Below are 144,179 nucleotides of genomic sequence, written 5' to 3'. Positions count from 1 at the left end.
CCCAACCAGACCCGACACCCACTCCTCACCCCCCCCGCCTCCGGACCAGACACCAGACCCGACACCCGCTCCCCCCTGCCTCCAGACCAGACCCGACACCCGCTCCTCCCCCCGCCGCCTCCAGACCAGACCCGACACCCGCTCTCCCCCCCCCCCCCACCCCCCTGCCTCCGGACCAGACCCGACACCTGCTTCCCCACCCCCCTCCCGCCTCCGGACCTGACCCGACACCCGCGCCCCCCCGACTGACCCGCGCTCCTGTTCCCACTCCCCGCCCCCCCGACTGGACCCGACCCTACCCGCGCTCCTGTTCCCGCTCCCCGCCTGGACCCGCCCCCCGACTGGATCCGACCTGACCTCCCCCCCCTCCCTCCCTCCCCCACCTCCCACCCTCTCCTCCCCCCCCACCTCCCTCCCTCTCTCCCCCCCCCACCTCCCTCCCTCTCTCCCCCCCCCCACCTCCCTCCCTCTCCCCCCCCCCACCTCCCTCCCTCTCCCCCCCCCACCTCCCTCCCTCTCCCCCCCCACCTCCCTCCCTCTCTTCCCTCCCTCCCTCTCTCCCCTCCCCCCCCAACCCGAACCTCCCCTCCCCTCCCCGACCCAACCCAACGCCACCTACCTGTAAATCTGGTGCTGGGGACGAGCCCTGCCCGAAGTCTCGGTCCGGCCCGTTCAGCCTTCGGTCCCGAAAGGCCTGCCTGAAGCACTTTCACAGGTAGGAAGATGGTTTATTTAATCTTTTCTTTGCTTATAAATGTCTATTCAGGTTGGATTTATTTGTATAATATTTGTATAAGTATAAATAAGGATTTATTATAGAATTTAATGACTTCTCCCCCCCTCCCCCCCCCACCTCGTTCTGGACGCCTAATTTGTAACCTGCGCCTGATTTTTTTTAATGTGTAGAACAGGTTTTTTCAGTTCTACAAAAATCTTCACTTGCTCCATTCTACTTTAGTTTGGAGTACGTTTTCACTGTGGAAACTTTCAAATCAGGCGTCAGTGGCCGGACACGCCCCCTTTTGAAGAAAAAATTCTGTTCCAAAGTAGAACTGTTCTACCTGACTAGAACTGCCGAAAGAAAAATGTGGAGAATTGCGATTTCTAAGATAGTCCATTCTCCACCAGTTGCTCCTAAAAATCAGGCGCAAATCATGTGGAAACTTGGGCCCATAAAGTGGGAAAATGTGAGGTTATCCACTTTTGCAGGAAGAATAAAAAAAGCAAACTACTACTTAAATGGAGAGACTACAAAATGCTGCGGTAGAGGGATCTGGGGGGGGGGGGGGGGGTTCTTGTACACGTAACACATAAAGTTAACATACGGGTACAGCAAGTAATTAGGAAGGCAAATGGAATGTTGGCCTTTATTGCAAAGGAGATGGAGTATAAAAGTAGGTAAGGCTTGCTACAGCTGTAAAGGGTATTGGTGAGACCACACTTGAAGTACCGTGTACAGTTTTGGTCTCCTTATTTAAGGAGTGATATACTTCCATTGGAGGCAGTTCAGAGAAGGCTCACTTGGTTGATTCCAGAAATGAAGAGTGTGGGTTGAGCAGGTTGGGCCTATACTCATTGGAGAGGTGATCTTATTGAAACATACAGGGTACAGGCAGAGAGGATGTTTCCCCTCGTGGAGGAATCTAGAACTAGGGAGACAGTTTCAGAATAAGGGGTCACTCACTTCAAACAGAGAAGAGGAATTTCTTCACTCAGAGGGTCGTGCATCTTTGGAATTCTCTACCCCAGAGCGCTGTAGAGGCTGGGTCATTAAATATATTTACAGTGGATAGACAGATTTTTGAATGACATGGGTGTTAAGGGTTATGGGGAGCATACAGGAAAGTGGAGTGGAGGCCAAGACCAGATCAGCCATGATCTTACTGAATGGCACAGTAGGTTCAAGGGGCCAAATGGCCTACCCCTGCTCCTATTTATGTTCGTATGTTATGTACTCAATACACTGTACTGCAGATGCAGGTTTTACATTCTTGGCTGTGATGTAAAAGATCCATCTAATAGTAACTCCTGAAATCAAAATTACGACATCAGGTACTCTGAATCATGGTTTAACATGTTAAGACAAAATGAATGGATTTCTCCCCCTCCCCCCCCCCAGTAAGAGTATCACCGTTACCAACATGATCAATAAATACATCACAAGAGTCCACTTATGGTTTGGAACTTAGTTTTCCACTGAATTTTCCGGAACCAAGATCTCTGTTGGAAGTCATTTTATGTAATTAAGCATATAAAGTTAATCATCTCCACACCAAAATTTACATTTACAAATGTACACCAGTTTATTGGACAAGACAGTTAAGTGACGGACCACCACAATTTACAATTTAAAAGTACAGAAAATAGAAACACTTCAAGAAACACAAAAAGGTGCAATGTTTTCCTACAATGCACTAGCTTAATAAAAGAACTGCTCTAAACACAAGCAGTAAACAGTGAACAACTGTTATTTTCTCTAATTCACATAATTAAAAGTATTTTCAAAAAAGCCTATTTCTAATACAGCAATGATTGTTTATAATGCTAACTGAACTTTACAGCAAGTGTACAACACTGACTAATATAGCAGCAATTTTTCCAAGACAAGTTCATCCATGGTTTCATGCCATGGACCCCCAATGCCTACAAAGTGCTCCCAGTACAATGTATAACATGGTTCAAGTACATCCTTCAGATGTACACAATGCAACTTTTAAACCTGAAACCAGGCAGATTTATAGAATTCATGGTGCATGTGCCACTCAATAAAAATGGCCCAATATCTTCTTTAATCAATCTTTAACCTCTTTATTCAAAAGGCATACTAAAATTGAAAAATAGTGAAGACTATATTATATAGGCAGCAGGAATGCTATAGCCTAATCAAATTTTGCACACAAGAATATTCTCAGTGGGTCCTACAGTTGTGATAACTAAACTGGCAACAACTTCAAAAAAATCCCCAGTTTAAAAAAAGCAAATCAGCTCAGTCACCAAGAATTCAATATATCGTAAGGCTGACCGAACGGTTGATTTTTTTCCCAATGATCCTTGTACTTCTGTTACTTTGCACTGTAGATCTAGTTGTCATTCGGTCTGTGAACAACACTCTCTCTTCTGCTGCTGCTTTTGCCATTTGGGCCTTCTTCAGTTCTCTGAAATAATAAAAATAACATTATTTAATGCAATATCTCAATTCTAGAAGTATTATTCACAATTTCTAAAACTTCCTTTTAGGCAACAAATTGATGGAAGGACAATGTGTTCTGACGGTTGAATTAGTAAGGGAGCACAAGAGAATTTTATAATCTGACAATGATGTAGACAATTATTCCATCCTTCATTACTATGCAAATTAACTTCAATTTGTTACTATCATCTCTCAGTTGCATTCCTATATTTCATTTTCTAATATAAAGTATCAGATTAGTTTGACCAATGAATAGCCTAGGATGGTGTGAAGACAACCTGGAGGGGTAAGAGTAGGTGAGAGAAAGGAAGGTTGGGGGGGGGGGAGGGGGAAAGAGAGAGAGAGAGAGAGAGAGAGAGAGAGAGAGAGAGAGAGAGAGAGAGAGAGAAAAGGAAAAACAAAATCAAAGTGGAAGACAAAAGTTAGTAATTTGCTACTAGTTCATATTTACTTCAGCAAAACATGGATTCAATAGTGGGGGGAGGGGGTGTGGTGCTGTAAAGGTATGAGAATGATTGAGGAAAAGGAAGCCAGGCAATAGCAGAATATCAGAACAGCAGACGAAACATGCAAATAAAAACAAACAACCAAGGTTTGACAATGTCTGCAGTCCAATCTGGAAATGCATTTGTCTGCATTCCAATCTGGACATGCATTTTCAACAGGGATAGCAAATCAGGGGCAGAAACCCTGGGGCATTTGGATTGACTATAGAACTTGTACCCACCACACCAGTTGAGATAAGCCAATTCAGCACACATATAGGTTAAACTTCATATTTCTGATCTGCATGGCTCACTCACTGCCTAAACTTTCTGAATCATTGGAGAGCTGAAACTACATTTAAATTCTCATTTCGGTGATCAACATATTGATCAGTATTTCCAAAAGATTGAAATAAGGTAAACAGAAAAACAGAACACATTCCACCTTTATGATACAAAAGTATAGCTCGAATATTAATCATAAAATCTACAAATATAGATTAGTTTGATAGATCAACAGTAGGTATTGTTTAAGTTGTCACAATGTGGGGGATCATTTGGAGGATAGATAAAGTTCTCTGCAGCCAAGAGCACGAGTCCCGAAGGCTGTGTTGCCTGCTCGGTGCCAGGGTTAAGGACATCTCCTCTGGGCTGGAGAGGAACTTGGGAGTGGGAGGGAGAAGATCTAGTTGTTGTGGTCCACATGGGTACCAACGATATAGGTAGGACAAACAAAGAGGTTCTGCTGAGGGATTATGAGCAGCTAGGGGCCAAATTAAAAAGCAGAACCACAAAAGGTAATAATTTCTGGTTTACTACCCGAGCCACGAGCAAATTTGCGTAGGGTAAATAAGATCAGAGTTAAACACGTGGCTCTAGGACTGGTTTGGGAGAAATGGGTTGTGGTTCGTGGTACACTGGCACCAATACTGGGGTAAGAGGGAGCTGTTCCTTTGGGACGGGCTCCACTTAGACCATGCTGGGACCAGGGTCCTGGTGAATCGAATAACTAGGACTGTAGAGAGGGCTTTAAACTAATTAGTGGGGGGGGTGGAAGGTTCAGGTGAGCAGAAATTTTTAAAAAGTCAAAGAATAAGGAGAAGGCAATAGAGCAGGGTTGCACAGAGGGAAATGAAAACCAGAGCGTGCCAGGAAGGGACAGAATGTATAAACATAAAAGTTTTGGAAAGTGGGGCCAAAGCAGGGGAAAAAAATGGTAAAAGAATGTTTTTAAGTTCATTATCTGAATGCACGCAGCATTCGTAACAAAATAGATGAGTTGACGGCACAAATAGATACAAATGGGTATGATCTGATCGCCATTACAGAGACGTGGTTGCAAGGTGATCGAGGCTGGGAACTAAATATTATGGGGTATTTGACAATTTGGAAGGACTGACAGAAAAGGAAGTGTGGTAACTCTGCTAATAAAGGATGAGATCAGTGTGTTAGTGAGAAACGATATCAGCTCAGAAGATCAAAATGTTCAATCAGTTTGGGTAGAGATAAGGAAGGAGAAAAAGTCACTGGTGGGCATACTCTATCGAGCCCCCAACAGTAGCTACACTGTTGGACGGAGTATAAATCAAGAAATATTGGAGGCTTGTAAAAAAAATAGAAATGGCAATAATTATGGCCGATTTTAACCTTCATATTGATTGGACAAAGCAAATTGGCCAGGGTAGCCTTGAGGAAGAGTTCATAGTTTCCTTGAACAGTACGTTGCGGACCCAACTAGGGAGCAAGCTATCTTAGATCTGGTGCTGTGTAATGACACAGGATTAATAAACGATCACCTAGTCAAGGATCCTCTCGGAATGAGTGACTATAGCATGGTTGAATTTCAAATTCAGTTGGAGGGTTAGAAAGTTGGATCTCAAACCAGTGTCCTAAGCTTAAATTAAAGGTGACTACAAAGATATGAAAGCAGAGTTGGCTAAAGTGGACTGGGAAAAGAGTGGGATGGTTGATGAGCAGTGGCAAACAGGAGATATTTTATAACTCTCAACTAAAATATATTCCAATGAGGGGGAAAGACTGTAAGAGAAGGGATAACCAGCCGTGGCTAACTAAGGAAATAAACAATGGCATCAAATTGAAAACAAGGGTATACCAAGTGGCCAAGACTCGTGGGATGACTGAGGATTGGGAAACTTTTAAAAGCCAGTAAAGAACTAAAAAAAAAAAAGAGGGGGGAAGACAGATTATGAAAGTAAACTAGCACGAAATATAAAAAGAGATAGTAAGAGTTTCTACAGCTACATAAAAAGGAAAAGAGTGGCTAAAGTAAATGTTGGTCCTCTAGATGATGAGACTGGGGAATTAATAATGGGGAACAGGGAAATGGCAGAGACTTTGAACAAATATTTTGTATTTCACAGTAGAAGACACGAAAAACATCCCAATAGTGGACAATCAAGGGGCTATAGGGAGGGAGGAACTAAAAACCTCTAAAGTAGTAGTACTTGGTACAATAATGGGACTAAAGGCAGACAAATCCCCTGGACCTAATGGTTTACATCCTAGGGTCTTAAAAGAAGTGGCTGCAGAGATAGTGGATGCATTGGTCCCTGGATTCTGGGGAGGTCCCAGCGGATTAGAAAATCGCAAATGTAATGCCCCTATTTTTAAAAAAAAGGAGACAGACAGAAAGCAGGAAACTATAGACCAGTTAGCCCAGCATCTGTTGTTGGTAAAATGCTGGAGTCCATTATTAAGGAAGCAGTAGCAGGACTTTTAGAAAAGCATAATTCAGTCAAGCAGAGTCAGCATGGTTTTATGAAAGGGAAATCATGTTTGACAAATTTGCTAAAGTTCATTGAGGATTTAACGAGCAGGATGGATAAGGGGGGACCAGTGGATGCAGTGTATTGGATTTCCAGAAGGCATTCGATAAGGTGCCACATAAAAGGTTACTGCACAAAGGTTCACGAGATTGGGGGCAATATATTAGCATGGATAGAGGATTGGCTAACTAACAGAAAATATTCGGGATAAATGGGTCTTTTTCCGGTTGGCAAACAGTAACTAGTAGGGTGCTTCGGGGATTGGTGGTGGAGCCTCAACTATTGACAATCTATATTAATGACTTGCCTGAAGGGACCGTGTGTAATGTTGCAAAGTTTGCTGATGATACAAAGATGGGTAGTAAATCAAATTGTGAGGACACAAAAAATCTGCAAAGGGAAAGAGACAGGCTAAGTGAGTGGCAGATTTGGCAGCTGGGGTATAATGTGGGAAAATGTGAGGTTATCCACTTTGGCAGAAAAAAAAAATAGAAAAGCAAATTACTATTTAAAATGGAGAAAAATTGCAACGTGCTGCAGTACAAAAAGGGACCTAGGGGTACTTGTGCATGAAACACAAAAAGTTGGAATGCAGGTACAGCACGTAATCAGGAAGGCAAATGGAATGTTGGCCTTTATTGCAAGAGGGATGGAGTATAAAAGCAGGGAAGTCCTGCTACAACTATACAGGGTATTTGTGAAGCCACATCTGGAGTACTGCATTCAGTTTTGGTCTCCGTATTTAAGGATCATCATCATCATATGCAGTCCCTCAGAATCGAGGTCTTGCTTCCACTCTTAACATGAGTTCTTAGGTGGCTGAACAGTCCAATGAGAATCACAGACAGGTGGGGCAGATAGTCGTTGAGGGAAGTGGTGGGTGGGACTGGTTTGCCGCACGCTCTTTCCGCTGCCTGCGCTTGTTTTCTGCATGCTCTCGGCGAAGAGACTCGAGGCACTCAGTGCCCTCCCGGATGCACTTCCTCCACTTAGGGCGGTCTCTGGCCAGGGCCTCCCAGGTGTCAGTGGGGATGTTGCACTTTATCAGGGAGGGTTTGAGAGTGTCCTTGCAACATTTCCTCTGCCCACCTTTGAACTCCTTCGTGGCAAACAAGCCAGGGTACAGCACTTGCTTTGGGAGTCTTATGTCAGGCATGCGAACAATGTGACCTGCCCAGCGGAGCGGATTAAGTGTGGTCAGCGCTTCAATGCTGGGGATGTTGCCGCATCTGTCCTCCCAGGGGATTTGTAGACTTGCATATACTTGCATTGGAGGCTGTTCAGAGAAGATTCACAAGGTTGATTCCGGAGATGAGGGGGTTGACTTATGAAGATAGGTTGAGCCTATACTCATTGGAGTTCAGAAGGATGAGAGGTGATCTTATCGAAATATACAAGAAATGAGGGGTCTCGACAAGGTGGATGCAGGAGGGTTTGAGGGTGTCCTTGTAACGTTTCCAGGATGTATCCACTCATAGGCAAAACTAGAACAGGAGGCATAGTCTCAGAATAAGGGGCCGCCCAATTAAAACTATGAGGAGGAATTTCTTCTCTGAGGGTTGTAAATCTGTGGAATTCTCTGCCCCAGAGAGCTGTGGAGGCTGGTTCATTGAATATATTTAAGATGGAGATAGACAGATTTTTGAGCGATAAGGGGATAAAGGGAAGGGAAGTGGAGCCGAGTCCATGATCAGATCAGCCATGATCTTATTAAATGGTGGAGCAGGCTCGAGGGGCCAAATGGCCTACTGACTGCACCTATTTCTTATGTTCTTAATGCCTATGCAGTTAACTTATTAGTTTCTGCATGTATAATGCAAGTTTGAGTATAGGAGCAGGGAGGTCTTACTGCAGCTGTACAGGGCTTTGGTGAGGCCTCACCTGGAATATTGTGTTCAGTTTTGCTCTCCTAATGAGGAAGGACGTTCTTGTTATTGAGGGAGTGCAGCGAAGGTTCACCAGACTGATTCCCAGGATTGCGAGACTGACATATACGAGGAGAGACTGGATCAACTGGGCCTTTATACACTGGAGTTTAGAAGGATGAGAGGGGATCTCATAGAAACATATAAGATTCTGACAGGACTGGACAGGTTAGATGCAGGAAGAATGTTCCCGATGTTGGGGAAGTCCAGAACCAGGGGACACAGTCTTAGGATAAGGGGTAGGCCATTTAGGACTGAGATGAGGAGAAACTTCTTCACTGAGTTGTTAACTTGTGGAATTCCGTACCACAGCAAGTTGTTGATGCTAGTTCATTGGATATATTCAAGAGGGAGTTAGATTTGGCCCTTACGGCTAAAGGGATCAAGGGGTATGAAGAGAAAGCAAGAAAGGGGTACTGAGGGAATGATCAGCCATGATCTTATTGAATGGTGGTGCAGGCTCGAAGGGCCGAATGGCCTACTTCTGCACCTAGTTTCTAGGTCATGTACAAGTGAGCTTAAGTACAGTTGGCTACCTACTGTAGAAAAAAAGCTTACTTTTGCAGAAGTGCATTTTTGAACTTCTCTGCGTTTAGTTCTAGCCGAAGTTGATCTGCACTCTTCTTTGCAGTCGGAAGCAGCACCGAATGTCTGATTAAAGCACCTGCAGAGGGTCGTTTCTCCGGATCTGGATGGAGCATTAACTTAAAAAAAAGAAAATTAATATTTGAAGTATGCACCCATTTTTCACAAGAATGCAACAACTTAAATGAACCTCACATACTTGAAAATCTCCCTTCCCTACAGAAAGCAATTGAGGCACAAATTAAACTCAAACAATTTTGCTAGTCAAATATCTTACTTTCAATAAATCCAAAAATTCCTGCGAGTGTGTTTGTGGAATTGTAGGAAGTTTTCCTCGGCGAATCTCGTGCCATTTTTCTCCATTGGTTGGCAATGGTTCTGCACCAGCAGCAGATATGACAGTGAGTGCAAGAGCAAAAATATCTGCTTTTAGCAAATGTCTATAATCCTGAAATACAAATACAAATTATTTAATAAAAGTACCATCGGAGAGAACAAGACTCAATTGGGGATGGGAGAAGGGTAAAAAGGAAAGATCTGTGCAGTTAGGAAAAACACACAGTAAAGTGAGATTCAAAGAAAACTAAGTCAATCATGCAACTGGCTAAAACCCACATCCACGGTTCACTAATTTTCTGGGTCGAAGATAAAACAGCATGCGAAACATACCAAATTGATTTAAGACGGTGGGGTGGTGGGGAAACCAACCTCTCTACACGGAGCATTGCTATGGCAACCAGGGCAAGTATGAGTAGCCAATTTTGTATGAAGTATCTTCACATTGCCCTCCCTTCAAAAAAGGAAACAATTCTGCATTGCTGTTTTTCTTGGAGACCAAAATTTTCAGCAGCAAAGTAGAACTGTTAAGTTAACTTGTGCAACATATTTACAAGATGGGTTCATACTAAAACACTAGCTTAGTTACAAATATTGATATCTACATGATACGGGATAACAAATAATGAGCAGCAATAGGGTTTATCAAGCAAATTAAAATAAAAAGCTATTGTGTTATCCTTTAACTAACTTGGTCTATATTTCCCACAGTTCACCTGCACAACTAAAGTGACAAACCAATGAAACAGTTTTGGCTGTTTATTCAACATTTAATGCAAGTTCATGTGAGGGGTGGAAGGGGTAGCTTTCTCATAAATAGGCTTGACCAAATAGAGTGCAAGTTACCAGTAGTTCAGAGATTTCAAACACCAACCACATGGTACATGTACTGAATTATTATTTTTCTTCATTGAACTCTCTCTTTTCATAGATCAAAGTATACACTACAATCAATTTGCAGCAAAAGTGTTGGTACAAATGGTGGAAAATCACATTTTTAGCAAAATTACAGGATTTTTAAAAAAGTATCCTTTTTGATTGGGGAGACCCAAGTTATAATTTCAGTCCCTTTGCTTAGGTTCAGTCAAATATACACATTCTACACATCTACTTCAACAAATAAACATTACCTCTTGCAGTACTTCGTTGGCCAAGAACCGACTGTCTCCCTCCTCTACATGAGGATTGGATACACGAGTAACATGTCCAAGGTCACCTGATTATGAAAGTAAATTTGAAGAAGTTATACACAAAATTTAAGTTTATAGAATCAGAATCTTGTAGCACAGAAAGCATATTCTGGCTCTATGAAAGAGCTATCCAATTAGTCTCACTTTCCCGCTGTTTCTCCAGAGTCCTGTAAATTTTTCCTTTTCCTTTTCAAGTATATATACACACAATTCCCTTTTGAAAGTTACTATTGAATCTGGTGCCACCACCCTTTCATGCAGTGCATTCCACATGATAACCTGCCGCGTAAAAAAAATTACTCATCTCCTCTCTGCTTCTTGTGTCAATCATCGTAAATCTGTGTCCCATGGTTACTGCCCAACCGCCAGTAGAAATAGTTTCTCCTTATTTACTCAAAACGCCTCAATTTTCCAAAACAACAGATCCCTACCTATTTTGTATACAATATTTGTTGACAATATGCAGTCATCATCGTCCATCTCATCTGCCACTGAATTAGTGACTAATTTTTTTGATATAAATATGTTACCTGAAAATAAAAAGAAAAGCAGCATTAAAAAAGGACTAAAATGCAGACCATTAAGAACAGACTTCCAATCACAACATTATGGGCCCAAGTTTCCACATGATTTGCGCCTGATTTTTTAGGAGCAACTGGTGGAGAACGGATTATCTTAGAAATCGCAATTCTCCACATTTTTTTTTCTGCAGTTCTAGTCAATTAGAACAGTTTCACTTTGGAACAGAATTTTTTCTTCAAAAGGGGGCATGTTCGGCCACTGACGCCTGATTTCAAAGTTTCCACAATGAATGTCATGGTACATCAGTCATTGAAGGTTGGCATGCAGGTGCAGCAGGCGGTTAAGAAAGCAAATGGCATGTTGGCCTTCATAGCAAGGGGATTTGAGTACAGGGGCAGGGAGGTGTTGCTACAGTTGTACAGGGCATTGGTGAGGCCACACCTGGAGTATTGTGTACAGTTTTGGTCTCCTAACCTGAGGAAGGACATTCTTGCTATTGAGGGAGTGCAGCGAAGGTTCACCAGATTGATTCCCGGGATGGCGGGACTGACCTATCAAGAAAGACTGGATGAACTGGGCTTGTATTCACTGGAGTTCAGAAGAATGAGAGGGGACCTCATAGAAACATTTAAAATTCTGACGGGGTTAGACAGGTTAGATGCAGGAAGAATGTTCCCAATGTTGGGGAAGTCCAGAACCAGAGGTCACAGTCTAAGGATAAGGGGTAAGCCATTTAGGACTGAGATGCGGAGGAACTTCTTCACCCAGAGAGTGGTGAACCTGTGGAATTCTCTACCACAGAAAGTTGTTGAGGCCAATTCACTAAATATATTCAAAAAGGAGTTAGATGAGGTCCTTACTACTAGGGGGATCAAGGGGTATGGCGAGAAAGCAGGAATGGGGTACTGAAGTTGAATGTTCAGCCATGAACTCATTGAATGGCGGTGCAGGCTAGAAGGGCCGAATGGCCTACTCCTGCACCTATTTTCTATGTTTCTAAAACGTACTCCAAACTAACTTAGAATGGAGCAAGTGAAGATTTTTGTAGAACTGTAAAAACCTTGTCTACACATTAAAAAAATCAGGCGCAGGTTACAAATTAGGTGTCCAGAATGAGGTGGGGGGGGGGGGGGGGGGGGGGGAGGAGGGAAGTCATTAAATTCTACAATAAATCCTTATTCATACTTATACATATTATACAAATAAATCCAAACTGAATAAAAATTTATAAGCAAAGAAAAGATTAAATAAACTATCTTCCTACCTGTGTGAAAGTGCTTCAGCCAGGGAGAATGCTGCAGGAAGCCTCACTAGTTGAGGCAGCCGTTCGTTCCCGACGGCAGGGGGGGGGGGGGGGGGGAGGAAGGAAGTGCGGCCGGCCCGACCGCAGCGGGGGGGGGGGGGGGGGAGCCGTTCCAGACGGCGGGCGGGGGGGAGGGAGTGCGGGCCCGACCGACCGAACGCAGGTGGTGGTGGGGGGGCGCAGCCGTTCCCGACGGCGGGGGAAGGAGACAGTGAGAAGGCTGCAGGAAGCCTCACAAGTTGAGCAGCCATTCCCTACGGCCGGGGGGGGGGGGGGGTGGGGGCCGTCGGGAAACAGCTGCCTCAACTTTGAGGCTTCCTGCAGCCTTCTCACTGCTGCAAGAAGCCTCAGTGCTGATCATGGAAGGGCAATGTGCTTTTATTAAAAATGTTAAAAAATTAAACAGCTACAAAGAACTACAAAAATGGCCGAGTGCCAATGTTTCCTTCACACTGCGCGTGTGCGAACGCTCCAACGCGCACACGCAGGGTTGCCGGCAGGAAAAAAAACTAATTTAAATGGTACCCGCCCCCTCCCACTTACAAAATCGGTGGGAGTGGTAGGCTCCGCCCCCTGGGCGCCACGCCAAGCTGCCATGGAGCTGCAGGGCGCTCCAGAATCGTGCGTTTTTTTTCCGGCGCCGTTTTCGGCGCGAAAAACAGGCGCCCAGCTCAGAGGGGCGCCCGTTTTGTAGCGTATGGAAACTTGGGGCCAATATTTCAGAAGTTGAACAAAATTTTACGTGGTATTTAGAACTGTATTCCCAATTCGGTTTCCCAAAATTCTATGTCTTTAGAAACCCCTTTGTAAAAAAAGCGTAGAGCAGAAGCCCCCAAATTCGATCCCTGGTCTATGGTTAGTTATCAGAGCTCAGCTGGGGTGCTACAACTGGCATTGGCACCCTAGGGTGGGTTGGGGATAATTAGGATAATCACCCTTTTCCATCAAGTGACCTCTGCAAATACACATGAACATCATTTGATAACACAATAGCAAAATACTGTGGATGCTGGAATCCGAACCAAAAACAGAAAATGCTGGAAACACTCAGTAGGCCAGGCAGCATCTGTGGTGAAACAGTTAACATTTCAGGTCCGAGACCCTTCGTCAGAACTGCAAAAGTTAGAGATGTAACAGATTTTAGCAGGTGCAGAGGTAGGAAAAGGGGGCTAGGAGAGGAAAAAACAAAAAAGGGACAGTCTGAGAGTGGAAGGCAGGAGTATTAAATGTTGCAAATGGGGATGGCAGAATCATAAACAGCTGCCGCCTGAAAAAATAGGCGCAGACGTTATGGTCTGAAATTGTTGGAACTCGATATTGAGTCCAGAAGGCTATAAAGTTGTCAGGCTCAGTTGGGATACCCTTTCACGATTAAAATAGCCAGCCAGCCAACATTCATTGCTTGGCCTCACATGAAGAATGACCATTTGAGTCATGCATCCAGTGCCTAGGAACTATACTCAAGCAGGGGTTGAGACTTTGTGATGGGAAGAACCATTGGCACCAAAACATATAAAAAAAAACATTTTTAAAAGTCTGGAATCAACCTCCAGAGCAATTTAGGGCTCAAAAGTATGCTGCATAAATCTATTGCTTAGAGCAAAATGTAGTGTCAGAATCAAATAATGTAATTACCAATTAACACAGCCCCACAATTTCATCCCCCCTTCTTCAGAGGGCAGAAGGTGTGTTGTTTCAAAGATATGTGGCATTTCTTCATCTGTGGGCTGAGACAGTGTTGATATACTATTCAATTATAGGGGTATCATAACCCAACCGTATTCTGTCCCCACAAGAGGTCCATACACGTAGCTTACAGCAGGGGTACAACAATGAGTAGGAACCCCCCCACTCCCGAGGCCAACTGTAATTTCCCCTCTGCTCCCATTGCCCAAGCTAACTCTATATAGATTAGCACCAACCGGACACCATCTGATCTGCAGTACAACACCACACAGTGCAATGCACAACCACATAGTTGGTCTTGGCATCGACAGGTAGAGCAAATAATCATCTTGATTTACTGCATCATAAAATCTGAAATCTACTTAAATGCTATTCTCTTGTAAAATATTGAAATCGGATATCAGTCGAGAGCAACAGTCTTCACCACAGTGCTTGCTGATCATTCAAAACATGGTACAGCTGATCAATCGCTTAGCCTCAATTGTTCACCAACTTCGGTGAAACCAATGTTGTAATAGAATTATTTTTCCAGAGTAAAATATTTCAGGTCAATTTATCACATAGACTTAAAAAGGTAAACAGTTATGCCAAAACAGAGGGTAGTGAAAATATTCCAAGATAGTTGGAATCAGCACAGCTATCAGGATACTGGGTAGCTGTGCTTTTTAGCTAATTACACTGCAACAATACCCTTATCACACTTAAAGACTTGCATTTATATAGCGCCTTTCATGACCATCGGACGTCTTAAAGTGCTTTAGCCAATGAAGTACTTGTTTGCAGTGCAGTCATTGTTGTAATGTAGGAAATGCGGCAGCCAACTTTCGCACAGCAAGCTCCCACAAACAGCAATGTGATAATGACCAGATTATGGTTTTTTTTGTTGATTAAGGGATACATATTAGCCAGGACACCCAGGATAACTCTCTACGAAATAGTGCGATGGGATCTTTTACATCCGTCTGAGTGCAGACAGGGTCTCGGTCTAACGTCTCATCTGAAAACGGCAATTCCGACAGTGCAGCACTCTCTCACTTGAGAGAACATGAGCCTTTACTCTATCAATCTGTGCCTAAGCTCTCTGGACTTAAGTGGAACATATCACTATGACGAGAGCGTGGAGCCCACAACAGGCAAAGAGAAATTCTACAGGTGTAGATTTCTAAGTGGCTTGGTTTCAAGCGCAATGATAGGTTTCCACACTAACAACTTGCATTTATAATCGCACCTTTAATGTAGTAAAAGGTCCCAAATTGCTTCACAGCCACATACGGAGATATTAGGACAGGTGACCCAAAAGCTTGGTCAAAGAAGCATGAGTCAAAGAGGCAAGTTTTAAGAAGCATGTTAATGGACAGGTGTAGAGGTTTAGGGATGGAATTCAAGAACTTAAGGCCCAAGCAGCTGAAAGCACAGCAGCCAAAGGTGGAGTGATGAAAATCGAGGATGTGCAAGAGGACAGAATTGAAAGAGTGCAGAGATTTTGGATGGTTTTAGTGCTGGAGGAGGTTACAGAGATAGGGAGGCAAAGGCCATGGAGAGATCTGATAACAAGGATGAGAATTTTATACTAGAGTTGTTGTCGGACCAGGAGCCAATGTAGGTCAGCAAGCACATGTGATGTGTGAATGGGACTTGGACCGAGTTAGAATACAGGCAAGAGTTTTGGATGAGCTCAAGTTTATGGATACCTAGCTCACAAAAAAAGGGCACCTGAAAAATTCTGTAAAATTGTACTTTGCCATTTTCCCCTTTAATTTATGAAATGTGGATAAATTGTAATAAAGCATGCATTTATTAAAAATATTAAAGGATCTAGATACTTACTTGGCTTTATATCCATATGTACGAGAGACATAGTGTGAATATATTTTAGACCCCGAGCAACCTGCAATAGCAGATCCCTTAGCTCTGGCTCATTAAAATACCGCCTGTTCCTGTAATTTTCTGCTACTGCGTCCGATAGGCTTCCACCTTTCAAAACAGAAACAGTACATAAAACATTACTGTTTGGGATGTCCCAATTTAATAGACTAATTATAGGTTAAGTTTATGAAAGTTTGCTTTCACTTAAACAGGCACATTTTCTTCAGAACACCACAGTACTAACAGTATAACTTAATCTAAATTAATTTTATAACAGCTATTCTATGGCATTGCAATTTAAAAACTTACCATTACAGTACTCATTTTGTATGAGCATATGGTCATCTTCCGCCCAGGCTGAATAATATCGAACTACATGCGTGTGCTGTCCTAGCACTGCATGTGCATAGACTTCCCTTAGAGCATTCTGTCTATAGAAAAAAAATTAATGAAACCAGAACAGAATTCCTGGAAATACAGAGTACTGCAGTAGCATCAGTAAGGAAAACAAAAATAGATAGATTATGATGCTTCAGGTGTTTACACTTTATCAACCTGAAGACCAAGATAAACCATTTTAGTAAGGTTGGGAAAAGGAGACACATTTATGGGGCTTTAGTTTTGTTAATTGCAGCAAGAATTCATCAAAAATCACCAAAGAAAACCAATACCAGAAGACTTTAAATTAAATAATCTACCAAGATTAGATGTACCATCTACGAGATGCACTGCAGCAACTCGCCAAAGCTTCTTTGGCAGCACCTCCCAAACCCACGACCTTTACCACCTAGAAGGACGTGGGCAGCAGGCGCATGAGAACACCACCACCTCCATGTCCCCGTCCAAGTCACACACCATCGTGACTTGGAAGTATATTGCAGTTCCTTCATCGTCACTGATCAAAATCCTAGAACTCCTTCCCCAAAGCACTATAGGAGTACCTTCACCACACGGACTGCAGCGGTTCAAGAAGGTAGCTCACCACCATCTTCTCAAGGGCAATTAGGGATGGGCAATAAATGCTGGCCTTACCAGCGACACCCACATCCCAGGAACAAATTTTTTAAAACTCTTCATCAAAATACTGATGAAAACAGTTCAGTAGCACCTCAAAGGGGGAAATACCTAGAGGCTAGATTATTTTTCATGTTTGAGAAGCTAGGTGTCAGAACAAATCTGGGTAAATTTAATTTTTCAGAGATATGGGCACAGAGCCGCCACAAATTTCAAACTACGTAAACATTTAGAAGCTACTTACTCATCAACTGAACCCGCTAATGGTTTCTTTGAGCGTTTTATTGCATAAATACAACCATCGAGTCTCTTCACACATTTAAAAACTGAACCAAACTCTCCAGATCCAATCTTCTCCAATTCATGGAATTCTGTTGTGTATCGTGACTTCATATTACTTTCAGTGATTGGAATTCTCTATTTTAGTACGGAATAAAACAAAAGATCAAGTAATTTAAAAAATAATGTATTATTCTAGGCAGCAAATACGAGCAACAGTTAGGCTAAACTCTCAACTGAATTTGTTGTTTACTGTGTAAATGAAGTCAGGTAAAAATTGCCAAAGTGCCTTTCTTTCTTTGTAGAGTTGATTCATTTCAAATCTTGACCTAAGTTTAGAGGCAGCACGTTAAAAAAATTCTAATTTATACACGGCATTCTTTTCTGATACCAACTTAGAAACTTAAATTGGTTCATAATTGTGATTAAGACGCATTTCCAAGGAACAATTTCAGCATTAAGATTTAGAGTTTTAATTTGTCAAATATAAATTCTTATTATTTATTCAACTCAAATGCAAGAAGTATGTATATTTTGAGCGTCACTTGAAATTCTATAATCGAAGTTTATCACAATATAAAGTGTTAGGCATAGCATTGGAACTTGGCTCAAACAGGCATGACAAAATGACACTGAAATCTTCCAACACTAAATCTAATTTTTCCTCCTAAAACTGAAACGCCATCCTTAAAGGCACGTAGACCCACTTCACTTATTTACACTTCTTAAAAGGAACAGTCATAAACAAACCTTTTTCATTACAAATTGCATCACACATGGCAAGTAAAATATAGCTCTTCACTTCGCCCAAAAAAGGTCAGACATGCTTTTATGAAATTAGTGTCCTTTTAAAAATCAACCCAAGACTGTCTATTGGTTGTGTTGCTCTGTTCACAGTATATACTTTCCATGAAGATCTTGTGTGCAGTTCTTGCAAACATTTGCACTGAAGGTATCAATACAATTTGTCTTACTCCGAGAATAAAAGGAGCTGATCAGATTTGCAATTTGTTTCCAGTCTCCTTTTTTGAAGTATTTTATGTCACTTGTTCAATTCAGATAACAGGTAAGTGATATCCATGTAAAAATTGGGTCTAATCATAAGATCTAGCCACAGGCTGGCGCATGGACTGCACTCTTCCCTGATCTAAACTAAATAATGCAACAGTGCTTCTTCTGTTCTATTTTTCTAACTGCCCAGCATCAACACACCACTACTACATTCTGGCTCAAGTAAAGTGATTGAACTAATACACCAATTTTCTTCTAGTGTTGCATCATTTACACAAAGATATATTTAACAAACATTTTGCTGTTACCTTTGCTGGCCGAATGCTTTCATCATCAAGCTCCCCATCACTTCCGTCCATCATCTCTCTGCAAGGAAACCTAAAACAATTAGATTACAACACCAAGAAGCATACAGAAATGTATATTATATAAACATGATTACCATAGGCAATGAATTATAGGCAAGGGGGCATTGCATAAATTTAGAAAAAGGAAATAATTTTGTTAAAAAAAGTTAAAATAAAATGGCTGAGAATGGAATTTTTCTTTTTACCAATGCTGTAGAGTTTGCATGGTGTGCATGAAATCAGTTGTCATGGTTGAAGCCATTTTCTTGGCCCTGTGCAAAAATGAAATTGGATTTCCCCTCCCTCTATCAATAATTTACAGGCATGCAACTCTGGCCAGGTTATACTCACATTCTATCCACATCAAGACAGCTTACTTCCACTTGGACATCATCACCCACCTCTATCCCTACCTTATCTCATCCATGCTTTTGTCACCTCTGGTCTCAATTTCTCCAATGTCCCCCTCCACCCAAAAACTCAGACTTAAAACTCCATAACCTGTCCTGCAGAACCATTCCCCCCCCCCACCCCCCCACCCCTGTTCTCACTGGCTCCCAGGCCCCAAAGTATTCATTTCAAATCCTCATTTTCAGATACTTCATCTTTGCAACCTCTGCCAGTCTTGTGTCCCCTCCCACACTCTTCAGTTCTCTTGACTCCCTGCCTTCATTTTACCACTAGTGCCACCATCCTTAACCAGTTTAGTCCCAGTGTCTGGGGCCCTCTTCCTAACCACCTTTAAAGCAAGCTGAAAGCCCATTTTTCCCTCCCAATCTTCAAGCTGTGGTCAACTCTCCCACCATGGTTTGGCATCCATTAGTTTTTATTCTAAAGTACTGTGTGATGTTTTTCTATGCTAAAGACCCTATATAAATGTTGTTGCTTCATTGGAATAAATGTTGTATTCCATGTACAAAAGGCAATGTTTTTTTGGTGTTATTTATCACTCAAATTTATAATACCATCTTTGTGGCCTAAAACATTCCCCATTCAAATTTTCTTCATTATTTTTGCACCGATAGTGATTAATCATGCAGGGGTATGGTGAACAAGGGAAAAGCATTTATCACCTCACCCAAGTAACCATTCTTCATGTAAGGCCAGTGAATGTGATTTGGGGGCGGGGGGGGGGGGGGGTGGCAGAAGGGGAGAAAACAGAGCAATGCTGTATTCACCAGCAAAACACACTTCCAAACAGAACTGATGCCACTCATTCAACGGCACACCACAAGCCATTACCTTCTAAGAGGAGAAAAAAAAAATCAGAAAATCTCCAAAAGGATTTGAATTAATACAACCAAAACTGGCAGATATTTTCACAAAGGCAATGAATAGAATGGTTAATGCTGTCAAAAGCAGTGACACAATAAGCTACAGTTTCATAGCACATTGTGATTTTACAAGTGCAGTCTTGTGCTGCAGGTGGATAGGAAATTGGACTGGGGGTTTCAAACAAATAGTAGTGGAAGCATGGCTGCAAGACACCAGTGTGTGTTCCAGGACCTGAGGAAATAGGGCTGGACAGTACAAAGAAAATAGACATGTTTATACTACTGAACGGACTCCTGACCTAGCCTCCCTGGTCCACCATCTTCATAATAAGGGACACAGATTTAGGCCTCTCGCCACATCACAGCTACTCAATCTCCCACTATCTGTCTGACCTCCCCATTTTCCCCAGATGCAGCACCAGTCCTCTGCTCCGTGCTCCAAGAGCCTGACACCAAACACTGATTGCAAGTTCGAAGAACACAATGCTGGCAATTAATCTAATTTGTTACTATGTAAAATAAACTTCCCAACTTGACTGTAGAGAAAACATGCATCAGTGAGACTGGGTAAAGTAACATATGCGTGTATGACACTGAAAATACTTTTATCACAGGTGGTAGGACAAATTGATAAAGCTGTTAAAAAAGCATACGGGATCTTAGGTTTTATAATTAGAAGCACAGGGTACAAAAGCAAGGAAGTGGTGGTAAACCTTTATAAATCACTGTTATACTGCAACAGTCCTCGCCGATAAGACTGGGCATTGAAAGAACACAAGAACATAAGAATTAGGAACAGGAGTAGGCCATCTAGCCCCTCGAGCCTGCTCCGCCATTCAATAAGATCATGGCTGATCTGGTCGTGGACTCAGCTCCACTTACCCGCCCTCTCCCCGTAACCCTTAATTCCCTTATTGGTTAAAAATCTATCTATCTTTGACTTGAAAACATTCAATGAGCTAGCCTCAACTGCTTCCTTGGGCAGAGAATTCCACAGATTCACAACCCTCTGGGAGAAGAAATTCTTTCTCAACTCGGTTTTAAATTGGCTCCTCCGTATTTTGAGGCTGTGCCCCCTAGTTCTAGTCTCCCCTACCAATGGAAACAACCTCTCTGCCTCTATCTTATCTATCCCTTTCATGATTTTAAATGTTTCTATAAGATCACCCCTCATCCTTCTGAACTCCAAGGAGTAAAGACCCAGTCTACTCAATCTATCATCATAAGGTAACCCCCTCGTTTCTGGAATCAGCCAAGTGAAACGTCTCTGTACCCCTTCCAAAGCTAGTATATCCTTCCTTAAGCAAGGTGACCAAAACTGCACGCAGTACTCCAGGTGCGGCCTTACCAATACCTTATACAGTTGCAGCAAGACCTCCCTGCTTTTGTACTCCATCCCTCTCGCAATGAAGGCCAACATTCCATTTGCCTTCCTGATCACCTGCTAACTAACCTTTTGGGATTGCAACCGAGGACCAGCAGCAGAGTGGCGCAGCGGAAGCGTGCTGGGCCCATAACCCAGAGGTCGATGGATCGAAACCATCCTCTGCTAAAGACAACTTTTTCTAAAAGAGTTTCATGTACAAGGACCCCCAGGTCCCTCTGCACCACAGCATGTTGTAATTTCTCCCCATTCAAATAATATTCCCTTTTACTGTTTCTCTCCCCCCCCCCCCCCCCCAAGGTGGATGACCTCACACTTTCCATCTGCCAAACCTTAGCCCATTCGCTTAACCTATCCAAATCTCCTTGCAGCCTCTCCGAGTCCTCTACACAACCCGCTTTCCCACTAATCTTAGTGTCATCTGCAAATTTTGTTGCACTACACTCTGTCCCCTCTTCTAGGTCATCTATGTATATTGTAAACAGTTGTGGTCCCAGCACTGATCCCTGTGGCACACCATTAACCACTGATTTCCAATCCGAAAAGGACCCGTTTATCCCACTCTCTGCTTTCTGTTCGCCAGCCAATTCTCTATCCATGCTAATACATTTCCTCTGACTCCGCGTACCTTTATCTTCTGCAGTAACCTTTTGTGTGGCACCTTATCGAATGCCTTTTGGAAATCTAAATACACATCCATCGGTACACCTCTATCCACCATGCTCGTTATATCCTCAAAGAATTCCAGTAAGTTAGTTAAACATGATTTCCCTTTCATGAATCCATGCTGCGTCTGCTTGATTGCACTATTCCTATCTAGATGTCACGCTATTTCTTCCTTAATGATAGTTTCAAGCATTTTCCCCACTACAGATGTTAAACTAACCGGCCTATAGTTACCTGCCTTTTTCCTGCCCCCTTTTTTAAACAGAGGCGTTACATTAGCTGCTTTCCAATCCGCTGGTACCTCCCCAGAGTCCAGAGAATTTTGGTAGATTATAACGAATGCATCTGCTATAACTTCCGCCATCTCTTTTAATACCTTGGGATGCATTTCATCAGGACCAGGGGACTTGTCTACCTTCAGTCCCATTAGCCTGTCCAGCACTACCCCTCTAGTGATAGTGATTGTCTCAAGGTCCTCCCTTCCCACACTCCTGTGGCCTGCAAATTTTGGCATGGTTTTTGTGTCTTCCACTGTGAAGACGGAAGCAAAATAATTGTTTAAGGTCTCAGCCATTTCCACATTTCCCATTATTAAATCCCCCTTTTCATCTTCTAAAGACCAACATTTACTTTAGTCACTCTTTTCCGTTTTATATATCTGTAAAAGCTTTTACTATCTGTTTTTATGTTTTGCGCAAGTTTACCTTCGTAATCTATCTTCCCTTTCTTTATTGCTTTTTTAGTCATTCTTTGCTGTTGCTTAAAATTTTTCCCAATCCTCTAGTTTCCCACTAATCTTGGCCACCTTATACACATTGGTCTTTGATTTGATACTTTCCTTAATTACTTGGTTATCCACGGCTGGTTATCCCTTCTCTTGCCGCCCTTCTTTTTCACTGGAATATATTTTTGTTGCGCACTATGAAAGAGCTCCTTAAAAGTCCTCCACTGTTCCTCAATTGTGTCACCGTTTAGTCCTTGTTTCCAGTCTACTTTAGCATGAAAGGCATGAAATGCGAGATCTTGGGGTACTTGCCCAATAGGTCCCCCATAAAAAATTAGGCTGGTACATTCAGGAGTAAGTGAATTTTTAACAACATGATAAATGATAATTACTGCCAAACAATCTTTCTTGCCCCAAAATTGTAATTTTACAAGTGTAGAGTGTCATTTCTTCAGCTGTTAGTTAGAGTTGGAGATTTTTTTTAAAAATTAAAACATTTGTTTGGTCTGTCTGTCTCTTATCAATCTCTAACCCATTTTTCTTTCACAATCTTTATTCTGCTTTCTGTACATGATTGAAATCTAATTTATAATTCCTGCTTTCTACATTTGATTTAGACTATTCTTGTTGCAGTGAAGATTCTTCAATCCGATTGGTTGAAAAACCCAGTTTCTTTACTTGCCCTCACACAGCACAGTTGCCCTGTAGAGGGCGCCGTGTTGGCTCAGACACCAGATTAGAGCAGGTTTCCACTCTAAATCCCAAGAAAACTTTGTGGGCAGCTGTCAGCGAGATGAATGGCGAGTGTCGCTCCTTCGACACGAACCGCAAAAACCGCACCATTAGAGGAGTTCAAAATTGAAGGGTTTAGATAGAACAGATATGGAGAAACTGTTTCCATTAGGAGGAGGTTTGGTAACCAGAGGACACAGATTGAAGATAATTGGCAAAAATAGCCAGGGGGAAAGAGGAGAATTTTTTTTTAAACTCAATGAGTTAAGATCTGGAATGCATTGCCTGAAAGGGTAATGGGAGTAGATTCAGAATAACTTTCAAAATGGAAATGGATACATATTCAAAAAGAAAAAAAAATGTAAGGCTACGGGGAAAGGGAGAAAAGTATTAGATATCGCTTTCAAAGAACTGGCACAAGCACGATGGGCCTCCTTCTATGCTGTATCATTTTATGACTTGACCAACACCACAGAAACTCAATACATTTAGTTAAAAGGGAAAGCCTAACTATTTTCTTTCTAAAAGGAGATGCATAAAGCATGAAAAAAATCAACAAGAGAAATGAAGTTAACTATGAGAAAGTGAGAATCCAAAGGGAAAAATCAGAGCAAGAAAGAGAAAATGGAAGAAAATTGAAGTAGGGTACAAGCAGAATTAGATGCAGAGCAAGACTTTAAAATCTATGTACATGAGCAACATCACGAGATATAACTATTTTGAGTGCACTAAATACAAAATGCCACTTAAGATGTCCAAGAGCTGTCAAAACACAAAGCACAACAGACATTGTTGAACTGGCCATGTCATCTTGTCTTATATTTTTACATCCGAAACATCTAAAACAACTGTTAACCGTTCATTAAGGGATAACATTAGGCAGTATTGTTTGAATTCATTCCCAACAGAAGGTCATGGCAGGCAAAATGATTGTTTCCAAATCTTGAGAATTTCAATTGCGCAAAATTTGGAAATGTAAATTTGCCAGAATTGTATTGAATCAGTAACTGGAAAATGGTTCAATATGTACCCATCCCAATATGTCCTTTTCCTCCTTCGACACTGCATAGATGAAGAAGAGTGGATGTACATGGAGTCTGGGGTGAAAGGGTTAATGTTGACATGTGGGGGTTTATTCCTGTTGTAGTCGCACGGCATTCTCTCTGTCTGCTCAACATTCCTGAAGAGAGCCCCTCCGCGGCGTCTTACTGAACTGGAGCTCAGGCAACTCGTAACTCTTGCCTTGGACAGCAAACTCTGAAAACACAAACATGGAAAGTAGCATCCTCATTTTAATTGGTCAGCAATTGGTTATATAAACCATGTTCAAAATGTTAAAACTATTAAAATGTTAACTTGTTAGCTTGGCTCAGTTGATTGTCTTGAAGTGAGACTGAGAGCTATGGGTTCAAGCCCCGCTAAAGACGTGAAATAATGTTAAATAGACGCTCAGGTAAATGTAAACAATCCCACGGGCCTATTCGAAAAACGGAGTTCTGGTATTCTGGCTAATATTTTCCCCTAAACCAATACAGATTATCTGGTCGTTTAATTACTGTATATGGGAACTTGCTACCACTTGTGCTTACTGGAGTGATAGCAGTTCAAACGAATTCCACTGGCTTTGGGACATCCTGAGGCGATATAAACGCAGATTTGTAATAGCACCGTCATTTCTTTCAATTAAAAAAATTATTTCCATTCCAGTATTAATAGAATTTGTACACACTATGTAATGAAATGCAACGTACAGTAAAATGCTAAATCCCACATTCTAAAAGAGTCATTAGCACCATCTGATGCGGCAACAGTGCGCGCAAACATTAGCACGTGATGTGCAAAAGTTCAACAAGCATCTACAAAATTGGTCAATTAGTCAAGCAAACGTAACTTGACACTGTCTAGCCGTTTTCCATAATGCTATTCTGTCCCGCCCTTACCACAAACAATCCCAAGTAAAACGGTCAAAATATAAGAGGAACCGATTACCGACGTATGACGTAGTGTTGCGAGACGTCAAAAAGGCAGCATCGAGTAAAATCACTAAAGAGTCTAACAAATTGTATAAAATACTTTCAAAGATTTTCTGTACCGTAATCTCAAGCGTATTGACAGGTTGGTTAGAATTGTGTAAGCGCAGGACGGGATACAGTACTGCTAATTACATTGGCGAAGCAGCAAATCAACATCTCGGTCCACGTGGAACAGAGCGATGTTTGCAGCCGAAAAAATTACCAGGGACAAGTCTACACATGTGCATCGTCTGATCCACGATAGCGTGTGCAATGTGGCGGCTTGGGAGAAATGAGCAAAGTTGGTTTCAGTGGTGGAATATGTAAAACCACTACTTGCAGCTACTTTCAACAATTAAAACTTTCCATGTCTTTTGCGGTTTCTATTACAGTTCAGGGTGAGAAAAGTAGTTTTCTCTTTCAGCGATTTCACAGGAATCCCAATTGGAACGGCTATGCGATGTAGATTTAGCAACTACCCAGCCCGAAATACAGTGAATTGCAGAATAGAACGAGCCTGTTAAAATTCCATGTTTTCAGTCACTTCAAAGATGGAATGTCACAACAGATCAGAGCTAAACTGATTTCAGAATTGACAGAAGCATAGGGAATAGGGTTAAGAATATTAGATAATACGTTTGTCTATTTAAAATCAAGTCAAACACTTTTCCAGTATCTCTTGGGGTCTGGGAAACTTTCCTCTTCAATATGGCCCGTCTACAACATTCTGATTTATAAGCCATTGATCTCTGCCAAAGCATACAGAAAACTCCTTCAAAATCAAATATCCTTTGGGATATTGAGGGATTGCTGGCAGGTATATAATAACAAGATATTAAAGACCTATTATGGACTGGCTATGTTTGATTTTTAATATACACAACCATAACAGGTCAATTCCAATGTTCCAGTGCGGCCATAGTAAGTCAATTATTAACACTAAAATTGACAATAATCATAATGAATGAAAACATAGCATAGCTTAAATCTGGATGCATAACGTCAATAATGTACAACTTCCACACACCAAAAAGCAATTTCTCCAAAACCAAACAGTGCATTTTACAATGCAATAAAGCTCTTGCAATATTTCCCCCATATTAAAATATGCCCAACATATAAACTATTTAAAACACAAAACCAGAAGGCAGACCTTAATATAAAGTGACTAGCGTCTAGAACTATGCTCTGGAATTCTCTCCGTAAACCTCGCTCCTCCTTTAAGATGCTTCTTAAAAATCTACCTCTTTCACCAAGCTTGTGTTTATCTATCCTAATAACTCCCTCATCCATGCCTTTGTTACCTCTAGACTTGACTCCTCCAACGTACTCCTGGCTGGCCTCCCACATTCCACCCTAATTAAACTTGAGATCATCCAAAACTCTGTGGCCCATTTCCTAACTCGCACCAAGTCCCGCTCACCCATCACCCCTATGCTCACTGACCTACACTGGCTCCCAGTTAAGCAAGTGCCTCGATTTCAAAATTCTCATCCTTGTTTACAAATCCCTCCATGGCCCCTCCCCTCCCTCTCTCTCTAATCTCCTTCAGCCTCACAACCCCCCACCCCCAAAATGTCTACACTCCTGAGCATCCCTGATTATAACTGCTCAACTACTGGTGGCCGTGCCTTCAGCTGCCTGGGCCCTATTCTCTGGAATTCCTCTCTAAACCTCTCCGCCTCCCTTTCCTCCTTTCATCATCAAAGGCAGTCCCTCTTCCACTCTTAAAATGAGTCCTTAAGTGGCTGAACAGTCCAATATGAGAGCCACAGTCCCCGTCACAGGTGGGACAGATAGTCGTTGAGGGAAAGGGTGGGTGGGACTGGTTTGCCGCACGCTCTTTCCGCTGCCTGCGCTTGATTTCTAACTGCTCTGTGATGAGACTCGAGGTGCACAGCGCCCTCCTGGATGCACTTCCTCCACTTGGAGCGGTCTTTGGCCAGGGACTCCCAGGTGTCAGTGGGGATGTTGCACTTTTTCAGGGAGGCTTTCAGGGTGTCCTTGTAACTCCCTAAAACCTCTTTGACCAAGCTTTTGGTATTAACGATTTAGATGAAGGAATTGAGTGTAATATCTCCAAGTTTGCAGATGAAACTAAACTCGATGGCGGTGTGGACACCAAGAGGCTGCAGGGTGACTTGGTCAGGTTAGGTGAGTGGGCAAATGCATGGCAGATGCAGTATAATGCGGATAAATGTGAGGTTATCCACTTTGGGGGCAAAAACACGAAGGCAGAATATTATCTGAATGGCAGCAGATTAGGAAAAGGGGAGGTGCAACGAGATCTGGGTGTCATGGTTCATCAGTCATTGAAAGTTGGCATGCAGGTACAGCAGACAATGAAGAAGGCAAATGGTATGTTGGCGTTCATAGCTAGGGGATTTGAGTATAGGAGCAGGGAGATCTTACTGCAGTTGTACAGGGCCTTAGTGAGGCCTCACCTGGAATATTGTGTTCAGTTTTGGTCTCCTAATCTGAGGAAGGACGTTCTTGCTATTGAGGGAGTGCAACGAAGGTTCACCAGACTGATTCCAGGGATGTCTGGACTGTCATATGAGGAGAGACTGGATCAACTGGGCCTTTATTCACTGGAGTTTAGAAGGATGAGAGGGGATCTCATAGAAATGTATAAGATTCTGACACGACTGGACAAGTTAGATGAGGGAAGAATGTTCCCGATGTTGAGCAGGTCCAGAACCAGGGAACATAGTCTTAAGATAAAGGGTAGGCCATTTAGGACTGAGATGAGGAGAAGCTTCTTCACTCAGAGTTGTTAACCTGTGGAATTCCCTGCCCACAGAGAGTTGTTGATGCCAGTTCATTGGATATATTCAAGAAGGAGTTAGATATGGCCCTTACAGCTAAGGGCATCAAGGGGTATGGAGAGAAAGCAGGAAAGGGGTACTGAGGCAATGATCAGCCATGATCTTATTGAATGGCGGTGCAGGCTCGAAGAGCCGAATGGCCTACTCCTGCACCTATTTTCGAAATCATCTGCCGTAATTTCTTATGATGTGGCTCGGTGTCAAATTTATTTGTATTGTCTTATTACACTCCTGTGAAAGCCTTGGGACGTCTTACTACGTGAAAGACGCTTATATAAATACAACTTATTATGTGGCTCGGTGTCAAATTTTGTTTGATAACACTCCTGTGAAGCGTCTTGGGATGTTTTACTATGTTAAAGGAGCGATATAAATGCAAGTTGTAGTTTTAGAAGTAGAACAAGCTTTTTTCATTTGTATTCACCACCACATCCTATCATTTTCTCATCTAACCCCATCTCGTAAGTGATTACGGAGCCATATAGTGATGCTAGTTCAAGTTATGGTATGACTTCTTCACATGCAATTTTAGATAGTGACTACTGGCACATTATTTGACGACAAAGAAACTCGCAATCAAACCCAATCCAATCCACACCTGGAATCTAAATACACAACTCCACTTGGATATTCATCAGGAGCATAAACCCTTGGTTATTTTTCTCCTGTCTACCCCCAGAATGCTGATGCTATCTATTGTAGCAATCAATTATTGCTACGATTAAGATTAGCTAACTCAGTACTGAATTGACATTAAACTTGGGACATTCCTGGGCTACATTCCTCAACACTTGATTAAATCATCAACTGAAAATTTATGATACACCATAATTTTATAGAAATTTAAATAATTCAATTATTCCAATTTTGAGATGGGAGCAAATCAGTAGCTTTAGCGTCCTAATTTACTCTTCTGTAAAAATGTGTTTTACCTTATGATCTGACAACAAATGTGTAAAGAAAGCTTTCAGAAATGGTGCACAAATACCAAACAATGGGAAGTCACCCAACAGGTGGAAAACATACATTAAAAAAGTCTTTCTACTGCCTTCTGCGTTACTGAATGTTCAACAGTAGTACAGTACAGCAGAACCCTCCAAAAACACTCCTAAAGTATCATATCTTCCTCATAATCAATAATTTGCTGTTTAAAGCATTTCAGCAACCCAATCCTAACTAACACAAAACCACCAGCATATAACAATCACTCCAGAAACATAAATGCATTTTCAACATTAAAGAATCTTATAGACATTGATTTTCCATCTTCTTTAGAACATAAATATTCGCATCTAAACCAGTAGACAACAGCTGAAGCGACTATACTTATATCGCGCATTTAACGTAACAAAACATTTCAAGACGCTTAACAAGAGTGCTATCAATAAAATATTTGACACTGAACCACACGAGGAGATATCAGGACAAATGACCAAAGCCTCGGTCATTGGTCAAAGAGGTAGGTTTTAAGACCCTGCTTTCATAGTAGCTGGCACATGAAGGTGGCCTTCAGTGACCTTATGGGGACAAGTATTTGCTTAACACCAAGTCCTCATCAACTAAAGGAACTTTTTATGTTGCTGTTAGGACACAATTACTAATGCTGCCCGTTGATGGTGCAACATAAATAGATGCCATATCTCATATTGGCTTTGGCTCTTTAAGCCTAAACAACTTGGTCCCATTTACACTTATGTTTTACTATCTGGTTTGCCTGGAGATATATGCAAGTTAATGGCAAAATGGATTAAAACTTTACAAATAGATCCTGATGCACCATGAAAACAAAAGTTTGGAAATTTAGGACCAAGATAAGGAGAAATGTTTTCACTTAGAGGGTGGTGAACCTGTGTAATTCTCTACCACAGAAGGCTGTGGAGGCCAAGTCATTGAATATATTTAAGAGGGAGATAGATAGATTTCTAGAAACAAAAGACATCAAGGGGTATGGGGAAAAAAGCAGGAATACGGTGTTGAGATAGAGGATCAGCCATGATCATATTGAATGGCGGTGCAGACTCGAAGGGCCGAATGGCCTATTACTGCTCCTATTTTCTATGTTTCTATGACTGTAGTGAGTAATCAATCCACTGTTGTAACCTTAGGTTGCAGCTGACAACAAACTGGCAGTCAGAAAAGCTAGAAAGAGACCCCAGACTCTTCCCCATTCCAACACTGTCACAGCACATTGGGAGTAGTGCCAGCTCTGCACTTAGATCAAGCAATTTCTGTTAAAACAAAAATAAAATCTATGCACAAATATCAAACTTTCTTCAAGAAAGGCGTAGTAGATCTGTTTAAGGATGGGCTGGAGGGCATTTTAAAACTGTGATCTTGGACTAGAGGAATAGACCGCACCCCCTTCTTGGCTGCTTGAAACACAAACTTTATGGCATTTTGCATCAAGGTGATGGAGCATTGATAAAAGAGAGCTATTCAATCCCTGGCAACACGGTAAGGTGTTTACCCACACAGCAGAAACCCTGGCGGCTGGCTCTCACCTTGGGGGTGTGTGGCGTGTCGAAGAGCCGCAGCTTCCTGAGCGTCTTGTGCGGCGGGGTGTCGGGACAGTCCGGGATGGGGGAGCTGCACACCTCCTGCTCGCCGCCCTCTCGGATCGGGGAGCTGCACTCTTCGCGCTCGCCGCCCTCCCGGATCGGGGAGCTGGACGATTCCTCCAGGTCCGGGCGCTCCCGGTAATCCCGGCGGGGTTTGAGCGGCGACGGGCTGCTCACGAAGCCGTCCTCCCAGCTCAGGTTGCCCAGCTCCAACTCCTCGTCGTCGGCAACGCCGCGCCCGCCCGCGCCCTCGCCCTCGCCGTACTTGCGCTCGGGGTCTGGCGACTCCTGGAAGGCCGAGTCCTCCGTGATGTTGCCGCCGTCCTCTTCCTCCTCCTCTTCTTCCTCGTCGTCGCTGCCTGCGAAGGTCAGCTTCTGCATCGGGGAGGCCGAGGCCCGGGTGGGACCGGGGCTGGTGCCGGGCTTCAGGCACACTCGGCGGAAACTCATGACAAGAAAATAAGAGCGACTCAAAAGCCGTCGACTCGAGCGATCGGGAGTTGAAACGAGTGAGTGAAAAGCCAAGGCACCGACCCAAACCGGCCGAGAACCCCGGACCAGGCCCGGGTTAACAAGTTGGAGAGATATAGAGAAGCAGTTTCCAATACAATTCCGCTGTAGGCGGCTGCCCGAAGTTCGCTCGGTCCGTTGTGTGTTTGTTATCCCGCTACCCCTCCCCTGGCTTTCGGTTATTCCCCTCACGCCAATCAATCGCTCGCTCCGCGCGCGCGCCCGCACTCGCCGACACAGCTATTTTCCCGCGACCGTTAGTCACGCGACCATTTTCGACCAATCGCCACCGCGGTCCCACTTTTCAAAAACACCCGTCACATGATCGGCGGCCGCCCGGCTGCGCGCGCCCCCTCGCCGCTCGCGTCATTTTCGCGCCAAACTCTCCTGACCTCATTCAACCTTTCCCCGATTCCACCCGCGGCCCTACCTTGGCTTAAACCGCTTGTTCTCGGCTTGGACTTCTCCCACAGTGAATTCTGAAACGTTTTTCCCTCAAAAAACATTAGCAATCCATATAGTTTTTTGTTTTAATCGCAGCAAATTGGTTTATGTACTATTCGGTTTCATTTTAAAACAGCTCCACGGAATAGAACATTTAATTAGATTAAAGATGTTAAACCTAATCAACAGCTTTTTGACAAGGCTTACATGCTGCATATTGTTTCAAAGTTAATCAAATATCGGTTCGTCAGTGATTTCATTTCCCCATTTCTAACCTGTCCGAATACCCATCAACACACTGTCATTACTACACTGCAGTTTTGCAAAGACACTGTCTTTATTTGCAAACAATGTCTCAGTGATGGTGAATTCTGTGTGTGATTGGGTAATCTCTCGCCAAACATGAAATCTAAACAAATGTGTAACTGGACCCCAGGGGCATAAAATAAACGTTTGACGATTTCTCAACGTAAAAAAAACCTACCTGAAAGATACCTTATTTACATAGAATCTACAGTATAGAAGCAGGCCATTGGTCTATTCCAGTGTTTATATATACTTTTTTTTATTTTTCAAAAAATATATATACTCCACATCAGCCTCCTCCCACTTAATTTTTTTTTAAATTTATTTGTTGCCAATCTTTCCAATTCTTTGTCAAATCACAAACGCCAGAGGTCACCTTGCACACATCAAGGATCACTCTGCGCCAATGCTCTTAGCCAAAAGGCCTAGAGCCACTGCACCGTTCCTGGAAGTACTGCAATACCAGGTTCGTGCCATGGAGGTGGATGGGTCAGGCCCCCCACACACCTCCGTGGAGGTGGATGGGTCAAGCCACCCCACCCACCTCCTATTTCCCCTTAATTGCCTCTTCACATCCTGCCCCTATCCCTGGATTCCCTTCTCTCCAATCAAGCCTGCCCTTAAATTAGGGTTGCCAACCCTTCAGGGTTGTCCTGGAGCCTCTAGGATTTGAATATTAATCTCCAGGACACTGCTGCAAGCAGCCAAGGAGATGAACCATAGGGGCATCAAATAAAATTGTGTTTGTTTTCCTTTTCTTTTAACACTTTCATTTATTAGTTATAAAAATACTGGCGATGAGGAAAAAGGGCTGTTTCACTAAATCAATATTGATATCAAAGGCAGTCCCTCAAAATCGAGGAAGACTTGCTTCCACTTTAAAAGTGAGTTCTCAGGTGACTGCACAGTCCAATGCGGGAATTACAGTCTCTGTCGCAGGTGGGACAGACAGTGGTTGAAGGAAAGGGTGGGTGGGGAATCTGGTTTGCCGCACGCTCCTTCCGCTGTGTTTGGTTTCTGCATGCTCTCGGCAACGAGACTCGAGGTGCTCAGCGCCCTCCTGGATGCCCTTCCTCCACTTAGGGCGGTCTTGGACCAAGGACCGGCTCACATGCTATGTAGGAGTTCAGAGTAGAGCACTTGCTTTGGGAGTCTCGTGTCGGGCATACGGATGATGTGGCCCGCCCAACGGAGCTGGTCGAGTGTGGTCAGTGCTTCAATGCTGGGGATGTTGGCTTGATCGAGAACACTGATGTTGGTGCATCTATCCTCCCAATGGATTTGCAGGATATTGCGGAGGCAGCGTGGTGGTACCTCTCCAGCGCTTTGAGGTGTCTACGGTAAACGGTCCATGTCTCTGAGCCATATAGGGTGGGTATCATGATATAATTGGGAAACAATGGCCGGAATTGTAATCTGGAGGCGGGGCTAGAAAGCAGTCAGGAAACCAGAACGGAATTCCCACAGGCTTTGCCGAATTTAACGGCAGGGCCTGAATAATGTTTCAAAGCTCTGTTTTCCACCCGCAGCCAGCCAGCCTCTGCTGCACCCTACCTACAATTTCTGAGTCCAAATCATTTTTATCTATATGGTGAACAACAGTGATCCCAGTACAAATCCCTGCAGAATATCAATTCCCACTTTCTGCCAATCCGCAAAACATCTTAGTATCTTTCATACTGCTGACGTTAAGCTAAGTGGGCTATAGTTCCCTGAATTAGTTCCATCCCACTCTGTCCATCAGTCTTCTGCCACTATTCATTTTTGTATTGAATTTTTATATATAGGTAACAGTGCCTCTGCTATCGCCTCCCTAGTTTCTGTGAGTATCTGTGGGTGCAATCCATCTGGAGTTGGGCTCTTATCTTCCTTAAGTTTGGTTCGTTTGGCTAGAATCTCCTTTTTGTCGCTCTTAACTGTTATAATATCCCTCCTGATTTCTTCTACTGTTGTCATTTCCCCTTTGTTAGCCACTTCAGTGAAAACTGAGGCAACGTTTCTATTCAGTATGGCTGGCATTTGAGTATTACCTTCTGTGAGTTTATCTTGCTTATCCTTTAACGGCCCTATCCTAATAATTCTCCTTTTGTTACGTATGTATCTATAGAATACTATTTTTTAATGTTGTGATATTTTCATTCCATTTCATATTCCTAATTGTCATTTTGATCTCTTTCCCAAGATCATCATATTCCCTTTACTCATCATCCTTTTTATTCTTTATGCACTTTCCCATGTATTTCTCTTTAGATTCAATTTTATCCTATTTATCCATGGCATTTTATTATTAGCTAATTTGCTCATTTTTTAGTGGAATATATTGCTCCGGAGCTCTATTGATCTTTCCTTTAAATATTGCCCATTGTACTTCGACCTCTGTCAGTATTTTTTTCCAGTTTACCTTTCTATTCTCATTCCCTTATAGTTGGCTTTTTTCCAATCTATTACTTTGATCTTTCTACTATTTATATATCTCACAATCATATCTTAAACCTTGATCACTACTCCCTAGATGTTATCCAACACTTACCTCTTTTATCTGCTCCAATTTCTTGGTCTAGCATTTTGCACAGTGCCACAAACTTTAAGGTAAGCTGAAAACATTATACAAATTATCACAAAATAATTTCATAATTATAAATATAATTTCATTCAAGTTACTGACTTGGGTGTTTGCCTTTCAATATAATAACAGCATGAAATAAATCCGAGCAAATATTGTTTCGCCAATTGGTCATTACCACAACTTGTTAATTTTAGAAACCGCCTATAAAAATCGATTAAGTATTTTATAGCTGCCAGATTTGAAAAAAAAAATCATTCATGGGATGTAGGAGTTGTTCACAAGGCCAGCATTTATTGCCCGTCCCTCATTGGTGGTGGCCCTTGAGAAGGTGGTGGTGAGCTGCCCTCTTGAACCGCTGCAGTCTGTATGGTGAAGGTACTCCCACAGTACTGTTGAGTAGGGAGTTCCAGGATTTTGACCCAGCAATGAAGGAACGGCAATATATTTTTAAGTCAGGATGGTGTGTGACTTGAAGAGGAACTTTCAGATGGTGGTGTTCCCATGCACCTGCTGCCCTTGTCCTTCTAGGCGGTAGAGGAGGTGCCATCGAAGAAGCCTTGGCAAGTTGCTGCAGTGTTTCTTGTAGATGGTACACACTGCAACCACATTGTGCCGGTGGTGGAGGGAGTGAATGTTAAAGGTCCTGGATGATGTTGAGCTTCTTGAGTGTCGTTGGAGCTACACTCATCCAGGCAAGTGAAGAGTATTCCATCACACTCCTGACTTATGCCTTGTCAATGGTGGAAAGGCTTTGGGGAGTCATGAAGGGAGACACTTGATGCAGAATATCCAGCCTTTGATCTGCTCTTGTAGCCACAGTATCTATGTGGCTGGTGCAGTTAAGTTTCTGGTCAATGGTGACCCCCAGAATGTTGATGGTGGGGGATTCGATGATGGTAATGCCATTAAATGCCAAGGGAAGGTGGTTAGACTCTCGCTTGTTGGAGATGATCATTGCTTAGCACTTGTGTAACCCGAATGTTACTTGCCATTTATCAGCCCAAGTCTGAATATCGTCCAGGTCTTGCTGCATGCGGGCACGGACTGCTTCATTATCTGGAGAGTTGTGAATGGAACTGAACACTGCAATCATCAGTGAACATCTCCATTTCTGATCTTATGATGGAGGGAAGGTCATTAAGGAAGCAGCTGAAGATGGTTGGGCCTCAGAGGCTGCCCTGAGGAATTCCTGCAGCCATGTCCTAGGGCTGAGATAATTGACCTCCAACCACCACAACCATTTTCCTTTGTGCTAGGTATGACTCCAGCCAGTGGAGTGTTTTCCCCCCCGATTCCCATCGACTTCAATTTTACTAGAGCTTCTTGATATCACACTCGGTCAAATGCTGCCTTGACGTCAAGGGCAGTCCCTCTCACCTCACCTTTGGAATTCAGTTCTTTTGGCCATGTTTGGACCAAGGTTGTAATAAGACCTGGAACCAAGTGGTCCTGGTGGAACCCAAACTGAGCATCGGTGAGGAAGTTGTTGGCAAGTACTGCTTGATGCACTGTTGAGGACTCCTTCCATCACTTTGCTGATGATTGAGAGTGGACAGATGGAGCTGGATTGGATTTGTCCTGCTTTTTGTGAATAGGACATACCTGGGCAATTTTCCACTTTGTCGGGTAGATGCCAGTTTTGTAGCTGTACTGGAACAGCTTGGCTAACGGTGCAGCTAGTTTTGGAGCACATCTTTAGCACTACAGCTGGGATATTGTAGCTGGGATATTGTCGGGGTTGGTAGCCTTTGCTTATGCTCAGCCGTTTCTTGATAATATGGAGTGAATCGAAATGGCTGAAGACTGGCTTCTGTGATGGTAAGGACCTCAGAAAGAGGCTAAAATGGATCATCCACTTGGCACTTCTGACTGAAGATGGTTGCAAACGCTTCAGCCCGGTCTTTTGCACTCACATGCTGGGCTCTGCCATCATTGAGGATTTGGATGTCCATTGAGCCTCCTCCTCTCATTAGTTGTTTAATTTTCCACCACCATTCACGACTGGACGTGGCAGGACTGCAAAACTTTGATTTGATCTGATGGCTATGGACCTCTCAGCTCTATCTGTAGCATGCCGCTTCTGCTGTTTAGCATGCATGTAGGCCTGTGTTGTAACTTCAATAGGTTGGCACCTCATTCTAAGGTATGCCTGGTGTTGCTCCTGGCATGCTCTTCTTCTTCTTAGGCAGTCCCTCGGAGTAGAGGATGACTTGCTACCACACTAAAAATGTGTTCTCAGGTGACTGATGAGTCCGATGTAGGACCTACAGTCTGTTACAGGTGGGGTAGACGATAGTTGAAGGGACGTTGGTTGAATGGCTGGTTGGTTAACGTGCTTGGTTGTCATGCGCTCCTTCCGCTGTTTGCGCTTGGTCTCCGCTTTCTCCTTGCTAAGAGACTTGGTGTTCGGCGCCGCCTTCTCTTCTACTTTGAGCGGTTTTGGGCCAGGGATTCCCGGTGTCGATAGGGATGTTGCACATTTTCAAGGAGGCCTTAAGGGTGTCCTTGAAACGTTTCCTCTGCCCACCTGCAGCTCATTTGCCATGTCACAGCTCTGAGTAGAGCACCTCTTTTGGGAGTCTCGTATCGGGCATGTGGATGTTGTGGCTCGTCCATTGGAGCTGATCGAGCGTTGGCAATGCTTCGATGCTGGGGATGTTGGCCTGAGCGAGAGCACAGATGTTGGTGTGTCTATCCTACCATGGATTTGCACGATCTTGCGGAGGTACTTCTCCATGCACAGCCACTAGCAAATTTAAAGGTGCCACGCACAAAAAAAAATTTGGAGGGAATATTGCCTAAGGCTAAAAATTATCAGGTAGTATGCTCATATTGTCCACAGTAATTTCTAGCCTTACGTTCTATTTATTAAAATAAACTAATATTGCACACAGTAACATCAAGGCTCTAAAATGGATACGTAAACATCTAATGAATTAAGGTATGTGTACTTGTATAGGTCAGCATTTGAAAGTTTGGTGGCAACTGTGAATTGACAACACTCCCAAGGAAAACTGTTGCTTGTGTTTTAACAACATACTGACCAGAACGTCTGGAGCAAGATCTTATCACTTCACAATATCTGGCAGTGTTCACCAAAGAACACAATGAAGTTTCATTAATCTTCTGACATCAGCAGATTACGCATAAAAATCATTCCCTTTGAAGAAAATGCTTTGTCAATTACCACATAACATTTTCGTCATGATTATAGTATGTAGAAATTAGGTGATGTTTTAATCGAATTTGCAAACAAATGAGAAAAGATTTGTCCAAAACCTTTTTCTGATGAGGGCAATATCCATTTAAATTGTTTCAAATTATATGATCTACAGAATACAATCGCATTTATAGAAGACTGCAGCATTAGGATGGATACTTAACTGACCATTTCTTCTATGTGCCAAAGATTGACAACAGATATGCAAGTTTTTTTGCTGTGGAAATAAATCTTAACTGGCCTGAATGTATTTCATTTTTGCATATAATCATTGATTAATCATGGGTGCTATTTGATAGTTATAAACCAATAAGAATTGGCAAATTTGGCAAAACAGGTTCAAGGGGCTAAATGGCCTACTCCTTTTCCTATGTTCCAAATATAACACAAGATGACACTCAATCAAAAGCATAAATTCATCACAATTTTACTTTAGAAAATAAATAAAATCACTTGAGATTTATAGAATACCTCATCAAATCTATCAAAACCATCTGAGAGTAATTCACAATTATTCAGAATTGCAGTAGCTGCTATGCAGGCAAAATGCACCAGACACTTTGAACACAGAGTACGCAGAAGAATGAGCCGTTAATAACATTTTGGTGGCGTTGGTTGAAGAAAGAATTTTGGCCAGTAGAGCAGGTCTACTCCCTTCTATTCATTGAAGACGGCCACGGAATCCCTAATTTCCAGCTGAACCAATGAAACAATCGGAGGTAGCCTCAGTTTATAATACCTCATTCATAGAATGGCATCTCCAACAATGCAGCACTCCCTCAATACTGTGCTGGAGTGTCAACCTAAATTATGTGCTCAAGTTCTGCAGTGGAGCTTGAACTCGCAATCTGCTGACTCTCGAGCGTTTCCAAGTAAGCCAGGCTGCCAAGTTCAGCAAATAAAAGTAATGAAAAAGGTGATAGAGGTTTTTAAACATTAAAAACTCAAATAAAAACCCTCACGAGAATTAATTTCAAAATATTTTCTTTTAATATACTCAAAAAATATTCCCTGGCAATACCTGCTAACAAATTAAGCTACTACCTGTACTTCAAAATAAAAAAGTAAACATTTAAATTTTTCCCCAATTTAAAAAAAAATATAGCATAATAGCAAGAACTTGTTTGAAGTCTCCTTAACAAAAGTGGCTTCTATGTTTTAATAAATCAGCTATTGCCTTTCTACTGATGGGAGTTATTGCTCAAGTCTAAGCATATTTGATTAAAAACCCTATGCACAGGATGCACCTATCATCATAAATTCAGCAAGACATTCAAGCAATGTATCGAGTTTTTTTTTCTTTTTGCTTCAGGAAATTAAAATGCCTTCAGAATAACATCCAACACAAAAAAGAATAAAGTGTATTATTTTTGAATAAATCAACATAATTTTAGATTGTATGTCTTTAATATTGCACAACCAAAGCTCCTCTTTTTAAACTTTTACATGATCATACGTAAAAAGTAAAATGTAGGTTACATCTGTGGCATTAGTATGTATTTACAGGTAATTGGTCATGAGCAAAAGATCAAACACCTTTTAATAGTATGAAATAAATTTTCATAAAAGTGTAAAACTGTAGTCCCAAATATGTTCAACTCCTTAAATGCTTGTACTAGAATATAATATTCTATCATTTAAATTTCCCAGTTGTTGAAATACATGCAGATATAAGTTTTTAAATGCATGCTCAGGCACTCCACATTTTCAGGCCTACAGTTTAAAGTACCTTAATATCAAGAACCTGATTTGTCTAGTCCAAAGTGTACACAGTCTACAGGCAGTGATAATTCACACTCTAAAGCTGCAACATATCATAGAAAGTTAAAAAACAATCATGTTTATACAAGCTTTCGCAAAAATCATTCAAGAGGAAACTGTACATATGTGTCTAATAAAGTTAATAAACTTTGGAATAAAGAGTCCACATCTTTAAACTGGAAATCAGCACTACAGTAAATATTCTTCCCACTCACACATCCATCTCTAACACTGTGGTTTGCAGAGATATGTTTATTTATTTTTTAATTGTGGTGTATCTAACGCACCTGAGAAGTGACAAAAATAAATTAGAATAGTATACAACATGTCATCAGGGAAGAATGGTGATAAATTAATACCCAAATTCTCAGAATCAGTTTGTAGTGTCACACATTTTGTTTCATTAACTTATCTTCAACTAGTACTCTGAATGAAGGCTGAAGACATTCATGATGTTCAATACAATATATTGCAGCTTTAAAAATGTAGTTTAAAAGCTACACATGGCCTGTGAGTGATGCAGTCTGTATACTATACACAGTACAACTATTGTTAGAAATAGGCAGAACAGCAGCCCTTGTATTGTTTTCAATTACTCTTTTATTGATGTTCATCAATTCCTGGGGTTTCACCATGTTGTATTCTAGATGCTATTCTGATTGCTTCTTCCAATGATTGCTGCTCACCAAGCTAGGAAAAAACATTAGGAATATAATGATTTGTAAAATGTAATATGTCTTATGAACAAAACTGCACATCTCAGTGCTCAACATTGTGTCAATAATTATTAGATGTTCGGTCAGTCAAACTATACTCACAATATTGGATGGTTAGTAAAGTTTGTTAAATCACATTGATAGCAACAGCCTACATTTATGCAGTGCCTTTAGCATAGAAAAATGTCCCAAAGCATTTCACAGAGGCATCAGCAAACAAAAATGGACATTGAGCCAAAGAAGTAGATGTTAGATAAGGGAGGTGGAGAGGCAGAAAGGTTTAGGTAGGGAATGGAAATAATTCAACCATTGACCAGAAACCCAACTAGACCAGCCACATAAATACTGTGGTTACAAGAATAGGTCAGAGGCTGGGTATTCTGTGGCGAGTGACTCGCCTCCTGACCAATGTTCACTTTACATTTTTTTGGCCCATTCAAAATACTGCGCATGTGGTTTTTCCCATTTTCCCGGTGAGCCGGTTGCGCAGGAGCACCAGATCGCTGTGCTCCCGACTCCCCAAAGCCTTTCCACAATCTACAAGTCAGAAGTGTGATAGAATTCTCTCCACTTGCCTGGATGAGTATAGCTGCAACTACACTCAAGAAGCTCAACACCATCCAGGACAAAGCAGCCTATTTGATTGGCACCCCATCCACCACCGTAAACATTCAATGCCTCCACCACCAGTGCAATGTGGCTTCGATGTGTACCAGCTACAAGATGCAGTGCAGCAATTCGCCAAGGTTTTGTTCGACAGCGCCTCCCAAACCTGTGACCCCTACTATCTAGAAGGACAAGGGCAACAGGCGCATGGGAACATCACCAGTTCCAAGTCACACAACATCCTGACTTGGAAATATATCGCCATTCCTTCATTGTTGCTGAGTCAAAATCCTGTAATTTCCTATCTAACAGCACTGTGGGAGTACCTTCATCACATGGACTGCAGCGCTTCAAGAAGGCAGCTCACTACCACCTTATCAAGGGCAACTGGTGTTGGGCAATAAATGCTGGCCTTGCCAGCAACACCCACATCCCGTGAATGAATTTTTAGAAAATGTTGGTGATCAGCTGTTGCCATCTTTCAAAAATTCAGTAACTATCAAAGCAATTGAAAGCTTTATTTCAGGGACAATGGAGATTGCTAATCTAAAACATGCAATGGAATGATCGGATCATCACCTGGCTACAGCTACCTTGTTACAGATTACAGTTCAGGAACTGCAAAATTAAAATGTTGTTGTATGATCCATCCTCAGAAACCCTTCTCACCTTTGCTCTATTGTCACCTACCCGCCTTCAGCCAGAAAGCAAGGACAAGGGGAAAGAAAAGAGGGCTGCCTTTGTCAAAGGAATCACCATGGCTTTATGCCTACATGGAGCAGCTGGCCGTTTCAAATCACTAACCATACCCACCAATATTTGGAGGCTACTGGGAAGAAGTCAAACATTAGAATATAACTCCAAGGGACAGTAGGACATAAAATTCCATGACATTGATATTGCATAACACAGAACAGTTATAACAACCACCATTTTCCGTCTTCTATCCTAGATTCTAAACTATGTTGTTTTATCAACAGCAAAGAGAAATGCTACGGTTTTAGAAATCATAGATGGAATGAATATTCTGTACTATTTGGAGATGAGGCTTAGCGATTAATAGGCATTTTTACATTGATACTCGAGTAAGTACTGTGGCCTCACGGCACCACTTTTTAAAAACTTAGCAGAATGCTGCTGAAAATTTGTAGCTCATAGGACGGATAATAGGAAGAATGTAATTTTCTGCTGCCACAAAGGCCTCTCCCAGAACCAAGTAAAAACTGGGTACATAAGTGATCAGGGGTTGAGTATGCCTCCTTGTTGGATGCAATCAGCTATCAATGGTGCATTGCCAGTATAAAAGTACCAAAAGGTGAGCTCTAATTTTACCCTTGTTCTACATGTTATTTTACTGTCAGTAGTAAAAATAATAGCTGTAAGAATGAATTTATATCCCTTTACTCCAGAAACAGGGTTAACGCTACAAGTTTCCATCCCATTCCATGTTGATTGTTTGCAATAAGAGATTAATTGTACAAAGGCAACAGAAGCACAATTTTGAACAGCAATTTGCTATGAGTTTTTTTTTAAAAGAACACTGGACAAAATGGAGATCAGAAGCAACTTTCTTTTTGCAATTCCTTTTGGGATTTACAAGATTTACACCTTCTGACGGGCAACTAGGGATGGGCAATAAATACTAGTCATGCCAGTGATGCCCACATCCTGAGAATGAATGAATAAAGGTATGCAGAAAATACAGTGTGATTAAACCATAAATATTTGAAAAATACAGAGGAAGTTGGAAATTTTGAAATTTATTTATTATGGAATGAGGAACCAATGAAAGTTGGGAAGGATATCGGTAATAGGGAAGTAGGACATATGAGATTGGATGCAGGCAACAGAGTTTCAGAGGAGTTGCAATGTGCTGGAACTCGGGAGGGTGGTGAAGAGAGCTTTGGAGCAATCAAGTCTGGAGGTGACAAATGCATGGATAAAGATTTCAGCATCAGTTGGGCCAAGAAAGGGCAGAAGTGAGTAATGATATGGAGATAGGAATAAACCATCTTGAAGGTAGGATTGAAGCTCAGGGTCAAACTGGACATTTGAAAAACTTTTATAAGTTCTGATGAAAAGGTATTGACCTGAAACGTTAACTTTGCTTCTCTCTCCACAGGTGCTGTCTGAGCTGCTGAATATTTGCAGCATTTTCTGTTATATTTCTAATACGTGGTGTTTTAAATAGCTATATAAATGACTAAGACCGGGAATTTCCCTGGAGCTGCTTCCACTCTGGCAGCGTAACTTTGGTGGAAGCCCCATTTGGGGATGTGAACAGAGTGAAATGGGAGAACATAAGAACCTAAGAAATAGGAGCAGGAGTGGGCCGTACGGCCCCTTGAGCCTGCTCCGCCATTCAATAAGGTTATGGCTGATCTTTGACCTCAACTCCACTTTCCCGTCTGATCCCCATATCCCTTGATTCCCTTAATATCCAAAGATCTATCAATCTCTGTCTTGAATATACTCACGACTAAGCCTCCACAACTCTGTGAGGTAGAGAATTCCAAAGATTCACCACTCTCTGCATGAAGAAATTTAACCTCATCTCAGTTCTAAATGGCTGACCCCTTATTCTGAGACTGTGACCCCCTAGTTCTATACTCCCGAGCCAGAGGAAACATCCTCCCTGCATCTAGCCTGTCAAGACCTGTAAGAATTTTGTATGTTTCAATGAGATTACCTTATTCTTCTAAACTCTAGAGAATATAGGCTTAGTCTACTCAATCTCTCCTCATAGGACAATCCCCCCCATCCCAGGAATCAGTCTGGTAAACCTTCGTGCACTCTCTCTATGGCAAGCATATGCTTCCTTAGGTAAGGAGACCAAAACTGTACACAATACTCCAGGTGTGGTCTCACCAGGGCCCTATATAAAATTGCAGTAAGACATCTTTACTCGTATACTCAAATCCTCTTGTAATAAAGGCCAACATACCATTTGCCTTCTTAATTGCTTGCTGTACCTGCATGTTCGTTTACAAGGATACCCAGATCCCTCTGAACACCAACATTTCCCAATCTCTCACTGTTTAAAAATTACTCTGCTTTTCTTTTCTTTCCTACCAAAGTGAATAACTTCACTTTCTCCACATTATATTCCATCTGCCATGTTCTTGCCCACTCACTTAGCCTGTCTATATCCCCTTGCAGCCTCTTTGCATTCTCCTCACAACTTATATTCCCACCTAGCTTTGTATCATCAGCAAACCTAGTCCCCTTATCCAAATCATTGATATAGAAACATAGAAACATAGAAAATAGGTGCAGGAGCAGGCCATTCAGCCCTTCTAGCCTGCACCGCCATTCAATGAGTTCATGGCTGAACATGAAACTTCAGTACCCCCTTCCTGCTTTCTCGCCATAACCCTTGATCCCCCGAGTAGTAAGGACTTCATCTAACTCCCTTTTGAATATATTTTTTGAATATCTGAGGCCCAAGCATTGATCCTTGCGATACCCCACTAGTTACAGTCTGCCAGCCAGAAAATTACCCATTTATTCCTACTCTCTGTTTTCTGTCCGTTAACCAATCCACGCTAGTATATTACCCCCAATCCCATGAGCCCTAATTTGTTTAATAACCTCTTGTCTGGCATCCTATTGGATGCCTTCTGAAAATCCAAATACACCATATCCACTGGTTCCCCTTATCTATTTTGCTCATTACAACCTCAAAAAAACCTAACAAATTTGTCAAACATAGCTTCCCTTTCATAAATCTGTGTTGACTCTGCCCAATCCTATTATTATTTTCTAAGTGCCCTGTTACCACATCCTTAATAATATATTCTAGCATTTTCCCTTCTACTGATGTCAGGCTAACTGGTCTGTAATTCCCTGTGCTCTCAAAAAAGCCCCGAGGAAATTCACCAACCGTCACCCCAACAATTTAGTTTCAACACTTTCCTTTGCTAAGCACAACTTGGTTTCAGTTTCATTAAAGAACTGTACATCACAAAAGCAGATAATTTCATTTGCTGATTTTGCATTTAAAAAGCATCAAATTAAAACTGCGTCACTGAGTTTTGCATATTTTTTCCTACTACTATTCATAACTACAAGTCACTAAACACTAGCAATTCGAGTGGAAATAAACTGCTGTGCAGTATCAGTCAGATTACAATAGTCCTTTGATTTGGAAGAAACGCAAGCAATAAACATACAGCTTATCAAACTTTATTGGTGCATAACATACAATATAGGTAGTCACTTTTCTCCTCCCCATGGTCAAAATACTGGCAAGTGTTCAATACCAACATAGCAACAAGGTTTTAAAGATAAAAGAACAAAGTTAAAGGGTGATGAGAAGAGACAAAACTCTCAATATACACAAGAGTGTTGGACTTCATCATCAGTCATTAAGGCTCAGTGCACTAGGATCTTCAGTACAACACAAAAGAATCAGTTCTTCTATTTTTTGGATAATTTTATTTAATCTTACTTTGAACAAAACCTAGGTTAAATCATTACAAATGTTGGTTGCGTACATCACATACATTTGTTTTTTTACGGAAAGATAGAACCCACCTGCACAGCAATTTGAGTGCCGTTTGCTGTAGCCAGTAACGTAACTGGCCGGGCTCCTCCGGTCACTAAATGATGCTCATGGTGCTGATGGGCAACCAGTTTTTCCACTTCAACAGATGCGGCCTGTAGTGCAGCTATGGTTGTCTCACCTCTCATCACACAATCTGGTGTCACTATAGCCACCTTTAGGAAAACAGATGCTTTTAATTAAATACCAGAATTTACAAACCATGTTCATTCCATTTAGTATATGGACATTTAATTATGATTTTTCGTAGATTATTTTGAACAGTGCTCTCAATGACTCAATTGTAACTGATGATATTTCAACAGAAATGTTACTAGAGTATAATTGTCCTGCCAAAGACAGCTGCTAGTCAATGGTGACTTATTCCACGAGTGCAACATCCCCACTGACACCTGGGAGTCCTTGGCCATAGACCGCCCTAAGTGGAGGAAGTGCATTCGGGAGGGCGCTGAGCTCCTCGAGTATCGTCGCGGAGAATGCAGAAATCAAGCGCAGGCAGCGGAAGGAGCGTGCGGCAAACCAGGCTCCCTGCCCACCCTTTCCCTCAACGACTATCTGTCCCACCTGTGACAGAAACTGTGGTTCTCGTATTGGACTGTACAGCCACCTAAGAACTCATGCTTAGAGTGGAAGCAAGTCTTCCTCGATCCCAAGGGACTGCCTATGATGATTCCACATGCATGTGGTCTAGTGGGTTAGAACCTATTCTGCAGATGATTGCCAATATTGCTAGGAGAAAACAAAGCAGTTATATATATTATTGGCTTAAATATTGCTGGTTAAGCCATTGACATGTAGTAAAGAAATCTCTTTCACAAGGTAGAGAACAAGCAAAATGTGTCTTCACAGGTTTGTCCTACTCTCACTTAGAACTTCAAATCTCAGTTAAGCCCTCAAGACTAGGAAATGAACAGAGGCCTGACAGTTTGCAAAAGGAAGAGGAAGAGTGATCCTGGTATGTTCCCACAGACTTGGTTGGGGGCTGGTTTGAAAAAGAAAAAATATGAAAAAAATTCTATAGTTTATATAGCTTAAGTCCAGTGGCGGCGCTATGCATGACTGACGGAGAGTCAAACTTGAGATTTGGCCAACTTCGCAGGAAGGGGACCGAACTGTGAACTGTGAAATGCTGACATACCTAGTCCAAATGCTGAGCCAGGAACCACATTGACTTGCAGACTGAACCTGGAGGCCGAAAACAAGTGACGGAGGTTCATGGGACCAAAATGGAGGTGCTCTTATGTTGGCCAACCTCAGAATGCTTGGGGCTTGTCATAATTTCCTCTGAACCCATCACTGCTTAAGTCTATATTCTATATTTAGATGTGTGGTGAAGATTTAGATGCGATCTCCAATTGTATTTATTTTCAAAGTTTATTTTGGTCACAACAGTCCAATACAGCAGGTAGAAGGGAAATCTGACTAAGAGGATCTTTTTCCATACTGCTCAAGCATGCAGTGTGAAAAGTCTCGAATACAGGCACACAAATAGATATATGTGGGTACAGAAGGTTTATTTTGTTTTGGGAAAAAGACAAGAAAAAAACCTACAGAGAGATTTTAGAAAAAAATTGAAAACTTGCACAATTTCATAACAATTAAAAAAACTTCCAATTGGTCTGTGCACAAAGTCTGGCCCTTGGATTCCCAACAGTTAGAATAAAATGTTATCCTGAATGTCACTGATGGTAAAAATAATAAATATACGAAACAAAACTCCTTTACCTGTTGACCATCTGAACCATCTGTTGTCACCATTGTAACCGAATGAGTATCTTGTGTGGAAATAACTGCATCATGCGTAGGGACCGTGATGGTAGTGCCATCCTGTGTTACCATAGTTATAGTAGCGCCGAGCCCTTGTAGATCTGTCTGAGATATGCTGACCTGAAAGAAACAAACAAAGCTGGTTGCAACTTTTAACATGCAGTGCCGAGAAAATTTCTTTACACGTTCATCTCTGAGGACATTGCATATGGGGAGTGAAGACCAAGTGTAGTCTTCAGGTGAAGTATGGGTAGAGGGCAGAGAATAATTTAACCAGGGTGCCCACATGCAATTTAGTCACAATTACAATCTCATATATGCTGTCCTTATTTACATGTAATACTTTTTTCTGTCCTTATTTTTACATAATACTTTGATTGTACGTGATCACTTATAATTAAATACCAAAACTTAGAGCAACTTGGAGAGCAGAGAAGTAAAAAATGGTCGGAGCAGAGGAGTCTGAAAAGCTGGGTTACCAATGTGGGCATGAATCAGCTCGAATATGCTTAAGAATTTTTATTAAACATAATAATTCAAGTGCTTAATAAAAAGTGGGAACTCACAAGAGGACAAAAAATAATCAATAGACAAAAATTGAATGGGCTTCAGGTGAGGTGATAGAAATAGTATGATAGGGAAAGAAACAGTGTTACTTCCTGCAAGTACGGGAATTGCACACTCTACTTAAGACTTAGTATATTATCTAGCTCTGGTGCAAGTGAAGATTGGTAAAAGTAAAATTCAATTCTACAGAAAGAAGTTTCAACTCTGTCACTTTTAAGAAGAAACCTGAAGTAATTCCATTCTTCTTTTCCAAGAACTCATCCAGAGAACCATATACACTGAACTAATTATTCCCTCTGCTACGCTACAAAATTGTGTGAAGAATCTCTTTATCCTCCCCCAACCCCACAACATAGACTACAGAAGCAAGGGGGAAGAGAGAGCTATGATTGTCTATTTAAAACATTGTTTTCTGAACAAAGTTTAAAATTATTAGAGTAAAGCTACCTCCGTGGAAATGCCTGCAATACAAACTATTTTGAAGATTATGCACTGTACATACTGTACTCTCAGGATGAATCAGCTACCCAAATGAAGAAGAGAAGGGGATTTATCCCTGGTGTTATGGCCAATATTTATCCCTCAATCAACATAACAAAAAACAAATATCTGGTCATTATCGCATTGCTGTTTGTGGGAGTTTGCTGTGCGCAAATTGGCTGCCGCGTTTACCACATTACAACAGTCCAAAAGTATTTCATTGGCTGTAAAGCGCTTTGAGACGTTTGGTGGTCGTGATCAGAGCTATATAAATGCAAGTCTTTTCTTTCTTTCAAATGTTAATCCTTTCTGCCTCAGCAGAGATAAATTTCAAGTACAAAGGTTAACATAATTCCCAACTAATACATTTTGGACCAACTACAAAGAGAATTGTAAACCAAATTTATCTAGTGAAGTTTTAATTACTAGTAAATAAACATTGGTTTTTACATGTTTCAATTACACTGCATTTCTGGAACCAGAAAAGCTCTGAAATTCAGGCCCAGTGTAAAAGCTTCCTAAGTGAACAGTATGGGTATTTTATAAAGTTATGCGCTCAGTTCTGAACATCATACTTATAATCGTACAACAACTCAGTTACAATCGAGGTCAGTATTTTGACACATCGAGGTCGGTATTTTGACACATCGAGGTCGGTATTTTGAATATGCAAGGGCAGATTGAGTGGAGCTGCCGAGTCACACTCATCATCATCATAGGCAGTCCCTCGGAGTCGAGGATGACTTGCTTACACTCTAAAAGTGAGTTCTCAGGTGACTGAAGAGTCCAATGTGGGTTCTACAGTTTCTGTCACAGGTGGGGCACACAGTGGTTGAAGGAAAGGGTGGGTGGGGAGCCTGGGTTGACACATACTCCTTCCGCTGTCTATGGTTGGTTTCTGCTTGCTCCCGACGATGAGACTCGAGGTGCTCTTCCTCCACTTTGGGCGGTCTTGGGCCAGGGATTCCCAGGTGTCGTGGGAATGTTGCACTTTATCAAGGAGGCTCTGAGGGTGTCCTTGAAACGTTTCCTCTGCCCACCTGGGGCTCGCTTGCTGTGTTGAAGCTCTGAGTAGAGCGCTTGCTTTGGGAGTCTCGTGTTGGGCATGCAGACGATGTGGCCCACCCAATGGACTGATCGAGCATGGTTAATGCTTTGATGCTGGGGATGTTGGCCTGAGCGAGAACACTGACGTTAGTGCATCTATCCTGCCAATGAATTTGCAGGATCTTGCGGAGGCATCGCTGATGGTACTTCTTCAGCTTTTTGAGGTGCCTGCTGTAAATAGTCCACATCTCTGAGCCATATAAGGCGGGTATCACTACTGCCGTGTAGACCATGTGCTTGGTGCCAGATTTGAGGTCCTGGTCTTCAAACATCCCCTTCATCAGGTGACCGAAGGCTGTGCTGACACACTGAAGGCAGTGTTGGACCTCGTCATGGATTTTAATAACCAGGGGGGCAGTGCTGTGTGGCGGGGTCAGGTTGGTAGAGGACCTTTGTCTTACGGATGTTTAGTGTAAGGCCCATGCTCTCGTACGCCTCGGTGAAGGTGTTGACGATGGCTTGGAGTTTGGCCTCGGAGTGTGCGCCAACGCAAGCGTCGTCTGCGTACTGTAGTTCGATGACAGAGGATGGGACAACCTTGGATCTGGCCTGGAGGCGGCGGATGTTGAACAGATTCCCATTTGTTGTATAATTTAGCTCCACTCCAGCAGGGAGCTTGCTGAGGGTGAGATGAAGCATTGCAGCAAGGAAGATTGAGAAGTGCAATGACGCAGCCTTGCTTGACCGCGTTCTGGATGTGGATTGGGTCTGTGGTGGATCCATTGATCAGGATCACGGCTTGCATGTCATCGTGGAGCAGATGGAGCTTGATGACAAACTTTTGAGGGCAGCCGAAACGGAGAAGGGCGCTCCATAATCCCTCGCGGTTGACAGTGTCAAAGGCCTTTGTGAGGTTAAAGAAGGCATTTCTTTTGTAGTTGTTGCGCGGTGAAGATCATATCCGTTGTACCCCTTAGAGGACGGAATCCACATTGCAACTCTGGGAGGAGCTCTTCAGCCAGAGGGAGAAGACAATTGAGGAGGATTCTTGAAATGACTTTCCCTGTGGCCGACAGCAGGGAGATTCCTCTGTAGTTACCGCAGTCGGACTTGTCCCCTTTCTTGAAGATGGTCACGATCACGACATCTCTGATATCTCCTGGCATGCTCTCCTTCTTCCAGATAAGAGAAATGAGGTAACGTATTCATACCAATAATGCTTCCCCACCATGCTTTAGTACTTCAGCGGGAATTCCATCTGCTCATGTTGTCTTGTTATTCTTCAGCTGACGGATGGCCTTTTCTACCTCGTGCCGAGCTGGGGTTGTGCTGAGATGGTGGCCGGTAGCATGCTGCGGGATGGAGTCGAGGATACTCGCGTCGAAGTCAGAGTCTCGGTTAAGGAGATTTTAAAAATGCTCCTTCCAGCATGCACTGACAGCCTCTCTGTCATTGATGACCTCACCGTTCTTGGCCAGCAATGGGGTAGGGCCTTGGGTGCTTGGTCGTAGGTGGTCTTGACTGCGCTGAAGAATTCACGCCCGCCGTTGTTGTCAGCTAACTGCTGGATCTCCTATGCTTTCTCCACCCATCGTCTGTTCTTTACAAAAATATTTTATGTATTAAAACGTGTGCAGTTTTCAACATCTGCCAGACTGCTGGGCTTTCCTCATTGGAAGGATAAAAGTATCAGTGGGAAAATCACTCTGTCACACTGCAACCGGGATGGCTCCATTCTCAGCACTAAACCTCCACACACAAAAAATGTTGGCACAATTAAAATAACATACTTGTAGCAAATGGAACAAGCTTGGTTGTTGCTCTAAAGATATCTTTCCTCCATTCTTTTAGGTCCCCCTGAAGCATGCACTACACTTTGGTCAAGTGAGAAAATTGTCAAAATGCAGCTAAGGCTTTGCCAATGCTGCTTTATTGCATGTAAACTTGACAGTACGACACAGTGATTTTCCCGCTGATATTTATATCCTTCCAATGAGAAAATATGTTGAAAATTGCACACATTTTAATACATAAAATATTTTTGTAATTTTACTTGTATAGTCTCGTTGCAAGAATACATACTGCAGTTGAAATTTAAAAAAATAGATAAGGAAACACACAGAAAGAACACAGGCTGGAAAAGAACAGGCAAAAGAAAAACTAAAGTTAGACTTGACAAGGACTCCCGAGATGGAAACTGGAATTGTCTTTTTCTTACCTGTTGTTGCGTACCATCTTGCGCAATAAGAGCCATGTGTTGACCTACATTTGCTTGTGTGACTGCAGTAACTTGTCCAGACAGCACACTGTCTTCTTCAACTCCTGTTACATAGGTAATTGGCTGCCCCTTAATAATTTCATCCCCAGAAGTAACTTTTGAAACAAAATAGAACATAAACAAAATTTTACCACATGTTTCTACTTTTGGAATGTTTCACTGAACTTAAAAAACACTCACTGGTTAATTTAAAACTAATGACATATCTACAGAGTCATTGATGACATTTAATCCTTGCATAAATAGCAAACATAACATTGCAGTTGACTTTAATAATTTTATTCTATGGATTTAAAAAAAATTTTCATAGGCACAAATAAAATTGCATTGTCCATATGTGAAAACAAGATTTGCCACAGTGCTTCAGTAACTTCACAGGAATATGTGAATAATTGCTGAAATGGTTTAGTGGCTAAATGCATTGCATTTTGTGGTACTAAGCCATATAGACCGAAAGTTCCCAGATTCAATCAGTTTGCTGATGTCAGTGGGAGAAGCAGCTGAGGTATCACTCTTAAATACCAATTATGATGACCGCGAGAGAAAAAGGAGGAAATAAATAATGCTGTCTTAAAAATAAATGCTTATTTTTGTTCTTACAAAAATTAATATAAATTTGAGGTGCACAGATTAGAATTTTTATTGGTAGTGATAAGTTTTACCAGGTTTATATTCTAATTTACTCATGTCTTCAATTGTACTTGAGAGTTATGGGGCTAGAATTTCCACTCCATTCCCACAGGTTTTCTCGGCGGTACTGCTCGTTTTCGGCGGAAGACCACACGGCGAAAGTTTTCACTCCATTTCACAAAGAGTTCCGCCGGCGGTCTTGAAATATCGCTAGGGAGCGACCACTGGCATGTACTGCCAGAAAAACTGCTACCCGTCCAAGTTTAGGTTCAGCGATGACCCATAGGTAAAACTGAAAAAAATGCCCACGAAAAGCAGCCGGAGCTGGGCGGTAGGTAAGTAGCCCTGCAAAGAAAGGTAAGTTAAAGTGTTTTTTTATAATTCTTTCAAAATTCTTTTCAGCGATTAAGTTATAAAGAGTCTTGAGAATGTTTTTTTATTTTTTATTTTTGGAAAAAATAGTGTGTGTGCTTTCCCCCTCCCTAGGCCCAACCGCAGCCTCGGTCTAAATTTGAGTAAGTACCACCCATTTTGATTAAGAAATGCCCAATTTGCCCAGGATCATGTTTAACCCCTGAGAATCTGCGTGTAAGATCCATTTTCTCGTCGGGTGGTATTTTTTCCTTTTTTTGTGCAATTTTTTGCTGGCGTTAGTTAATTTAAGAACCTTAGCGATCTTTTGGGCGGCAATCCGGCAGTGGCAGGTTTTATGGAAATTTTAGCCCATGGTCTTTTGTAATCATAAACTCAGTTATATTGCTATTAGTACAGCCTTTTCATTTTTTTTCACTCTTACTAATATCCACTCCTGAAAGCTTTAAGTCTTTGTTGGTGCCTGATTCCACAGACACTGGTCATCCTTTGTTATGTCAACTAAGTGCCCATTACTTATGTGCGAGATTTGGCAGTAAGAGTCAAAATGCTATCTAAACTTTTTTTTTGGGGGGGGTGGGTGGGGTGGAGTGGAAGTGGAGGTTACCACAGCCAAGCCCAATCCTGTCCTCACCAGACATCCACACACAAACAGTTCTTCCAAGAGACTCTGGCCAGCAATGCTAAACAGAACTCTAGCTGATTTTCCCCTCCCTAACCCATGGACGGCAATTACAGTGGCCCTATTACCTATCAACCGAGATTAGTTAACTAAGCGCAGATTGGGGATTCAACCTGGAATCTTCCTGGTCTGTATGTCTTAGCTATGCACCAATCTTTCTGTCACATAGTACAACGTGTACAATTCTGGGCACCACACTTTAAAAAGGGCATGAAATCTTTGGAGAGGGTACAGAAGAGATTTACTAGACCAGTTCCAGGGATGAGGAATTACAGTAACGTGGATAGACTGGAGGAGCTGGGGTTGTTCTCCTTAGAGCAGAGAAGGCTAAGAGGAGATTTGTTAGAGTTGTTTGAAATCATAAAGGGTTTAGATAAATAAAGAGATACTGTTTCCAATGGCTGAAGAGTCGATACCCAGAGGCACAGATTTAAGGTGATTGGCAAAAGAACCAGAGGCGACAGGAGGAAAAATACTTTTTACGCAATGAGTGGTTAGGATTTGGAATGCACTGCCTGATAGGTTGTGGATACAAATTCAATAGTAGGCTTCAAAAGTGAATTGGATAAATAACTGAAGGAGAAAATATTGCAGGGATATGAATTGTTCTTTGAAAGAGCCAGCGCAGACTTGATGGGCCGAATGGCCTCCTTCTGTGCTGTACTATATGATTCTATAATAAATGCAGAGTAATGTTATATGGGCCTCCTGTACAATAACGTTATACATTTTTGTATGTTATTTAACTGAGAGTTCACAAAATAATTTATTTAACCATTTGACATGCAAGTTGTTATTTTTGTAAGAGAAAGCAAATAACACCAGAATTATGCAAATCAATAGTTTATAGGGTCTCCAAAAATTTCCCCATCTCATTTTGGTTGGTGAAATCACCCCACAATTATAAGAACCAGGTGGTTTCAGCAATGTTAGTGCCTTCGCTGCAGGAACTAACATAAATTAAGTATTAATAAGTAAAAGCTGAGGTTTGCGACTATTATGTTTGATCCCTCATGTGCAAAGAGAAGAAAAAAAATACAAAGTCACATTCTCTCACGCTGAGTGGATATGCTGACCAGTTTAACGGTATAACTGCCAAAGCACAAAGTTCTAAAATAAAACTGAAACTTATTCATATAGGACGATTCACTAGCCTCATACACAAACAATTCCTTGATTGTGCAAACAGTATGGGAATTCTTGCAAGTAAGCATTCAAAAGGTCAGCATCATGGTGTAGTTAAACAGCTTGGAGTAGCAAGGAGATTTGGTACCAGTTTACATTGTGTTGATACTAGTATGAAATTCTTGACCACATCAGCAGCCCAGAGACAGGGAGGCAGAAATCATCACCTGATGTGAATGATTCGAGAAGTGGAGGGAAATTATTGCCAATTTGATCACATTTGTTTAGTCAGTACAACTTCTCAGCTTATGATGACTTTTATTGAGCACTTTTTCAGAGTTCTGCGTAAAATACGTGTTTTTTGGATTACACGAGTAGTATAAAATATAAAATTGACCTGTGACACTACTCATGGAGAAAAATCTTAAAAAATAATAAATTTGTACTCACCATCCTGCGGTTCAAAGAAAGTCTCTTCTTCTTCAGTTGGCTCAGTGTCTCCATGTGCAGTTCGCTTATGCATTGCCAGTGTAGAGGTCTGTTTATATGTTTTGCCACAGTGGTTACAGTTGTATGGTTTGGAATGTGTATGAACTACATGGTGTTTATATAAACTGGAGTATTCAGTGAAACGCTTGTCACAGCCAGGTACAGTACATACATAAGGCTTCTCTCCTGCACATTATAAATAAATGAAAAGTCACAATTACATAACAAAGATAGACAGCAATAAAAAGGAAAACCTAATGTCCAATGCCATATGTAATTTGCTATATTAAACCACATACTTATAAAATCCTGTTTGTCATTTGTAATGTCTGTAAGCTTGTAATGTTTGTAGCTCCACACTGTGGATGTGGACGTATTGCGTACTGCAAGTGCAGGGTGAATAATAAACAGCCCAGGCAGATTTCCGGAGACTTCCGAGAAAGCTGCCTGCCATGTTAGGAAGCTGTGCGTGCTGTGTTCTGTGAATATATCACATTTGGCTACGGAAGATGGGATTTTTCGGATGATTTAAATCTTAAATTTTGTTGGTGAAGGATTCAGCCAGCCGACAGAAGACTTTGGAAGTTTCTGTCTTGGAAAAAAGCTACAAAAGTCCGAGGTAAAATACAGCACACGGTGTGAACAACTAGAGATTAAAATGGCAGGTGTATTGGGATATTTGAGTGAATATAGACACGACCGGGAACGTTTTAAATCATATGTGGATCGGCTAGAAATGTATTTCACTGCAAATAACATAATCGAAGTTCCAGACAATGCAGTCCAGAACTGGGCTGTGATGGAATGTAAGAAAGCGATCTTCTTATCGGAGGCGGGTCCGGCATTATACGAAACCCTTGTAAATCTGCTTGTGCCTGACGAGCCAAAGGACACAATGCTTAAAGAGATTTTAACGAAGCTGAAGCAGCGCTACAACCCCAAACCGTTAGAAATTGCTGAAAACTATCGTTTCGGGATTCAGAATCAAAAGGCTGATGAAAGTAACATCGTTGCATTAAAGAAGCTATCGATGCACTGTAATTTTGGAAACTTTCAAAACCGAGCATTACGGGATCGTTTTGTTTGTGGGGTGAAAAATAATGTGATCAGAAGGAAGTTATTGACGACGGATGACTTGACTTTTGAGATTGCTTGTCAGACAGCGAGGTGGATGAGCATGGCCGAACAATATTCCCTAGAATTAAATAATGATTACGGTCGTCAGTCAACCGAGGTAAATCACCTGCAGGTTCAAAGTAAAAGACGGGCATGGCCGAAAGTCTCAGAAACTGGAAATTTTACCAGAGCGTCGAAGTCGTGCTATAGGTGCCTGGGACAACACATTGCTCAAAGTTGTCCATACGTGAAGGCAGAGTGTTTCTTCTGCAGGAAGACTGGGCATCTTGCGAAGGCATGCCGACTGAAGGGTAAACCAACTTCCAAAGCTATGAGTCCAGCGTTCAAAGCTATGAGTAGAAATCCCAAGAGACTAGATAGCATGGAAGAACCATCATCATAAATAATTAAAGTAGTTACCAGGAAGAGTGGTGACGATATGTGGTCCTTGCACATATTTGGTGAAGATGTTTGATAATGGACAGGTTAGGTTTGTTCATATTGATTATATTTTACCTACAGACATGGAAGGAGTTGAAGGTAGGAATGATTCAATTATTTCTGACTCATCAGATAGTTTCGATATACCAGTAGCAAATCCTAAATCCAATGTACTGGAAACAAATCCAGAAGAGAATCAGAATGAAAGTCTGAGTCCGAGTCAGGAAAACATAGAACCTGAAGTTAGACTGAGTTCAAATGAAAATCAAGGAAATTCCGTGGCGGAAAATATTCCTCAGGATGAGCCTCGAATGAGTTTAGATTCGACACCATGTTTGGAAGGTTCTGTCCGAGAGCGAAGGTATCCTCTTCGAAACAGAAAACAAGTGGTAAAGTTAAATTTGTAAATATGGAAAAAAAAATAAGTTTATATCCTGTGTTATGTATAAACATGAAAGTTATGTATGATGTTTGTTATAATAACTTCTTCATTAAGGAGGGAGAAGTGTAATGTCTGTAAGCTTGTAATGTTTGTAGCTCCACACTGTGGATGTGGACGTATTGTGTACTGCAAGTGCAGGGTTAATAATAAACAGTCCAGGCAGATTTCCGGAGACTTCCGAGAGAGCTGCCTGCCATGTTAGGAAGCTGTGTGTGCTGGATATATCACATTTGGCGACGACATCATTTAACAGCTTGAAAGGATTGAAGAGCCATAAGTGCAGCAAAATTCGTATTTTGTTATAGCAGGTCCCCTTTTTCTCTTCCACTTTATTACAAAATTAAAAGCAGTTTACTGAACGTGAGAAACATAAGAAATAGGAGCAGGAGTAGGCCATTCGGCCCCTCAAGCCTGCTCCGCCATTCAATAAGATCATGGCTGATCTGAAGCAATGTGCCAATTGCACAACAAAGTTGGCAGATTCTATGCCTTACATCAGAGGTGTCCAACATGCGGCCCCGAGGCCAAATCAAGGCTGCAAACTCTTGTTATGCGGCCCCTGAAGCCCTTGCCGAGAGCTTCTAATCTTTGCTCGATTACAGAGGGACATCTCCCCCACTATAAACACAAGTAAACTGCACCGGGTAATTACACGTGTAAATAGGACATCCTTTCCAATCTTGTTATGGTAATTTCTCCCTTTCCAGTACTGTTTTCAAAAACACAAACCTAACCTGACCTTCTGCCTGTGTGCAGGATAGCTCTATAATTGAGTTATGAGACTCAGCTCCCCTCCCGTTAAATTCCAAATTTCAAATTCTGGCAAATTCTTGAGTGAGCACTACAGACTATATACTATGGTTACAGATTACAAATTAAAAGTGCACCCTTGCATTGTGCATTCCAATTGATTATAATTTCTATTAAAAAAATCTCTTCTAGACTTTAAAAAAAAGTTAAACTGAATGGGAGGGGGGAGCTCAAATAAAAGCTCATTTTTCCTTGGGCTGCTATTGTGTGCCTCTTAGTAAATGACTCATTGGCTTAAATTGGTTGAGGCTTGAAAATAGGCTATGCACCTTCTCACCCATAGATGATGACATGTGACCTGGGGAGACTGTAGAGAAACAAATTATGCACTCAATACTCTTACAAAAATGATGGAGCCACCTCATCCCTAAGAAGCATTCAAGAAAAATTACTTTTTTCACATAAATAACAAAATAGTTTAAACGGATAGTTGAATAGATCATTTGCTGTTAGACAATACATTAAATCAATAATCATGCTTTAGGAAATGACTAGCAGTTTACTCTGATTGATACCTGTGTGTATCCTCATGTGGTTCTTGTAATTGGTTGCACTAGCAAAGGCTCGTCCACAGCCTGCCTCTGGGCAGAAATATGGCCTTTCACCTGTGTGAGTCCGAATATGCACTTTGCGAATATTTGATGTGGTGAACGATCTGCCACAGCCTTCAAAAGGACATTTAAATGGCCTTTCACCTGTTTGTCAGATACAATGTAATTTGAGTGAAACAAAAACAGAGCACAGCACATGCAGTAAAGCATTTGCAATAGTTGGTCAACATATTATAGTAACTAACATATTTAGCTTATTTATAGTTATGCATGTGTATAATTGAACGCCATCTTAGAATGAGAAGAAAATGCAGCACAAAAATTCTGCCACACGTTTGATGTGAGACAGTTTTGATTTACTCATATTTCAACCTCCTCAAAAGACAATTTAAGGTCAAAGCAGTAAAACAAAAATATAAAAAGGTAGCATACATTTTATTTTGAATGAACTAAATGTTAAGTTGGCCTAGACAACTAAATGCATAGAAAATTGCTGCCATTTACTTTTTAATTTAGCAAAGATTATACTAAGAAATTCTGAAATATTTGTAATGCTGTAAAACACAAGACATTTGAAAAATTGGGAATGTTCTCATTAGAACAGAAGGGATTAAGGGATGATTTGATAAAGGTGTTTAAAGTGATGGGACAGAGTAAATAGATTATTTCCAGGGATTAAGAGGTCGAGAATAAGAGACACTGATAGATAATAGGATTAAATGCAAAAAAAATTAGAACAAAGAGCAGAAGAAACTTTTTACAGAGGCTTGAGAGGCTGTCGAATGCTATACCAGAGTTAGTGATTGAAGCAGAGAACATGTCAACATTTAATAGATTAGATAGTTGGTTAAAGAAAAGTTGAATAAAAAGGATATGGTTATATGGGGAGCATAGCAAATTAGAATGAATGCTCGTGTGCAGGATATACTGATAGACTGGTCTATTTTTGTGTTGTCATTTCTATGTAATGTAATGTTCATTTATCTTTGTGACAGCAACAGTCCATCAGCGCTGGTCTGAAACCCAATTGGAGTGGCTCAGTGATGACTCTTCCTCCAATTCCTGGTACCGACTCAATCTGTGCTTGCAGAGCACAGTGCAGTTCAGAAACTGTGCAAGGAATATGGGGAACAAAGTCACCTTCTATCAGTCTGTGGCCCACTAGGTAGAACACCAAATGGCACTAAGCCATTTTCAAAGAGATCTTACAGACAATTATCCTCACTGCTCAGTTGGTAGCACTCTCACTTCTGAATCAGAAAATTGTGGCTTCAAGTCCCACTGCAGAGACTTGAGCACAAAAGTCCAGGCTGACATTTCAGTGCAGTACTGAGGGAGTGCTGCATTGTCACAGGTGCCGTCTTTCGATGCGACATTAAACCGAGACCCCGTTTGCTCTCTCAGGCGGATGTAAAAGATCCCAAGGCACTATTTTGAAGAAGAGCAGGAGAGTTATCGCCGATGTCCTGGCCAATATTTATCCCTCATCACAAAAACAGATTATCTGGTCATAATCACACTGCTGTTTGTGAGGGCTTGCTGTGCGTAAATTGGCTGCCGCGTTTCCGACATTAAAATGGTGTCTACACTTCTAAAAAAGTAATTCATTGGTTGTAAAATGCTTTGGGACGCCCTGAGGTTGTGAAAGGCGCTATGTAAATGCAAGTCCTTTTTTAATAAAGCAACCACACATCAACAGGATCTTAGTTATTGGATCAGTTTCTATTTCAAAGTGGATCACAGGGTTCCTTGTGCTAAATGCTTAGCTGCTGTGCCAATGCAGTCGAGTCATACTAGCATTTAACTTGGCTCTTCAGTGTTATCTTGGCTCAGTTGGTGAGCACTCACTCTTCAGGCTGGAGATTGTTGGTTCAAAGCACACTTCGAACAATCAGGACTTAATCACGTTATATAAGTTGACATTCCAGTGCGGCACTGACGAGTGAAACATTGTCCAAGGCACTGCTTTCAGGTGGGACATTAAACCGAGGCCCTGTCTCCTCTGAAGGTGGACACTTTCATGGTCCCAACAGCAATGGTCAGATCTGCAGGACACTGCAGGGAAACGCTTTCCATTAACCCAAATTGAGATTGACAAAGCAATAAAAAAGAGAGACAAAAGCAGAGCTCTGATGTCGTATCTCCATTTAACTGTCATTCTTTCAGAGTCAAGCACTAACAGGAAAGTGCATTAACAATGGCCTGGTTTGCTCATTTTACTTCTGTTTTATGCCCTACTGAATACATTTTTCTTTTTGTCATCCATTTTTCTCTTAGCTCTATTGTGCCCCCCACACCCTCACATTTTCATTTTATTTATTTATTATGGCTTTATTCCACTTTTTCCTTTCATCCCAATTTTCATATTTGCCTCTTTTTTTAAAAAAGCTTGCTTAGATATTTTTGCTCTCAGTTTTCTTATTTGGCTTGGTTTCCAGATGTAATCTCTGATGTATTTGATAACATTGGTTATGTTACTTTATTTCCTCTTTTGCTCTGTCCCCAGTATTCTCCATTTACTATCTGCCTTTGCTGTACGAGGAAGACAGCAGCTATTTTTAAAAATTTGCTTCCTTGTGAACTTGCTCAATTCAGAATTTCAAATTGTGCTCTATTAAATGACAACCCACTCCAAAAATGGCCAAGGACAATAGAATCATTCAAAAAGCAATCCTGCAGCTCCCCAAAGGCTCCGCAAGTTTATCCTGTGAGAGCAGGAATATTGCAGGTTCAATGACTGGAGTGTGCTCTGAATGATCTATTCTTAAATGGGGTTGCAGCAGTTCTGTAGTTGGTCTTGGTTAGGCAGGGGAAAATTGGTCAAATATCTAATGACTTCTGTTTGAAGTGTTCAACTCCACAATGTTGCACACCTCCTCACCAAGCTCACCCCATTATCGCTGAAATCCTCAACAATTACTTTATCAGCTCCAAGATTGACTACACCAACGGTCTCCTTGCCAGCATTCCAAAGAAAGATAAAAGACTTACATTTATATTGCGCCTTTCATGACCACCGGACGTCCCACAGTGCTTTACAGCCAATGAAGTACTTTTTAAAGTATAGACACTGTTGTAATATAGGAAACGCAACAGCGAATTTGTGCACAGCAAGCTCCCACAAACAGCAACGAGATAATGACCGGATCATCTGTTTTTGTTAAGTTGCTTGAGGGATAACTCCCCTGCTCGTCTTTGAAAATAGTGCCATGGGATCTTCTACATCCACCTGAGAGCAGACAGGGCCTCGGTTTAACGTCTCATCCAAAAGACGGCACCTCTGACAGTGCAGCACTCCCTCAGTACTCCACTGGAGTGTCAGTCTAGATTTTTTGTGCTCACGTTCCTGGAGTGGGACTTGAACCCAGAACCTTCTGTCTCAGAGGCGAGGGTGCTAACCACTGAGCCACTGGATGACACTCCTACATAAACTACAATGTGTCCTAAACTCCATTGCCCACATCATGTGACTCACCAAGTTTGGCTCCCCATCTCCTCACCAACCTTTACTGGCTCCCCTTCCTTCAACACAACAAATTCAACATCCTTGTTCTCATCTGCTCTATCTCTGCAGCCTCCTTCATCCCTATGTGCCAATCCATTCTCCACAGTTGATTCTGCACGTGCCACCCACCTCTTCACTCCACTTTTAATTTCACGCCTTCAAGCAGTAGTTATACATATTTGAGGTCACTGGGTGAAGACAACATAAGGTGTCACAGTCCAACAAGCAGCTGTCCAGTTTCACATATGGAATGGCTATTTGGATGAGACACTGGAGGGGCATCTAATGTCCCAGCAAGGATTAATGTCTTGGGCAAAGAAAACTGTTGGAAAAAGTGTGGTGGGCCAAATAAGCAACCCTATTCAAGATAGCCACAAACTGTTACTATAAACTACAAAACTGATGAATGTGTGGTGGTGTTGTTATTTTTAATTATATATAAAAAAATATGTACTAACTCAGCCAAATCCAAACCCTGCAGGTAATTCTGCTAATGTTGGTATAAAGCCATGTAACTAAGCTGCTCATGTTATCTGGTCAGGTTTGGTTGCTATAGTAATAAAGTTTTGTTGAAATTCTTGCAGGTGAAAAGTCTGTGAAAGACAGTTAGGCTCTCCCCATGATTATTTTTTTGTTGCTATTGATAAAGTTATCACAATTAGATTACAGCTAAATAAAGACGATGTGTAAATTTGACGCCTTACAAAAATGGCATGACCATGAACGACAACAGAAAGGAAATAGAGGAACATATTTACAGGCAAATTACAGAAAGATGCAAGAACTATAGAGGGATGATAATAGAGTACTTCAATAATTCTAATATGGACAGTAACAATGTAAAGGCTGGAGTAAGTAAAGCACTACCCTTGCCTGCCAAAACTGCTCACTATTCCAGGATCATTCCAGAATGCAAAGATAATCGCCTGCATTTTTTCTCTACTGCAGTTTTCTAAAACCCCTCTCCCCTGTCTCCTCCACCAACAAGGAGCTCATGGACTTCTTTGCATTAAGACTGAGACGATCCGATCAGTTGCCTCTGCAACTACCCTTCCTTCCCCTAGCCCACCGGGCCAAACTTTCTCTAATGTTCCCACTTGCCCTAACCCTAAACTTACATAATTCTTCAGTTTCTCTCCGATCTCCTCTCATGCCCTCTCCAAATTCATCGTGTCCATGAGACCCACTTCCTGCTCCCTCGAGCTTTTTCCCACTAAACTGCTGATCACTCAACTTTAGATTCTGGTTGCCATGTTAGCAGGTATTGTTAACGGTTCTCTCTCCTCGGGTGTTGTACTGCTCTCCTTTAAATCTGCCGTCAACACCCCTCTCCTCAAAAAAACAACCCTTGACCCCTCCGTCCTTGCAAACTACCGCCCCTTCTCCAACCTCCCTTTCCTCCCCAAAGTCCTTGAACGTGTGGTTGCCTCCCAAGTCTGTGCCCATCTCTCCCAGAACTCCATGTTTGAATCCCTCCAATCAGGTTTCCACCCTGCCACAGTACCAAAACAGCTCTTAACAAAGTCACAAATTACATCCTTTGTGACTGTGACAAAGCTAAACTATCCCTCCTCATCTTTCTCGACCTGTCTGCAGCCTTTGGCAGCATTGACCACTCCATCCTGCTCCAACGCCTCTCCACCATCGTCCAGCTGGGTGGGACTGCACTCGCCTGGTTCCATTCTTATCTATCTAATCATAGCCAGAGAATCACCTGCAATGGGAGAAAGGAATAGACCGAGCAATTACAGGCCAGTCAGCCTGACCTCGGTGGTGGGAAAATTATTGGAAAAAATTCTTCATTTAGAAAGCCACGGATTAGTCAAGGACAGTCAGAATGGATTTGTTAAGGGAAGGTCGTGTCTGACTAACTTGATTGAATTTTTTGAGGAGATAACGAGGAGGGTCGATGAGGGTAGTGCATTTGATGTAGTGTATATGGATTTTAGCAAGGCTTTTGATAAGGTCCCACATGGCAGACTGATCACGAAAATAAAAGTCCAAGGGACCCAGGGCAAAGTGGCAAGTTGGACCAAAATTTGCTCAGAGGCAGGAAGCAAAGGGTAATGGCTGATGGGTATTTTTGTGACTGGAAGGCTGTTTCAAGTGGGGTTCTGCAGGGCTCAGTACTAGGTCCCTTGCTTTTTGTGGTATATATCAATGATTTAGACTTGAATGTGGGGAGTATGATTCAGAAGTTTGCAGATGATACTAAAATTGGCTGTGTAGTTGATAAAGAAAAAGAAAGCCTTAGACTGCAGGAAGATAGCAATCAACTGGTCAGGTGAGCAGAACAGTGGCAAATGGAATTCAATCCGGAGAAGTGTAAGGTAATGCATTTGGGAAGGGCTAACAAGGCAAGGGATACACATTAAATAGTAGGACACCGAGAAGTGTAGAGGAACAAAGGGACCTTGGAGTGCAGGTCCACAGATCCCTGAAGGTAGCAGGCCAGGTAGATAAGGTGGTTAAGAAGGCATACGGAGTATTTGCCTTTATTAGCTGAGGCACAGAATACAAGAGCAGTGAAGTTATGCTTGAACTGTATAAAACACTAGTTAGACCACAGTTAGAGTACTGCGTGCAGTTCTGATCACATTACAGGAAAGATGTGATTGCACTAGAGAGGGTACAGAGGAGATTTATGAGGATGTTGCCTGGGCTGGAGAATTTTAGCTATGAGGAAAGATTGGATAGGCTGGGTTTGTTTTCTTTAGAACAGAGGAGACTGAGGGGAGACCTTACTGAGGTGTATAAAATTATGAGGGGCTTAGATAGAGTGGATAGGAAAGACCTATTTCCCTTCGCAGAGAGGTCAACAACCAGGGGGCAAAAATTTAAAGTATTTGGTAGGAGGTTTAGAGGGGATTTGAAGGGAAATTTCTTCACCCAGAGGGTGTTGGGAGTCTGGAACTCAATGCCTGAAAGGGTGGTAGAGGCAGAAACCCTCACCACATTTAAAAATTGCTTGGATGTGCACTTGAAGTGCCGTAACCTACAGGGCTATGGTAAAGTGGGATTAGGCTGGATAGCTCTTTGTCGGCCGGTGCAGACACGATGGGCCGAAATGGCCTCCTTCCGTGCTGTAAATTTCTATGGTTCTATGAATGGCTTCTCTTCCTGCTCCCGCATCATTACCTCTGGTGAGCCCAAGGGTCTATCCTTGGCCCTCTGCTATTTCTCATCTCAATGTTGCCTTTCGACAACATCATCTGAAAACACAGCACTTTCCACATGTACGCTGACGACACCAGGCTCTACCTGACCATCACTTCTCTTGATCCCTCCATTGTCTCTAAATTGTCAGAGTAGTCGTCCGAGCAGAAATTTCCTCCAATTAAATATTGGGAAGACCGAAGCCACTTTCTTCAGTCGCCGCCACAAACTCTGTTCCCTAGCCACTGACTCCATCCCTCTCTCGATCATCTGTTTGAGGCTGAACCAAACTGATCGCAAGCTTGGTATTGTATTTGACCCCGATGTGAGCTTCCAATCATAGATCCGTGCCATCACCAAGACCACCTACTTCCTCCTCCGCAGCATTGCCCGACTCTGCCCCGCTTCAGGTCATCTGCTGCTCAAACCCTCATTTGTTACCTCTAAACTTGATTATTTCAGCTCACTCCTGGCTGGTCTCCCACATTCTACCCTCCGTAAACTCAAGGTAATCAGAAATTCTGCTGCCCCGATCCTAACTCGCGCCAAACCCTGTTCACCCAACACCCCTACATGCTCTCTGACCTACATTGGCTCCCAGTTAAGCAACCGCTCAATTTAAATATTCTCATCCTCGTGTTCAAATCCCTCCTTGGCCTCGCCCCTCCCCACCTCAGTAATCTTTCCAGCCCTAAAACCCTCCGTGATATCGGCACTCCTCAAATTCTGGCCTGTTGAGCATCCCTGATTATAATCACTCAACCATTGGTGTCTATGCCTTCAGCTACCAAGGCCTAATGCTCTGGATATACCTCCCTAAACCTTCCGCCTCTGTACCTCCCTTTACTCCTTTAAGACGCTCCTTAAAACCTACCTTTTTGGCCAAGCTTTTGGTCACATGCCCTAATATCTCCTTGAGTGGCTCGGTATCAAATTTTGCTTTATAATGCTCCTGTGAAGCGCCTTAGACATTTTACTATGTTAAAGACGCTATGAAATACAAGTTGTTGTTATTGGGGAGGAATTCCTGAATTGTGTATAAGAGAACTTTCTTGATCAATGTGTTTCCAGCTTAGTGAGGAAGGCTCACTGCTAGATCTAGTTCTGGGAATGAAGTGGGGCAAGTGGAACATGTTTTGTGGGGGAGCATTTGGGGAACAGTGATCATAATATCATCAGATTTAGAATAGTTACGGAAAAGGACAAAGAACAATCAAACATAAAAATACTTAACTGGAGGAGGGCTCATTTCAGTGAGTTGAAAAAGGATCTGGCCCAGGTGGATTGGAATCAAAAGTTGGAAGGCAAAACAGTAATTGAACAATGGGATGCTTTCAAAGAGCAGATGGTTCGAGTAGAGTGGACGCATTCACTGTGTCCATTCACATGCGTATTTTGGCTTCCGCTCCAGACTCGAGCCCATCACTTCTATTTCCACTTTTCTCTCCCCCCCCCCCCCTTTTTTTCTCTTTACCTCTCTTAGACCCATCTCTCCTGTAGTCATACCTCTGTTCATTTTTCTCCTCTCGGGTACTCTGCCCTCTCAAATCCCTGCACCAACCTGTTGTGTATCTGTAAAGCATTCACTCCCATGTTCCGCCACCAGAGAGCGCATCTCCTGAAGTCCCAAGGGATCCCAGCATCCCTTGAGAGCACTGTATATAAGCCGGCCCCTAAGGCCTGTTACTCACTCACCTCCACCTTAGATGCCCTAGTCCCCATTAAAAACATTACTCTCACCCATGTCATTCCCCCTGGTACTCTCCTCATCTTGGTTCCCTCAAGTCCAAGGGATGCAGATTTGAACATATTTGGCGGTCAATTGGTTTAGCCATTCAGCGGCAGATCTGGTTGGGCCACATAGAGCACTACCTGGTCCTGCTCTCCTCTGCCAAAACTGCTCACTATTCCAGGATCATCCTGGAATGCAAAAATAACACCGGCCTCTTTTCTCTATTACAAACCATCTTTTTAAACCCATCTCCCATCTTCTACACCCTCACCTCCAAAAACAAGTGCGAGGAGCTCATGGACTTCTTTGTCACTAAGGTTGAGACCATCCGTTTGCTCCCTCTGCCACTTCCCTCTCTTCCCCTGGCCCATCCTTTAAGGTACCCCCAAACCTCAGCTCTAAATTCGCATCTTTCTCTAGTTTCTCTTCGATCTTCCCTCATGCCCTCTCCGAGCTCACCTTGTCCATGAGACCTACCTCCTGCTCCCTCGAAAGCTATTCCCACTAAACCGCTGACCATCCAACTTCCCTTCCTGGCTTCCATGTTTGGTGATACGGTTAACGATGCACTCTCCTCAAGTACTGTCCCCCACAATTTTCCCCCTAAGGTGCATGGCCGCGCTTCAATCGGGAGGTCACGTGCAGGCCACTCACAAGTTGTTGGCCCTGGAAGGTACCGCGCAGCACAGCAAATTTAAAGGGACCAAGCAAAAAATGCTAGGGAACATTGGTCCCCCATCCGTTCAAATCTGCCTTCTCTATTCAGGGGAAGTCATAACGGGGAACAAAGAAATGGCGGACCAATTGAACGAGTACTTTGGTTCGGTATTCACGAAGGAGGACACGAACAACCTTCCGGTTATAAAAGGGGTCGGGGGGTCTAGTAAGGAGGAGGAACTGAGGGAAATCTTTATTAGCCGGGAAATTGTGTTGGGGAAATTGATGGGATTGAAGGCCGATAAATCCCCAGAGCCTGATGGACTGCATCCCAGAGTACTTAAGGAGGTGGCCTTGGAAATAGTGGATGCGTTGACAGTCATTTTCCAACATTCCATTGACTCTGGATCAGTTCCTATAGAGTGGAGGGTAGCCAATGTAACCCCACTTTTTAAAAAAGGAGGGAGAGAGAAAACAGGGAATTATAGTCCGGTCAGCCTGACATCGGTAGTGGGTAAAATGATGGAATCAATTATTAAGGATGTCATAGCAGCGCATTTGGAAAGAGGTGACATGATAGGTCCAAGTCAGCATGGATTTGTGAAAGGGAAATCATGCTTGACAAATCTTCTGGAATTTTTTGAGGATGTTTCCAGTAGAGTGGACAAGGGAGAACCAGTTGATGTGGTATATTTGGACTATCAGAAGGCGTTCGACAAGGTCCCACACAAGAGATTGATGTGCAAAGTTAGAGCACATGGGATTGGGGGTAGTGTACTGACATGGATTGAGAACTGGTTGTCAGACAGGAAGCAAAGAGTAGGAGTAAATGGGTACTTTTCAGAATGGCAGACAGTGACTAATGGGGTACCGCAAGGTTCTGTGCTGGGGCCCCAGCTGTTTACACTGTACATTAATGATTTAGATGAGGGGATTAAATGTAGTATCTCCAAATTTGCGGATGACACTAAGTTGGGTGGCAGTGTGAGCTGCGAGGAGGATGCTGTGAGGCTGCAGAGCGACTTGGATAGGTTAGGTGAGTGGGCAAATGCATGGCAGATGAAGTATAATGTGGATAAATGTGAGGTTATCCACTTTGGTGGTAAAAACAGAGAGACAGACTATTATCTGAATGGTGACAGATTAGGAAAAGGGGAGGTGCAAAGAGACCTGGGTGTCATGGTACATCAGTCATTGAAGGTTGGCATGCAGGTGCAGCAGGCGGTTAAGAAAGCAAATGGCATGTTGGCCTTCATAGCAAGGGGATTTGAGTACAGGGGCAGGGAGGTGTTGCTACAGTTGTACAGGGCATTGGTGAGGCCACACCTGGAGTATTGTGTACAGTTTTGGTCTCCTAACCTGAGGAAGGACATTCTTGCTATTGAGGGAGTGCAGCGAAGGTTCACCAGACTGATTCCCGGGATGTCGGGACTGACCTATCAAGAAAGACTGGATCAACTGGGCTTGTATTCACTGGAGTTCAGAAGAATGAGAGGGGACCTCATAGAAACGTTTAAAATTCTGACGGGGTTAGACAGGTTAGATGCAGGAAGAATGTTCCCAATGTTGGGGAAGTCCAGAACCAGAGGTCACAGTCTAAGGATAAGGGGTAAGCCATTTAGGACCGAGATGCGGAGGAACTTCTTCACCCAGAGAGTGGTGAACCTGTGGAATTCTCTACCACAGAAAGTTGTTGAGGCCAATTCACTAAATATATTCAAAAAAGAGTTAGATGAGGTCCTTACTACTCGGGGGATCAAGGGGTATGGCGAGAAAGCAGGAATGGGGTACTGAAGTTGCATGTTCAGCCATGAACTCATTGAATGGCGGTGCAGGCTAGAAGGGCCGAATGGTCTACTCCTGCACCTATTTTCTATGTTTCTATGTTTCATCACCCCCTCCTCAAAAAAACAATCCTTGACCCCTCAGTTCTTGCAATCTACCGCCCCATCTCCATGCTCCCTTTCCTCTGCAAAGTCCTTAAATGTACTGTTGCCTCACAAATCCAAGCCCATCTTTCCCGAAACTCCATTTTTGAATCCCTCCAATCAGGTTTCCGCCCCTGCCACAGTACCAAAACGGCTCTTCTCAAAGTCATAAATGACATCCTATGTGATTGTAACCATGGTAAACTATCCCTCCTCATCCTTCTTGACCTGTCTGCAGCCTTTGGCATTGTTGACCACACCATCCTCCTCCAACGTCTTTCCTCTGTCGTCCAGATGGTGAGACTGCACTCACCTGGTTCCATTCTTATCTATCTAATCGTAGCCAGAGAATCACCAGCAATGGCTTCTCTTCCCGCTCCTGCACCGTTACCTTTGGAGTCCCCAAGGATCTAACCTTGGCCTCCTCCTATTTCTCATCTACACCCTGCCCCTCGGCGACATCATCTCAAAACACAATGTCAGGTCCACATGTATGCTGAGGACACCAGCTCTACCTCATCACCATGTCTCTTGAGCGCCCCCTCACCCACTGTCTCTGATTTGTCACACTGTTTGTCCGACATCCAATTCTGAATGAACAGAAATTTTCTCCAATTAAATATTGGAAAGCCCAAATCCATTGTCTTCGGTCCCTGCCACAAACTCCATTCCCTAGCCACCGACTCCATCCCTCTCCCTGGCAACTATCTGAGGCTTAACCAGACTATTTGCAACCTTGGTGTCGTATTTAACCACAAGATGAGCTTCGGATCACATATCCATGCCATCACTAAGACCATCTACTTCCACTTCTGTAACATCGCCTGACTCCGCGCCTGCCTCAGCTCATCTGCTGCTGAAACCCTCATCAATGCCTTTGTTTACTCGAGACTTGACTGTTCCAATGCACTGCTGGTCGGCTCCATTCTTCCACCCTCCATAAACTTGCTGCCCATATCCTAACTCGCACCAAGTCCCGTTCACCCATCACTCCTGTGCTCCCAGTTGAGCAAAGCCTCAATTGTAAAATTTTCCTTCTTGTTTTCGAAACCCTCCATCGCCTCGGCCCATTCTATCTCTGTAACCTCCTCGAGCCCGACAACCAATGTTCCCTGTAAGCTGTGCTTTGTTCTGCGCAGCCTGTTTCTTTCAATGTGCGGTCCCATTAAATTTCTGCGCATGCGCGGTATTTCCAATGTAAAAGCTTGTGAGTGGTCTGCGCGGGACCTTGCAGATTACTGCATGGCCGTGCAAGTGCACAGCTTAGAGGGAATATTGCCTACAATCCTCCAAGATCTCTCTGCTTCTCCAGTTCTGGTCTCTTGCGCATCCCCGATTTTAATCAGTCTACCACTGGTGTCCATGACTTCACCTCCCTAAACCTCTCCGTCTCTCTAACTCACTCTCCTCCTATAAGACACTCCTTAAAACCTAGCTCTTTGATTGTCCTAATATCTCATTATGTGGCTCGGATGTTAAATTTTGTTCGATAATGCTCCTGTGAAGCTCCTTGGGATGTTTTACTACATTAAAGGCGCTATATAAATGCAAGTTGTTGTTGTGTCACTGTGGTGTCTTATGTAAATAGGTATATGGAAACTACATTGATGTTGTTATGTTTTCTAGGAATCAGGTGAGTCACACAGGAAAGAACACAAGACAGTTGGTTCTGAGCTGGGCCAAACAGTAATGGTATGTATTGATACCTCTGTAAAATATAGAGAAAATAGTAAAAAAAATGCAATCTATTGTATCATAGAATTATAGCTTTGTGGCTAGAGTTGCCCTGACTGCAATCCAATATAAGCCAACAAGGATTGATATCGTTACAGAAGACCTAAGTATTCCTCTGAAAGATCCACTTAAAAAAAAAAAGAGGGCCTAGAAATTGCAGAAATCCTGCCGGTAACAGCGCAGTCAAGGCTAACGGCCGCCCGCAGAGAGAGCACAGGCAGCATTGGTATTTTGATGCTGCCTACTAATTAACATCGGCCATGCGGAGAATTTGTGGTGTAACGCGCTCTTTCTGGCGTTAAGCTCAGTAGAGGGCTGAAGGTCACATCTGTGGCCCACTTGCCATTAAGGAGAATGAGGAAGAAACAAGTGAATCTGTAGGCCATGTACGAAACAGTTGCCACATTTGTTCCAACAATTTACCTGCCACCCACTCACCAATCAATGTTATAGTTACAGCATTGCATTCAGCTTTTGTAGAGAAAGCTGCCACTTATTGAAAGTACATCAAAGTGACACAAGCAAAGCTCTGGAACCTATCTATGGAAGTCATCTTTTAAATCAACTCAGGCTCTGTCTTGCAAAATTTCTACAGATGGAAAACGGGTTCGGCAAATTGTTTGTACATCGGCAGGGACTCTGTCCACTGCGCCAGGGAAGTTTGTGGTTTGATTGGACATGGGGCTTTATGGGATCGGAGAAGAGGGGGTGCAAATTAATTATCGGAAGTCTGTATCTCTCATTGCACTGAAGAAGGCATGCAGCATTCAGTGTTGTTGAAAGGGACCACAGTTCATTTTTTTTTACATTGAGCCAAGTTGGCTCATTTAATGCTTTCAAGGACTCTCCCCCTTCACTTTGCCCACACGTCACATTCTAAAGGAATAGAGACTAAGCCAAGCTCTTTATTTTAAATGCTTGTTTAAATTTTCATGTAGCAGGAAGAAAAAGATATGTGGCAGGAACGATCAAATCCAGCGCTTTGCAGTTTATGACACTGTTGTAATAATTCCATTGATATGCTGAGGTCATTTTAGCCACTGGCTTGGAAGGGTCTAACAACAGAGGGCTTTTTACTATTCCATGGTGAGGACAGAGTACTAATATCTCACACCTTAAATTATTTGAATTCAGACTTTGGATTTCAGAGACTGAAACAGTGAACAGCCGTAGGTGATTCCTAATTCGAACCTCAAGCTTATTGTTCTAGTCATTCAGACGTAATCATTTGCAATATTCTGCATCCTCCCATTTGTTACATTCAGTATTACAATCCCAGGCAAGACAGTTTCAAATAAGCAAACCACTGGAAAAAAAATTAAACTTTACCGACAAATCGCAAGGGTTAGCTCTCCAGACCTAGGCTTGAGATTAATATAAACGCTACTACATGGAGATAATAGTCCTGGCTGTCTTACATTTAAGAATGTAAGAACATAAGAATTAGGAGCAGGAGTAGGCCATATGGCCCCTCGAGTCATTCAATAAGATCATGGCTGATCTTCGACCTCCACTCCACTTTCCAGCCCGATCTCCATATCCCTTGATTCCCCTAGAGTCCAAAAATACTCAATGATTCAGCATCCCCAAACCTTTGAGGTAGAGAATTCCAAAGAGTCACAACCCTCTGAGTGAAGAAATTGTTCCTCATCTCAGTCTCAAATGGCTGTCCCCTTATCCTGAGACAATGCTCCCCAGTTCTAGATTCTCCAGCCAGGGGAAACAACCTCTCAGCATCTACCCTGTCAATCCCCCTCAGAATCTCATATGACTCAATTAGATCTTAGAAGTTTAGATGTTTACGGCACAGAAAGAGGCTATTCGGCCTATCGTGTCAGAGAGATCACCTCTCATTCTTCTAAACTCCAGAGAGTATAGGCTCAGTCTACTCAATCTCTCTTCACAGGACAATCCTCTCATCCCAGGAATCAATCTAGTGAACTTTCATAGAAACATAGAAACATAGAAAATAGGTGCAGGAGCAGGCCATTCAGCCCTTCGAGCCGACACCGCCATTCAATGAGTTCATGGCTGAACATGAAACTTCAGTACCCCCTTCCTGCTTTCTCGCCATAACCCTTGATCCCCCGAGTAGTAAGGACTTCATCTAACTCCCTTTTGAATATATTTAGTGAATTGGCCTCAACTACTTTCTGTGGTAGAGAATTCCACAGGTTCACCACTCTCTGGGTGAAGAAGTTTCTCCTCATCTCGGTCCTAAATGGCTTACCACTTATCCTCAGACTGTGACCCCTGGTTCTGGACTTCCCCAACATTGGGAACATTCTTCCTGCATCTAACCTGTCCAAACCCGTCAGAATTTTAAACGTTTCCATGAGGTCCCCTCTCATTCTTCTGAACTCCAGTGAATACAAGCCCAGTTGATCCAGTCTTTCTTGATAGGTCAGTCCCACCATCCCGGGAATCAGTCTGGTGAATCTTCGCTGCACTCCCTCAATAGCAAGAATGTCCTTCCTCAAGTTAGGAGACCAAAACTGTACACAATACTCCAGGTGTGGCCTCACCAAGGCCCTGTACAACTGTAGCAACACCTCCCTGCCCCTGTACTCAAATCCCCTCGCTATGAAGGCCAACATGCCATTTGCTTTCTTAACCGCCTGCTGTACCTGCATGCCAACCTTCAATGACTGATGTACCATGACACCCAGGTCTCGTTGCACCTTCCCTTTTCCTAATCTGTCACCATTCAGATAATAGTCTGTCTCTCTGTTTTTACCACCAAAGTGGATAACCTCACATTTATCCACATTATACTTCATCTGCCATGCATTTGCCCACTCACCTAACCTATCCAAGTCACTCTGCAGCCTAATAGCATCCTCCTCGCAGCTCACACTGCCACCCAACTTAGTGTCATCCGCAAATTTGGAGATACTGCATTTAATCCCCTCGTCTAAATCATTAATGTACAATGTAAACAGCTGGGGCCCCAGCACAGAACCTTGCGGCACCCCACTAGTCACTGCCTGCCATTCTGAAAAGTACCCGTTTACTCCTACTCTTTGCTTCCTGTCTGACAACCAGTTCTCAATCCATGTCAGCACACTACCCCCAATCCCATGTGCTTTAACTTTGCACATTAATCTCTTGTGTGGGACCTTGTCGAAAGCCTTCTGAAAGTCCAAATATACCACATCAACTGGTTCTCCTTTGTCCACTTTACTGGAAACATCCTCAAAAAATTCCAGAAGATTTGTCAAGCATGATTTCCCTTTCACAAATCCATGCTGACTTGGACCTATCATGTCACCATTTTCCAAATGCGCTGCTATGACATCCTTAATAATTGATTCCATCATTTTACCCACTACTGAGGTCAGGCTGACCGGTCTATAATTCCCTGTTTTCTCTCTCCCTCCTTTTTTAAAAAGTGGGGTTACATTGGCTACCCTCCACTCGATAGGAACTGATCCAGAGTCAATGGAATGTTGGAAAATGACTGTCAATGCATCCGCTAATTCCAAGGCCACCTCCTTAAGTACTCTGGGATGCAGTCCATCAGGCCCTGGGGATTTATCGGCCTTCAATCCCATCAATTTCCCCAACACAATTTCCCGACTAATAAAGATTTCCCTCAGTTCCCCCTCCTTACTAGACTCTCTGACCCCTTTTATATCCGGAAGGTTGTTTGTGTCCTCCTTAGTGAATACCGAACCAAAGTACTTGTTCAATTGGTCTGCCATTTCTTTGTTCCCCGTTATGACTTCCCCTGATTCTGACTGCAGGGGACCTACGTTTGCCTTTACTAACCTTTTTCTCTTTACATACCTATGGAAACTTTTGCAATCCGCCTTAATGTTCCCTGCAAGCTTCTTCTCGTACTCCATTTTCCCTGCCCTAATCAAACCCTTTGTCCTCCTCTGCTGAGTTCTAAATTTCTCCCAGTCCCCTCGAAGGCAAGTATATCCTTCCTTAGATGAAGAGACCAAAAATGTGCACAGTACTCCAGGTGTGGTCTCACCAAAGTCCTGTACAATTCCAGCAAGACTTCCTTACTCTTATACTCCAACCCCTTTGCAATAAAGGCCAACATGCTATTTGCCTTCCTAATTGCTTGCTGTACCTGCATGCTAATTCTTTGTGTTTCCTGTACAAGAACACCTAAATCTCTCTGAACACCAACATTTAATAGTTTCCCACCATTTAAAAAATATTCTGTTTTTCTGTTATTCCTACCAAAGTGAATAACCACACATTTCCCCACATTATACTCCATCTGCCACCATTTTGCTTACTCACTTAATCTGTCTATATCCCTTTGTAGGCTCTTTGTGTCCTCCTCACAGCTTACTTTACCACCTAGCTTTGTATCATCAGCAAACTTGGATACATTACACTCGGTCCCTTCATCTAAGTCATTAACATAAATTTTAAATAGCTGAGACCCAAGCACTGATTCTTGCAGCACTCCACTAGTTACCGCCCGGCAACCTGAAAATGACCCATTTATCTCTACTCTCTATTTTCTGCTCGTTAACTAATCCCCTATCCAGGCTATTATATTACTCCCAAACCCATAACTCCTTTTCTTGAAAACAACCTTTTATGTGGCACCTTATCAAATGCCTTTTAGAAATCCAAATATACTACATCCACTGGTTCCCCCTTTTCTACCCTGCTAGTTATATCCTCAAAAAACTCTAATAAATTTGCTAAGCATGATTTCCCTTTCATAAAACCATGTTGACTCTGCCTTATATTATGATTTTCAAAATGGCCTGTTCCCATTTCCTTAATAATGGATTCCAACATTTTCCCGACAACTGACATCAGGCTAGTAGTTCCCTGTTTTCTCTCTCCCTCCTTTCTTGAATAACAGGGTCCCAATCCACTGGGACCATTCTAGAATCGAGGGTATATTGGAAGATCACAACCAATGCATCCACTATCTCTGCAGCCACCTTTTTTTTAAACCCTAGGATGTAGGCCATCAGGGCCAGGGGATTTTTCAGCTTTAGTTTCTCAAGTACTTTTTCTCTACTGATCTTAATTACTTTAGGTACCTCACTCTCAATAACCCCTTGGTTCCCCACTATTTTTGTTAGGATTTTTGTATCTTCCAATGTGAAGACAGATACAAAATATTTGTTTAAAGTCCTTATTCTCTTATTCCCCATGATAGTTTCTCCTGTCTCAGCCTCTAAGGGGTCAACACTTACTTTTGCTACTCTCTTTCTTTTTACATACATGTAGAAACTCTTACACTGTGTTTTTATATTTCTTGCAAGTTTACTCTCAATCTATTTTCTCCCTTTTTTTTGGTAATCCTTTGCTAGTTTCTAAAGCTCTCCTAATCCTCAGAATTACTAGTATTCTTTGCAACATTATAAGCCTCTACTTTTCATAGAATCATAGAAACTTACAGTACAGAAGGAGGCCATTTTGGCCCATCGTGTCCACTTCGGGCAACCAAGAGCTATCCAGCCTAATCTCACTTTCCAACTCTTGGTCCATAGCCCTGTAGGTTACGGCCACTTTAAGTGCCCATCCAAGTACTTTTAAAATGTGATGAAGGTTCCTACCTCTACCACCCTTTCAGACAGTGAGTTCCAGACCCCCACCACCTTCTGGGTGAAGACATTTTCCCTCATATCTCCTCCAAACCTCCCCCCAATTATTTGAAATCTATGCCCCCTGGTTATTGACTCCTCTGCTAAGGGAAACAGGTCCTTCCTATCCACTCTATCCGGGCTCCTCATAATTTTATACACCTCAATCAGGTCTCCCCTTAGCCTCCTCTGTTCCAAAAAAAACAGACCCAGCATCTCCAATCTTTCCTCATAGCTAAAATTCTCCAGTCCAGGCAACATTCTTATAAATCTCCTCTGCATCCTTTCCAGTACAATCACATATTTCCTGTAATGTGATGACCAGAACTGCACACAGTACTCCAGCTGTGGCCTAACCAGTGATTTATACAGTTCAAGCATCACCTCCTTGCTCTTGTATTCCATGCCTTGACTAATAAAGGCAAGTATTCCATATGCCTTCTTAACCACCTTATCTACCTGGCCTGCTACCTTTACGGGTCTGTGGACCTGCACTCCACGGTCCCTTTGTTCCTCTACACTTTTCATTGTCGTACCATTTAATGTCTATTCCCTTGCCTTGTTAGACCTCCCCAAATGCACTGCCACACACTTCTCCGGATTGAATTCCATTTGCCACTGTTCTGCCCACCTGACCAGTACCTAGATATCTTCCTGCAGTCCGCAGCTTTCTTCATTATCAACCACGCAGCCTATTTTAGTGTCATCTGCAAACTTCTTAATAATATCCCTAACATTTAAGTCCAAGTCATTGATATATACCACAAAAAGCAAGGGTCCCAGCACTGGGCCCTGTGGAACCCCAATGGATACAGCCTAGTATTTTAATCTAATACTATCCTTAACTTCTTTAGTTAGCCACTTTTCCAGTGGAGTTTTTATTTCTCAACGGAATATATATTCGTTGAGAATTTTGGAATACTTCTTTAAATGTTTGCCACTGCATATCTACCGTCATACCTTTTAATCTAATTTTCCAATCTATCTTAGCCAAACTTACCTATGTAATTGGCTTTATTTAAGTTTAAGACTCTAGTTTTGGATTTAAGTATTTCACTCTCAAATCCAATGTGAAATTCTATTGTATTATGATCACTGTTCCCCAGAGGATCCTTTACTATGAGATTACTAATTAACCCTGTCTCATTACAAGATGTAAAATAGCCTGTTCTCTGGTTGGTTCCACACGTATTGTTCTAGGAAACTGTTTCGAATGCATTCCATGAACTTTTGCCAATTTGATTTGCCCAGTCTATATGAAGATTAAAGTCCCTCACAATTATTGCATTACCTTTGTAAAAGCTCCTATTATTTGTTGATTAATACTCTGTCCAACAGTAAAGCTACTGTTTGGGGGCCTATAAGCTACTCCTACCAATGTTTTCAGCCCCATGTTATTTCTTATTTCCACCCATACTGATTCTACTTTCATTATTCCGAGCCAAGATCCTTTCTCACTACTGTCCTTAAGTCAGGGCTACCCACCTTCACCCCCACCAACCCCCCAACTTTTCCATTCTAAATATCTTTTTGAAACGTTACTTGAAACATGGCTGTTTGCGCTGCTGAAACGCTTTTAGCAGCTGCATGCACAGGCATAATTTGGAGGGCGTCAAGAGGAGCGGCGATATTTAAAATGGATAAGCATGTGTCAACTCGGCTGACACAACGATTGAAGTCACGCTTTTACTAATTGCAATACTTTCGGCGAGAGCCAATAACGGCAGTGCTGCCAACCTGCCAAAAATGGCAGACGCCTAGGGACACACCAACAGCGGGTGGAAGTGTGGCGGCTGCCATTTCCCACCCTAAATGGGCCTTAACAGCCAGCCGTAAGAATGTGAATTTCTTGGCCGAGGTATCCAAGTAGACTATCTCAATTTGTACTTTTGATCAAGAATGTGAGGATGCTAATGAGAGATGGTGCTGTGGGAAGATTAAACAAAATTAAAAATGCATTTCCTCGACCATATGAAACATATATCCTGTTTTACCTGTGTGAGTTCGGATGTGTTTTTGTAAGTCCCCTGAGGTTTTAAACGCTTTGTCACAACTTTCTTCTGGGCATCTGTATGGCTTTTCTCCTGTATGGGTTCTTGTATGGCTTTTTAATCCATATCCTGAAGACATAAATAAAGAGGAAAATAGAACTTTGAACATATGCAAACAGATTTTTAATTGTATTACAGATGTGCCGCTAACAAGAATGTTAGCTAAGCGAACAGTTTCTTTGTGCCTATTGACATAGGATGCCACAGTGTCAGTGGAGGACTGTTACAGAACAAATGTGTGCATGGAAAGGGATGAGACTGTAATATTTGTAGGCATTTTTGAATGAGCGTCTCAATTGATACGGTTTTCTGTAGCTTGTATACAGTGGTCTACCTGCATTTTGAATGCAATATGGATTCTTGTTAGTCTACTCTAATCATTAGTTAAACTCAAAACTGGGAATTCATGGTAAACCCTGTGAATGGATAAGAAACTACTGGAAGAGTAGAAACTAATGATTACTCATAAGAGGAGTTATGTCAGTGTGTGTGTGTGTGTGTGTGTGTGTTTGTGTGTGTGTGTGAGAATGTGTGGGGAATGGGTACTATGTGGGGTACTCCGTGACTCGGTGTTAGGACCACTACTGTTTCCAATTTACATAAATGGCCTGGCAACTGAATGCAAAGTTGTCAAATTTGCAGATGATACCAAACTAAGAGGGACATTAGAATCAGAGGAGGCAGCTCAGAAATGACAGAATGAATTGAACAAAGTATATCTGTAGGCTGAACAATGACAATTAAATTTAATAGAGAGAAGTGCAAATCCTTGTTGAAATAGTTAAGGATGGGTGGATTAGGCTGGAAACCTCTTTTCAGCTGGCACAGACATGATGGGTTGAATGGCCTCCTTCTGTGCCGTAAATTTCTATGATTCTATGAAGCTGAAAGAGATCTTGGAGTCTTATTATCAACACTAAACATGTCTGACAATGCAGAGCAGCAATCAATGTTGAATTACATAGCCAAAACAGTAAAATAAAAGTCAGAGAAAATGATGATCAATGCAGTACTCCAATTCTGGTCTTTGAGAACAAGGGAGACATTCTGGCACTGGAGACAGTGCAGAGAAGAGTTGTGAGATGGATCCCTAGTGTCAATGATCTGAGTTATGAGGAAATTAGTGAAAAACTTGGGCTTTGCAGCCTGAAAAGGAGGCATTGAAGTGCTGATTGTTTTGTGGGGTTGAGAAGGGATAGGAATGTGAAAACACCACCTATCCTTTTAAGAGATGCTTTAGGTTGGTACCATTAGTTATCTTGCAGTACATAATCTCTTCATTATAATAACCTGACCATATAGGACTGGATGCAAAGAAGCCAGATCATCTAAGATAACTTGCTCACAGACATTATATTTACTTACCAGCATAAAGTCTACCCAATTAATGCTCAGAAATTAATTGTGCCATAACCTACATAAAACAAGACCACATCTACTGACTCAAAAGCAGAATACTGCTGGAAATCTGAAATAAAAGCAGAAAAAGCTGGAAACATCCAGCTGATTAGGCAACATCTGTGGAAAGAGAAACAGAGCTCATCTGACCTTCGACCTGAGACGTTAGCTGTTTCTCTCGCCACAGATTCTGCCTGACCTGTTAAGTGTTTCCAGCTTTTTCTGTTTACATCTACTGTCTAATGTACCAGCTAATAACACCTAGAGTTCAGGCTGTCATTGGTTGGTGGCTCCAGTCTTGTTTCGTTGTATCATAGCACACTGAATTGTGGGGCATTGTGCTGGGTCAGATGCTGCACTCCAGTCAATGTAAGGAAGCTCCATAATACAGTACAACTTTCATGATAAATTTACAACAGTCCACAGCTATGTTTTTCAGGATTTATGATGTTTCAAATTTAAATCAGAGATTTAACATTTTTACCATATTAAAACTATTCTCAATTTAAAGTGATCCTTAATTTCAATTAATTTAAAGCATGAAATTCTCACGTTGCTATGTCACTGAACTTATTAAATTCAAATGATAGGTTTTTCAATTATTTTAGCACATAAAAATCTTTGAATTATTAGTAGACTGTATATGCAGAGACAGTATATTAAAACAGAGTGTAAATCTCACCCCAGCATCCAGTTATTTTATCATTCAAAACTGGTTAGATGGCTGGGAGAATCATTAACATCAGAAAAGATCATTTCAGCCATCTAACCATCTCCGGTTATTCTTTTAAGTAGATAATAGGTAATTCCACGTGTTTTTGTTTTCTGTTCTACCTCCTTCCCTCTTTGTTCTGATTTCATTTAAATGCTTGTTCATTTTTCAGTTCTGATCAAGGGTTACTTGTCTTTTTGCTGCACAGATGTTGACTAACCCATTGTATGTTTCCACCATTTTCTGATTTTGCTAATGATTTTTAAATGTTTGACTCAATAATCTAATGGTTGAGGGAAACACTGTTGATGACTGACCATCCAGCCTGACTCAGTTGTTAGTTTTGTATTACATAAAACCCACAATAGTGCCGACAGCTTTGAGAAGTGCAGGTCTCGAACACCTGGCTGCAAACCAAATATAAAACTGCTGAGACTTGTTGAAAATGGCAGCTGGTTAGATCTACTAAAACAACAGTTGTTAAATGGAGTGTTTCCCTCCAAAGCGATAGTATGCAAGACATATATGCACTCCTCAGTAACTTGGCTTGGAGACTCTTAAGCATGGTGGTGCTCGTTTGTGTCAGGCACCTAGCTGAGTAAAAAAATTTTAGACTTTGGAGTGAACAATGGAGCGATTTGGCAAGTATATGGAGTCTCTTAACCATGAGTCACTACTGACTCACAGGACATGAACACATCGTGCCCATGGAGAGTACAGATTTAAAGCAAAATGCAGCTGACAAATTAAAATTTAAACAGAACCCTTTTCTCCCAGATCAAACATTGATCGGATTTATCTGCTGCCTCTATTGCATTACATTTCCTACATTACAACAAAGACTACATTGTAATGGATAAGTTTTCCCAATTCTCAGCCAGTCACTGGATGGAGAACTTTTGGATGGTAAGACAGAATAAAAGCTGGCAAGATCAGTTCTGCATCATCAAGTAGTCATGCAGCACGATTGGTATTGACAGCTCTGTGTCCCCGACTACCCCATCCTCATAACAGTCAATGCACTTCAAAAGTAATTCATTGGGTGAAGCAACACCTCAATTTTAAAATTATCATCCTTGTTTTCAAATCGCTCCGTGGCCTCACCCCTCCCTATTTCTTTGACCTTCCCCAGCCCTACAATCCTCCGAGATATCTGTGCTCCTCAAATTCTGGTCCCTGATTTTAATCGTTCAACCATTAAGCGATCTGCCAAGGCTTTAAGTTCTGGAATTCCCTCCCTAAACCTCTCTTTCTTCCTTTAAGACATCCCTTAAAACCTATCTCTTTGACGGAGTTTTTGGTCATCTGTCCCAACATCCTTGAGTGGTTCGATGTCAAATTTTGTTGAATAACGCTTCTGTGAAGCGTCTTTGAATGTTTTATTATGTTAAAGGAGCTATATAAATTTATGTTGTTGTTGTTGAAACTCTTGGAGGAATTTCAAGATAATTTATCTCTCAACCACCACCAACAAAACAGATTAACTGGTCATTCATCTCATTGCTGTTTGTGGAGCCTTGCTGCATGCAAATTGGCTGCCATGTTTGCCTGCATAGCAGTGACTACTCTTCAAAAAGTAATTAATTGGCTGTGAAGCATTTTGGAACATCCTGAGGAAGTGAACGATGTTTTATAAATGTCTTTCTTTTTTTATGATAAGGCACTATATAAATGTTAGTATTTATTTAACTAAAGGATAAATGCAGTGGGAAGCAGCAATAGTAAGGAAGTCATTATTTTTTAAGAAACTTACGAAAGGAAAAGCTGAGTAGCCCTAATCAGTATTGAGTTATTTGATCTCACCTGGGGCAGTTGGAAAGGCTGAATGTCCCCCAGTGCTAACTTTTCCTAACTCGACGGTCACTGGATTAATATCTGCGTCAGCCCAAAGCACTGAGTTCTGAATATGACAGTGGAGCAGATGTTTTCCTAACCGTTAACTGATGACATCAGAACAGTTCTGCATACAAGAAGAAATGGTGGATCTTCATAAGGGAAAAATTGATTCAACTGAAGCTATTCTCTTATAGGCAATGAGTCAGGGATTTTATTTTGTTATTAGGTATGGGGAAAAGCAAAGAGGGGAATGGAGGCTGAAGGTACTGCCAGCCTCTGCCTTCCTTTTCCCTGAAGTTGAAAGTCAGCATTCCATAATGGCTCGGTGGATAAATGCATCGCATGGTGTGGTGCGAAGCTGTACTCTTAAATCCCCAAGCTGTGCTAGGTTAACTGATCTCTGCTGCAGCAGAGAATAATACGTGACCTCGGGGTCCATAGCGAGGGAGTGAAGAACAGTTGAGGTGTGCACAGTGGGTGAAAACAGGTTGGGGTTGTGGGATACTCCCACATTCAATTAGCCCACTGACACCCACTATCCAGGCTCACACACACAGTGTGACCATGTAGGAGAAGGCTGTTAATGGAGCATACTGCAGCATAAGCCATTACCTCAGAAAATTGGTGAGTCAGTATTTACGAATGTACATACACATGTATTCACACACATATTATTTGTGCACTCATTTGTGAATGCATCTGCTATGAGGAGGTCATTTAGGAAGTTACTTCAAATTGAATAAAGCATTTCAAAAGACTGTAATAGACACAGATACAGTAGAATATCACTAGCCTGCACAGGATCAGTAATCTAAATGGAGGCAATGGCACTGAAGAGGGTTTATCACTGGTGAGAGGTACTGATAGTGTCAGCTGTGGCTCAGTGGGTAGCACATTCGCCTCGGAGTCAGAAGGTTGTGGGTTCAGGTCCCACTCCAAGGACTTGACCACATAAATCTAGGCTGACACTCCAGTGCAGTACTGAAGGAGTGCTGCGCTGCTGGAGGTGCTGTCTATCGGATGAGATGTTAAACCGAGGCCCAGTCTGTTCTCTCAGGTGGAAGTGAAAGATCCCATGGCACTATTTTGAAGAAGAACAGGGCAGTTATCCATGGTGTCCTGGCCAATATTTATCCCTCAATCAACATAACAAAAGCAGATTATCTGGTCATTATCACATTGTTGTTTGTGGGAGTTTGCTATGTACAAATTGGCTGCCGCGTTTCCCACATTACAACAGTGACTACATTCCAAAAGTACTTAATTGGCTGTAAAGTGCTTTGAGACATGAAAGGCACTATATAAATGTAAGTCCTTCTTCCTTTCATAAGCTTGAATAGTTTATATTGTTGATTATGTAAAATGCAGAGCAATTTAGAAAAAACTCTGGGAAATTCCACTCTAGCCCCCAAAGATGATCAAACATGCTCCAGGAGACAACATTGGACTGAGTGTCACAACTTCACTGACCCACCACCCTTCTATATGTAAAGATGTTTGTCATTCTCAGGAACTCGGCCAACTCCCTTCTGAATCCACCAGTGAATCCATACTCAATACACGTGCTGTCAACATGTTTTACAGTACAATAACTCTCTGTGAAGACCAGTACTTCCTACCATCTAACTGAGTTCTGTGCTTAGGTAACTTACACTTGTATCTCCTGGTCCTCCCTAACCTATTTTGCTAGCAAATCCAGTTCTACCGAGTCTAATTGTTTTTAATACTTCAATCAAATCTCCACAAAGTCAACACTGCTTTAGCATAAAAAAGCTCAACTCTCTCAACCTATCATGGTGACTAAGGTCGATTAAACGATGTATCAATCTAATGGCCTCTTCTAAATTTTTTCCAGGACATTGATAGATATCATGTAAAGAGTCAGCATTCTAAATGTGGCCTGTTGAAGGCCTTATAACGAAGGATAGTAGTTTTTGTTTTATATTCAACTGTCCTGTCCTGGCAATAGATCCTAACAGCCTATTTGCTCTTAAAATGGCATCTTGGCATTGGTCATAAACCTTTGATGACATGCATTATAACGTCCAGGTCCTTCTCCCATTCAACAGCCTTGACCACACAACCATGCATGGTCTATTAGATAGCTACGATGTGGAGAGAACAGTGATACTATTACGATAGGACAAATGCTCTTCCTCTGTGCTAAATGTTCTAAGATTTTATATATAAATCTTATATCCACACTATTAAGAGTGAAGTTAAATCAAAGATACCTGTAGCAAAAGCTTTTCCACAACCTGGGTGCTCACATCTATATGGCCGATCCCCAGTATGTGCCCTTTCATGTACCTGTGATTATATAATAAATACTGAAATGGATTAAAAAGTATCAAACAAATCAGCAACACCTACAGTTTCTTAATTCTATGACAAAAGCAAAATACCGCAGATGCTGGAAATCTGAAATAAAATCAGAAGATGCTAAAAATACTCAGCAGGTCAGGCAGCATCTGTGGAGAGAGAAACCGAGTTAACGTTTCAGGTCAATGACCTTTCGTCAGAACTGGAAAAGATTAGAGGTGCAACAGGTTTTAATCAAATACAGAGGCAGGGGGTGGGGAGGAAGGAATAAAAGGGAAGGTGTGTGATTGGGTAAAAGGCAGGAGAGATTAAATGACAAAAGTGATGATGGTGCAAGGCGAAAGGAGTTGGTAATGGGACAAGTAAAGAAACAAAAGCTGGGTCTAGAGGAGGTGTAAATGGGAACAGCAGAATCATCAGCAATGGCTGCCATCCAAAAAATTGGGCACAGAGGTTATGATCTAAAATTATTGAACTCAATGTTGAGTCCAGAATGCTGTAAAGTGTCGAATAGAAAAATGAGATGCTGTTCCTCAAGCTTGCGTTGAGCTTCATTGGAACAGTGCAGGATGTCAAGGTTAGAGGGATCAGAGTGGGAGTGGCCCAGAGAATTAAAATGACAGGTAACCGGAAGCTCAGGGTCACACTTGCGGACTGAACGGAGCTGTTCCGCAAAATGGTCACCCAATCTGCGTTTGGTCTCCCCAGTGTAGAGGAGACCATATTGTGAGCAGAGAATACAGTATACTAAATTGAAAGAAGTACAAATAAATCGCTGTTTCACCTGGAAGGTGTGATTGGGGCCCTGGACTGTGGGAAGGGAGGAGGTAAAGGGACAAGTGTTGCATCTCTTGCGTTTGCACAGGAAGGCGTCGCGGGAAGGGGAGGGGGTGTTAAGGGGTGATTGAGGAATGGACCAGGATGTCACGGAGAGAGCAGTCGCTTTGGAATGCTGAAAGGGGAGGGGAGAGGAAGATGTGTTTGGGGATGGCACCACGTGGAGGTGGCAAAATGACGCAGGATGATACGAGGAATGTGGAGGCTGGTGGGGTGGAAGGTGAGGACAAGGGGAACCCTATTGTGGTTCTGGGAGGGGGAGGGGTGAGAGCAGAAGTGCGGGGAAATTGAACAGACTTGGTTAAGGGCCCCGTCAACTACGGTGGAGGGAATTACTTGGTTGAGGAAAAAGGAAGATACATCAGACCGTAATTATACTGCAGCTTCTTAGTGTGAGTATTTATTTGGAAAATACTTTCCTTTTGTGCTTTTTTGAAGGCGGGTGGGGAGTGAAATGTTCCTTTCAATTTTCTCTTATCTTTTCCCATTCTCCTGAAGGCATTGACTCTTGCTACAATGCACTGAGCACTGACACTTCACCCAAGAAGTCAGTCTATTTTTCCCCCCTTGAAGATTTCAGGTAAGTTGATCTTCTCTTTCTAATTTTATCCCCCTCTTCATCAACCTTGCCACATAACAGGGCATTTACACAGCCAATGCCCTCTCCAGCTGGCCGCTATTCTGATTGTCCCCTCCAATTTTTTTTCCACAATGTTAGGAGATGTTCATCCTTTGCTTGGTATCTCCTTGCTCAATGTAGTTCAAATCACAAACTGAACAGATTGGGAGCTGAAACTGCCGAATCTTGCTATATGATACTGATAATTGGTACGCTAGCTGTGGTCACCACCTCTGCTGCTAAGGAGTTATTAATTCAAGCTCCATGTTATGAGATCACAGGTCGTTGAAACTAAACTGAAGCAGATAACAAAAAAAAATTACTGCTATCCTAAAGGCACATCTAGTAAAGGTGGTGAACAAGTGAGCTATACCTACCCAGAAGGTCCCAAAGTTCAATCCCCATGTTGAGTTACCTAATTTCCGTCAGAGTCGTGGTAACAGCACTACAATTGCCCTCAGTACCCCAACATTCTGCTACGATTCATTGTTTCCTCAAACACCACTACCAAAAATAAATGGACTCATTATTCATTTAATTGCTGTTTGTGGGTCCTTATTGTGTGCAAATTGGTTGCTATGTTTGTCTGCATAACAGCAGTAAATACACTTCAAAATTAATTCACTGGCTGAAAAATGCTTTAGAATCTCCTAATAAGGCTAAATAACTAAATAAATGCAAGTGTTTTTCAAGTTATTTTTCTTTCAAGCAATGATTAAGATTAGTCAAAGCACCTTAACTGTACCTTGAGATGATGAGCAGTAGTGTAAAGTCTTCCACAACCCTCATATTCACAACGAAAGGCCTTTTCTCCCAGCTGTTGAGCCTTGGCACTCACTCGTCCAGTTACATGACCCTGAAGAACAATCTTGGGAAATAGAACCGATACTGATAAGTAACTTACTAATGAATTTTATGCTATTCTGCTGTTAGTAATTTATCATTCCCTTCTTTGTAAATTACACAAATATAGTTGATAAATTCCTCTTTTCAAAAAATCATTTTAGTTTATTTTTGTCATTTAATTACAGCAGTAACTGCCTGATCATTGATAACTGATCAGCTACACTATTGCCAGAACACAATGAGACCTACATGATGTTTTCTTGATCCCTGCTCAAGTGCAAACACCAGCTGCCAAAGCACCATCAGACCAAAGTCATTCAATGCTTTTCCACTTCTTCCCCCTCTTTCCTCTTCTCTCTATCCCTCCCTCACCGCTCTCTCCTGTCGTCATGCCTCCTTTCATCTCTCCTCTCTTAGATACTCTGCCCTCCCAAATCCCTACCCCAATCCTTCATTACTCTTCAACCATCCTACTCTCCTGATGCTGTCCCAGGCTTGACTCTCTCTTAGATAAGCCTACAGCTTCCTTCTATGCCTCTCTTGGCATCATAAGAAGGGCCCATCGAGGCACTCATCGCTGCCTTCTTACGAGCAACAACTCCAACTGTCCCATCCTACTCTCTTGCCGAGCTTGCCACCCAGTGTGCCCACTGGGGGCTAATCTTGCCAATCACCCCATCCAACTCATTTCCCCCCCCCCAGCGCTGACCCAGTGGACGATGGCAGTCCCTCTCCGCATCTCCCTCCAGAATGTCCATTCGCTTGTGAACAAGGGCCTTGCCATCCACGAGCTTATCGTAGATGATTGCATCGACATTATGGTCCTGACGGAAACTTGGTTGAGGGGCGATGACACCTGGATGGGAGGTGGCTGGGGGCTAACCATGCCAATATCCTTCCCGTCCCACACTCCCCCTCCACCCACCCGCCACTGATGCCTTGGACTCTATCAGTAGACCATCAATCACTGCCCCTCTCTACATTTCCCTCCAGAATGTCTGTTCACTCAAGGCCCTTGTCATCCACAATCTTATTGTGGCCAAATGCATTGTCATCCTGGCTTTGACTGAAACTCGCCTCACAAGTGACCACACTTTGCCCCTTACTGAAACCTCCTGCCTGGCTATACATTTCACCATCTGCCCTACCCAAACCGCTATGGTGGCAGTGTGGCCCTTATCACCAAATCATACCGCAGTCCCTTCCCTACTCCTCTATTACTTTCTTCTCCTTTGAGCATGTCACCTTATATCACCCCTCTCATCTCTCCATTAAAATCCTCATTCTCTACCGCCCCACCCAGAGTTTCTCACCAGGATATCCTCCCCCTTTCCTCCCTCTGCACTAACGCCTCATCCTCGGTAATTTCAATCTTGTCAGCTTCCCTTGATCTCTCTCTTAATTCACTGACCTCCTGTTGTCCATATACCTGTCCCTCCATATAAACTCTCTTACCCATATTCACAGCCACCGCCTCAACCGTGCCATCTCACACAGCCTTTCTACTCCCATCGTCTCGAATACAGACCTGGCCATCACCAAGCAGTTCCTTGTATCCCTTCCCACCTCCTCCACCTCCAATCCCACTTCAATCTCCCAAGCCACTTAAACTGCACTTTCTAAATCCCAACTATCTAGACTCTGCCCCTCCCATTTACCACAATACCTCTTTCACCACTCCCTCACATCTACCTTTGATGCCCTAGTCCCGATCAAAATCTTTACCCGCTCCCATCCCGGCCAATCTCCATTGTATTGGCTCCATTTTTGCTGCCTTAGTTACAAAGGTTGCAGACTTGAGCATACCTAGCGCGCAATTGGTTAAGCCATCTATCACCAGATCTGGCTGGAGCAAATCAAGCACTAGCAGGCCTAACTCTGCTTTGCCAAAATCGCCCACTATTCCAGGATTAACTTGGCTCTTACCTCCACAACCATCTGTCTCATTAAAGACCTGCCGCCTATACACTTACCTCCAATAAGAGCAAGAAGAATCATGGACTTCTTTGTCACTGAGATTGAGAACATCCACTTAGCTGCCTCTGCAGTTCTCCTCCTCTCCCCTTCCTCTTGCCCACTATACCAAACCTGTCCACAGGCTTCCCTGCCCTGGAGCGCTTGTCTCTCTCTTTTTTCTCTCCCATCTTCACTTTCCCTATTTCCATGCCCTTTCCGAACTCATCTGGTCCATGAGACCCATCTGCTGCTCCCTTGACCTCACTCCCACTAAACTGCTGACCACCCAGTTTATTTTCCTAACCCCCATGCTGGCTAACGTTGTAAATGGTTCGCTTTCCCTTTCAAAACTGCCACCATCCTCCCCTCCCCAAAAACTCACCCTCAATTCCCATCTCCAAACTCCCTTTCCGCTCCAAAGTTCTTGAATGGGTTGTCACCTCTCAAATTTGTGCCCATCTTTTCCACAACTCTACCTTTGAATCTCTCCAATTAATTATCCTTCCCTCCCACATACTGACACTGCACACATATCATCCCCTGTGACTGTGATTAGGGTGCATTATCCCTTCTTAACTTCACATTTTCATGTCATAATCGGATACCACACACAGTACTGTTACAACTTGTATCATTCTGATATGAGTTTTTAAGCAGAGCTCACACAAAAGTTCTCTTTCTTCACATTAAATCAGTCTCCAAAGACCGGCAGCAAATGAGCTTTTTAAAACCTATTTTATAGATTTCCACAGCAACAAGGAATTTAATTACATAATTCAAAACTTAATTCAAAGGCTTTCTACAGAATCTACTACCGATATCAATCTTTATAAGTTTATCACTCTTTCCTTTTATCCATAATACCATCCCCATCAGATTAATACACTGTGTCCCTGTTCAACTGGTATCTTCTCGGTGGTTCTTGTCCTTTTTACAGGTATGGATACTGCAAAATACCATCAGCAACTTGCTCTTATTGATTTTCTAAAGAAAGTTTAGCCAGTCCTTAGTAAACTGTTTTTTAAACAGGATACGCTGTCCATTAGCTTAGAGAACCTTGTTTAAACTTAGGAACTGAGCTATCATGAAACATGAACTAAGGAACTTGAGTTTTGCACACTAGACAGGTGCCGGAAGAGTCATGAGAGGGGCAGTAACAATGAAATCAGACAAAATAAAATGATATTTTGCAGAACCAATCGGTGTTATTGCTCCAATTCTTATTATACAGCAATAATTGCCTTACCTGCATTTTTTTCTCATGATCACTCTCATTCACCAGTCCTGTACTGCTGATACCATCACCTCCATCAGCAGTTACCTACAGACACAAAATAAATGCAGTTGAATAAAATGTTGATAAATATTTTTTAAATAAACAGTGATATAATTTGTTTACTTTTCACAACTATTGACATCCACCCAGCTTCCTAATATTTTACTCCTGCAGTACTCACCGATACCAACACTCCTCTTGGGTTCAGAGGTTTTAATAGTGCTTCTCAGGAACAATATTTACAGATTACTTCAATACTACAAATGTATTTTGAACATTATACTAAACACCAACATTTTAAAAGTATATAACAATCTTATAGAAAGTCAGATTGAGGCTTCAAGTGATATTACATGGTTGACATTTAAACAGACACTTACTTTTGTGGCATACTGCTCAAGTACACTGATAGTCTCAGGATCGACTGTGGTTTCTCCTGTGTGCAGTGTTGCCAGGGTGCTATCAGCTTGAACAGTAAGAATGGTGTCAGATTGTGGAACTTGTATTGTATGGTGGATGTAGGCAGTAGTTCCATCTTCCAGCTGGACTGCTTGCACTGCATTTGGATCATAGCCATCTTAATCAGAGAGAAGACAGGAAGTAGTGAATAATCATATTTTCCTCTTGTAACAGCTTTACTGTAAACTTTGTTTAATAATTAACCTTTTGGTGTATGATGAATAAATGCAGTGGATCCATCCTCTAGTTGGACTGCCTGCCCATCCTCAAAACGCAAACAATCTCCTGCAATAGGACAAAGTCAACGTAAGGAATTTTTTTTTTTTTAATAACTACATTTCAGTTATTTGGGGTTATTGAAAAATAAATTAATGAGGTATTCCACAATGACTCAACAAATAAAAACACCATCATTGCTGTTACTGAAGCATTCACATTAACAAAGTCATCATTGTATATGTCAATGCCATTGAGCTAGGGAGAAGAAATGAATAGTCAGCCTATGCTCATGCTCCAGACAGCTATCCAATAATATCTGGTATAAAGCTTCATGTGTGGGATTCAGGTGAGGACAGGATTGTCTTCCATCATCAATGAGCTTTCCAACAGACGCTATCTAGATCCAAACATAAAGAATGGCCACTAAAGGGCTGACAATGATGTATGTATACTGACAACTTCGATTTAAAAAAAAACTAATATAATGGAGACAAGGATCTGTCACATTGCAGATCATAAGAAATTCTATATTGTATCTTTCTATATGAATTTTAACTATATCTAGGATTTAAAGTTAGTGCTCACAAAGGGAGTAGTCTGCCTTTCTGTGTGTATATGGAACACACCTAGGTTTTTTGAATAGGAGCATCTCCAGCGGGGAGGGAAGATGCCACCCTGACTTCACCACAGCTACCAGTCTTGAGATCATTTGCATGCTGGGGGAGTGCTCACCCGGTCTGCAAATGAACCGTGTCCAACTGGAGCAGGAAATGAACTGAAGTGGTCCTGAGAAGCCTGTTGCAGAGGGAGAAAGAGGGCTCAAGGCTAAGCCAGGATAATCCTGGAGTAATGGGAGAATATATGACATTTAAGAAAGCTCAGGCCTCAGGATGTCCCAAACTACTTCACAGATAATGAATTATTTGAAAGTGCAGTTACTGGTATAATGTTGGTAAATGCAGAAACCAAATTGTACACAGCAAGGTCCCTCAAAAAGCAAATGAATCTTTTTTCCAATTTTAGGGTCCCCCTCAACTCCCGCACAATTTCCTGACCAAGACAGCAGCAGCTGGCGAGTGACCGTCTCCAAAGTCGACTGTTATTGACTATTGTAACCCAAGCTACAAGATAATAACAAAGCCATCACTCCTGCTCTCTCTGACTCACTGCATGATATTAGTGGGATATTTATCATGTTTTGTCATGTCTAGTTTAGGAGAGTTATAGCCTATACCATTACATTCAAAATATTGAGACAGTTGCACTTTTGCTTTTGACTGTTCGAATAAATGGTCACAGCTAACAAACAGATTTACTTGCAACTGCTGGCAACTTAAGTTGATATATAGCAACATTGGGATAATTTCAAGTATACATCACTAGATCGTCACTCACCTGATTTTGGTACTGAAACATGTTGGACATATGCTGTCGAACCATCCTCTAATTGAATCACTTGACCGTCAACTAATTTCCCATCTGAAACACATCAAGTATATATCATCATATAGGGATATGTAGGGTCTTTCAAAAGCTCAGCAGGTAAATCTACCTAGGGTTGTGTTGCTGAGCCATATAGATCAGGAATGTCCCAGGTACTAACCCTGGTCAGGTCTGAGTCATCTGATTTCAGTCACAGCAGCAATGGGGTGCAAAAATTGGCCACAGTGTCCCCAGGCTAAGGTAAACAAAAGGAAATCAGTTAGGCTTCCTATTCCTGATCAGTGACCCCTGCTGAAAAGTGGGTAAAGGGAGAGAAACTGTCAGCTGTGTTTTAATGCCGCTACTGTTAAATAGCCTGCTGACACTCAATGCATAGGTTCACACAATTGGGTGAGGTACTAAAGAGCAGCTGGTGGCTGTGGAATTGTACCCCAGTATGTCAACAGAGGAAGGCAGAAAAGTGGACAAAATTGGGGGGGGGGGGGGAGGGAATATATTCTATTTAACTTTTATATGATTGGTTCACATTTACCTCCTTAGATGTTAAAAGTGTTAGAAACATAGAAACATAGAAAATAGGTTCAGGAGTAGGCCATTCGGCCCTTCGAGCCTGCACCACCATTCAATATGATCAAGGCTGATCATGCAACTTCAGTACCCCTTTCCTGCTTTCTCGCCATACCCCTTGACCCCTTTAGCCGCACGGGCCACATCTAACTCCCTTTTGAATACATCTAACGAACTGGCCTCAACAACTTTCTGTGGTAGAGAATTCCACAGGTTCACAATTCTCTGAGTGAAGAAGTTTCTCCTCATCTCGGTCCTAAATGGCTTACCCCTTATCCTTAGACTGTGACCCCTGATTCTGGACTTCCCCAACATCGGGAACATTCTTCCTGCATCTAACCTGTCCAGTCCTGTCAGAATTTTATATGTTTCTATGAGATCCCCTCTCATTCTTCTAAATTCCAGTGAATATAAGCCTAGTCGATCCGGTCTTTCTTCATATGTCAGTCCTGCCATCCCAGGAATCAGTCTGGTGAACCTTCGCTGCACTCCCTCAATAGCAAGAATGTCCTTCCTCAGATTAGGAGACCAAAACTGTACACAATATTCAAGGTGTGGCCTCGTCAAGGCCCTGTACAACTGCAGTAAGACCTCCCTGCTCCTATACTCAAATCCTCTCGCTATGAAGGCCAACATGCCATTTGCCTTCTTCACCGCCTGCTGTACCTGCATGCCAACTTTCAATGACTGATGTACCAGGTCTCGTTGCACCTCCCCTTTTCTTAATTTGTCACCATTCAGATAATATTCTGCCTTCCTGTTTTTGCCACCAAAGTGGATAACCTCATATTTATCTACATTATACTGCATCTGCCATGCATTTTCCCGCTCATCTAACCTGTCCAAGTCACCCTGCAGCCTCTTAGCATCCTCCTCCAGCTCACACTGCCACCCAGCCTAATGTCATCAGCAAACTTGGAGATATTACATTCAATTCCTTCGTCCAAATCGTTAATGTATATTGTAAATAGCTGGGGGCCCAGCACTGAACCTTGCGGTACCCCACTAGTCACTGCCTGCCATTCTGAAAAGGACCCGTTTATTCCTACTCTTTGCTTCCTGTCTGTGTTTACCATCATGTTAAAATAAATTCAAGAGCTACAGGCAAAATTATGTCAGAAGGCCAAATTATGCAAAATACACGTTGATTAAATGGCAGAATTGTTGTATAATTAAAAAATCATCACCATCATGAAAATCTACACCTTTAGGATTGTGTTGTATATATGCTGTAGTTCCATCGGCAAGAGTAACAGCTTGCAAACTCACACCGTCCATATTTTCCAGCCGGTCACCATCTAATTAAAAAGATTCATTACTGTTCAGGAGAGGTACATTATAAAGCAATGTTGCATAGATATCCAACAGTCTTGTCCTTACATACATCACACTCACACATTAAACAGGGTCATTGAAAAAAGGCCATTGGAGAAAGTGCGCAGCAATTCTCACAACAACCTTCAGTATAACGTTTAGGATTCTGTACCCTTCCATATTTTTTTTATTCATTTTATTTTCTTTCCCCATTAGGTTGATCCTCACTACATAGCATCCCTCCAATGACCAGATCAAAAGCTTCTGGCAATGTCATTTTTGACACTGAGTCCAGGGATGAGGGCAGCCTAGAATAATTTGTTTGCCAATTTCAATTCCATGTACAAGAGGAAACTCAACATATTTCCTGGTACACTTGAATGAAAATCAAGAATTAGCCGTGTGGCAATCTGCAGGCGTAAATCTGTGGCCTACCATTCGATAGCACTGAATCACAAAGTTAGACTACTACGCCAGACCATTACATTTCAAAAATAAACTAATTTTAGTTTGCTTTAGTCAGATATTTTTCTCCTCTTCTGTGTAAGAACACCTGTATTGATCAACTGTTACATTATACTATACAAAACAAAACACTTTGTGACAGTGACATTTACAGAAACACTGACCAGAACACTTGCAGAATAGCACTGTTAGAGCTTGCAAGCACATCATTGCATGTACTTTTTATGGGAGATTAGTGTAAGTTTTGGAGGAGAACAAATAATTTACATCATAAATTAGGGCATTTAAAAATAAGCTATTTAATATAAAATGACCCCTTGTTTTTCTCTTCTCCTACCCCCTCCAAAAAAAACAATCAAACATAGAGTTGTCAACAGATGACAGTATTTTCCCTTTCCTCCTTTCACCTGTTCACACAGTAATGTTAACAGTATTGTCCAGACAACTCGAAACAGATTGAAGAGAAACATCACACTTAAAAGGACTCTGCATCTCCACTGAAAACAGTAAGACTGACAGAAATATTTTGTTTTAAACTACACACAATAAAAGTGAAAATAAGTAAATAATATGTCAACTGGTAGTGATCACCCTGCATCATTCATTAATTTATGTTTAAATAGTAAGCCATTGTGTTGTCACATTGGTTACTTAAGAAAGCACCAAACTGTGTGTGAAAACAGCCTCTTCTTCCAAATCATTGGGGTGAACCTCAACCTGAAAAATGTTCAGAAAATAGCACAAAATCTAAACTTGTAGCGATTTACCTGTTACTGCGACAGTTTCCGTTAGGCATAGTGTGACGTGCTGACCATCGCCCACTCCCTGGAACTCTGCCATACTTTGGGCTTCTCTGTTTATCTGTGCCAATAACATAGCTAATAAAATGATATATGAATTAGAATTTTATGGACATCACCTCTTTGCAGCAGGAACACAAAATATCACAAATATTCAGCTAAATATAAATTGCACATTTCTCTTAAAATTATAGTGAGACAGTGATGCAATCATCTACTGGGAACAAAGTGGGACTTTAAAAAGCTACAATGGTACAATAATTTGTGAAATCTGCAGTTTATTAAGTTTCAATTGTAGTTTAAAAGATCTGCTAGTTATACAAGACTGCTCATGCAGCAGTTTTAACCAGATGTCTCACACTAAATATCACTCTGTTCAACTTTCTCTCTGAAAAATGCCTAAACAGTGAAATTAAAGAAAACAAAGAGGCACTGGATATTAAAATTGAGTAGCAGACCAAAAATTAGCAATTCTCCACACGGAGAAGTTCACTAAATTCAGCCAAGCCATCAGGGGAAGTACCAAGCAGCAGGACAGGGCCTGCAGCAGGTGGTGAGAGAACCAACATGAGGGAAAAACCTACTTGGCCTCGTCCTCACCAAGCTACCTGTCGCAGATGCATGTGTTCATGACAATATTGGTTGCAGTGATCACCGCACAGTCCTTGTGGCGACGAAGTCCTGTCTTCACACCGAGGACACCCTCTGTCGTGTTGTGTGGCACTACCACCGTAAATGGAATAGATTCAGAACAGATCTAGCAGCTCAAAACTGGGCTTCCATGAGGCGCTGTAGGCCATCAGCAGCAGCAGAATTGTGTTCTAGCTCAATCTGTAACCTCATGGCCTGCCATTTCCCTCACTCTACCATTAACATCAATCCAGGCGACCAATCCTGGTTCAATGAGGAGTGTAAAACAGCATGCCTAGGAGCATCACCTGGCATACCTAAAAATGAGATGCCAACCTGGGGAAGCTGCAACACAGCACTACATGCATGTTAAACAACGGAAGCAGCATGCTGTAGACAGAGCTAAGCGATCCCACAACCAATGGATCAGATCAAAGCTCTGCAGTCCTGCCACATCCAGTGGTGAATGGTGGTGGACCATTAAACAACTGACGGGGGAGGAGCCTCCATGAACAATGATGGCAGAGCCCAACATGCAAGTGAAAAAGACAAGACTGAAGTGTTTGCAACCAATTTCCGCCAGAAGTGCTGAGTGGATGATCCATCTCGGCCTCCTCCTGAGGTCCCCACCATCACAGAAGCCAGTCTTCAGGCAGTTGCATTCAATCCACGGACTATCAAGAAACAATTGAGCGCACTGGATACAGAAAAACCTATGGGCCCCAACAACATCCTGACTGTCGTGCTGAGAACTTGTGCTCCAGAACTAGCCGTGCCTCTAGCCAAGCTGTTCCAGTACAGCTACAACACTGGTATCTACCCGACAATGTGGAAAGTTGCCCAGGTTTGTCCTCTCCTCAAAAAGCAGAACAAATCCAAACCACCCAATTACCACCCCATCAGTCTACTCTCAATCATCAGCAAAGTGATGGAAGGTGTTGTCGACAGTGCTGACAAGCAGCACTTACAATGTAAAACATCCCAAGGCGCTTCACAGGAATGTTATCAAACAAAATTTGACACCGAGCCACTTAAGTGCTATCAAGCGGCACTTACTCACCAATAACATGCTCACCGATGCTTGATTTGGGTTCCGTCAGGACCACTCGGCTCCAGACCTCATTCCAGCTTTGGTCCAAACATGGACAAAAGAGCTGAATCCCAGAGGTGAGGAGTTACTGCCCTTAAATAAAGGCAGCATTTGACCGAGTGTGGCATCAAGGAGCCCGAGTAAAATTGAAGTCAATGGGAATCAGGGGGAAAACTCTCCACTGGCTGGAGTCATACTTAGCACAAAGGAACATAAGAACGTAAGAAATAGGAGTAAGCCATTTGGCCCCTCGAGCCTGCTCCACCATTCAATAAGATCATGACTGATCTGATCTTGGCCTCAACTCCACTTCTCTATCCACTCCCCATAACCCTGGACCTCCTTATCATTCAAAAATCTGTCTATCTCCACCTTAAATATATTAAATGACCCAGTCACCACAGCTCTCTGGAGTAGAAAATTCCAAAGATTCACAACCCTCTGAGAGAAGAAATTCCTCCTCATTTCCGTTTTAAATGGGCGACCCCATATTCTGAAACTATGCCCCCTAGTTCTAGAGTCTTCCATGAGGGGAAATATCCTCTCTGCATCTACCTTGTCAAGCCCCCTCAGAATCTTATACGTTTCAATAAGACCACCTCTCATTCTTCTAAACTCCAAAGAGTATAGGCCCAACCTGCTCAACCGTTCTTCATAAGACAACCCCTTCATCTCATGAACCTTCTGTGAACTGCCTCCAATGCAAGTATATCCTTCCTTAAATAAGGAGACCAAAACTGTACGCAGTACTCCAGTTGTGGTCTCAACAATGCCTGTACAGTTGCAGTAGGATTTCCCTACTTTTATACTCTATCCCCTTTGCAATAAAGGCCAACATTCCATTTGCCTTCCAAATTACTTGCTGTACCTACATATTAACTTTTTGTGTTTCGTGTACAAGGATCCCCAGATCCCTCTGTACTGCAGCATTTTGTAATCTCTCCCCATTTAAATAATAATTTGCTTTTTTATTTTTCCTACCAAAGTGGATAACCTCACATATTCCACATTATACTCCATCTGCCAAATTTTTACCCACTCACTTAGCCTATCTATATCCCTTTGCAGATTTTTTGTGTCCTCCTCACAATTTGCTTTCCCACCCATCTTTGTATCATCACCAAACTTGGCTACATTACATTCAGTCCCTTCGACCGAGTCAATAATAGATTGTAAATGGTTGAGGCCCCAGCACTGATCCCTGTGGCACCCCACTAGTTACAATTTGCCAACCTGAAAATGACCCATTTATCACGACTCTCTGTTTTCTGTTTGTTAGCCAATCCTCTATCCATGCTAATATATGACCCCCAACCTCGCAACCTCTTATCTTGTGCAGTAACCTTTTATGTGGCACCTTATCGAATGCCTTCTGGAAATCCAAGTACACATCTACTGGTTCCCCTTTATTCACCCTGCTCGTCACATCCTCAAAGAGTTCCAGCAAATTTGTCAAACATGATATTCCTTTCCTAAAACCATGCTGACTCTGCTTGACTGTATTATAATTTTCTAAATATCCTGCTACTACACTTCCTTAATAAGGAAGTGGCATACAAATTGGCCAGAAATAGCAGCGAACCCGGGGACTGGGAGAAATTTAGAACTCAGCAGAGGAGGACAAAGGGTTTGATTAGGGCAGGGAAAATAGAGTACGAAAGGAAGCTTGCAGGGAACATTAAAACGGGTTGCAAAAGCTTCTATGTAAAGAGAAAAATGTTAGTAAAGACAAACGTAGGTCTCCTGCAGTCAGAATCAGGGGAAGTCATAACGGGGAACAAAGAAATGGCAGACCAATTGAACAAGTACTTTGGTTCGGTATTCACTAAGGAGGACACTAACAACCTTCCGGATATAAAAGGGGTCAGAGGGTCGAGTAAGAAGGAGGAACTGAGGGAAATCCTTATTCGTCGGGAAATTGTGTTGGGGAAATTGATGGGATTGAAGGCCGATAAATACCCAGGGCCTGATGGTCTGCATCCCAGAGTACTTAAGGAGGTGGCCTTGGAAATAGCGGATGCATTGACAGTCATTTTCCAACATTCCATTGACTCTGGATCAGTTCCTATCGAGTGGAGGGTAGCCAATGTAACCCCACTTTTTAAAAAAGGAGGGAGAGAGAAAACAGGAGATTATAGACCGGTCAGCCTGACCTCAGTAGTGGGTAAAATGATGAAATCAATTATTAAGGATGTCATAGCAGCGCATTTGGAAAGAGGTGACATGATAGGTGCAAGTCAGCATGGATTTGTGAAAGGGAAATCATGTTTGACAAATCTTCTGGAATTTTTTGAGGATTTTTCCAGTAGAGTGGACAAGGGAGAACCAGTTGATGTGGTGTATTTGGACTTTCAGAAGGCTTTCGACAAGGTCCCACACAAGAGATTATTGTGCAAAGTTAAAGCACATGGGATTTGGGGTAGTGTGCTGATGTGGATTGAGAACTGGTTGTCAGACAGGAAGCAAAGAGTAGGAGTAAATGGGTACTTTTCAGAATGGCAGGCAGTGACTAGTGGGGGTACCGCAAGGTTCTGTGCTGGGGCCCCATTGTACATTAATGATTTAGACAAGGGGATTAAATGTAGTATCTCCAAATTTGCAGATGACATTAAGTTGGGTGGCAGTGTGAGCTGCGAGGCGGATGCTATGAGGCTGCAGAGTGACTTGGATAGGTTAGGTGAGTGGGCAAATGCATGGCAGATGAAGTATAATGTGGATAAATGACAGAGATACAGACTATTATCTGAATGGTGACAGATTAGGAAAAGGGGAGGTGCAACGAGACCTGGGTGGCACGGTACATCAGTCATTGAAGGTTGGCATGCAGGTACAGCAGGCGGTTAAGAAAGCAAATGGCATGTTGGCCTTCATAGCGAGGGGATTTGAGTACAGGGGCAGGGAGGTGTTACTGCAGTTGTATAGGGCCTTGGTGAGGACACACCTGGAGTATTGTGTACAGTTTTGGTCTCCTAACTTGAGGAAGGACATTCTTGCTATTGACGGAGTGCAGCGAAGGTTCACCAGAATGATTCCCGGGATGGCGGGACTGACATATCAAGAAAGACTGGATCAACTGGGCTTGTATTCACTAGAGTTCAGAAGAATGAGAGGGGATCTCATAGAAACGTTTAAAGTTCTGACGGGTTTAGACAGGTTAGATGCAGGAAGAATGTTCCCAATGTTGGGGAAATCCAGAACCAGGGATCTCAGTCTAAGGATAAGGGGTAAGCCATTTAGGACCGAGATGAGGAGAAACTTCTTCACCCAGAGAGTGGAGAACCTGTGGAATTCTCTACCACAGGAAGTTGTTGAGGCCAATTCACTAAATATATTCAAAAAGGAGTTAGATGTAGTCTTTACTACTAGGGGGATCAAGGGGAATGGCGAGAAAGCAGGAATGGGGTACTGAAGTTGCATGTTCAGTCATGAATTCATTGAATGGCGGTGCAGGCTTGAAGGGCCGAATGGCCTACTCGTGCACCTATTTTCTATGTTTCTATGACTCCAGCATTTTCCCAATGACTGGTCTATAGTTTCCTGCTTTCTGTCTCCCTCCTTTCTTAAATAGGACTGTTACATTTCCGGTTTTCCAATCTGCTGGGACCTCTTCAGAATCAATAAAATGTTGGTAGATTACAACCAATGCATCTACAATCTCTGCAGCCACTTCTTTTAAGACCCTAGGATGCAGGCCATCAGCTCCAGGGGATTTGTCCACCTTTAGTCCCATTAGTGTGCCTAGTACATTTTCTCTAGTGATAGTGATCCCCGCTCCCTATAGCCCCTGATTATCAATTATTGGGATGATTTTAGTGTCTTCTATCGTAACGCTCATCTTTTCCCCATACCACTTTCAAATTCCTTTATAATAACTCTTTTCAGTATTTATAATCTTTCTTTGTAAAAAAGAAGTGTCCTTGGTTGTAGATTTTGGTAAAAGAGTTAGTTCAACCAATTAAAAGAAAACCCTACTGAAAACCCAACTAGACCCTGTGAGGTCGGCGAGTCAGGAATTCAGAGGCCGGTGAGGTGAGTTGGTAAGTAGCTCTCTTTTCTCTATTTCTTTTTAAGTAGGTTGGGAGTTCGGAGGCCAAGAGATCGGGAGGCCACAGAGGTCGGTGAGTTCGAGAGGCCACAGAGGTCGGTGAGGTGAGTTGGTGAGTAGCTCTCTTTTCTCTATTTCTTTTTAAGTAGATTTTAAACTTGATAAGGCTAAATAGAGGAATGGCAGTGCAGCTCAGTCCCATGGAGCGCACATCCTGCGGCATGTGGGAAGTCCTGGATGCTTCGCGCAGCCTAGACAACCATGTGTGCAGGAGGTGTCCCCAGCTTCAACTGCTCGAGCTCCGCGTTTTGGAGTAGGAGCAACGGGTGGAGTCAATACGATGCATCCGCCAGGCTGAGAGCTACGTGGATAGCACGTTTCAGGAGGTGGTCACCTCGCATCTTAAAGGCGTGCAGGTAGAGGGGAAGTGGGTGACCACCAGACGTAGTAAGCGTACTAGGCAGGTAGCGCAGGAGTCTCCCCGTAAGTCCATCTCACTTTCAAACCGATAATCACTTCTGAATATCGGTAAGGACGATGGCGCCTCTGGGGAGTGCAGCCAGAGCCAATTCCAAGGCACCACGGGTGGCTCAGCTTCACAAGGGGGAGGGACGAAGAACAAAAGAGTCCTAGTGATAGGGAATTCTATAGTTAGGCGAACAGACAGGCGTTTCTGCGGCCGTAGATGTGACTCAAGGTGCCAGGGTCAAAGATGTCACAGAGCCGACGCAGGGTATCCTGGGGATGGGGGGGGGGGAGGGGGGGAGAGTAAACAGCTAGAGGTTGTGGTCCATATCGGGACCAACAACATTGGTAAAATGAGGGATGAGGACCTACAGGAAGAATTCAGGGAACTAGGAAGTATTCAGGGAGCTAGGAAGAAAGTTAAAGGGTAGAACCTCAAAGCTAGTAATCTCCGGGGTTACTACCAGTGCTACGTGCTAATGAGTATAAGAATAGAAGGATAGAGAGGATGAACACGTGGCTGGAAAGTTGGTGTAGGAGGGATTGCTTTAAATTCTTGAGGCATTGGGACCGCTTCTGGGGGAGATGGAACCTGTAGAAACCGGACGGGTTGCACCTCAACAGCGCCGGGACCAATATCCTCGCGGGGAGTTTTGCTAGTGCTATTGGGAAACATTTAAACTAGCTTGGCAGGGGGATGGGAACCTGAGAACGAATTCAAAAGGGAAGGTAGTAAAGCAGAAATTGGATAGCAAGAATCTAGAAAGCTAATCTGTAAGACAGAGGAAACGGGGCTTAGTATGTAGTAAGCAAGGAGGTCTTCTTGTGCTGAATAGTATATACTTTAATGCAAGGAGTAAAGCGAATAAGGCGGATGAGCTAAGAGCACAGGTAGACACTTGGGAGTATGACATTGTAGCCATTACAGAAATATGGCTGAAAGAGGGGGAGGTTTGGCAGATCAATATTCCTGGCTACAAGATTTTTAGACAAGATAGAGAGGAGGGTAAAAAGGGGAGGGGCAGGGGTGGCGGTACTGATTAAAGAAACTATTACAGCGGTGAGGAGGGATGATATGTTAGAGGGATCATCAAATGAGGCCATATGGGTCGAATTGAAAAATAAAAAAGGGGCAATCACACTGCTAGGCGTGTAAAGAGTGGGAGGTAGATAGAGCAGCAAATATGTAGGCAAATTGCTGTGGTCCAAAATCCATAGGGTAGTAATAGTAGGGGATTTTAACTATCCAAATATTGATTGGGACAAATTTAGTGTGAAGGGTATAGAGGGTGAGGAATTCTTGAAATGCTTTCAAGAGAATTTTTAAAATCAGTATGTAGTAAGCCCAACACGAGAGAGGGCAGTCTTGGATTTAGTTTTGGGGAATGAAGCTGGGCAGGTTGAAGGGGTATTAATGGGAGAGCAATTGGGTGCCAGTGACCATAATTCAGTCAGATTCAAGTTGGTTATGGATAAGGACAAGAACAGGCCTGGAATAAAAGTTCTGAATTGGGGAAAAGCTAATTTTGCTAAGTAAAGGAGTGATTTGGCCTTAGTGGACTGGAAACAGTTACTCTGTGTCAGAACAGTGGGAGCCATTCAAGGAGGAGATCCGGGAAGGCTCAGGCCAAATATGTGACCTTAAAGAAAAAGGCTGGGAAAAATAATTCTAGAGTCCCCTGGATGTCTAGGGACTTACAGGGGAGGATTAAGAAAAAAAGGGACGCTTATGTCATATACCAACAGTTAAATACTATAGAATCTTTAGAGGAATATAGAAAGTTAAGAGGCAAAATTAAAAAGGATATTAGGAATGCTAAGAGAGAGCAAGAAAAATTCTTGGCCAGTAAGATGTTCTATAAATATATTAGGAGTAATAGGGTAACTAAAGAAAGGGTAGGGTCTATTAGAGACCATGAGTGTAAACTTTGTGTGGAGGCGGAAGATGTTGGTAGAGTTCTTAACGAATACTTTGCATCTGTTTTCACAAAGGAAAGGGATAATGCAGATACTGCTACCGAGGAGGAGTATGATATTCTGAATGAAATAAATATAGTGAGAGAGGAAGTATTAAGGGGTTTAGCAGCGTTGAAAGTAGCTAAGTCCCCAGGCCCAGATGAAATGCATCCCGGACTGTTGAGTGAATTAAAAGAGGAAATAGAAGAACCCTTGACCATCATTTTCCAGTCCTCTTTGGATCTGGGCATGGTGCCGGAGGATTGGAGGACTGCTAATGTAGTAACCTTGTTTAAGAAGGGAACAAGGGATAGGCCGAGTAATTACAGGCCTGTCAGCCTAACCTCAGTAGTGGGAAAATTATTGGAAAAAATCCTGAAAGATAGGACAAATCTGCATTTGGAAAGGCAAGGATTAATTAGGGACAGTCAGCACGGATTTGTTAAGGGAAGATCGTGTTTGCCTAACCTGACTGAATTTTTTGAGGAGGTAACCAAGAGGGTTGATGAGGGTAGTGCATACAATGTAGTATATATGGACTTTAGCAAGGCTTTTGATAAGGTCCCACATGGTAGACTGGTCATGAAGGTTAAAGCCCATGGGATACAGGGTAAAGTGACAAGTTGGATTCAAAATTAGCTTGGAGGTAGGAAGCAAAGAGTAATGATTGATGGATGTTTGTGTGACTGGAAGGATGTTTCCAGTGGAGTCCCGCAGGGCTCAGTACTGGGACCCTTGCTTTTTGTGGTATATATCAACGATTTAGGTTTGAATATAGGGAGTATGATTAAGAAGTTTGTAGATAACACTAAAATTGGCTGAGTGGTTGATAATGAAGAGGAAAGTCATGAGTTGCAGGAGGATATCAATCTACTGGTCAGGTGGTCAGAAGAGTGGCAAATGGAATTTAATTCAGAGAAGTGTGAGATGATGCACTTTGGGAGGGCTATTAAGAAAAGGGTATACACATTAAGCGGTGGGCCATTTAATAGTGTAGATGAACAAAGGGACCTTGGCGTGCTTGTCCACAGATCCCTGAAAGTAGCAGACCAGGTGCTTGCCTTTATTGGCCAAGGCATAGAATACAAGAGCAGGGAGGTTATACTTAAATTGTATAATACTTTGGTTAGGCCTCAGCTGGAGTACTGCATGCAGTTCTGGTCGCCGTATTATAGGAAGGACGTAATTGCACTCGAGAGAGTGCAAAGGAGATTTACTAGGATGCTGCTTGGAAAGGAGAATCTTTTCTACTTTATTAGAGCCCAAGGTGATTACATTACAAGATGGCTGGCTTTTTATACCTGGGCCGCACACATGTGCGCACAGCCCAATGACCTCCGACAGTGGCGCCACCTGGTGACTAGTAAACCCGAGCATACATACATGACAGTTCTCATTGAAACAGAGGAGGTTGAGAGGAGACCTCATTGAGGTGTACAAAATATTGAGCGGCCTGGACATAGTGGATTGGTGGAGGGGTCTATTACGAGGGGGCATAGTTTTAAGGTGGTTGGTGGAAGGTTTAGAGGGGATTTGAGGGGGAGGGGGGGCTTCTTTACGCCAAGTGTTGTGGGGATCTGGAACTCGCTGCCTGGAAGAGTGGTGGATACAGAAACCTTCACCACTTTTAAGAGATGGTTGGATGGGCACTTGAAGTGCAGTAACCTGCAGGGTTACGGACCTAGAGCTGGTAATTGGGATTAGACTGGATGACCTTTAGTTGGACGGCGCAGATATAATGGCAAGTACTGCAGGGAATAGAATATGGCCAGGGTGATCTCCTAGACTAGTTTTGATCGCCTGGATAGGTCAGAGAGGAATTTTCCCAGATTTTTTCTCCCTAAATTGGCCTGGGTTTTTATCTGGTTTTTGCCTCTCCCAGGAGATCACATGGCTCCAGTTGGGGTGGAGTGTAGAATGTTTCAGTATAAGGGGTGTCGCAGTTGTGTGAGGTGGACTGGTTGGGCTGGGTGCTCTTTGCTTTTCCGTCATTGTTCATAGGTTTATATGTAACCTTCAAGGCCGCTGACCAAGGGCCGTCTGGCTCTTTGTCGGCCGGCGCGGACACGATGGGCCGAAATAGCCTCCTTCTGCGTTGTAAATTTCTCTGTTTCTATGTTTCTAATCTTTATGTAAATCAGTCAGCAGCAGCTGCATAGAATTAGACCATGGATTGGAGCCCAATTCGAAAATTTATCTTTAGCACCCTTAAGTAGGCATGTCTCATTCAACTCACTGCAGCTTACATTTGCTGTGCATATTTTAATCTATTATCAGCATATTATCATGTGCACCTTACACATCTCTGGCATATTTACAAGGATATACCACTTTATTGGAATTAAAGCCCCAGGAGTCTGACTGCACAATTTTACAGCTATTTCTTAGACACCCGAAGTGCATGCACACAATGTTTGTGGAAGAATGCCGTTTTTAGCACTTCCATAGTGATGTGGCAGAAAATTATTTATGTTCAGAAATGCATGGATTGAAAGCAATCATATAGCACTTTCGTAGGTACTAAAGATACCTCAACAAACATGGCAAAGAATTACATTATGTATACATGGGTATGGTAGCATGGTGGTTATGTTACTGGACTAGTAATCCAGAGGCCTGGAATAATGATCCAGAGACATCCTGTCAAGGCAGCTGGGGAATTTAAATTCAATTAAATAAATCTGGAATAAAAAGCTAATATCAGTAATGATAACCATGAAACTACCGGATTGTCGTAAAAACCCATCTGGTTCACTAACATCCTTTAGGGAAGGAAATCTGCTGTCCTTACCAGGTCTGGCCTGCATGTGACTCCAGACCCACAGTAACGTGGTTGACTTTTAACTGCCCTCTGTGGTTCAAGGTGGAGGCTCACCACCACTTTCTCAAGGGCAGTTAGGGATGGACAATAAATGCCGGCATTGCCAACGACGCTCAAATCCCATGATCGAATATTTTAAAAATCTTCATGTAGTGATGCTTTAGTAATATTTTTAGCAATTGCTACCTGTATATAACTTTGATAGAATCATAGAATGTTACAGCACAGAAAGAGGTCATTTGGTCCATTGAGTGTGATGGTGTTTTTCTCCACTTGAGGCATTTAGCCAATTCTACTTTCATTGCTCCCCATACAAAGGAACAAGAGTACACCATTCAGCCCCTCGAGCCTGTTCCTTCATTCAACGAGACCATGGCTGATCTGTATCCTAACCCCATCCACCTAGCTTGGCTCCATATCTCTCAATATCCTTGGCTTTTTGTTGCTTTTTGTGGGAGAGAGTTCCACACTTCTACGACCCTTTGCATTAAGAAGTGCTTCCTAATTTCGCTCCTGAATGGCCTGGCTCTGATGTTAAGATTCTGTCCCCTTGTTCTGGACTCCCAACAGCAGAAAAAATCTTTCTCTATCTACCGTGTCAATTCATTTCAAAATTCCCAAAAACCTCAATCAAATCATGCCTTAACCTTCTATATTTCAGAGAATACAAGCCCTAGTTTATGTAATCTCTCCTCATAAAATTGAACCTTTGGAGGTCTGGTAACATTCTGGTGAATCGCGCTGCACTTCTTCCAGTGCCCAGAACTGTACACAGTACTCTAGAGAACCAAGGCTTTGTATAGCTGTAGCAAAACTTACTCCCTTTCATGTTCCAGCCCATTTTAGTGACTTGTGTACATGGACCCCTAAATTTCTTTGGAGCTCCACTGTTCCGAGCTTTTCATACTCTGATCTATCTTTTTTTTTGTGCAAAACAGATGACCTCATACTTATCTGTGCTGAAATCCATCTGTCACAGTTGTTACCACTCACTTAATCTATCAATGTCTCTTTGTAATTTTATGCTGCCGTCCACACTCCTTGCAATGCCACCAATCGTTGTGTCAGCACCAAACTTAGATATATGAATCTCTATTACCTGTTGGACACTAAGGGAATCAGGGATATGGGGATAGGGCCAGAAAATGGAGTTGAGGTAGAAGATCAGTCATGATGTTATTGAATGGTGGAGCAGGCTCGAGCGGCTGTCTGGCTTACTCATGCTCCTATTACATTATCAAAGTCATGAATAAGTATAGTGAATAGTTGAGGCCCCAGCATAGATCATTTTAGGACACCATTAGTTACTTCCTTCCAATTCGAGTACATATCCATTATCCTTACTCTCTGTCTTCTACCACTTAATCAATCTCCGAACCAGGTCATTAATTTGCCTTCAATTCCATCAGCTTTAATTTTAATTAACAGCCTCTTTGGTGGAACTTTATCGAATGCCTTCTGGAAGTCCATATAAACTATATCCATAGACATTCCACTGTCTACTACTTTAGTTATATTTTCCACTACAAACCGCCTTTTTAAACCCCTCTCCCCAGTCTGCACCCTCACGTCCGACAATAAGTGTGAGGAGCTCGTGGACTTTTTTGTCTCTAAGATTGAGACCATCCGTTCGGCCGTTACTGCCTCTTCCCTTCCTTCCCCTAGCCTACTGGGCCAAACTTCATCTAAGGATCCCCTTGCCCTAGCCCTGACCTCACAGCAGCAGATGAGCTGAGGCAAGGGCAGAGACAGGTGATGTTATGGAGGTGGAAATAGTTGCGGATATGTGGTCGAAAGCTCATTTCATGGTCAAATATGACACCAAGGTTGCAAACAGTGTGGTTCGGCCTTGGACAGAAGTAGGGGGAGAGGGATGGAGTCAGTGGCTAGGGAACGGAGTTTGTGGCGGGGACCAAAAACAATGGCTTCGGTCTTCCTAATATTCAATTGGAGAAGTTGTCTGTTCATCCAAAACTGGATTTCGGACAAGCAGTCTGACAATTTGGAGACCATAGAGGGGTCGAGAGAAGTGGTATTGAGGTAGAGCTTTATCCAGTTTATCTCTGAGCTTATCTTATCCATGAGATCTACTTCCTACACCCTTGACCCTATTCCCATCAAAGTGCTGACCACCCAACTTTCTTTTCTGGTTCCCACGTTAACTGACATTGTTAACAGTTCTCTCCTCAGGTACTGTCCCCCTCTCCTTCAATTCTGCCGTCATCACCCCCTCTTCAAAAAAACAACCTTTGACCCCTCCGTCCTTGCAAACTACAGCCCCCATCTCCAACCTCCCATTCATCTCCAAAGTCCTTGAACGTGTTGTCGCCTCCAAAATCTGTGCCCATCTTTCCCGCAATTCCATGTTTGAATCCCTCCGATTCAGTTTCCGCGGCTGGCACAGTACCCAAACAGCTCTCATCAAAGTCACAAATGACATCCTTTGTGACCGTGACAAAGGCAAACTATTCCTCCTCATCCTTCTCGACTTATCTGCAGTCTTTGACATGGCTGACCATTGTCCTTCTCCAACAACTCTCCACCGTCGTCCAGCTGGGTGGGACTGCACTCGCATGGTTCCATTCTTATCTATCTAACCATAGCCAGTGAATCACCTGCAATGCTTCTCTTCCCACCCACGCATCGTTACCTCTGCTATCCCCCAAGGATCTATTTCTCATCTACATGCTGCCCCTTGGTGACATCATCCGAAAACAGTGTCAGTTTCCACATGTACGTTGATAACACCCAGCTCTACCTCAATACCACTTCTCTCGACCCCTCCATGGTCTCCAAATTGTCAGACTGCTTGTCCGAAATCCAGTTTTGGATGAGCAGACATCTCCTCCAATTGAATATTAGGAAGACCGAAGCCATTGTTTTTGGTCCCCGCCACAAACTCCGTTCCCTAGCCACTGACTCCATCCCTCTCCCCCGACTTGTCCAAGGCTGAACCACACTGTTTGCAACCTTGGTGTCATATTTGACCATGAAATGAGCTTTCGACCACATATCCGCAACTATTTCCACCTCCATAACATCACCTGTCTCTGCCCTTGCCTCAGCTCATCTGCTGCTAAAGCTCTCATCCATGCCTTTGTTACCTCTAGACTTGACTATTCCAACGCACTCCTGGCTGGCCTCCCACATTCTACCCTACGTAATCTCGAGGTGATCCAAAACTCAGCTGCCCATGTCCTAACTCGCACCAAGTACCGCTCACCCATCACCCCTGTGCTCGCTAATCTTGTTCCCAGATAAGCAACGCCTTGATTTCAAAATTCTCATCCTTAGTTTCAAATCCCTCCATGGCCTCGCCCCTCCCTATATCTGTAATCTCCTCCAGCCCCACAACCCCGAAATGTCTGCACTCCTCTAATTCAGCCCTCTTGAGCATCCCTGATTATAATCGCTCAACCATTGGTGGTCATGCATTCTGTTGCCTCGGCCCCAAGCTCTGGAACTCCCTGCCTAAACCTCTCGGCCTCTGTTTCCTCCTTCAAGACGCTCCTTAAAACCCACAATCTACGTGACAGAGTTAGATATCTCCTCCCAGAGCCTTCTGCAAGTAGCCTTCAATGCCTGCGGAAACAATACAGCCCACCTTCTTTGAACGGCCATGAGTAATGTCCTGAGTGCAGCATCCGAAAACCTTTTACCCTCTCTTTCTAGGTTGCTGAGCCATGTCTTCTGCCGAACTGACAATGAGATGCTGCTGCAACAAAGCACCTCCCTTTAAGTCGTACAGTGAGACTAGACCAAACATTACTGACCATTAGACTGCACCCGATATTGCGCCGCCTGTTCAGTGCTAAACCAATTAGCAGCGCTTTCAGCACTGAGATCAGCATTCCAGTCATTATAATAAGCAGGTAGCAGAAATTTTGCATGCTGCCTGAACAACTTTCAACGGGCGCAGGCAAATAGCGAAGGCCCTTGTACATAGTCCATGTCTCTGAAGCATATAAGAGGGCGGCTATCACTACTGCTCTGTAGACCATTAGCTTGCTGCCAGATTGGAGGTCCTGGTCTTCAAACATTCTCTTCCTCAGGCAACCGAAGGCTGCACTGGTACACTGAAGGTGGTGTTGGACTTCGTCATCGACGTCTGCCCTTGTTGACAGTGGGCTCCCGAGGTATGGAAAATGGTCCCCGTTGTCCAAGGCCTCGTCGTGGATTTTGATAATTGGGGGGGGGGGGGGGGGGAGGGGAAGTGCCGTATGGCAGGGGCAGGTTGGTAGATGACCTTTGTCTTCCGGTTGTTTAGTGTAAGGCCCATGCTCTCGTATGCCTCGGTGACGGTGTTGACAATGGTTCAGAGTTCGGCCTCAGAGTGTGCGCAGACGCAAGCGTCGTCTGCATACTGTAATTCAATAACAGAGGATGGGATGACCTTGGATCTGGACTGGTGACGACGGAGATTGAACAGTTTTGCGTTTGTTCTGTAGATTAGCTCCACTCGAACAGGGAGCTTACTGAGGGTGAGGTGTAGCATTGCAGCAAGGAAGATTGAGAAGAGTGTTGGTGCGATGACACAGCCTTGCTTGACCCCTGTCCGTACGTGAATTGGATCTGTGGTGGATCCGTTGATCAGCATCACGGCTTGCATGTCATCATGAAGCAGGCGGAGGATGGTGACAAACTTTTGAGGGCAGCCAAACTTGAGGAGAACACTCCATAATATCCCTCATGGTTGACAGTGTCGAAGGCCTTTGTGAGGTCAAAGAAGGCCATGTACAAGGGTTGGTGATGTTCCCTGCATTTCTCTTGAATTTGACGTGTGGTGAAGATCATGTCCATTGTGCCCCTTAGTGGGCGCAATCCGCATTGTGACTCTGGGAGGAGCTCTTTAGCTACAGGGAGAAGGCAGTTGAGGAGGATTCTTGCAATGACTTTCCCTGTGGCAGACAGAAGGAAAACTCCTCTGTAATTACCGCAATCGGACTTGTCCCCTTTCTTGAAGATGGTCACGGTTATGGCGTCTCTGAGATCCCCCCCCCACCCAGCATGCTCTTCTCCTTCCAAATAAGAGAAATAAATTCATGTATTCGCGCTAATAGTGCTTCTCCGCCATGTTTTAGTGCTTCGGCGGGGATTCCATCTGCTCCGGAGGCCTTGTTGTTCTTCAGTTTTCGGATGGCCTTTTCAACCTCATGCCGGGCTGGGGATGTCCTGAGGTAGTGGCGGGTAGCATGCTGCGGGATGGAGTCGAGGACACTCACGTCAATGACAGAGTCTCGGTTAAGGAAATCTTCGAAGGGACGAATGGCCTACTCCTGCACTTATTTTCTATGTTTCTATGTTCCTTCCAGCAGGCACTGACTGCCTCTCTGTCCTTGATGAGCACCTCTCCGGCCCACAGTGGGGTAGTACCTTTTGTACTTGGGCCGTGGAGAAAAACACCGTCACTCTTGATGGGCCAAATTACCTGTTTCTGCTCTGTAACATTCTTTTTCACTAAAAAAGTGTAGACTTCAGGGTGATTTCATTGAAGTATTTAAAATAAAGAAGGGACTAGAATGTGTTGGTATGAACAGATTATTTTAACTAGATAGGTTAGGGAAAAGAGCACTTGGAATAGTTACCATCTCATGTGGTGAGTGCGGATTCACTGCAACAGTTCAAAAAGGAGCTGGACAGCTTCCTTGCCGTGGCTAATATGACTGCATACAAAAGAAAGGAGGGATGTTGGGTATGTACCTCATGGTCACTGTGATCTCCTGAACTTGTTTTAATCACCTTAGGGGGTCAGAGAGAAATTTACCTGATTTTTTACCCCCTGACTTTCCTGGGTTTTATAATTTGCTGACTCCAGAAGATTACATGGCTGTTGATGGGAGGGAACACTGCAAGTCATGATACTGAATTATGTATGACTAGGACAGGCTCACCAGGCCAGCTGGTCTTTTTCTGTACATCTTTTTGAATGTTTGTGTATACATATGGCAATGGCTAAAAATATGACTACATGGAGATATATACACAATTTAAATGTTTGCTATATTGGTTGAGTATATTTAGCACCAATTAAAGTGCTCTGTTACTTTTATTCCATAGAATTATGAACATAAATTAATTTCTGTCACATCACTATAAAAGTGGTAACATTTATTTTCTTTTGATGCAACACTAGATTCAATTCTTACACTAAACGTACAAGAAGTGGATTACCCCAAACGTTCAGTGACTAAATACATTGTGCAGTGTAGTTCTGAACCCTTTCAATCAGGAAGATCCCACGTCTGTAGAGTTAGCCAATTTCAGCCAGGCAGCACTGGTGGCAGTACAATTAGCCCCACCCCTGAGCCAGAGAGGGGAATAAGCCTGCTTTTGATCACTGACAAGAAACTCCTGCCAGAAAGTACATATGTATGAACCGTAGGTAAGGATTCAACTTGGTTGTGGTACACCCACAAAGATTTTTTAAAAATCACTGCCACTGTATTTGCATAGCACCCATTTTCGACCGGAACAGCATGTGGGAAGGAATTTAGGAAGCAGTTGGACAAAAAGCATGATTGAAATAATGCTTCAGAATTTGTTCCCAAAATAACAGCATTCACCATTATTAACGTATAAATCGGCCAGCAACGTGTGGTCAGGAAGACATACCCCGTGAATTGCGAATCACCACAAGTTGCTGGACGATTTGCGCCGATCCACCAGTAGCCTCGCAAACACTGCAGCTCGTCCTCAACCTCCCCATGAGTTTCATGAAGTTCCTGTACTTGCGCATTCATTGCCCATTAAACTTGTCACGGAAAGTTAGGGCTAGTACTTAAAAGAATAAGCAACTTTTTAATGAGGAGATTTATGTACTGCAATGCCAATCAACCACTCCAGCCCAGAAAGGAAACAATTTAAACGGTGGAGTCTCATTTCTGCCAATAGTAAATTGTTTTGAGATTTCTAAAATTAATTTTTTTTTAATGGTCTTATTTTTCCTTTCTGCCTTGTTTTTCTCACCCTCTTAATCCAATCTTTATTTCCCTCTCTTTATTTCTCTTTCTGTACCTTATTTGACGCAACTTCAACTACTCTAATTCATCCTCCTTCTCGGTTATTCACTCTGTTGTTTTCTCAATCCTCAAATCTCATTGAAAATGTTCAAGCTGCTGAGTGAGGGAAACGGTGTAACTAACAGTGCACACCACGAGATCCCCCGTTCCGGCAAAATCTGGGCCAATGGGTTTTTAAAGGCTTTTGAAAGGAGGGAGGTACCAAGGTGAAGTGGTTTGGGGAAGGTCCAAAAAGCCAGAACACATGCCTAGGTTGCGCAGTGACATGATCAGAAAACTTAAATCAAGCAACTTTCCTCACCAGAGCAACACCATCACCGCCTTGTGCAATGATAATTACTTTATTCAGAAATTAGAATGAAAATTCAAGAATGGTTCAGCAGTAAATACAGTGCATTGTGTGGTACTGAGTGAGAAAGTTTATAAAATTCCCAGCTTCAATTAATGGTCGTTACTCAGCTAGTACATCTTGGCATTTGTGGTGTGGTGCGGATCCTTGCAAATCATGAACAGTCCTAGGTTCAATCCATGGTCTGTGCTGAGTTTGCTGATCTCAACAACAGCTTGCATTTATCTAGCACCTTTAACGTAGTAATACGTCCCAAGGAGCTTCACAGGAGCGTTATCAAACAAAATTTGACACTGAGCCACGCAAGGAGATATTAGGACAGATGACCAAAAGTTCGGCTTTAAGGACTTTCTGAAAAGAGGAGAGAGGTAGAGAGGCGGGGAGGTTTAGCGAAAGAGGCCAGAATTGAAGGACGTAGAGATCTCAGAGGATTGTAGGGCTGGGAAAGGTTATAGAGATGGGGAGGGACGAGGCCATGAAGGGATGTGAAAATAAGGTTTAAAATATTTCAATTGAGGCATTGCCGGACCAGGAGCAAATGTAGATCAGCGAGCACAGGGGTGATGAGTGAACGGGGCTTGGTGCAAGTTAAGATACAGGCAGCAGAGTTTTGGCTGACCTCAAGTTTATGTAGGGTGGCAGATAGGAGGCCGGCCAGGAGAGCATTGGAATAGTCAAGTCTAGTGGTAACAAAGGCATGGATGAGGGTGTCAGCAGCAAATGAGCTGATGCAGGGGCAGAGTAGGGCGATGTTACGGAGGTGGAGGTGAAAGTCTTGGTGATGGAGCGGATGTGTGGTCGGAAGCTCATCTTGTGGTTAAGTACGACACCAAGATCTGGTTAAGGCTCAGATAGGTGCCAAGGAGAGGGATGGAGTCAGTGGCTAGGGAACGGAGTTTGTGGTGGGGATGGAAGACAATGGCTTTGTTCTTCCTAATAGTTAGCTGGAGAAAATTTCTGTTCATCCAGGACTGGATGTTGGACATGCAGTGTGATAAATCAGAGACAGTGGAGGGGTCGAGAGAGGTGGTGGTGAGGTAGAGCTGGGTGTCATCAGAGTACATGTGGAGCCTGTGGTTGTGTTTTTGGATGATGTCGCCGAGGGGCAGCATGTAGATGAGAAATAGAAAAGGACCAAGGATAGATCCTTGGGGGACTCGAGAAGTAACGATGCGGGTGTGGGAAAAGAAGCTATTGCAGGTGACGTCTGGCTATGATTGGATAAATAAGAATAGAACCAGGTGAGTGCAGTCCCACCCAGCTGGACGACAGAGGGGAGATGTTGGAGGAAGATGTCTCTGATTTATTACACTGCATGTCCAACATCCAGTCCTGGAGGAGGATGTTGTGATCAACCATGCCAAAGGCTGCAGACAGGTTGAGAAGGACGAGAAGAGATAGTTTATCATGGTCACATACGATGTCATTTGTGAATTTGATAAATGCTGTTTCAGTACAATGTTTGGCCATAGCTTCCCTGAGCAAGGAAAGGGGAAAAAATAAATTAGCCAGTGATCCCATTCCTGTTTCCAGCCCAGTGATCCCTGCCTAAAAGTATATGTTAAAACTAACTGAATTTAGAGCAACACTACAAATCAGAAAATCAATACAAAGCATGATCAGGAGATGTAGGTTCAAGCGCCAGTTCTTGTGTTTTCTATTGTACTGAGTGGAAAGCAGGCAAGTGAGGTAACAAAACAGATGGGATCCACTGGACTGTGGTCACATGATTTGTGATAGCTGGTTGAAATATATATTAGCAGTTGTCTAAAAATATGGCATCAGCAATCCACCATCTACCTCAGGCCTTTGAGGGGAAAAGAGCGGTTGAGATGAAAGTCTTTATTAAAAAGTAAATAAAGGCTTAGAATTTGTGGTCAAAATAACAGTGAGGCTAATGGTGCTCACCGTTATTTATGCATAAATGGTACATCAATTTCAGGCGAGGGGCTACTGCGCATTTAAACTCATATATCCAAAAGTTAATTTTCCGAGTAGTGCCGCTCTGCCGTTAGCTTTACGAAAATGGCATGCCGCTGTCTAACTCACCACTGAAATGCACTGAATGACATGAAGTTGCTGTATTTGCATGGTAGATACAAACTAAACTCGGCACAGAAAGTTAAGTCTTGTCCATTCCCGTCTCAGTACCCTTTTAGTGATAAGTGTTAATTACTGCCACTCAATCCTCCTGGCATTGAAAATTAACGATTCCTTCAGGTTTTAATTTTTTAAATGTCAAATTTTACAAAAATGTTTTCCTTTTCTTTTCAGTCTCTTTTTTCTTTCTCTTTTAACCGATTCAGCAGTGTGTTATGGACTTTACTCATTGTATGTACTCATCATCATAGGCAGTTCCTCAAAGCGAGGATGACTTGCTTCCACGCCAAAAAGGGATGAGTTCACAGGTGTTTCAATGAAGGACCTAATATTCCAGGTCCCGAACTACATATTGAAGGGTGGAAGATGCCTGTGCATGGATTTTTTAACGTGTGGTGGCACACCAGCCACTACACGGGCTTGACAGAGCTAGGTCTTGGTCCACTGGCAAGGGTTAACCAAGACGACCGGAGACTAGCTTTGTATGTACTGTAGCACAAATCAATACCACATAAGAATTGCTAGACAAAAAGAACCAAGGTCAATCTTGTTCGCCTTCTGTCATCCAGTTCGTCGCATGATACAATGCTAATGGTGTTATTAACTAATCATGGCAATCAATCTCTATTAATTAGACCCAGACATGAGGTGAGGAAACCCCCATTGGTGGAAAGCTTTGGGAACCCTGGGTCCAAAGTCACCTTTCTTCTCCCAAGCATGCGAAACTTACTGTACGCCATGTCTCACATTACTCATATCTGCTTCCACCGTCTCCCTAGGGAGCATATTTCATAGATTTACCGCTCACTCACTGAAATAATGTTTCCGCATATTTGTTTTGAATTCCACCCCCCACTTCAGTGCGGGCCATGTCCTCTGGTTGTACGTTCTGGACAAGGTGAAACAGCTGATCATGGTCTACATTGGTGCTAAAATTCCAATGTCCCGGATCCATATGAAGTTTCTACGGACCCGGGAAGGCATCGGAAAAGCCGGTTTTCAGCGTGCAATGCACATGCGCTAAAAAACGGCTTTCCCGATCTGTCAAGTTTCTGGCTTGACAAATCTTGCACATATCGGGAACGAGGACACTTGCAGAGCAAGATTTCCGATATTTACACATATCTTGCCCAGCAAATGTCCTCAAAAATCTTGCGCTTGAAAAAGCAGGTGTATAGCCTACTTTTACAGGCGCAAGTGTTTAAAAATACACAAAAACATTTCAAAATAAGGTTATAAAAACACATTTTAGTGTTAAAAATCCTCCCCACAACGGTAAATTTATCTTAAGGCATAATTTTAAAAACTTTTTAAAAAGACGGGAAAATATAATTTATGAATCTTAACTATGTAGTGTGTTTTTCTATTTTTTATTAGTATTTTGTGTGTTGTGGGGGGGGGGGGGGGATTTCTCATTCATAATAATGGGAACTCCAACTTACGGAGTTCCCATTATGATGAATAAGAAAGTACTGTATCTTGATTGGCTGCCTAGAGCCATGTGACTCCAGCTCCAGGCCTGCGTACGTCCCGACGTGCACGTGCTCCGATGCGTAGGAAGTGAAGGCCTCAGGATCGGAAGTTCGTGCGGGCGCAGCAGGAACAAGCAGGTGCGCATCTTTTTTTACTTTTTCAGATCGGAATTTCAGGCCCATTATCTCATCCCTTTAGAATCCTAAAAAGAGCAATCATATCCCCTCTCGATTTTCTCTTTTCCTGTGAGAACATGGCTAATTTACGTAATTACTTCTCACAATCCAATCTCTCCATCAGTTTGGTTGTTCACTACAGTATCCTATCAACAGCTGCAATATCCTTTTTGTACTGTGGCAACCAAAACGGTACACAATATTCTAAGTGCGATCGCACTAATGATTTACAAAGTGGCAAGATTACCTCACTACTTCAGCTCAATATTGACCCTTTAATATATTCCCATCTCATTATTAAGTTTGTACTCAACTTCTCAGAACTACAAGCAAGAAACTGCAAAATTGTTGTAATTACATTTAACTCACAGTACCCTCTCCAAAAACACACAATATAGAGTAAGACTGAATTTGTACCACGCAAAATTTACAAAATGTATAATCTGATACAACTTCTTAGGTTTTTCTTGCATAAAGACATAGCAACAGTGATAGTGCTATTATTTACAGACAAGTCAGCAATTCATCTTCTCAAGGGCAATTAGAGATGGGCAATAAATGCTGGCCTTGCCAGCGATCCCCACATCCCAAGAAAGAATTAAAAAAATTCAGCAAAACCTTAACAGAAAGATATACACACCATATGCTGAAAATTTACTCTTTAATGGGAAACCTATTGCCACTTCTAATTGTGCGTTCATACCACTGTCAGAAACAAGCCAGAAAAGGATCATCATTACCTGTCCTCATTATTCGCTTTAACTCTTAAAAATGCTTGACATGGCACTTAGCATACAAACTAAAACTGTGCCTCTTACTTTACCAGGTTAAGTGTTAAATGTTACATCCCAAAGAACACCATCAAATATAATGTAGTTGGGAGTGCTCTGACTGTGACCCGAGAAGACAATAATCCAGCTGGTCTTTGAAAAGCTCTTCTGTTTGTGTATTTGGGTGCACCTGAGTCACAAATTGTAATTGGTTCCTGTTCCAGGAACACCTGCGCTTTTCGCAACTGCTTTTATTCAGCTTGCAGCATTTTAAAATTAAACTACATTGAAAATGCAATTATTGCTTTTATAATCCTACAGACACTCTTATTAATTTCACACCCCATGGTATTTCAAAAACATTTTAAAAATGTACTTCAAGTTTCTAACAGGAACCACAAGTCCATTGAATAAATATCCACCAGAACAGCAACAGTGAATGATTCCTCATATACAAGATCCCGATTTCAGACATGATATGGTGAAGTGTGGGCCAGTTACAAAAGTGTCAGGTAATGACCATCTCAAACAAGAGAAAGCCGAACCATCTGTCCTTGATCCCTAATGGCACCACCACTGCCAAGTCCCACAACATCAATATCTTGGGCGTCAGCTTTGATCAGAAGCTTAACTGGACCTGTCGTATCAACACGTGGCTACAAGAGCAGTTCAGAAGGCGGATAGTCTATGACGAGTGGGTCATCTCCAGACTTCTCAAGCTTCCCCACCATAAACAAATCAAGGATGTAATGGAATACTCACCATTTACCTGGATGGGTCCAGCCACAGCACCACTTAAGAAGCTCAATACTATCCAGGACAGAGTAGTTTGATTGATCAACTACTTAACTCAATACCCACTCCCTGCACTGTGGCTGGATTGTGTATTATCTATAGGACGCACTGTAACAAGTTACGAATGTTATTTCTACAGCACCCTCCTCTTTGCGACCACTTCAAAGGAAGTCAAAAACAGCAATGTCATGGGAACCCTATTACCTCCAAGTCTCACGCCATCCTGACTAGATTCATAATGCCGCCCCTTCATACTTAACACAATTGTGGGAGGGTCACCATCACAAGGACTGCGGCGGTTCAAGGAAAAAGCCCACCATCCCTTCTCAGAGCAACTAAGAATGGGTAATAAAGTGGCCTTCCTAAAGTCACCCACATCCCAAGAACAATTTTTTTTTAAAGGGGGGAGATAAACAATAGAAGCATCAATATTTATAGCACATAAGGAGACCATCCAATCTTTCATGTCCAGTATTAACTCAACTGCCCTATTCTCTCTGCTTAATCCTAATATCTTCCTCCACTTCACGTTTATCTACTCTGCCTTAAAGGATACAATAATCTCTCCTTCAACTGCTCCCTGTGACAAAGCACTCCATGCTCTAAGAACCTACTGTGTCAAGAATTTTATTCTAACCTCTCTCCTCATTCTCACAGTGACTGTTAAGCTGATTGTTTCCTCGAGTTGATGACTCAATAACATTCTTTCCCAGTTCACTATCAAAACCCTTCCTAATTTTAATAACCCATAATTAAATGTCATTTTTCTCTGCTCCAGTGGAAATAATCCCAGGAGCTCAAATCTTCCTTCATAACTATAATTTCCCCTCCCTGGCATCATCCTGGTGAACCTGTGCTGTACGCTCTCCAAAGTTTTGATTTCCTTCCGATACTGGGGCACCAAAAGCTGCACACAGTAATCCAACTGTAGTGTAATCAATGTTTTTAATAAATTCCTCACTACATCTTTTCTCTTCTACTCTATCACCCTATTTATAAAATCTAAATTTCTACTGGCCTTTTTATGGTTTTATCTATTTGTACTCGCACTTATGAATTATGTATCTGAAACCCTAGGTTTTTGTTCATCCACCACATTCAGTATCTTTCCATTCAGTGTATAAATATGGAAGCATACATATGGCAGCTGACCCCAGGCCGACAGATGATGTCGCCAAAAAGCAGGATGTAGATGAGGAAGACAAGAGATCAAGAATGGATTCTCAAAGTACTACAGAGGCTGGGATCTTTATAGCTTGTCGCTGCAAAACCACGAGCTCTGATGACGATTGTTTATGTCAACGTCAACATCTCGTCTTCTATTGTAGTCTTGGTGTATATTGTCAAATTAAGTCTCTCCCATAGCTAACTGCAACAGGAGATTAACATGATGGAAACATATCTAACTCGACCCCACTCCGGAGATGACTTTGTGGGAATGAGGTGTGAAATCAGTGCTGGAGAACCACTGGCAGCATTAGGACAGATAGGAGTGAAACCAGCCAAGGACGGTGCCGTAGAGCCAAGGTAGTAACATTGGGTTACATTGAGTGTACAGCACAGAAAAACGTCATTCGACCCAACTGGTCTATGACAGCATTTATGTTCCACACTGGCCTCTTCCCACCCTAATTCATCTAACCCTATCAGCATACACTTCTATCCTTTTTCCCTCATAGGCTTATCTAGCTTCCCATTAAATGCATCTATGCTATTCACCTTAACTACTCCTTGTGGAAGCGCATTCCACATTCTTACCACTCTTTAGGTAAAGAAGTTTCTCCTGAATTCCCTATTGGATTTATTAGTGACTATCTTAAACTTATGACCTCTAGTTTTGGACTCCCACAAGTGGAAATATTTCTCTCTGTCATACCTATCAAAGCCTTTCATTATCTTTAAGACCTCTATCAGATCACCCCCTCAGCCTTTACTTTTCTAGAGAAAAGAGCTCCAGCCTGTTCAGTCTTTCCTGATAAGTATATCCTCTCAGATCTGGTACCATCCTTGTGAATCTTTTTTGCACCCTATCCTTTTTATAATATGGAGACCAGAACTGTGCAAAGTACTCCAAGTGTGGTCTAACCAAAGTTCAATACAATTTTAACATAACTTCTTTGCTTTTCAATTCTATCCCTCTAGAAAAGAATCCCAGTGCTTGGTTTTATTTATTTATGGCTTTATCAAAGGCCTTTTGAAAATCCAAATATATTACATCTACTGCATTACCCTTGTCTACACTTTGTGTTACTATTTCAAAGAATTCAATAAGGTTGATCAAGCATGGCCCTCCCTTTTGAAATTAGTATTGAATACACTTTATTATATTTTTGGTTTCTCGATGTTCTATTACATCTTTGAGTAAACATTCCATGTATTAGTTGCTATCTTATAGATATGGGCCCTAGTTTTGGTCTCCTCACAAATGGAAACATTGTCTCTACATTTACCCCTTTCATAATCATAAAGACATTTAATTAAATTAGTTTTGTACTGTAGTCCCATCTCCAATAGGAACTTCACTGAGACTGCCCAAATTTATTTCACATAGTCCTCTTAGGAGCAAGCAGAGGAGACTTTCATCCAGTCATTCTGGGCTAGATTTGCACCAGGTCCGAGAGTTGAATGGTTGGGGTCTAACCCAATGCATCAGACAATCTAGCCCATTGGGTGCGTTTTCAGAAGAAAAAAAAAATACATATTCATGGGAGTACCAAAATGCCAGACTATCTGAAAACACATTTAATACTTTCCTCGGTTCCAACAATTTTTTAAAAACTAGTTTCCTCTATTTTCTCAAAACAAATTCCTTTCCACCTCTCCTGAAAACCTTGACTCATTGGGACACGATTCCAGAGGCTCTGGTGTTTTTTTCTATTGTGTGAGCCTGATTCTGTCTTCACCCATCATTCACACATGCACATTTTCTAGCTGGGGTCATTTGCTATTAATTATCAGCTAATTTTCCACTCCTTTACTACTCCAGCCAATTCCAGTGTCTGCAATGGTTGAAATCAGTCAATTCAGCACAAACTGGGAATTGAACCTAGAATCTTTTCATCTGTGTAGTTCAGTTTCACACTGCTGAGTCAGCAAACAGGACTCCCTCAGTACTGCACTAAAGTGTCAGCCTAGATTATGTGCTCAGATCCCGGAGTTGAGTTTGAACCTACGGCCTTCTAACTCAGAGACAAGTGCTACTTACTAGGCCAAGTTGACTCTTTAGTAAAGTAACTGCGCCCCATTGAAGCATTTCCCTCTAGTACCAATGTTTTTAAAAACCATTATACAAATAATTAAATCGGGGGGCGGAGGGGGGGGAATTCATACTTCCTGAATCTGCTTTAGCCAAAGGTAACTTTTTAAACATAATCATATACAAGAGACTCCAAATCAAGCTTCTGAGAATTATATTTGTTCTTAGGATGTACATAAGAAATAGGAATAGGAGTAGGCCATACAGGCCCTTCGAGCCTGCTCCGCCATTCAATAAGATCATGACTGATCTGATCATGGAGTCAGCTCCACTTCCCCGCCCGCTCCCTATAACTCCTTATCCCCTTATCGTTTAAGAAACTGTCTATTTCTGTCTTAAATTTATTCAATGTCCCAGCTTCCACAGCTCTCTTAGGCAGCGAATTCCACAAATTTACAACCGTCGGAGAATAAATTTCTAAGATCATACCCTCTATAGTCTCCCCCATCAGTGGAAACATCCTCTCTGCATCCACTTGTCAAGCCCCCTCATAATCTTATTCGTTTCGATAAGATCACCTCTCATTCTTCTGAATTCCAATGAGTAGAGGCCCAATCTACTCAACCTTTCCTCATAAGTCAACCCCCTCATCTCCAGAATCAACCTAGTGAACCTTCTCCGAACTGCCTCCAAAGCAAGTATATCCTTTTGTAAATATGGAAACCAAAACTGCACACAGTATTCCAGGTGTGGCCTCACCAATACCTTATAGCTGCAGCAAGACTTCCCTGCTTTTATACTCCATCCCTTTTACAATAACTGCCAAGAGACCATTGGCCTTCTTGATCACTTGCTGTACCTGCATACTATCCTTTTGTGTTTCATGCACAAGTACTCCCAGATCCCGCTGTACTGCGGCACTTTACAATCTTTCTCCATTTAAATAATAACTTGCTCTTCGATTTTTTTTCTGCCAAAGTGCATGACCTCACATTTTCTGACATTATACTCCATCTACCAAACTTTTGCCCAGACTTAGCCTGTCTATGTCCTTTGCAGATTTCTTGTGTTCTATGTAGGCTGCACTGACAACGGAAAATTATTGCCCATCTCCAGTTGCCCTTAAAAGATAGCGATGAACTATCTATTTGAAACGTCTTCTGCGGTCCTTGTGACGATAATCCCATTATGATGTTAGATTGGGAATTCCAGGATTTTCATACAGAAACAATGAAGGAACAGTGCTAAATGTACAAGTCAGAATAGAAACATAGAAAATAGGTGCAGGCCATTTGGCCCTTCGAGCCTGCACCACCATTCAATAAGATCATTCACCTCAGTACCCTTTTCCTGCTTTCTTCCCATACCCCTTGATCCCTTTAGCTGTCAGGTCCATATCTAACTCCCTCTTGAATATATCTAACAAACTGGCATCAACAACTCTCTGCGGTAGAGAATTACAGAGGTTAACAACTCTCTGAGTGAAGAAGTTTCTCCTCATCTCGGTCCTAAATGGCTTACCCCTTATCCTTAGACTGTGACCCCTGGTTCTGGACTTCCCCAACATTGGGAACATTCTTCCTGCATCTAACCTGTCCAGTCCCGTCAGGATTTTATATGTTTCTATGAGATCCCCTGTCATTTTTCTAAACTCCAATGAATACAAGCCCAGTTGATCCAGTCTCTCCTCATACGTCAGTCCTGCCATCCCGGGAATCAGTCTGGTGAACCTTCGCTGCACTCCCTCAATAGCAAGAACATCCTTCATCAGATTAGGAGACCAAACTCATCACAGTATTCCAGGTGAGGCTTCACCAAGGCCCTGTACAACTGCAGTAAGACCTCCCTGCTCGTATACTCAAATCCTCTCGCTATGAAGGCCAACATGCCATTTGCCTTCTTCACCGCCTGCTATACCTGCATGCCAACTTTCAACGACTGATGTACCATGACACCCAGGTCTCGTTGCCCCTCCCCTTTTCCTAATCTGCCGCCATTCAGATAATAGTCATGTTTTTGCCACCAAAGTGGATAACCTCACATTTATCCACATTATACTGCATCTGCCATGTGTTTGCCCACTCACCTAATCTGTCCAAGTCACCCTGCAGCCTCTTAGCATCCTCCTCACAGCTCACACCGCCACCCAGCTTAGTGTCATCTGCAAACTTGGACATATTACACTCAATTCCTTCATCTATATATTGTAAATAGCTGGGGTCCCACTAGTCACTGCCTGCCATTCTGAAAAGGACCCGTTTATCCCGACTCGCTGCTTCCTATATGCCAACCAGTTCTCTATCCACGTCAATACCTTACCCCCAATACCATGTGCTTCAATTTTGCACACCAATCTCTTGTGTGGGACCTTATCAAAAGCCTTTTGAAAGTCCAAATACACCACATCCACTGGTTCTCCCTTGTCCACTCTACTAGTTACATCTTTAAAAAATTCTAGAAGATTTGTCAAGCATGATTTCCCTTTCATAAATCCATGCTGACTTGGACTGATCCTGTCACTGCTTTCCAAATGCACTGCTATTTCATCTTTAATAATTGATTCCAACATTTTCCCCACTACTGATGTCAGGCTAACCGGTCTATAATTCCCCGTTTTCTCTCTCCCTCCTTTTTTAAAAAGTGGTGTTACATTAGCTACCCTCCAGTCCATAGGAACTGATCCAGAGTCGAAAATGATCACCAATGCATCCACTATTTCTAGGGCCACTTCCTTAAGTACTCTGGGGTGCAGACTATCAGGCACTGGGGATTTATCGGCCTTCAATCCCATCAATTTCCCTAACACAATTTCCTAACTAAAGGATTTCCTTCAGTTCCTCCTTCTCGCTAGACCCTCGGTCCCCTAGTATTTCCGGAAGGCTATTTGTGTCTTCCTTCGTGAAGACAGAACCAAGCATTTGTTCAATTGGTCTGCCATTTTTTTGTTCCCCATTATAAATTCACCTGAATCTGACTGCAAGGGACCTAAGTTTGTCTTCACTAATCTTTTTCTCTTCACATATCTATAGAAGCTTTTGCAGTCAGTTTTTATGTTCCCAGCAAGCTTACTCTCATACTCTATTTTCCCCCTTCTAATTAAACCCTTTGTCCTCCTCTGCTGAATTCTAAATTTCTCCCAGTCCTCAGGTTTGCTGCTTTTTCTGGCCAATTTATGTACTGTGACTAGAAGAACTTGGGGATGATGATGTTTTCATGATATTGTTGCTCCTGTCCTTCCCAGTGATAAAGATCAGAGGACACTGGAAGGTGCTGTCAAAATGAGCCTGGTGAATTGCTGCGATGCATCCTCTAAATAGTGCATACTATAAGAACAGTGTGCAGATGGTGGATATTCAGTGCAGTGGCAGAGGTGCCAATCCAGAACACTGCTGGCACCAATCCAAGCAAGTGGTGAATATGCCATCAAACTCAGGACTTAAGCCTACAGGAGAGGCTTTAAAGGGTGAGGAGGGTTAGCCACTCATCACATAGCACCCAGCTTCTGTCCTGCCCTGATAACCAGTATTAGGATGGCTGGTCTCATTAAACATATGGTCAATGATGGCCCCTCCAAGTTGTTGATAGTGGGGGACACTGCAATGGTCATTGAAGATCATGGAGAGATTGTTGAGCTTTTTCTTGTTGTAGTGGGTTACTGCCTGGCACTTGCATAGCACAAATGTTATCTGCCCAAGCTTAAATGTTGCCCAGGTTTTGCTGTAGACTGGCATAGGCTGCTTCACTATCAGATGAATTGTGAATGGAATTTAACACTGTTAAATGGTCAGCAAAATGCTACCACTCCTGAATTTATGTTGGAAAAAAGGGCATTGCTAAAGCAATTGAAGATGGCTGGGTTGAGAATGTTGCCCTAAGGATGAGAGGGGATCTCATAGAAACGTATAAGATTCTATCGGGACTGGACAGGTTAGATGCGGGAAGAATGTTCCCGATGTTGGGGAAGTCCAGAACCAGGGGACATAATCTTAGAATAAGGGGTAGGCCATTTAGGACTGAGATGAGGAGAAACTTCTTCACTCAGAGAGTTGTTAACCTGTGGAATTCCCTACCGCAGAGAGTTGTTGAGGCCAGTTCATTGGATGTATTCAAGAGGGAGTTAAATATGGCCCTTGTGGCTAAAGGGATCAAGGGGTATGGAGAGAAAGCAGGAAAGGGGTACTGAAGGAATGATCAGCCATGATCTTATTGAATGGCAGTGCAGGCTCGAAGGGCCGGATGGCCTACTCCTGCACCTATTTTCTATGTTTCTGTGTTTCTAAGCAATACCTGCAGCAATGTCCTGGGCTGCAATAATTTCCCGGGCTGCAATAATTTCCCATGGACAACCATCTTCTTACATATTAGTTATGTCGCCACCCACTGGAGGGTTTTGTGTTTTGATCTGAGTTTTGCTAGGGCTCGAAGGCATAGTCAATCAAATGCTGCCTTATATACATTGGGAAGGGATGAATTCATGGGAGCTCAGAGTTGGATAACCATAGGGCATAGGCTGGAACCCAGGAATGAGATAGGTGGCAGAGGTATTGTGGGGCATGCCCATGGCAGACGAAAATCAAGGACAAAGATTTTAAATTCGGTATGTTGGGAGATGGGAGCCAGCGAGGACAAGCGTGTGGGACATGGGCTAATCTTGGAATAAGTTTGAATTTGTACAGACGCCAGATCAAGAGTCTATTAACAATGGGGAGATTAAGACATTGAGTCTTGAGGTAATGAAAGCATTGATAAGTGTTAAATGCAAAAGAAAAAATACTGCAGATGCTGGATATCTGAAATAAAAACAGAAAATGCTGGAAATACTCAGTAGGTCAGAGAAACAAAGTTAATGTTTCAGGTTGATGACCTTTCATCAGAAATGGAAAAAGTTAGAGATGCAACAGGTTTTAAGCAAGTACAGAGGCAGGGAAAGGAGGAGAGGAAAGAACAAAAGGGAAGGTCTTTGATTGGGTGGAACGCCTGTGATAAGGTAGAAGGTAGGAGAGATTAAATGACGAAAGGGATGATAGTGCAAGGCAAAAGGGGATGGTAATGGGACAAGTAAAGAAACAAAAGATGGGTCTAGAGGAAGTGTAAATGGTAATTAAAAGAAAAAAATTTGTCCACGGGATGTGGGTGTCGTTGGGAAAGCCAGGATTTATTACCCATCCATCTTTAATTACCCTTGAGAAGGTAGTGGTGAGCCACCAGAGGACAGTTAAGAGTCAACCACATTGGTGTGGGTCTGGAGTCACAAATAGGCCAGACCGCCAGGTAAGGACGGCAAATTTCCTTCCCTAAAAGGACATTAGTGAACCAGATAGGATTTTACGACAATCCAGTAGGTTCATGGTCACTATTACTAGCTTTTTATTACAGGTTTATTTAATTAACTGAATTTAAATTCCCCAGCTGCTGTGGTGGGATTTGAACTCACGGCTCCTGATCCTTAATCCAGGCATAGTGTTTAGGTACCTAAATAGCAGAATCATTACCACCAGCTACTCTCCAAAACAATGGGGCCAGTGGTTATGATCTGAAATTGTTGAACGTAATGTTGAATCCGGAAGGCTGCAAAGTGCCTAATCGAAAGATGAGGTGTTGTTCCTCGAGCTTACATTTAGCTCCATTGGAACAGTGTAGGAGGCCGAGGACAGAGAGGTCAGAATGGGACTAGGGTGCAGAATTAAAATGACAGAAGTCCAGAAGCCCAGGTCACGCTTGCGGTCTGAATGGAGGTGTTCCACAAAGTGGTCACCCAATCAGCATTTGATCTCGCCAATGTAGAGACCGCACAGCGAATACAGTATATTAGATTGAAAGAAGTACAAATATATCGCAGTTTCGCCTGGAAGGAATGTTTGGGGCACTGGTCGTTGGGAAGGGGAAGGGAAAAGGGCAGGTGTTGCATCTCCCGCGCTTGCATGGGAAGGTGCCATGGGAAGGGGAGGGAGTGTTGGGGTGATTGAGGATGGGAGGGAACTGTCCCTTCGGAATGCTGAAAGGGGAGGGGAAGATGGGTTTGATGGTGGCAACACACTGGAGGTGGCAGAAACGTTAAGAGGATGATCCGTTGAATGTGGATGCTGGTGGAGTGGCAGGTAAAGACAAGTCGAACCCTATCGTGGTTCTGGGAGGGAGGGAAAGGGTTGAGGGCAGGGGTGAGGGCAGAAGTGCGGGAAATAGGACGGACACGGTCAAGGGCCCTGTCAACCATGGTGGAGGGACATCCTCGGTTGGGGAAAAAGGAAGACACATCGGAAGCACTGTTATGGAAGGTGGCATCATCAGAATAGATGCGACGGAGGCAGAGAAACTGGGAGAATGGAATAGAGTTCCTACAAGAGTGGGATGGGAGGAAGTGTGATCCAGATAGTTGTGGGAGTCAGTAGGCTTATAGTGGATATTGGTTGATAGCCTATCCCAAGAAATGGAGACAGGGAAGTCGAGGAAGGGAAGGGAAGAGTTGGAGGTGGACCACGTGACTGCGAGGGAAGGGTGGAAATTAGAAGCAAAGTTGATGAGATTTTCCAGTTCAGAGTGAGAGCAAGAAACGACAACGATAGAGTCATCAATGTACTGGAAATAGGTGAGGGAGGGGATCTGAATAGCACTGGAACAAAGAATGTTCCACATATCCCACGAAAAGACCGGCATAGCTCGGCCCCATACAGGTTCCCATAGCAACACTTTTATTTGGATGAAGTGAGTGGCATCAATTGAGATGTTGTTCAATGTGAGAATAGGTTCAGCCAGGTTGAGGAGGGTGGTGGAGGATGGGAACTGGTTAGGCCTCCATAGGCCCTCAGGCCATCCTGGTGGGGGAAATGGTCAGTTCTGATTAATTCTTATTGATATCCAATTTATTTGTTACTTCCTTTCCCAAGATGAGAGACTGACCAGCTTGAGTGCAGACAATGGCGGCTCCATTCCCTCCCTGTGGGGAAGCTTCTGGTGTCCATGCCACATCTCTTTCTAACAGAATGAACTTATTTTGTGGGGACTCATGGGTGCATTTAATATCCCTTTATATCCAATCCAATGCAGTAATATATAACCTCCCCCCCGGGTTCCTAACCTACTCTCCCTCTGCCCGCATTCCTGACCTTCTTCTCCCTCCCATTCGCCCCATAGATGGGACATTGTGTGTGGCTCACGGATTGTTAACAGGTTTATTGAGTGTGAAGTGAATAGTGACCATGTCATGCCTCACGGATTTCATCCAGTTCAATGATGTAAGTTGCCGCACACGCACTGAGAAATCAATCAGATCTGGGGTGTCAGAGGGAGAATATGGTGCGGGTGTAAATGGGGTGTGGTTGGAAGAATGGGAACCGTCTTACCATCTTGATCACATTCTCGCTCTCATTCGGCCCCCACCTTTAGACCTGGATCACATTCATTCCATCTGCACTGTGCTCTCGGTACTCTCTTTACCACCTGCCCCGGGTTCTTGACTTCTCTCTCCACACCGCCCCCCCCTCAGATTCTCTCTCTCTCTCTGATCTCCTCTCCACCACTCACTCCACCCTCTCCCTCCGATTCCCTTTTCTCTCCAATTCCCTCTTTCCATCCCTCCGATTCCCTCTTTCGATCCGCTCTTCTCCCCCCATCCAGCACGGATCCAGAGATCAGCCTTGTCCAAGGAGCTGAACAAAGCGTGGCCGATGCTGCCCTGCAGCCGCAACCATAGGGTACTGCACATGCGCGGCATTGCTGACAACACACATGTGCAACAGGGGGATCAGGTGCCCAAGTGCAAAAAGGGACAGATCCGACCACACGCACAGGACACAAATGTTTATTTAAACCTCAAGTTACATACTATGGTCACCATGCTAAAGATTCACAACCCTCTAAAAACTAGGGATCATAGTCTCAGGCTAAGAGGTCGGCCATTTAAGACTGAGATGAGAAGTTTCTTCACTCAGAGGGTAGTGAATCTTTGGAATTCTCTACCCCAGAGGCTGTACATACTCAGTCGATGAGTATATTCAAGATTGAGATCGATAGATTTTTGGGCAGTAAGGGAATCAAGGGCGATGGGGATGGGGCAGGAAAGTGGAGCGGATGTCGAAGTTCAGACTCGATGGGCCGTATGGCCTACTCCTGCTCCTATTTCTTATGTTCTTATTATAGAACCACTACTTGTGTACACAAAGTACTAATCCAATACCAGCTGCTTGAAAAAAAAACGAGCTCTGAATCACATATTGAATCATTTGACTTACTGTATTACGGCAGTGGTGGGAGGGTGCACAGGAAGAGGGAGTGTTTGATGACATTGAATTGGTTTGGAAACATTAGCTGAACACTTTGTTAGAATGTATACTGTACTGTCACACAATTATTCTACATCACACTTGCTGCTGTTTTAACATTTATTAAGAGTCATCATAGTTTACAAAGTCATGTGGGGATCGCTTGCAATTATGGATACGTACAATCTTATGTACCCCATCCTGACATCCAGGAGAAATGTCAGCTAATATTCTTTGATGAGCCAGATATCTGAAATACCATGGAAACCCAACACCATATTTAAAAATCTGAAACTAAGCTGCCAAGAAATCTGCAGATTCTGTTCCCAGATGTGCAAAGTACACTCTCTCCCTGTAAGGGCATACCCATTTCCAAAATCAAGAGAGCTTACGCAGTTTGGCAGAGTCCAGGCTTACAGACCTCACAACCATACATAAGGTTACTACTGGAGATTAACCAGCTAAAACTATAGAACCGACCAGGACAAAGCACTAAGTTTCCTGCTGTTTGTTCAGCCAAGACTGCATCACTGAAGTGCTATAACCTGTAGGGTTACGGACCTAGAGTTGGTAATTGGGAGTAGATTGGGTGACCTCTTTGTTGGCCGACGCAGATATGATGGTAAGTACTGCAGGGAATCGAATACAGCCAGGGTGATCTCCTGGACTAGATTCGAACGCCTGGCTAGGTCGGAGAGGAATTTTCCCAGATTTTCTTTCCCTAAATTGGCCTGGGTTTTTAATCTGGTTTTTGCCTCTCCTAGGAGATCACATGGCTCCAATTGGGGTGGTGTGTAGAATGTTTTAGTGTAAGGGGTGTCGCAATTGTGTGGTGCTCTTTACCTTTCTGCCATTGTTCATAGGTTTATATGTAACCTTCAGAGCTGCTGACCGAGGGCCGTGCGGCTCTTTGTCAGCCACCGCGGACACGATGGGCCAAAACGGCCTCCTTCTGCGCTGTGAATTTCTATGAATTGGATAGTGACGGGTATCTAATGGAAAACAGTATCATGCAAAAACAAATATATATACACACCAAGAGAAATGATATGCTAAGACAATAAACAAAATGAAATTTGATGACAGATAAATGATGACCTCGCAAAGCCCTTGGAATCCGTTAAAGTTGGAGACACCAATTTAAAAAAATCTAGCCTGCAAAATTCTGTGGATCCTGCCACAGCATTGTGAAAACTGCAACATTAAAAAAATCACAACAGGCCACAATGGTATAGTAAGCCAGGGTTACACACAATGTTAACTTTTTTTTCCTCTATAGGATACTGATTTATCTGAATGTATACTTCAAACTTTTGAGTTATAGTAAACCTGCAGCAAATAATACAAAGAATCCAGGACATAGGTTCACTTTGTCCATTTGATACTAGAACATAGTACAAAACTGAGTCTCCTCAATCTCTATTTTTGTTTGAATGTATAAAAGCACATTACAGAAAACCCAGTTATATGCCTGGTGGGGAAAAAAATCTCTACCATATATTTAACTTTAATGATGGTACCAAGAAGAAGGTCTCTAAACTATGGTCCCTGCAGCCAACATGTCTCATCCTCCTAAAAAGTTAGTTTGTAACTTAGGCTAGCAAGGTGAAGATGCTTTGGTCTGTGTTTAGCTTTTGGCGAGTGCTTTTATGCGTATTAGTCCTTGAATTTGCTCTTATTTGTAAATGTAGAATCTGAGACAGATGCTACACACGATAAAAAGTTTGGACAGGCCTTTGCTACAATGTAGCGATCTTGAATGCAATATTATGTAACTATTAATAGGGCCACAATATAATAATGACAACTAAATGAAAAATACAAAAGGTGAATTTAAGTATTACCAATTCTGGTAAAGGATGAACAACTGTCAAGGCTTCACCCTACATGTTTTAAGCACATCATACAGTTATTAATAAATCCACACTTTCCAATGTAAAATTAAGTAATCAGGGCCCATTTAATACAAACATAATTTAGGGCAATACCTTTTTCCATTTTAAACAAAAAAGGGAGTTACTTCTAAGTACACAAATCCTAAAAAAAAATACACAAGAGAATGAAAACAGAAATTGGTGGGCATACATCAGAGATCAAACAATATCTGGAAAAAAAGGGGATTCAGACCCTTCACCAAAACAGCTCTTGTCAGATGTTGATCGACCCCCCGCCCCCGCCTATACATTACCAGCACTTGCTGCTTTTATTTCAGATTTCCAACATTAGCAGTCTTAACTCGAGTAGGGAGAGAACCCGATTCATTTAGATCCCAAACGTAACGCGACACAAAAGCCAGATAATCCTTTCTGCTACGAAAACAGACAAGGATTCTATTATACCTAATAAATTAAAAGGCTCGGTTGCCCACAGTAACATCCGCGGAGATGTGATTTGAACGAGCTCAGCTCAGCCCTTGCGGTTGGTGGTTACGTATGACAAATTTGAAAATGAACCGAGCACCAAACAAGAGCCGAGAGAGAGAGAGAGTGAAGCGACTTTATTATCTGCCAGAAGAAACTAACTTGCAAACGGTTACAAAACTACCAACAAGTCGACGCTCTCCCCAACCGACACTTCCCCCCGCACACAAGTAAAACCTTGGCCGATCTGGCTAAAAGAAATAGGGCATACTGGGTAAAAAAAAATTACTAACCTCTTTTTTTCCAACAATTCCTCCCTTCGACCACCATGCACCAGGAGCGGAAACACACTGCCGCTCGGCGCCGGCCCCGCACCCTGAATCGCGCATTCGCGCCCCTCCGCGCGCGCCGCCGCTTGCGCCACTCCGATTGGTCAGCGTCCTCTGATTGGCGTCACCGCCCACTACCAGTCCCGCCTCCCCCTCGCTCCCATTGGAGCGAACACGCGCGCCGAGGCAGCTGCATCGCGCTTTTCATTGGTGAGCTTGCATGTCAATCGCGCAGAACGTCTTGCAGATTTGTGTTGCCGCCCCCCCCCCGCCCCTTTGCTGCCGCTCGGTGCAGGAAGCGAAGACCTGGCGGTTGAGATGTATTCATGTTCCCGGGTACCTCCCGACGCCATTTAAAAACAATTACAGTGCGTGCGTAAAGGTTAAACTTAATTTACGTTCGTGGTATTAAAGCCTCAGGAGAATTTTGTCTGTGTTTATTTGGACGGGCGGGGGGGGGAGAGAAATGAATCCAAAAAAAAGCAATGGCGGCTGTCCAATTGAACTGCGTGTGTTTGTGACGTTATGTGATGTCACGTTAAGCCTGCCGCTGAAGGCGTGGGGTTGGGTCACTGGGAGCTGCAGGCTCAGAGTGCACACAGCGGCCCCTAGTGTTGGCTCAACCACAGCCTGTGCTGCACTCATTCTCAGCTCACTTGCTCTGAGAACCGAAGGGAACAAAATGGGAAAAAAAGCCAATCTCCCCCTTTTCTCTCCACCTTCACCACTAGCTGTATACTGACTTCTGGCCAGCCCATTGAACTTTTGTCCATTCGTTCCAGAATGAGGGCCTCGCCGACGAGGCCAGCATTTTGTTGCCCTTGAGAAGTTGGTGGTGAGCCACCTTATTGAACTGCTGCATTCCGTGTGGTGAAGGTACTCCCACTGTGCTGTGAGGGAGGGAGTTCCAGGATTCGATTGTAAGGGGAATAGATAGGCGTTTCTGTGGCCGCAACCGAGACTCCAGGATGGTATGTTGCCTCCCTGGTGCAAGGGTCAAGGATGTCTCGGAGTGGGTGCAGGACATTCTAAACAGGGAGGGAGAACAGCCAGTTGTCGTGGTGCACATTGGTACCAACGACATAGGTAAAAAAAAGGGATGAGGTCCTCCGAGACGAATTTAAGTAGCTAGGAGCTAAATTAAAAAGTACGACCTCAAAAGTAGTAATCTCGGGATTGCTACCAGTGCCACGTGCTAGTCAGAGTAGCAATCGCAAGATAGCGCAGATGAATACGTGGCTTGAGCAGTGGTGCAGCAGGGAAGGATTCAAATTCCTGGGGCATTGGAACAGGTTCTGGGGTAGGTGGGACCAGTACAAACCGGACAGGACCAGAACCAATGTCCTAGGGGGAGTGTTTGCTCGTGCTGTTGGGGAGGAGTTAAACTAATATGGCAGGGGGATGGGAACCAATGCAGGGAGACAGAGGGAAACAAAAAGGAGACAAAAGCAAAAGACAGAAAGGAGATGAGTAAAAGTGGATGGCAGAGAAACCCAAGGCAAAAAACAAAAAGGGCCACTGAATATAAAGGGGCTGCAGGAGGGGTCAAAACTAGAAATCATGGTTTAAAAACTAGGATTAAAACACTCTACCTAAACGCACACAGCATTCGAAATAAAGTAAATGAGTTGACGGCACAAATCATTACAAATGGGTATGATTTGGTGGCCATTACAGAAACATGGTTGCAGGGTGACCAAGACTGGGAATTAAAGATACAGGGGTATCTGACGATTCGGAAAGATAGACAAGAAGGGAAAGGAGGTGGGGTAGCTCTGTTAATAAAGGATGATATCAGGGCAATTGTGAGAGACGATATTGGCTCTAATGAACAAAATGTTGAATCATTGTGGGTGGAGATTAGAGATAGTAAGGATAAAAAGTCACTGGTGGGCACAGTTGAAAGGCCTCCAAATAATAACTTCACGGTGGGGCGGGCAATAATCAAGGGAATGATGGAGGCATGTGAAAAAGGAACGGCAGTAGTCATGGGGGATTTTAACCTACATATCGATTGGTCAACTCAAATCGCACGGGGTAGACTGGAGGAGGAATTCATGGAATGCATACGGGATTGTTTTTTAGAACAGTATGTTACAGAACCTACAAGGGAGCAAGCTATCTTAGATCTGGTCCTGTGTAATGAGACAGGAAAAATAAACGATCTCCTAGTAAAAGATCCTCTCGGAATGAGTGATCACAGTATGGTTGAATTTGTAATACAGATTGAGGGTGAGGAAGTTGTGTCAGAAACAAGCGTACTATGCTTAAACAAAGGGGACTACAGTGGGATGAAGGCAGAGTTGGCTAAAGTAGACTGGAAACACAGACTAAACGATGGCACAATTGAGGAACAGTGGAGGACTTTTAAGGAGCTCTTTCATAGTGCACAACAAAAATATATTCCAGTGAAAAAGAAGGGTGGTAAGAGAAGGGATAACCAGCCGTGGATAACCAAGTAATTAAGGAAAGTATCAAATCAAAGACCAATGTGTATAAGGTGGCCAAGATTAGTGGGAAACTAGAGGATTGGGAAAAATTTTAAGCAACAGCAAAGAATGACTAAAAAAGCAATAAAGAAAGGGAAGATAGATTACGAAGGTAAACTTGCGCAAAACATAAAAACAGATAGTAAAAGCTTTTACAGATATATAAAACGGAAAAGAGTGACTAAAGTAAATGTTGGTCCCTTAGAAGATGAAAAGGGGGATTTAATAATGGGAAATGTGGAAATGGCTGAGACCGTAAACAATTATTTTGCTTCCGTCTTCACAGTGGAAGACACAAAAACCATGCCAAAATTTGCAGGCCACAGGAATGTGGGAAGGGAGGACCTTGAGACAATCACTATCACTAGAGGGGTAGTGCTGGACAGGCTAATGGGACTGAAGGTAGACAAGTCCCCTGGTCCTGATGAAATGCATCCCAAGGTATTAAAAGAGTTGGCGGAAGTTATAGCAGATGCATTCGTTATAATCTACCAAAATTCTCTGGACTCTGGGGAGGTACCAGCGGATTGGAAAGCAGCTAATGTAACGCCTCTGTTTTCGGGTTGGAAATCGGTGGTTAGTGGTGTGCCACAGGGATCGGTGCTGGGACCACAACTGTTTACAATATACATAGATGACCTGGAAGAGGGGACAGAGTGTAGTGTAACAAAATTTGCAGATGACACTAAGATTAGTGGGAAAGCGGGTTGTGTAGAGGACAAAAAGAGATTTGGATAGGTTAAGCGAATGGGCTAAGGTTTGGCAGATGGAATACAATGTTGGAAAGTGTGAGGTCATCCACCTTGGAAAAAAAAAACAGTAAAAGGGAATATTATTTGAATGGGGAGAAATTACAGCATGCTGAGGTGCAGAGTTCCTGGGGGTCCTTGTGCATGAAACTCTTTTAGAGTCTACCTGCAAAACATAAACATTAAACTGTGCCACCCGACCTGGGTGACACACCAGACATTTACAAGGCCCTTTTTTCCTTTTTTTTTTTTTTTGTGTTTTTTGTTTTTTTTTTGGGCACTAAAATCACAATTTCCCCGGTGCCCCCTATAAAAGGGAAGGGGACACTAAAAGCACCGGCAATTAAAACAAATTAAACTTTAAAACGTAAAATCAAATTAAAATTTGGTTGCCGGGCGTGATGATGCACTCCAGTCCCTCCGGTGCCCACCTCTCGCGGAAGGCCGCGAGCGTACCGGTGGACACCGCGTGCTCCATCTCCAAGGACACCCTGGACCGGATGTAAGAGCGGAAGAGAGGCAGGCAGTCAGGTTGAACGACCCCCTCGACCGCCCGCTGCCTGGACCGGCTGATGGCACCCTTGGCCGTGCCCAGGAGCAGTCCTACGAGGAGGCCTTCGGACCTACCCGCTCCCCTCCGCACAGGGTGCCCAAAGATCAGGAGAGTGGGACTGAAGTGCAGCCAGAATTTCAGGAGCAGCCCCTTCAAATAGTGGAACAGGGGCTGCAACCTTGTGCACTCCATAAAAACATGGAACACGGACTCCTCCAGACCGCAGAAATTGCAGGCGGCCTGGGAGTCCGTGAACCGGCTTAAAAATTTGTTGCACGGCACTGCTCCGTGCACCACCCTCCAGGCCAAGTCCCCGATGAATAGTGGGAGGACCCCTGCGTAGAGTGCCCTCCATCGGGGACCCCCGCCTCCTCCGGACGGCAAGATGGTACGCCATGGCGTGTCCGGACGGCCGGCGAGGATGGCAAAGTTGAGGGTGTGCAGGAGCAGCCCGTACAGGAAACCCCTCCGCGCGGAACTGAAAGGCACGGAGGGGATTTCCCCGAGGCGGCTCAAGTTGTGAGGCGCCGGCCCCCGAGGGAGGTTCCGGGGTTTGGCGCCGATGAGGAATTCCGTCCGGACGGGGGTCAGTTCGGACGGGATCTCCCCACGTGCTTGAGCCTCCTCGATGCACCTAACGGAGTCAGGGCCCAGAGCTGTTTTTAGCGACTCGATGGCATCGGCCGCGTGGCGGACGTTGGCAGAATTTAGGCGCCGCGCCAGCGTGTCTGGCGCCATCCAGCCCGCTCCTCCGCCATCGAGCAGGTCCCTGACCCTGGTCACCTCACCAGCCACAGCCCTCTCTTCCGACCGCCACATAAAGCCTCGGCCGTGGAGGTACGGATTCCCGAGCAGCGGTTCCTGCAGGACGGCCGCCACTCCAGCCGGCGGAGAGCTGCGCTTAGTGGAGACTTTGTTCCAGACCCTGATGAGTTCCCTGTAAAAGACAGGCAGCTCCCGGAGGGCGGTCCTGGCACCCCCCAAGCTCACAAACAGGAGCTGCGTGTCATAATTGAGGTCGAGCTGCTGGCGGAAGAAATACCTCGCCAGAGCGCACCACCTAGGAGGGGGCTCGACGTAAAGGTATCTCTGCAGGGTCTGAAGACGGAAAGTCGCGAGCTGGGCGCTGACGCACACCAACGACTGACCGCCCTCCTCAAGCGGGAGACTCAAGACCGCGGCAGAGACCCAGTGCTTCCTGTTGTTCCAGAAGAAGTCCACCAGCTTCTTCTGTATCTTGGCGACAAACGCAGGGGGAGGGGTCAAAGTGACCAGCCGGTACCACAGCATTGCGGCCACCAGCTGGTTTATGACTAGCGCTCGACCCCTGTAGGACAGCACTCGGAGCAGTCCTGTCCAGCGCCCTAGGCGAGCGGCGACCTTGGCCTCCAGCTCCTGCCAGTTCGCCGGCCAGGCTCCCTCGTCGGGGCTAAGGTAGACTCCCAGATAGAGGAGATGGGTCGTGCTCCAGGCAAAAGGCCTGAGCTCCTCCGGCAGGGAGTCCACCCGCCACTGACCCACCAGGAGTCCGGAACATTTCTCCCAGTTGATCCTGGCGGAGGACGCGGCCGAGTAAATCTCCTGGCACTCACGCATCCTCCGCAGGTCAGCGGGATCCTCTATCGCGAGGAGCACGTCATCGGCGTAAGCCGAGAGGACGACCTCCACGCCCGGCCCTTGCAGAGCCAGTCCCGTCAACCTCATCCGCAAGAGGCGCAGGAAAGGCTCCACGCAAACGGCGTATAACTGGCCGGACATGGGGCATCCCTGGCGCACCCCTCTCCTAAAGCGAAGGGGCGCCGTCAAGGACCCGTTAACCTTAATCAGACACTCCGCGGCGGCGTACAAAAGTCGGATCCGGGCGACGAAATGCGTCCCGAACCCGAAAGCGCGCAGAGTTCCGAGCAGATAGTCGTGATCCACCCTGTCGAACGCCTTCTCTTGGTCGAGGGATAGGAAGGCGACCGACAGACCAGCCTCCTGGGAGCAATGGATGAGGTCCCGGACCAGATGGATGTTGTCGTGGATCGTCCGGCCCGGGACCGTGTATGACTGGTCGGGGTGGATCATGTGGTCCAGCACGGCACCAAGGCGAGCAGACATCGCCCTGGCGAAGATTTTGTAGTCCGTGCTGAGGAGGGAGATCGGGCGCCAGTTCTTAAGGAAGCGGAGATCGCCCTTCTTAGGCAGCAGGACGATGACTGCCCTGCGCCAAGAGAGGGGCATCTCCCCGGTCGCCAGACTTTCCCCCAGGACCCGCGCGTAGTCGCTCCCCAGGACGTCCCAGAACGCCCTGTGGAACTCCACGGTCAGCCCGTCCAGCCCCGGGGATTTTCCCCTCGAGAGCCGGGCGAGGGCACCGGTCAGCTCCGCCAGGCTTAGCGGAGCTTCCAGATTTTCGGCGCCCTCCGGGCTGACCTTCGGCAGGTCCTCCCACAAAACTCTACGCGCTTCCTCGCTGGACGGATCCGGAGAGAACAGAGCCCCGTAATATTCACGGACCCTGTTGTTGACGCCCTCCGGATCCGAGACGAGAGAGCCGTCGTCGGCCAGCAGCGTCAAGAGCTGCTTACGGACACTCTGCCTTTTTTCCAGCGAGTAGAAGAAGGGGGAGCCGCGGTCCAGATCCCGCAGGAACCGGATCCGCGACCTCACGAACGCGCCTCGGGACCCGACGAGCTGCAGGTCCTTCAGCGCGGCCTTCTTCGCTTCGTACACCGTCCGCAGGGCCGGGTCCTGGACGACTTGACCGAGACGGGCTTCCAGGTCGAGCACCTCTTTTTCTAGGCGCCCGACTCTGGCCGCCCGCCTCTTGGTCGACCCCCTCGCGTACTCTTGACAGAAGACGCGGACGTGAGCCTTGCCCACGTCCCACCATAGCCTCAAGGAGGGGAAGCCCCCCTGCTTCCTTCTCCAGTCGGACCAGAATCGACGGAACGAGTCCTGGAACCGCACGTCCTCCAGCAGCCGGTTGTTAAAGTGCCAGTACGCGGACCCCGTCCTCGCGCGGAGCGAAGCGAGCTCCGCCCACACCAGGTGGTGGTCCGAACACGGCACCGGCCGCATGGAGGCCGCCGGGACGCAGGAAACGTACGCCCGAGACACGTAAAGGCGGTCGACTCTAGACCATCCAACTCCAGGCCTCACCCAAGTAAAGGCGCTGGAGTCGGGGTGGAGATTTCGCCAGACGTCCACCAAGTCGAAGGACCCGACCAGGTCCCTCAACTTCTCCATCGCCGTCATGCACTGCGGGGCACCGGAGCGGTCCCTCGCCTCGAGGGTGCAGTTAAAATCCCCCCCGAGGACAATGCAGTCGCCGACGTCGACGGAGCCAAGAAGAGCGGACACCTCTTCAAAGAAGCGCGTTTGCTGCGGGCCGGGATGAGGGGCGTACACGTTCACGAGATGGAGCGGCACGTCCCCCAGGCGAACCGTTACGTGCAGCAAGCGGCCTGGCACGGGCTCCTCGACCCCCAAGATCTCCGGCTGAAAATGCGGGCCCAGCAAGATGGCCACCCCACTAGAAATGGCGGTGAGGTGGCTCATGCGGACCTCTCCTTGCCATTCCAGGAGCCACGTGGCTTCGTCTCCCGGAACGGTGTGGGTTTCTTGCAGGAAGCACACCGCATATTTCCCCTCCCGCAGGAGCGAAAAATTGTCAAATCTACGGCGTGCCCCTCTGCCGCCGTTGATGTTGAGGCTGGCTATGGTTATCTTCATGGCAAAAGCATAGTGCAACCTCTACCTTAACCTATTGTGGGGGAGGGAGCGGAGTCTTTTGTTGAACTCCGCTCCCTCCGCAGCCCAGCGAGGAGTCCCTCGAGCTCGCGCAGCTCAAGGTGCTGCTCCTTTGTCAAGGGCCCGCCCGCGGCCAAGGTTTTAACGGCGGCGCGGACGGACCCCTTGATCAGCTCCGGCTCGGACCATTTTTCCAGGGCCAGTCGGGCTTGGTCGCGGCGACCCCGGCTCTGGGCCAAAAAGTCCCGGAGTTCCTTTGCAGGAATGAGGAGGGCCTCAGCGGCGGCCGCGAGCAGATCCACCGCCTCCCTGGCGGTGGTCTCTAGTTCTTCTCCCGCGTCCCCCACCGAGTCCCCGTCCCCCTCCGGGAGGTGGCCGCCAGCAGCCGGCCCATCGACCGCACAAGGTATGGCAAATGAACCGGCCGCTCCAACCGGCCCTGGCTCTGCCCCGATCCCACCCCCAGGATCGTCGGCAGAGGAGTCCCCACTGGGCTCTTTTAAAAATGGTGCTGGGTCGGGAAATGACAGCGGAAGGGGTTCCCCCTCCGCCCCAGGAACCGGGGAACAAGGAGAGACCCGGCCATAGGAAATCCCCAGGCCCTCCAAGTGCACCAGCTCCAAAGTAAGGGGCGAGGGTGGGTGTTCCTCCCCCTCCCCGCTGCCACCCCCCGGCCCAGCATCTACAGTTTCATTAAAATCAATATATTGTGTTTCTGCCGGGTCGAGCAACTCCCGGGGGAAGTTGGGTAATAGCTGGGCGGGCTCAGGTTCGGCCTTTTCGGCCTCGCCCGCCTCAGTCCCCGGGACGCCCGGCCCGGCGGCTACGCATTCCTCCGCGGTCCCCACGCCCCCCACGACAGGCAGATCTTCCACTCCATCCCCGGGAGGCAGAGGCTGGGCAGCCTCAACTGTCTCACCCTCCCCGGGGAAAGACTCCTCGCGCCTGCAGCGCAATTTGGGGGCGCTGGTGGGGGACGCGGGACACGCGGCGGGCACCGACTCCTCCGCGGAGGGATGTTGTTCCCCCTCCGCGTCATTGGGGCGGTGCCTCTTTTTGTTCCTGGGGGCGCGCGGAGTCAGGGAGACCTCCATGTCTGCCGAGGCCTCCCGCTCCGCCCCCCCCTTTTCCTTTTCTTGCCCGCGCCCGGGCCCCTCTGTGGTGTTGTTCAAGGGCTCGGGCACGGGCTCGGGGCACCCCGCGCTCGCCGGTGACGGGGTTGGGCTGAGCGCGGTGGTCAAATTATCCGGCGCACTGAGGGGACCCGCCTCTTGATGTTTTGTCTTCTTCCGCGCCTTCTTTCCGGTCGGACGCTCTCCCTCCCCCCCGCCGGAGGCCCTGAAAACAAAGGCCTCCGACGATGCCCGCGCACCCATGGCTCCCGGCACGCGGACGCAACTAGGGGGAGGGGTGGCGGCGGCACCAGCCTTGGCCGCCTTCGGTGGTTTGGCGGCCTTGGAGGCGGGGCAGTTCTTGCGAACGTGCCCCACCTCCCTGCAGGCATGGCACCGCACGCCGTCCGACGTCCAGAAGACGCAGTAGGCAGTCCCCTCGTGCACCACATTAAAAGATCCCTCCGTCGTCTCCTCCCGCGCCAGCCGGACAAAGAGCTGGCGGCGGAAGGAGAACACGTGGCGCAGGCTGCTCTCCCTGAGGCCGAGCGGTATGGGGTTGATCCCTGACCTTACCTCCCCCAGTTGTTGTAGGTGAGGGAGGAGGAGCTCAGCGGAAACAAAGGGCGGGACGTTTGAAATGATGACCCTCTGCGCGGTGGCCTCGAGAGGGTCCACCGGCAGGAACGTCCCGCCCACCGTGAGCCCCTTTTCAAGGGCCAGGGACACCGCCCGCTCCGACCCCAGGAAGAACACGGCCTTCCCAGACATCTTGGAGGCTGCGACAATGGCCGAGGGGCCGACTACCCCAGCCATCGCCCGCACGCACTCCTCAATGCTCATTGTGGGGTGAGTGTAGCTCTTGACCCCGTGTTTCCTGGTTATAAGTCTGAACGGTGGCAGGGCAGCGGGTGGCGCAGGAGGTGCCGTGGATGTGGACACCGCCTGCGCATACGTCCTTGCTGGCCCTGCCACCGGCGTGGATGGGGTCGCCATCACGGGGTCCCTTTAAGGGCTACACCCACCCCAGAGTCACAGGCCTTAATGGTCTTTAATGGCCTCGTATGTTAACTGAGCAGAGGAGCCCTTAACGAGGCACCTCTCCCCTCGTTGACAATTGGGGAGAGGCCTTGCTCCCTCTGCTCAGTTGTCTTAATTGGTTTTTTTTTTTGCAAATTTGGAAGGAAGAGGCCTCAGAGAGAGAGGGGAGAAACAGAGTAGCAGAGAAAGAGAGAGGGGGGTGGGAAGGGGGGGGGGGACTGCGAGGGCAGGTCTCCCCTCGCAGCTGTGGGTGGGTGCACTCCCCAGATGGCAAAAACACAAAAGTCCTTGGGGTGGTCTTCAGGTGGGGGGAGAAGATGTCTTCACCTGGGGTAGCTGGAGCCACCAGGCACTCCTAACGATCTTTAATTGGGTGATTAATAACAATCTTCAGCCTGGTAGCTCCAGCTATCCCAGGCTAGGCAAATGTGGGGGGGGTGGGGGGGGTTCCAATTGTGGGGGGGGGCCTAGTTGTAAGCACGGCCCCCACGCACACTACCACACACACACACACACACCCCCCGCGATGTTCCGGCCCTCAGTGGTCTTCTTTCCTCCCCCCACCGATACAACAAAGTCTGTTTGGGGAAATGCACCCACACCCACCTGTAGAGATAGTAGAGTCTCCCTCCTTCCACACTGGATGTTGTTGGTCTTTTCCCCCTCTCTCCAACTCTTTGCAGAATGGTGAAAAAGATGTTGAAAGTTTTCTGCTTTTTCCTCCTCTCCCTCTGGGTTAAAGTTGGTGTTGAAGCCCCTTCCTTCCCTCTCCTCCTGGGCTGGTCTCAGGGCTCTCCAGGCAGGAGCACAAGTTGCTAGCTGCTCTCAGCACTGCTCACAGCTCCAACTGAGCAGGACACGCCTCCACTGCTCCACAATTGGTCCTTGTGCATGAAACTCTTTTGAGTTAACCTGCAAAAACATAAAACATGTATCCGTGCCACCCGACCTGGATGACACACACAAGACATTTACAAGGCCCCTTTTTTATTTATTTTTTTGTGTTTTTTTTTTTTGGGGCACTAAAATCAAATTTTTCCTTTTTCCAGTGCCCCCTATAAAAGGAGAGG

The 144,179-nt window shown here is 43.7% G+C and overlaps 2 protein-coding genes and 1 non-coding gene across 5 annotated transcripts; 1 reads left to right on the top strand and 2 right to left on the bottom strand.

Moving 5' to 3' along the window:
- Nucleotides 1–2,278: 2,278 nt before the first annotated feature.
- wee1 (WEE1 G2 checkpoint kinase) lies at nt 2,279–31,493 on the bottom strand. Its single transcript, XM_070899609.1, has 11 exons — nt 30,647–31,493; nt 24,336–24,562; nt 18,487–18,544; nt 17,133–17,305; nt 16,184–16,305; nt 15,836–15,982; nt 10,929–11,027; nt 10,438–10,523; nt 9,249–9,419; nt 8,945–9,090; nt 2,279–3,155 (listed from the first exon to the last, which is right to left on the bottom strand). The coding sequence occupies exons 1-11, from the start codon at nt 31,151–31,153 to the stop codon at nt 3,002–3,004; spliced, it is 1,890 nt and encodes a 629-aa protein (XP_070755710.1). The 5' UTR covers nt 31,154–31,493; the 3' UTR covers nt 2,279–3,001.
- On the top strand, nt 21,280–21,351 carry trnam-cau (transfer RNA methionine (anticodon CAU)). Its single transcript has one exon. It is a non-coding gene; the product is annotated as a tRNA-Met (tRNA).
- A 7,565-nt stretch (nt 31,494–39,058) lies between the features above and the next one.
- Nucleotides 39,059–133,444, bottom strand: LOC139280098 (zinc finger protein 143-like). Of its 3 annotated transcripts, none has more exons than XM_070899608.1 (16): nt 133,392–133,444; nt 95,563–95,673; nt 94,204–94,314; nt 92,402–92,485; nt 90,992–91,072; nt 90,709–90,905; nt 90,299–90,373; nt 86,996–87,118; nt 84,707–84,782; nt 78,470–78,595; nt 58,158–58,337; nt 54,795–55,019; nt 51,476–51,630; nt 47,122–47,283; nt 45,369–45,551; nt 39,059–40,200 (listed from the first exon to the last, which is right to left on the bottom strand). In XM_070899608.1, the coding sequence occupies exons 1-16, from the start codon at nt 133,426–133,428 to the stop codon at nt 40,111–40,113; spliced, it is 2,016 nt and encodes a 671-aa protein (XP_070755709.1). In that variant the 5' UTR covers nt 133,429–133,444; the 3' UTR covers nt 39,059–40,110. The 3 variants fall into 3 exon arrangements, with proteins under 3 accessions (XP_070755709.1, XP_070755707.1, XP_070755708.1); XM_070899606.1 differs by lacking the exon at nt 133,392–133,444 and adding an exon at nt 133,078–133,143; XM_070899607.1 differs by lacking the exon at nt 133,392–133,444 and adding an exon at nt 133,078–133,143 and having other exon boundaries at nt 39,060–40,200; nt 94,222–94,314.
- Between the last annotated feature and the right edge of the window lie 10,735 nt (nt 133,445–144,179).

Source organism: Pristiophorus japonicus, chromosome 14 (assembly GCF_044704955.1).
Source record: "Pristiophorus japonicus isolate sPriJap1 chromosome 14, sPriJap1.hap1, whole genome shotgun sequence".
In the NCBI taxonomy this organism is placed as follows: Eukaryota; Metazoa; Chordata; class Chondrichthyes; family Pristiophoridae; genus Pristiophorus; species Pristiophorus japonicus.
The sequence above is the reverse complement of the archived record's forward strand: the minus strand, read 5'-3'. Positions and strand labels throughout refer to the sequence as shown.

Coding starts and splice junctions, on each gene's coding strand:
- wee1 (XM_070899609.1), bottom strand. CDS start 31,153: ATGAGTTTCCGCCGAGTGTGCCTGAAGCCCGGCACCAGCCCCGGTCCC. Junction 11,028..15,835: donor ACATATGGATATAAAGCCAA/GTAAGTATCTAG, acceptor TTTTATTTTCAG/GTAACATATTTATATCAAAA. Junction 10,524..10,928: donor AAATATTGTATACAAAATAG/GTAGGGATCTGT, acceptor TTTCATAATCAG/GTGACCTTGGACATGTTACT.
- LOC139280098 (XM_070899608.1), bottom strand. CDS start 133,428: ATGGTGGTCGAAGGGAGGAATTGTTGGAAAAAAAGAG. Junction 84,783..86,995: donor CTACTGCTCATCATCTCAAG/GTACAGTTAAGG, acceptor ATATAATCACAG/GTACATGAAAGGGCACATAC. Junction 58,338..78,469: donor ACACATCCGAACTCACACAG/GTAAAACAGGAT, acceptor TCTGACAAACAG/GTGAAAGGCCATTTAAATGT.